The sequence below is a fragment of the Sarcophilus harrisii genome, chromosome 2 (genome assembly GCF_902635505.1).
Source record: "Sarcophilus harrisii chromosome 2, mSarHar1.11, whole genome shotgun sequence".
Lineage (NCBI taxonomy): Eukaryota > Metazoa > Chordata > Mammalia > Dasyuromorphia > Dasyuridae > Sarcophilus > Sarcophilus harrisii.
Window position 1 is genome coordinate 302,121,674 of NC_045427.1, and position 144,179 is coordinate 302,265,852.

Sequence of the window (144,179 nt, forward strand, 5' to 3'; positions counted from 1 at the left end):
GTTTTTTTCCTCCTTTCTGAACATCGCTTTATTCCACTATAAAATTCCAAAAACTTTCGAGGAAAAGTTCTAGTCTAGTGAACGAAGTAATGTGATTTTTATTCAGTTCTTGGATGGTTTGATTACCTTCCTGCCAAGTCCATGTGGGGCAATGATGGTGTGAAACTTTTAGGAGCAGCACCAAATCTACAAGTTATTTCAGTGGTTCAAGAAAGCAAGCCCCCAATCCCTTAAGCTTCTCTATGCAAAACAACCCGTCTGCATTTCGATAGTGCAACAAGTTTTGAATCACTAGGGTCCGATTTCAGTAGGAATAGGAACTCTACAAGAGTTTTGCCTTTATCTCACAGAACTCGATGGCTCCCACCCTAGGAGACCCCTGAGCTAAGAGTCCGCTTAGTAGCGGTTAAAACAGCCTATACTCAAATCACTCCCAGGGGCAGGAAGATTATTGGAGAGGATCGAGCTACCAGTGGGAGTTGAAGTCCGCTGGCTGGGGCTGCTTTTTCCCTCATTTGCAAGTGATAGCAATGGCAAGAGGAGCCCGGGAACTTGAGGGCTATCTGCTGAGGGATAGAGAAGTCAAAGAGAAACCTGCCAGCTCGAACCCAGAAAAGTCACCATTGCACACACGTGCACGAACCCAGATGGTCACACTCGCCCGCAGGGGCAGGTTCCCGTGCCCCTGGGCAGGACGCAGCAGAGTTCTGGTTATTCCGTGCGAGTGTGCGTGCAGGAGTGGGTACGCGCGTGTCCGGGTGTGCACGGGTGTGTGCAGAAGCGTGGAACACGCACACACTCTTCTTCCTCCCCTCCCTCTGTCTCCTCCCTTCCCGCACCGCCCTCCGCGCCCCCCAGAGAAGGCAGAAGGAAGAGGGATTCTCTCCGCCCGCCCTCCTTCGCCAGCACTGGTCCAATCTTTTTCACCCCCTCCCCCCGCAATGAGGGAGGGGAGTGGAAAGCGGTGGAGGAGGAAGGGGGGCAGACTCGAGTAAGCGGAGCGAGAAGCAGTGAGGCGCCGGGGAGAGTGGAGGAGACGATGCCTCGGCTCCTCGGGAAAACTGGACTCCTCCTCCGCTTTGTCCTGCTCACGCAGCTGCTCCCTGCCGGGAGGGCTCTGCCCCTGGGAAAGCTCCGAGGACCCGAATCCGGACCCCCGGGGCCCGGGGACCGCAGCCACCCGGAGCCAGCGGAGGTGAGAGCGCGGCGTGGCCACGGCCACCCCTACGGGGGCGGGGGCCAGGTGGGGTAACTCGAGAGCGTGCTCTGCCCGCCCACTCGCCCGCGGCTCGGACGTGCTAGCCCCTGCTCAGTTCTCGGCCAGGTGCCCCGGGCCGTGCCCGCCGCCCAGGGAGCTGAGTGGGCAACAAGCTGCTCGAGGTTGCAGGGGAGCCTGGGCACAGGGACTGGCAGCAGGTGGCAGGTGGCTAGGGAAGAATGGTGAATGCCCGCCTTTGCCCTCCCAAAACGGGAAGGAGAGCGCGGGGCAGCTGAGATTCGGTCCTCTGGGTTCGTTTTCTAACTCCACTGGGTAAGAAGGGTGCTTATCAAGGTGCTACGTTATCCTGACTACCCAGCGTTCCCATGCACAGTGTGCTCCACCCCGGGAGAGCCCCAAACATGGATTAGGCAAGTGGAGGGTCTTTGGCGAGACAGCTAAGAACTTATGTTTCATTTTAGTACCGAAACCAGGTACTCGTGTCGTGTGAATCTATATCCCCCCGGCATAGAGCTGTCTCTGGGGAGGGGGGGATTTAACCGGAATCAAGACAGATAAATACATAAAAATAACCCCAAATCGGTACATACCCACTGCAATGGAGCATATGCTACTTTTTCTACGTATATGTATCTTCCATAAGTTCTTTTAGGCCTTCCCAGCGCTTTGCTCACAGCAGAACTCTTAATAGATGCTTGTAAAATGAAATGAATTAAAGAGGGCATTTGCTCTCCCGGATAGACTGAATCTTTAGCTTGTAGTCTCCTTCTTAGGGAAGTCTCTGGAAGTTTGCATTTAATAATAAGCTGTTTTGTGATGGAAAAATGAATTGTGTTCCTCAGGTCAAATACAAGTATACTAGACTAGGAACTGAATAACGCTAAACAAACGATTCGCTAGTTCAGAGAGAAAACTACTGCAGGATTCAGGAACCTCAGCGCCTGTCTGACCCACTCGTTTTACAAATGAGAAAACAGGCTCAGGGAAGTTAAGGTCACACAGGTAGAAAGTGTTAGAGGCAGACCCTCCATGAACATAGTTGATGTGCCCTTTCTCCTGTACCACACTAAGGCATCCCATCAAGAAAATTGGTGTGCCAGTAACCACAACATTATGTGATGATCAACTATGATGGACTTGGTTTTATTAAACAATGAGGTGGCTCAAGGCAATTCCCAATAGACTTGGGATGTAAGTTGTCATCTGCATCCAGAGACTGGACTATGGAGATTAAATGTGGATCAAAGGATAATATTTTCACCTTTTTGTCGTTGTCGTTGTTGTTGTTTACTTGGTGTTTTCTTTCTCCTTATTTTTTTTGTCTTTTGATCTGATTTTTCTTGCCCAGCATGACTAATATGGAAATATTCTTTTAAAAGAATTGCACAAGTTTAACCTATATTGGATTGCTTGCTGTCTTGTGGGAGGGAGGTAAAAGAGGGGAAAATATTTTGGTATAATCGAAATTTTCTATTTTGTGATCAGTAATGATCTCTAGCTCTTCTTTGGTCATAAAGACCTTCCCCTTCCACAGGTCTGAGAGGTAAACTATCCTGTGTTCCTCTAATTTATTAATAATTTCATTCTTTATGCCTAGGTCATGAACCCATTTTGACCTTATCTTGGTATACGGTGTTAAGTATGAATCAATGCCTAGTTTCTGCCATATTAGTTTCCAATTTTCCCAGCAATTTTTATAAAGAGGGGAAAATATTTTGGAGGCAACGTTTTGCAGAAGTGAATGCTGAAAACTATCTTTTCATATATTTGGAAAAATAAAATACTATTTTAAAAAAGAAAGAAGGGAGCAGCTAGTTGGTGCAGTGGACAGAGCACCAGCCCTGAAGCCAGGAGGACCTGAGTTCAAATCTGGTCTCAGACCCTTAACACTTCCTGGCTGTCTGACCCTGTGCAAGTCACTTAACCCCAATTGCCTCAGCAAAAAAGAAAAGAAAAAAAAAACACAAATGTATTTAAATAAGAAATAAATAAATAAGAAAAGACTGTAGTGGAAAAAAACAATTGAACAACAAAATTGGATTGGGCTACCTTGAGAAGTTGTGAGTTTCCCACTATCACCATATATCACTAGATACTTTCAGGTAGAGTCAAGATCATCATTTATATAGATGGGATTTATGGTTGTTTCAGATATGAGTTGGACCTTGGATGGAGATCCTTTCCAGTTTGCAATTTCTATGATGTTTTCTTATGTTCTCTAGAACTCACCTCCCTTTGTATCTCTGTCTAACTGTGTCTCTGTCTCTCCAGAATGGAGGGGAGTTCAAATTTGAGAATATCTGGACTCTTGGAAATTCTATCTAGTAGCCTGGCATGATGGGAATTTCCTGAAGAAATTATCCAATCTATACTTAGAGAAAATCCTTTCCTCTCTATTATAAACTAAATTTTGGGAGAGGTAAAGGAAGTTGTGACTCAGAAAAGTCAGAGGAAGCAAGGAGTTGAGCTAACAACTATGGAAGGGAAGATTTTGGGTGGTGGGGGGAGGAGTTTGAAACAAATATCTATTAAGCATGTGCCTGGCTCATGCAGTCCTGTCAAAGAGGATAGAGTGTTGGCCCTAGAGTCAAGAAGACTCATCTTCCTAAATTCAAATCTTCTCTCAGACTTCCTAACTATGTGACCCTGGGCAAGTCACTTCACCCTGTTTGCCTCAGTTTCCTCATCTGCAAAATGATCTGGAAAAGGAAATGGCCAACCACTTCAGTGTCCCTGCCAAGAAAATCCCAAATGGGGGTCACAGAGAGTCAAACACCTGAAAGGGACCCAATAATTTTCCAAGTAGCATGCTAAGCACTTTAGAAATATCTGATTTAATCCTCACAACAACCTTTCCGGGTAGATGCTGTCCAACAACCAAGAGTAGAATCATAAAACTGAATTTTTTGTTTTTGTATGAGTTGGGTCTTCTGTATGGGAGATGGCTCTGGTAGTAAAAGTGAATTCATTAGCATTTGTTTCTACTCACTTAGCATAAATTGATCTTCTATCCCTCCTTCCTCTGGCACCTATCCTAAGTTTTAGGGGCCCTTAGGGTACCAATGAATACCAGTGTCGAATAGGAGATGAGTATCCTATTCATATTTATGGACTGCTTGTTGGTGAGTTAATTAGTAAAAAATCTTATCATTGCCACTGGGCACTGTGAGAGATTTGGAACTGCTCTAGAGGAATTTAGAATTTCCTTCGGGAGATAAAGCACAAATATATTCTTCCTTCTCTCTCACCTTTCATAACCAAACAGATACTAAATCCTTTTAACACCTCACCAACAGCTCCATATCCATAATCCCTCCTCTCAACTCCAATTATTCCTTTCCTACGACAGACCCTCATCATAGACACATAGTAAGTCCTTGATGAATGTTTATTAAATTATTTCAGGTGCCTGATATTCAATTAACAATCTGAATAATTCTGCCTGTCTTTTCTCTCTTCCCTCTCAAGTCTGTTCACACAATGATCAGAACAATCCTTCCTATGCATAGATCTGGTCATCTAGTTGAAAGTAGATGGGTAGTACAGGGCTAGAGCACAGGAAAACCTGAGTTCAAATCTAACTTCAGATATGCTTTAGCTCTGTGACCTTGGGCAAGGCACATAATCTCTGTTAGTCTCAGGGGATAGTAATAGCTCCTAAAGGGGGATCATAATAGCTCTTAGGGTTGTTATGAGAATCAAATGAGGAAATATTTGTAAAGTGCTTAGCATGGTATCTGGCACTATATAAGTGCTATTATTATTTTTATGTCATTTCTCTGCCCAGAAATCTTCATTGATTTCCAGGTGACAACCAAATAAAACTCAAACTTCTCCAGGTGATATTTAAGGCACTCCACTTTGACACTATCCTTCCTTTCCAGCATTATCGCACAGGACAGTTATCCCTTCCACAACATGGAGGTTAAGGGTGTGATGTCCCCTCCACTCCCTCTCACTTATGGAAATCTAGAAAATCCACATAAAAGTTTTTGGCCCTTCCTTCACACCAGAGAAGTCTGGATTAATGTGGTATTAAAAGATAAAATATGATAAGATTTTTAAAAATATGATGATACATAAATATATGATAAAATGATAGTAATACAAAATGTGATAACATAAAAAGATAAAATATCTTGATATTATGCAATACCATATTGCATATTTATTCATTTCTGAGTTTGTAAACTTTTTCTGTGTCTTCTGCTGGCCTTTGTGGGTCATCTGCAGTTTCCACAAAACTCTTCAAACAACCCTTTCTTATGTCAATATGGAAACTGGGGAAAGTCAAGATGTGGAAAAAATAACTAATTGCTTTTGTGTCATTTTCACTCCAGCCAAATTGTACTACTCAGTCTCCCAAACATGCCCCGCCCTCCCATGCTTCCATACCTTTACCACAAAAGGTGGCCTTTTTTGCCATAAAGCCGATTTCTTCACGGACAATTCCCAATCAGTAACAATTAAACCAAATAAGTCAAATAATGAGAACTATCCCTGTGCACAAGGAGGAACCCTCCCAAGGTTCCAATGCTAGTATGGGAATAAATATGACCAGACACATAGAGCACTGTATGTGACACATAGCAAGCTCTTAGAAAATGTGTGTTTATTGGTTGGTAGAATGCACATGGGTAAAGTATCCTTGTGGCCAGGGGATATGCATAGTTTGGGCAGTTTGTACCTCTGACACTACAGGGTCCTAGTGTTCACCGGTGAGGTCATGGGGTACCAAAGCTTGCTTTGGGATGGGAACATCCTCTGTGGTTCCATTCTTGCTGTCATGCAGCTCTCTGCTGGATATCTCTGCTGAGTTGCTCTCACCTTCTGAGCTTTGGCTTCTGTGCAACTTTTTCTGTCCCACCCTTTCCCTCCCCATCTCCTCCCCCCATTCCATTGACATTTGCTGGAATACATCTGCTATTCAGCCTCTCCCCCACGGGTGTGTCTGAAGTGGGAGGAGCAGGCAGATTTTCTTACTGTACAAATCATCTCAGGAGCGCAACTAAAGCAGTCCAGATGAAATTGGTGATGCTGACAACCTTTGTCCGATTTTGTATTAGCGATTAAAATCTTTGTGCTTCTCACACAAAGACAAAAAAGGGCACATTTCCCATCCTCAAGGACTTTGAGGGCTTCTGGATGAGAAACATTACAAATATACAAATGAGCTTGATGGAAGATAGGATATGATGTGTTCAAAGAAGAGCTATCCAGATGCTGTGAAAAATTTTGATCTTAACAGTAGTTCTGTGGAATGAAGTAGGCAGGACACAGGTGCTATCTCTATTTTAAAGATGAGAAAACAGACTTTGAATTGTTCAAACTAAGCTATATAAAGCTAGTCTAATTATTCTGTATTCTGAAAACCAATAGGAAATTTTAAGGAAGTCCTCCACATTAAGGCAGTCTTCAGAGTAGACTGATTATTCAGAAGACCCTGAGTGTACAAGTAATAATAGTTTGGGAGTCCCCTGTTCCCCCCCCACCCCAAGATTTTAGCATTTAATCATGGCCTTCAAATCTGAATCTTCTTGCGTTTTTTCCCCAAGCTTGGCCATGACTCACTTAGAGTCATCTCAGAGCAAGTAAAATTTAAGCTCATAGGAACAGCATTGGAAAGGACCTCAAAGCCATTTGGTCCTGGCCTCTCCTTTTACAGATGAGGAAAGAAGGCCAGGCGGGCAAAGTGATTTCGCCAAAAGAACATGCCTTTGCTTATCCACCTTTCTCTGAACCCAGCTGAAACTTATCTATCCTTCAAAGCAAAGCTCATGTTACACCTCCCTTGTGAGACTTTCCCTGGACAGAGTGGCCCCCAGTGAACTCTTCCCTGAGTTCTTGGAGTACTTACTGGGAAAGTACTGTGTACTCCCTCAGCCTGTTATTCTTTTACATGCCCTTAATTTGTTTTATTTCTCTAACTGTATTGTAAGTTATTGAAGGCAGAGACGGTATCTTTCGCTTTACTCCCCAAGAAGTACTCTGATCCAGTGTGGAGTTCCTGGCTGTTCCACAAAAGAGACATTCCTTCTTTTGATTCCAGGCATTTTCTCTGGCCATCCCTCATGCCTTGGAATGCTCTCCCTTCTTCATTCTGTCTGTGACCTCCCTGACTTCCTTTAAGACTCAACTAAAAATCTACCTTCTATAGAAACCTTCCCTAAACCTTTTAACTCCAGCTCTTTTCCTCTTTTGGTTATTTCTTGCTTATTCTATAGCTTTCTTTCCCTATATTTGTATCCGTGTTGTACCCACCATTCCATTGTAAGCTCCTTGAGGACAGGGTCTGTCTTTTGCCTCTTGGTATCTCTAATACTTAGCACAATATCCGGTACATTATAGGTACTTAATAAATGTTTATTAATTGTTGATATTACTGATTGATGAGGAGGATTGTGAAATATTAGAACCAGCTAACCTGGATCATTGGCCTAGTGTATAGCTATGTTCACTGTAGAAATATATAATAAATATATATAAATTTTTGTCAAGAAATCTTTTCAGTCAAGAATCCTATCAAAGAACTCAGTTTCACTTACATCTCTATTTAAAAGGCATATTTTATTCCAAATGCTATCCGTGGGGATAATTATATGATACATTGGCAACATAAATAAAAATAAGTAACAGGATGAATCTGTCCAGGATGGTAAGCTAGAGGTAGAGAATTGGACTGACTTCTGTGAGCCTGTCTAAAGGAGCCTGAGGTTATTTTGATTCTGTTTCTGGCATTTGAAGAGTTTAGATTGGCTAACCATCTTCTTCCCCATTAGCTTTGCTAGATAAGGTAGCACATACATAGTCTTAATAATAATGGCTATTGTTATTATTATCACTACTAATATTTACAAAGTACTTACTATGTGCCAAATACTGTGGCAAATAAACACTTTTCAAGTATTGTCTCATTTGTTTTTCATAGCAATCCTGTGAAGTGGGTACGATATTATCAGAGTCTAAATAACTTGCTCAGGGTCACATAGCTAGAAAGTGTCTGAGGTCAAAGGTCTTTCTGACTCCAGGTCCTGTGCTCTATCCACTTTCTTACTTACCTTCTAAAAGAGCTCTTGTCTCCAAAGTAGATGGCAGCACTTTTGCTGGACAGACAGAAATATAAGATTCCCCTTTCATCCTTTTATCTAAGTACCTTTGGTCTCTAAGCTTCTAGCTGAAATGACTTCATTCTGAATCTTTCTACTCCTTTCTCCTCTTCAGATGAGTACTTCAGCAGTTGGATATTGGCTTTAGAATTTTCAGAAGATTATTTTATCTTTTAAAATCAAATACAATCATAGATTGATTTTGTTCCATTGTTAAGAGAGATTGTTGTTTAGTCTATGAATGGTCTTTTCTTGACAAAGATACTGAAGTGGTTTGCTATTTCCTTTTTTAATGGATTCAGGCATGATTTAATTTATTATTATTAATTACATTTATTCCTCACATTACTTGTGAAGTAAGTGCAGTTATTATCCCCATTTTTCATCTATCCTTTAATGTAATGGTTTTCTCTGAGGCATTTCTTTCTTTCATTTTTGGCAAGGCAATTGGGGTTAAGTGACTTGCCCAGGGTCACACAGCGAGGAAGTGCTGGATTTGAACTGAGGTCCTCCTGACTCTAGCACCAGTGCTCTATCCACTATGCCATGTAGCTGTCTGTTATCCCCATTTTTTAGTTGAGAAAACCGAGGCAAACAGAATTTAAGTAACTTGTCCAGCATCACACAGCTGGGAAGTATCCGAAACTGAATTCAAATCAGTCTTTTTGACTCCAAGTCTAGTGCTCTATTTGATGAACCACCTAATTGCGGGGATGCAGCATGTAAGGGGGAGAACATTGGATTTAGAATCAGATCTGCGTTTGAATGATACCTTGTTTTTTTATCAGCTGTGTGACCATGGATAAATCTCTTGATATCTCTGGGTCAGAATGGATGCAGAGATAATCTAATTTAACCTCCATAAATTCCCAATGAAGAAATTGAAGTCCAGAGCAGTAAAGTGACATAGTTAAGCCACAGGAGTAATAAGTAGCACAGGTAACATGATATTTATCTGCTTTCTTCAAGAAAGTTTTCTTAATTGAATTAAATTGAATCTGACCTAGTTTCCTCATCTTCAATATGGGGATAAGTATAATATATGCTGTTATACAAAATTATTGTGAGGAACAGAGATGGGGATCATTATATTTATGATTCTTTACAAAGATTTGTTGTAGCAACAATAGATGTACAAAGTATATGTAAGTTGGACAGCTAGGTGGTGCATTGCATAGACTCGCAGGGGTCCTCAAACTTTTTAAATAGGGGGCCAGTTCACTGTCCCTCAGACTGTTGGAGGGCCGGACTATAGTAAAAACAAAAACTTTGTTTTGTGGGCCTTTAAATAAAGAAACTTCATATCTCCATAGGGGGATAAACGTCCTCAGCTGCTGCATCTGGCAGTAGTTTGAGGACCCCTGGCATAGAATGTTGAATCTGGAGTCAGGAAGATCTGAGTTCAAAAATGGCCTCAGAGACTTACTAGCTGTGTGACCCTGGGCAAGTCACCTAACACTGTTTGCTTAAGTTTCCTTATCTGTAAAATGATCTGGAGAAGGAAATGGGAATCCAGTATCTTCCCCAAGAAAATCTCAAATGGGGAGTCAGACACAATTGAATATTCAGCTAGGACTATTATAATATGTTGTTATATATTATATTATAACATATTATAGCTAGGACTTATATAATGCTTTAAGGTTTACAAGGACTTTACAAATATTCTCTCATTTGATCCTCACCACAACCCTAAAAAATAGGTATTATTATTATCCCCATTTCACAGATGAAGAAAGGAGGCAGACAGAGGTAAAGTGACATAAGTGTCTGATTAAGACCTGAATTCAGGCCTTCCCAATTGCATGTTCAGTGCTCTGTCCCCCATGCTGTCTGTCTCAATGTACTACTGTAGGAGAGAACTCCTTTTTGGGGGGTAGGGACCAGGAGACAAGATTAGGATCCCAGATGCCAGTCTTGGTATTGAGAGTGAAATCTGAACTGAGTTTTGCTTTTCCTACCCCCTACCTTAATCAGCTATAATTGCCCAGACCCCTTGGAAGCCTCATCTTAGGGAAGAAGTATTTGAATCCCATTGGATTCAAGAGAGCATCTGCTGGGCCCCTAGAATTTGAGGCCTTTCTTCTTCCCTCACTAGCTTCTGTCATATTTGGGCAACAGCCTAGGGAGAAGTTGGAGTGGGGAGGAAGGGAAGGAACTTAGGCCGGGGAGGAGTCAGAGTTCTTCAAGAATAGGGGGAGGGGAGGATGCCTGGGAGTGTTGGTTTTGCAGTTGGGGTGGTTGGGCCCCCATAGGCCCAGTTCATCGTTCCTAAAGCAGAAGTGAATGGAAGTGGGGCTAATGAGAGGGTTAGGGCTGGAATAAGTTAACAACAACTCTGCTCACTTAATGCATTAAAGATTATGGCTAACGTGCTTACACAATATTAACTGGGAACATGTGGCTTAGGGGTGGGGTGATTCAAGCCAGGCTCCAAGCAGGAGAGGATACATGTGAGGTTCTTCACCACAGATTATCACACACACACATTAAGCCAAATATAGAGCTGTATAACTGTGTGGGCGAGTGAGTTTGGGTGCATTTAGATGAATGAATGTGGGAGTCTTCTATATATTTACGAGATCATTTTCAGGGAGCTTAAGACCTGTAATTTCTCTAATAAAGAGAATTCTCTGTAAGGAAACCCTTCTGCCAGTTGACTCCTTAAGGAGTCACCAGACATCATGATTTTTATCTTGTCTCTGGATTTGAATGACTGAAAGGAGGAGCCAGTGAGGCATCTGGTTGTACTTCTGCCTTGCTTAAATCTAATTCACCAGTAATTTAGGACATTATCTGTGATGTTATTGGTCCTCTTCAGAAAGGAAGGGTGAATAACGACAAAAGCTCTGTATCCACTATACCATGCTACCTTTCCCATATGATGATGTCATCTAAAATTCAGTACAGTTAAAAAAAAAGTTAAGAATGTATTGGCGTTGCCCTCCAAGCCAAGAAGACCTGAAGCCAGATCCAACCCCCAACACTGACAATTAATTGGCTAAGTATCTTGTGCAAATCACTTAATACATCACTGCTCTAGGCACTACAGGTTTCCAAAAGGGTGCCAGGTTACATCAACAGAGGGAATTTCTTCATCTTGGATTTCCCTTTGTATCGGTGAAATCGCAGATCCAGTGCCTGCCCCTCTAAAATATTTAATGAAATGAATTGTGAAAGCATCCATCACCACAAATGAGCCAGTGAATCCATAAATGTGGACCTGTGTAAGAGGATATATGTCCAAATGTGTACAGAGTGAGGTTAAGGGGAGGGTCCCGTTCTGGTCAGAGGGTCTTCCAGCATGTTCTCATCTAAACTGTAGACAAAACTTTCTCAGAGAGGAGATTCTTAGATTTCTTTGAGTTAGGGAGGAACGTGAAGTCACATTGAAGGCTCAGTGAGGAGTGAGTTTGATCATAGGTTATTAATCTCCCTGTTTCTATGGAAGGGCCAGGAAGGGGATTCAAAGCACGGATGTTGCTTTCTAAGGGCATGAGAGCCTGGTACTACATTTTTGTGCCCCTAACTGCTCTCAAAGCCAGTTTCCCCAGTCACTAAAGTGGGAAGAGGGTTACTTCCTTATCCAAGTGTACCTGAGTGTTGGACAGCAATGCCCAAAACGGTCAGAGCCAGTGAAAAGGCCAGAGGGTATTTCCCTGAAGGGCAGGGTCTTCCTCTTCACTTGGGTGTCTTTATGAGTCTGCACCCTTGCAGACTGTGGGCTTAGGCTATTCACACAGGTAAGAAGAGCACGCTAGCAACTTGCAGGCTTCTGCAGGTCCTCCTTTCAGGGAACACTCAAATCAGAAATACTGAAAAAATGCACCTTATGTTGCTGTGGGAGGGAAGCCTTCTGGCCCTGGGCCCAGCTGACTGCAGAAAAGAATTTTCCTTGGGATTGACCATCCCCAAATTCTTCTAACTGGAGTTGAGATTACTCTTGAGAAAGGCTGTTCCAGAGGGAAGTTAGAGAGACCTCTGCTGGGATTCACTGGAAACACATGCTGGGAAGCACTGAAGTCTTAACATTGTGACACTATTTAAAACTTAACATACACCAAATAAAATGGACAGCTTTATGTTCATAATAGAACAGAAAAAAATAAGATTGTACAAGAAGTTCATGTTTCTATTAAATTCAGCCTGATTTTCTTTTTATAGTATAGATTAAGTTCAATATGTAACTTTCAAAGCTGTCCTTGTCTGTGCTTCTTGACTTGCCTTCTTTTTTCTCTGCATTTTAAAAAAAATGCCTCTTTTCTATCTTTACTCATTTTATTCTATATTATTTCTGTATTCTATATTATTCTTTATTCTATATTATTTCATTTAAATCTCAGATTTTTTCTGAAAGTATCCATTTTGTAATTTCTTATAGAGCAATAATATTCTTTAATACTATTTAATTTAACAATATTTCTTAAGGAGCATAATATACATAATAACATGACATAATTTCTTCAGCCATTTTCTAATAGGTAGACAGTTAAGACATCCTGTATATGTTCTACAGTCACCATTTTCCCCACTAGCATTTGGGGAGAGTTTGAGAGTTTGATTTTGGAGCTGATTCACTGAAGTAGTAAGAGAGAGACTCCTTCTCAAATCCTTTCTCTGTTTTTCCCAAAAGTCTTCATAGAGATGCTATTTTTAAGATATTTTCTTGAAACTCTAAGAAAAGGGCAATGTCCTAATCTGGACTGGGGCACACCTCCCCACACACACCATGATCTCAACAAACTTGGGGAGAGAGAGTATGTAGTATAAAGATTCCACAAAAGTCTTGAAGTAGAGAATTTAGAAACTTTTGATGATGATGATAATGATGATGTGTGTGTGTGTGTCTGTGGATATGCATATATGTATATTCAAAAGGATTTCTAAAGGACCTTCTGTGTGTCAGGTACTACTTCCCAATCAGTCAGCAAACATTTATTAAGTGCTTACTGTGTTTCAAGCAATAGCAAAAATAGTAAAAAATAAAAAATTTTATCAAAAATATCACCATCTACAAAAGACAAAACCATTCCTTGCTCTCACTCACACTCTATGTATAATACAAACAAGATAAAGAGAGGATAAATTGAAGATGACAGAGAGAAAGGGCTAGCTTTGAGAGGAATCAGGAAAGATTTCTTATAAAAGGTGGGATTTTAGCTGAAAGTTGAAGGAAACCAGGAAATCTAAGAGGTGAGGTTGAGGAGGGAAATGATTCTGGAACTGGGAATATCCAGGAAAAATGTTACGAGTTGAATTTAGGAGATGGAGTATCTTGTATGATGAACAGCATTGATGAGTGGATTACATAGTATTGCTGAGGGGAATAAGATTGTAAAGGCAGGAGACAGCCATGTTACTAAGGGTTTTGAATGCCACATAGAGGATTTATGTTTGATCCTGAAAGTAATAAAACATCATTATAGCTTATTTATTTGGATTTGGGTGACACAATAAAATCTATACTTTAGGAAAATCAATTTGACAGTCAAGTGGGGAGGATGACCTGAAAAGGGGAAAGACTTAAGGCAGGCAGTCCAACCAGCCAGACTGCTGCAATAGTTCAAATATGAAATGATAAAGGGCTTGAATCAAGATGATAGCATTGTCTTAAGATATATACATATAATCAGTTCTGATGGACGTGGCCATCTTCAACAATGAGATGAACCAAATCAGTTCCAGTAGAGCAGTAATGAACTGAACCAGCTACACTCAGGGAAAGAAATCTGGGAGATGACTATGAATCATTACATAGAATTCTGAATCCCTCTATTTTTGTCCACCTCATTTTTTATTTCCTTCACAGGTTAATTGTACAATATTTCAAAGTCCGATTCTTTTTGTACAGCAAAATAACTGTATGGACATGTATACTTTATTTAATTTATTTATACTTTAACATTGTATTTAATTTATACTTTAACATATTTAACATGTATTGGTCAACCTGCCATCTGGGGCAAGGGGTGGGGGGAAGGAGGGGAAAAGTTAGAACAAAAGGTTTTGCAATTGTCAATGCTGAAAAATTACCCAAGCATATATCTTGTAAATAAAAAGCTATAATAAAAAAGATATATGCATATGCTATATGTGTATATATACACATGCATATTTATATATGTACATATATATACACATACACATATATACATACATATGTGGAATGTTACAAAAGTAAAACTTCAGTAGAACTTGGCAACAAAGTTGATATGAGGGTGGTTAGAGAGTATGAAGAATCAAAGAAGCATTCTATAAGCCTGGGCAACTGGGAGGATGGTGGTTCCTCTGACAGGAATAAGAAAGTTTGGAAGAGGAAGATTGGGGGGAGTAACAAATTTAACTTTGGACATGTTAAGTTTAAACTGTTTATGGGACATACAGTTCAAGATATCCAGTTATTGTTTGAAGATGTGAATCTGGAGATTAGGAAATAGATTTGAGAATCATCAGCATGGACAGAATAACCATGGATGTTATGGGCTAGAACTCTGAAACAAGGATTCTTACAAGGTGTTAAGTCAGGGGAATTGATAAGACAATGGTTATCTAGTTTAGTATGGTAATTAATAGTTCTCTAAGTTCAGTATCAATGATTTAATCTTACAACAAATAATGGTTTCCAAGTGATATAATTGATTGCTTTATACTCAGTATAGAGCATATAAATTGGGAGCCTCAGCCAGATTGAGGGCAGAGAAGACAAAGGACTGGAGGTGGGAGCTCAAGCTCTTGGAGCCAAGGAGAGAGATTCATTCCATCTTCAGTCAGGTTCCTGGTGGCTCTCCGGGGGAACTGAGAGACAGATTCATTCCATCTCACACCACCTTGATGACAGGCCTGTCCTACTTAGCTTCTCCAGTGAAACCAAGACTCTGGAAGGCCTCTAAGAAAGCTAGCCCGGGCCCTAGGCAAGGAAACTAGATTGTGAAGGAGAAAATAAAGACTTTGGACTTTAACACCTGGCTGTTCTTGAGAAATTACTCTACTGAAAAGAAAGCTGCTCCAAGACTTCCAGAAAACCAACCAAGAACATTGCAGTTTGGCATCCGAATGTGGGACTAAGGACCTACATCTGTGACCCAGAAATTAGGGTAAGTACAAAAATAGGCAAGAAGGAAATTTTGTTAAAGGGTAAACGGGTGTTTCAGCTAGAATGGGACAAATGTTTAGAAAGGAGCCTTTTCCACCTCAAGGAAAATGTCTCAAAAGTTTAAACTCATGAAAAAACAAGGTTTGATTATAACTTGGGAGCAGATCATTGAACTTTTAGAAACATTACAATACACAGCTCCTTGGTTCTCAAAGGAGAAAGAATTAGATCCAGATGAGTGGAAATTAGTAGGAGAGTAACTAAGTGCTCTATATATAATATAAATATATATTACAGTGATAATGGCCCCGATTCAATTCCTAAAGAAACATTTCATACATATAACTTAATACAATTGGCTTTAGGAAATTATATAAGTTAGAGAATAAGGAAAAAGAAGAAAGTGCAGAAGGGGAGGTTACTGAAAAAACAGTTGAAAAGGAAGAAGAATTAGACAAGAAAGGATGAAATTAAGGAATGTGGTGCTTCACAGCAGGAGCTATTAGGGCATTCCCCAACTCCTGACCTACCACCTCAATTAACCTTTCATGGGTGGAGGGAGAAGGAAAAGGGGGAGGGGCAGTGACACCATCAGCACCACCCATACAGGAGCTTTGTCCACCCCCTGTGACAAGATTACAAAAGGCACTAGTTAAAGCAAAAAAAAAAGGACAGGACATATCAGATTTGATAAATGCATCAGGTCAAAAAAGGAGAAGATACACTCCTTTTGATCTGGAAAAAAACAAGAATTTGAAAAAAGGTTGCACTCTTTATGGGGCTACATCATCTTATGTTAAGATGTTATTAGAGAAATTGGCTTATGAAATTTTAACCCCTAGTGATTGGAAATCTATAGCAAGGACATATTTAGAACTTGGACAAAACTTGTTGTGACTTTCGGAGTATAGTGAACTATGTAGGATACAAGCCCAATGAAATAGGCAAACTGGAGTTACTATACAAATCACCTTTGATCAACTAGCAGGTAAAGATGCTTTAGCACAGATTAATTACCCTTTGATAGCATATGAGCAAGTTGCTGCTGTTGCTATCAAAGTATGGGGCTCCCTCCCAGGAAAACAAGATAGAGGGGAATCCTTCATGAGCATAGAGCAAGGTCCGAATGAACCCTTTGCTGATTTACGAATGATTGGTGAAAATGCAGCTATAGGAATAATGATCAAACAACTTGCTAGAGAAAATACTAATGAGGTTTGTAGAAGAATTATATGGGGACTCTTGGCAAGAGACTTCTAGAGAGACTCACTGATGTTTTCAGTGTGGAAAAATTGGGCATCTGAAAGCTCAATGTAGGCATAGAGATAGAGTGAGAGAACAGTGTGAGAGAATAAGACCCAAACCCCTATGTTCAAAATGCAACAGAGGTTTCCATTGGACCTCAGAATATAGATTGACCTAGGAAAATGAGGGGCGAGGCCCAACTCCAAGACCTCAAACAAAAAACAGGTGGGGCATGATGGCAGCCTAGATTACATCTAGAAAGTATTTAGAAGTTCAGAACTTTGGTATGATCAATCAGCAGAAAAGCAATCAGATGGGACAAAGAGATTACAATAGGGGAGAACACAGGCTTTTTAATCCGACAGAAGGGCAGTGTGCAGTGCAAGCAGTTCTAATGTAATTGCCAGGTGATGAGGAGAGATCCAGAAAGTGGTGAATAGAAGGGACCAGGTAAGTTAATTGCTTGGGAGAAAGGGTTTGTTTGTATCTCTACAGATGGAGAAGGAATCAGATGGGTGCCAACGAGCCATATTCACCTTGTCCATTGGAGAGAGACAGAAACAGAGAAAAAAACTTGAAACAAAGGAGAAGACCTAAGAAACATCTGGCACTGAAAGAGCATGGCTAATAATGAGACTGTTACAGAACTTCAAAACCTGAAGGAATCATTGGATTCTCTGAGACATGATGATAAGATTGTTGCAGCACTTGAAAACCATCATGAATCATTGTATTCTCTGAGACATGATAAGACTGTTACAGAACTTAAAAACCAGCAGGAATCATTGGATTCCCTAACACAAGATGAGACTCTTGCAGGATTTCAAAACTTGCAGGAATCATTGGATTCTCAGACACATGAAGAAATGGACAGTAGATTGGTTTTGGACTATTTCTAGGACTTATGGACATGTATAATTCCTCATGTTGATTCATGTTGTTTGTTATATAATACCTCCCATGTTGATGGGTTTATGTATACCTGTTTCAAGTGAGATCCTTTAAGAAACCTGCTAATCTGGTTTGATTCCCCATTTTCTTCTGGTTTTCATCTCCCTTCCTGAGACATCAGGGAGGGCATGATCACCTCCTTTTTTGGTATTTTCACCCCTTTTTTGAGGAATCAGGGAAGGCGTGATCACCTCCTTTTTGGGATTCTCACCTCCTTAAGTAGTCAGGGAGGGTGTGACCACCTTATGTTCTAAAACAAAAGAAAGCAGGAGATGTTATGGGCCAGAACACTGAAACAAGGATTCTTACAAGATGCTAAGTCAGTGGAATTGATGAGACAATGGTTGTCTAGTTTAGCATGGTGCTTAATAGCTCTCTAAGTTCAGTATGATTGATTTAATTTTACAACAAATAATGGTTTCCTAGTGATATAATGATTGGCTTATACTCAGTGTAGAGCATATAAGCTGGGAGCCTCAGCCAGAGAAGACAAGTAGACTGCAGGTGGGAGCTCAAGCTCTTGGAGCCAAGGAGAGATTCATTCCATCTTTGGTCAGGCTCCTGGTGTCTCTCCTGGGGGACTGAGAGATAGATTCATTCACTACATCTCACACAACCTTGGTGGCTGTCCTGTCCTGCTTAGTTTCTCCAGTGAAACCAAGACTCTGGAAGGACTCTAAAAAAGCTAACCCAGGCCCCAGGCAAGGAAACTAGATTGTGAAGGAGATAATAAAGGATTTGGACTTTAACACCTGGCTATTCTTGTGGTGATTACTCAGCTGAAAGGAAGAAGATTGCTCAGAAACTTCCAGAAAACCAAAGAAGAACATTACACATGGAAACTGATGAGATAACCCAGATAATATAGGAAAAAAGAAAAAAAAAACAAACAAACAGGTATGAGCTGGACAGTGAGTGGAGAGGAAACAGAGACACCTGTTTTAGACAACTTTCTCAATGAGTTTAACCACAAAATGAAGGAGAGATATAGCCTCATATCTGTCAAAGATGGATGGCTCAAGTGAGCATTTTTGGAAGATAAGAGATAGGGGCATGCCTGTAGGTATTAGGGAAGCAGCCATGATATAGGGAGAGATTGAAAATAGTGAAGGAGTAGGGATGATAGAGAGGACAATTGCCAGAAAAGACCAGGTGGAATCAAATCACTCGTGTATATATAGCTGAGGCGGGGTTTGGCAAGAAATGACCACGTTTTTATATGAGATAAGATGAAGGAAGAAAGGGTAACATAAGACATCTGAAAATTCATTCTCCATCTCTTTTTTCATGACCCTTTTCCAGATCATACCCTCTAAACACAGGTGACTCTCATGGTTCAGTCCTGAATCCTTCTCTCTTCTCCCTTTATATTACTTCATTTGGTGATCTCATCAGCTCACTTGGATTTAATTTCCATCTCTGTGATGATGATTCTCAAATCTGCCTATCCTGTGCCAAATTCTTTGCTGATCTTCAAAGGTCTGTTGAATATCTTATGCTGAATGTCCAGTAAATATCTTAAACTCAATATGCCTAAATCTCAACTCATTATCTTTCCTCCCAAAATCTTCCCCATCTACCATCTCTATTATTGTAGAGGGCAACATCATCCTCCCAGAGCCATAGGGTTGCAACCTAGGAGTCATCCTGAATTCCTCACTATTACATATTCTTCCCCATCCAGTTTCATGCCAAGACCTATTTCCCTTTACATCTTTGGAGGTGATGGAGAACCATTGAAGTCTATTGAGTAAGGTAAAAGGGGGTGGTTATAGTCAGACTTGTGCCTTAGAAAATTCACTTTAATGGCTGAATGAAGGATGGATTGAAGTGGGGAGAGACTTGAGGCAGACAGACTTAGCAGTAAGCTTGTTGTAATAGTCCAGACATAAGGGTTATACAAAATTTCAAGGAGTCATTTTAAGTTTTATCTTTTCTGTTAAATCTCTGATAAACTGTATCATTATCATGTTATTTTGAGTCAGCTAAGTAGCATACCGGATATAGTGTTGATCTGAACTCAGGAAGACCTGAATTTGAATCCAACAGTGACTTACTAGCTGTGTGATTCTCAGCAAGTCACTTGATCTCTCTCATGTACAAAATGGGGATAATATTAGCACCTACTACACATATTATAAGGATCAGTGGAGAACTGCTAACTATTGTTATTTATATAGAGTCCCTGTGAAGTTTCTAGATAGAAATGCCTTGGAACTAGTCTGGTGGATAGATAAATGTCTTGAAATAGCAAAAATAAGGTGGCATGTAGATGGGGAATTGGGGATAAGAACTGGAGAATTAATATCAGAAATTATGAAGAAGACAACACCCAACAACTATGAAGTGTTCAGGTAAAGTGACAGAATGCTAAGGATTTAAAAGGGGGAATTAGAGAAGAAATTAGCTAAGATTCTTTTTCTGATAGTGAGTACTGGTTAGACTAGATAACCCAGGGGTCCCTTCCAACTTTGAGATTTCATGCTTCTGTGGTATGTGAGTGAGAAGAGAAATAGGAGAAGATTACAAAAGAGAAGAGAAGGGAGAACAAGGAAGAGAAGGGATAGTTTTGTGGGAGAAAGAAAAAAGATGGGATAGAGGTATGGGATGGAGAAGAAAGGATGAAGATATAGGGAAAGAGAAAAAAATGGAATGGGGATGTAGACAGAGAATTGGGGAATGGAGAAGAGAAGAGAGATGAATTGGTATGGGAGAGATGGAGAAAGATGGAATAGGATGGGAAGGAAAGAGATGTGATGTGCTGAGTAAAGGGGATGAGATGGAGGCTGTGGGAATAAAATGGTGGGGGCTTAGGAGGAGAGGAATGAGAATGGAGAGAATCAAGATAGGGTTGGGTGAGGGAGGAAAGAGATAGGATAGGGTAAATGTTCGAGAAGAGAGGAAAAAAGAAATATATGGTCCTAACCTAGCTTGTCTCTTCCCATAATTATTCACCTTGTCCAATAAGCTAAATATTTCTTGGATTCAGTTTCTTGTACTTCAGATACACAGTAAACTGAGGAACAGCTCTGGACAGTTCACTCTAGGGGTGCTGGTGGCTATGATGAGGAGCTGTGTTTAGGAAAGTTATGTTTAGGAAGGTCATGATTCCAAGGATCAGACAATGAATAGCACCGAGAGCTACTCAGCCATCCCATCTCCTTGTACCCTTTCTCAAATCCTCTTCCTCCTTAGCAGTTCTAAGAACTCCTAGTGAGAACAGAGAGGAACAAATTGATTGTGATCTTTTAGAAGTAATAATAATGGTGTAGTGGAAGGGACACTGGACAGGGAGCAATATGCCTGGGTTCTAGTTGAGACCGTGTCACTGTGTGACCCTGAGCAAGTCCTCCTGTCTCTCTGACCCTCAGTTTCTTCATCTGTATTAGACTAAATAATCTCTTAAACCCTCTTTCCAGATCTGATAGTCTGTGACTGATTATTAGTTTGTAACTAAAAGGAGAAATAGAAGAGTTTCTATGGTAGTCAAGACAGTGTGCATTTCTACTGCATCAGAAAACTTACTACTGAGATTAGAATAACACCTTGAAGTCAAGAGTAGTATCATTTTTACCTTTTCCATTTAGCACAATGGCTATATATATATATATATATATATAGATGATAGATGGATGAATGGATGGATATATGTGTGTATATATATTCATCTATCTAGCTATATCGACATATATATACATGCATATATATAGCATATACACAATACATGTACATATATGTATATACACACATATGCATGCATGTTTATATATGTATATATGAGTGAATTCTGAAAATCATTTTCCCTTTCACTAATACAGTTGCTTACAATTTCCAAAGCCCTTTCACATTCATTATTTGATTTAGTTCTCACAGAAATCCTTCAAAGTAGATACAACATATCCCCATTTTTACAGGAAGGGAAACTGAGGCTCAAGGCTATTATAGAAATTACCCTAGATCATCTGATGAATTAGTAGTAGAGGCTAGGATTAGAATTTTGACATTCTTATTTCAAAACCAGTGCTTTTATCACCACTTTGGCCAGCCATCACTGACTTGATTAAGACCTCCTCTCTTTAGGAGGAGTTCTTGATCCTCTTCTTGGCTGCATCTTCATTCCTTCAGGTTCCTACCTCACCTAGTCCCATGTTACCCCCAGAAGAGGAAGCGCCATTGTCCTCCCAGACCAGGAACCGAGCTGGGCTACGACAACATAAGCACCGTGGCATATCCCAGTTTGTGACTCCAACCCATCAAGGCCTAAGGGATGTTGAACCCCCTACTACACAGGAAGCTTCTCCCTTCCTATTGGAACTGCAGAGCCTTCCAGGATTGGCTGATGTAGATCTCAGTGCCCAAAACCCCAACATCCAGGTGAGTATCTGGGAAGGTGGATCAGAGAATGGAGTGGAGGTCTAAGAGAATGGGGTAGAGTAGGAGAGAAACTGAACTCGTTTAGGATGCAGTAGGGAAGAAGCATTGGGTTTTCTGGTTTGTAAACTAGGGGCCATGACTCCAAATCTTGAATCCTGACTATCACTTGTGCAACCTTGGATAGGTCCCTCATTTCTCAGGACCTCAAAATCTGTAAAATAAGGGTCTTGAGCCAGTGATCCTTAAGGTACCTTAGATTATATCCTGTGATATAGACCCCACGTGTCATCATTCAAATAGTTACATCAGTGCTTTAGAGGGTAATGGAACTCCAGATGAAGAGAGTGGAATCTTAAAAATTGTTTCCAAATTTCATCCTTATGAGCAGTGTTTCTAGAAATGGAGGCTCAGATCCTCTCCCTTTATGTTTCATACAAATGAGTTTTGTTTAGGAATAAAGAATTTTGTAGTAATTCACATAAATATAATATGTTAAGTTTTGCAAAAGGCTTTTTTCACAACACTCATATCAGATAATAGTACAATTTTTACTATACTCACTTTAGAGTTGAAGAAATTGAGGCTTAGAGAGGTTGATTGACTTCCTAGGGTCACAAGACTAGTTTGGACCCAAGACTAAAACCCAGTTCTCCTGACTCCAAATCCAGTACTCGTGCTACTACTCAGCTCTGCCTCAAACTATAAACACTTGAAAATGTAATTTGTTCCTTAAATTGGGAAAACTTGGAAACTGAACAGTTTGGGGCCATTTATATTTTTATTCCAAAGTGCTTAATAGCTCCTATTTACTGTCACAAGTAAGGAACACTGTAGAGGAGCAGAAAACCTTGTGAATCCTTGGCTCTTCCAGTCCCAGAGTAAAGGCCCAGGCATGTTCCATTTCTTTTTTTTTTTCCTTTAGAAAAGCAGTGTTCAGAATATGGAAATATGTTTAGAAGAGGAAAGGGAGAAAAATTTGGAACATAAGGTTTTGCGAAGGTGAATGTTGATAAAAAATAAAGGCAGTGTCGATTCCAATGCATGCTGCATGGAGAAGAATGCAGACTTTGTTTCCCCATCAGCCCCACACTCAGCATGGCTGGCAGGGAGAAGGCTTTAGGGAGTGTGGCTTGAGCATTTCGCTTTTTTTGGGTAAGCTAAATCTTGACACAGGGAAGAACCTATCAAAGGGAGAGTGACTTAGATAAAGTAGATTCTAATTTTGGTTACTTCCTAACCATGACCTGAAAACCTCAGAAGCTGCAATATCCATGCATTAAGATGAAAGGAATAGGATCTCTAAAGTTCCTTCCAAATTTCAACTCTTTGATCAGTGCTTCTAGAAATGGTAGGAAAAAATCCCACAGCATAACATAATGTAATATAACATAATACATTTATATAATAATATGCCAGATTTTGCTGTACTATAATTGTCATAATATACATATACAACCACATATAATTGTAACTATATTTTGCTATGTATGTTATAAATGTCAAATATCATATTATACTGTATCATATAATATTATCACTGTCCATTACTTTTATAATACCTTCATTAGCACGGTAAACAGAAAGAAAACTAGAAGTGAAGTTAGAAGCCTGGGTTTGAATCCTGGTTTACCACCTACTTCCCCGTCTAATTTGCAAAATAAATGGGTTTGACTAGATGATCTCTGAGGTCCCTAAAGTCCTGGAATTTCCTTTTTTTTTCTTATAATCATGCCTCCTAAGAGAGAAAGAGCCGGTAGTATTAGAATCTGTATTTTGCAGAAGAGGAAATGTTGGCCCAGAGCAGCAATGTATCTCTTTAGGTCACACAGTTTGTTAGTGGCAGGGTTGTAACTAGAACCCCAGCTGTCTCCCAGACTCAGGCTATTTCAGTTAGGTTGTGTTGGCCTTTATCCTGGACTGTGCTCCCAACAGATGAAACATTAAGGCATTCTCCATTTGTCCTGAGAAGATTCATTATTTCCCAATCCCTAAGGGTTAGATAAAAGCAGCGAGGCTGAAAACTCCCCCTACCCCTCACCTTTAAAGGTTAAAGGAAAATCTGCCATTTGTTCCCCTTTCTCTGTTCCTTGTTTCCTCTTGTTGGGACTGAGAAGAGGGAGGTGAGATGGAAACACACCAGACTTAGCTCAGGATGCCTGGGTTCTAATCCTGGCTCAACTACAACCAGCCATATGATCTTAGTTAAGGGTAACTATGAACGTCAATTTCCCTATTTGTAAAATGGGAATAATAATATCAAAGTACATTTGCCTAGCACTTTGAGCTTTACAGAGAGCTGTTTTCAAGGCATGATAATAATAGTCAATAAGAGCTGGCATTTTTTTAGTATTTTACAGATTGGACAGCTAGGTTCTAATTAGTGAAAATAACAATCCTGTGAAGTGGTCAGATGTGGAATTCACACTTTTCAGATTTGCAATTATGTAAAAATATGGTCATTGGTTTCAGTCCAATGAAAATATGCAGTGAAAATTCAAATAATATACTTCAAATAATAAACCACTTCCCAGGATTCATCATTCAAACTAGTTGGGATTCTCAACAATCACTCTGGGAGGTAGGAGTATTATCTTTCATTTTACAAATGAGGAAACTGGGGAAGACAGAGATTCTGTGTCTTTCCCAGGATCATATAGTCAGTAGGTGTCCAAGACTGGGCACATTTATTTTGCAAATGAGGAAACCGAGCCTTTGAGAAGAAAGAGAAGCTAACTGTGCACTGGTAACCCCCTGCCATGGCCTGAATATACCATTCTCCAGGAAGAAAAATAATAATATTACCTTGATTGATAATATCTCATTAATAAGCACTTTCCTCCTTTTATTTTCACCACAAACATTTTGAGAAAGTAAGTTGCTAAAGTAGAAAGAATGCCAGATTTAGAGCCACAGAAAATGAGTTCAAATTCTAACTGCCACTTACTACCTCTATAAGCTTGGGCAATTGACCAATAAACAAATTGATCAGTACATAATCAATTTATTAATTGCCTACATGCTGCTAGGCAGAGAGGCAAGCATGGCTTAGTGAATGAAGAATTGATCTTTGAGTCAGGGAGAATTAGGTTCAACTCTCACCTCTATGTTATTCTCAAACATTTTTGACTTGTCAAAATTGCCTGTTTTCAGTGGTAGAAGGAGTGCCTTCATCCAGAGGATCTTACACCAGTAAAATTATAGATCATTCAATAAATAAGCATTTATTAAACTCTTAATATGTGTTAAATGCTGGGGATACAAAGAGAGAAAAGGTAGCTTCTGTTTTCTAGGAGTTCACAATCTAAAGGACAAAAACATACATACAAACAAATTACATATAGAACAAATAAGAGGGAAGGCACTAGAGTTAAGAAGGGTTGGAAGAAGCTTCCTGGAGACGATGTGATTTTATCTGAGACTGAAAGGAAGCCAGAAAGGCTCATTAAGTGGAATGGAGGAAGGTGAGCGTCCCAGGTATGAGGGATGGCCAGAGTAATGTCCAGTGCCTTGTTCATGGAACAGCTGGGAAGCCAGGGCTTTGGGGAACAGATAGTGGGGAGTAAGGTGCAATAAGACTGGAAAGGTAGGAAGGTGCTAGGGCTTTGAATGCCAAAGAGGATTATTTGATTCTGGAGGACATAGGGAGTCAGTGTAAACACATACACACAAAACAAGGGGGAAAAAAACTTTAAAAAGAAAAAGGTAACAGGAAAAAAAAATCTTCCAAGCATCGTTCTAGGCAATCTTTTCTCGGCTGAAGTCTCCTCATTTTGGAAAATGAAGGGGTTGAACTAGGTGACATTCTAAGCTAAAAATCTATGATCCTGCAGGAATCTTAACTCCTTTGGGGGTCTCTGTGAGGTGCAAATGAAATTCTGTGTCTGAAAGTATTTTGTAAACTGTAAAGTGCTATACCATTGCTGTTGTTGTGGACAGAAGTAGCAGTTTTGCTGCTGAGATCTCCCTGACTGCCCAACCTGGCATCCCCCCACCCAGGTGACCATTGAGGTGGTAGATGACCTGCAGGCTGAGATGGAGATGGACTTGTTGACAGAAACCAGTGATTACTGGTCGTTGGGCTCCCCCAGCTGGCTCCCTGCCAAAGAGCTCTTCTGGCCTCTGTTCTGGGGCTATACAGAGGGTGAGGAGGGAGGATCTGGGCCCCAGCCTGAGGGGAAAGCCCTCAGAGAGGAAGCGGGAAAGGAGGACAGTGAGGAAGACTATGGCACAGAATATGAGGAGGAAGAGGAGGAAGACGAAGAGCCCGTGCTGAGTGGAGTGGGAAGCAGCTGGAATCAGAGGTGGCCAATGCCAAAGACCTGGGATTTCATGGAGAAATATAACTATGGTGAGTGCACGGTACACTGGGGGCTGTGTGCCACATTACAGGAGGGGAAGCATAGTGTCATAGGAAAATGGCAGAGCTGGAGAGAAAGCTCTTTATGGGGTGGGGCATAAAATAATAATAATTCATTTGATGAAATGATTATTGATTTCACATGAATCTGTGATCTGTGTGATCTTAGGCAAGTCACTTAACCTGACTTGGAAATTTCCTTTTTTGTAAAATGAGGGAATTGAATTAGATAAATCTGAAAGAAAAATCTTTCTACCAAGCCAAATCAAAGGACCTCTGTGCCATAGCAGGTAGTATCAAGAATAAGAGATAGGGAACAGAGAGAGGGAACAGAGTTATCAAGGACTTCTGGATGAAATAACTTCCTGGAACCTTCTCTGCATCTTACAATCTTAGAGAGTTATCTAGAGTATTGAAATATTAAATGACTTGACCAGGGTCACACAGCCATATGTGTCAGACAGAGGTGGGGCTGGATGGATCCCAGGTTTTCCTGGCTGTGAGACTGACTCTCTATCCCCAACACCATCAGTATCAAACACTGGATCCAAGGGCTGCACGTGGGCCACAGTGCTTCTGAGTGGGACCCCAAACCAAATTAAAATGTAATTGGGAAATAGCTAACAAAATAAATAAAAATACAATAAAACTTAGATAATATTACATTTTAAAACTGAATCAATATGTGTCTTCAAAGATCCTTAACTGAGGACCCTGTTTGTATTCAGTTTGATCCCACTGCTCTACACCATGAGGGGAGTAGGAGCAACTGGCCTTAGAGGTGGTCTCTCTCTTTAAGAGTTGCAAAGGCCTTAAAAAAAAAAAACTTCAATTGTTGGCTGACCTTCTGATGGTGAGCTTCCTATCTAAAGGGAGTGATTTGTTCAAGGCTATGAAGTCACTGGCAAAGGTAGGACCAGAATCAATCAGTAAACAAGCATTTATTAAATGCTTCATCTTCCAGGCACAATGCTAAGGGCTAGAGATAATAAAGAAAAAAAAAAAAACAATTACTACTTTTAAGAAGTTTACAGTTAATGGAGTCCATATGTGACTAATGAGATCTTATCTCTGGGCAGGTAAGCAGGAAAATTTTCTTATCTTCAAATTCACCTAATTAATTGAACAGGTGAATTTAGAACTATCAGTCAACCAATTTATTTATTAGGCATCCACTATTATATGTGGCAGACAGAACTGATGACTCTAGCTTCAGTCGAGATATGAATGAGGTAGGGGTCTCACAAGAGAGCCTGGGACAAAACATCTGTGGACCCCAGCCAATTGCGTTTGTAGGCAGCTTAGTTATAATGAAAAAATATTATTTTACTCAGAGTTTCAAATCTCTACTGTAGTACATACAGCTTATCACAAAATAAGATACTTACATGCCATGAAGAATACAATTTTCTGGAATTGAGAATATGTGTATTTATTTTTTAAAAATTATCCAAAGTGTCTCTCTTTCTCCATTCTTGCCCTCATGTCCTAAGCAACTGCTTGCTTACTCTTGCCCCCATCTCAACTGTGACTATCATATTCTCCTTTGTCCACTCCCAGATTATGAGGTGGAAGAAGAATGGAGCCCCTGGTCCTCTTGCAGTGTCACCTGCAGCAGCGGTACCCAGAAAAGGACCCGCTCCTGTGGCTATGCTTGCACAGCCACAGAGTCTCGAATGTGTGAATTGCCTCGATGCCCTGGTGAGAGTGTGGGCCCTATAAAGGCTGAAGTTGGTATGGATGAGCCTAGGAATTGAGTGTTCTGTGTTTATTATTATTAGTTTGTGAGGCAATTGGGGTTAAGTGACTTGTACCATATAGCTGTTCTGTGTTTAAATGGCAGTAAGTAATGTATAAGGTTTGGGGGCATGAGAGGATGTATTGGAGAAGGAAAACAATTCCATATTAGGTTAAGGATTCCTAGGCTTAGCCTGAGTCCCATTGGACCTTCCCAGTGATCTGTGGAAATAGCAAAAAATCCTACCTAAACTACTCAGATTATCCACCACTAGGTCTTTGTTACCTTCCAGGTATAGTTTCAGTATTATTCATTCCCTACCTCCAGTCCCAAAGTTTGCCTCTCTAACCCACTGTCTTCAATGTTGAGGAATAAGGTTAAGGACTTGAAAGTATGGTGGACTTGGGGTGGAGAGGTTTACTGCTTTGTACTGATTTTCGTTCTTTTTAAAGGAACAGAAAGCAAGATGGACTTTCCCAGTGAAGATTGGTTGCCTGAAGTGCACAATGACACTCAAATGCTGGGCTCAGGTCAGTATAGAGTTTAGCCTAGAGCTTGGGGAATTGGGATGGTGGTGGGGATGGGGCACGGAATGGAGGATAGGGATAGAATCATTTAATTGTGAAACTTCACATGGATAAGAAATCTCTCTCCTCCCTCAAATAATAATATAGCAGCCCTCTGATAAGGCTTGGGCTGGCCACAAAGACCCTTGGAGTTGTATTTCTTCCCAATCTGGAAAAAGAAGTAATTCACATTTATATAGCATTTTAAAGTTTAAACACTTTACTTGTAGCAACCCTATGGGCTCATTATCATTGCTTTACAGATGAGGAAACTGAGGCACAGAGAAGTTATATGACTTAAGATCACACAGATATCAGATTATTAGAGACAATGTTCTTTACACTACATTGCCTCTTGAAGGCAACTAGATAGTTCAGTAGATAGAGCACTGGAGTGAGACCTGGAGTGAGGAAAACCCAAGTTCAAATCCAGCCTCTACTACTCATTAGCTGTTTGACTCCAGGCAAGTCACTTAACCTCCATTTGCCTTAATTTAGGTGAGAAAGCAATGACAAATCATTCTAATATCTTTTCCAAAAAAAACCCTATACAGGGTCACAAAAAATCAGATATTACTAAACAGTAATATTGGCTCTTGCCTCTTCAGAGGCAGCATGGAATAGTGGGTAAAGCCTTGGACTGGGGGAAGGCAAATAGGGATTCAAATTCTACCTTAGACTTATTATCTCTCTTTATGAACAAATTATTTAAACTCTCTGTGCTTCAGTTTCCTCCTTAAAACAGAGATATAAACTAACTAGTCTTTGAGGTCCCTTCCAGCTCTAAATCTGATTCTTTGAACTGAAATGTCATTTGGTCCAACCCTTTATCAGAAACATGAATCACGTGCCATCTGACAGCCTTCTCTTGTGATCTTCTGTATCAGGAACCACACAGTTGTTTTTCAGGCAGTCCATCCCATCTACAGCAGCCCTAACTAATAGAATATGTGGCTTTCTGAGCCAGACATTTCTCATTCTAGTAAGGTTTTTTTCTTCCCTTGAAGAAAGAACTAAATGTCTTTAGGTTACCCAGCTAACCCAGTAGGGAATCCTAACAGAATCCAGTATGATCAAGTGAAAAGGGCTGAGGGGACTACAAACTGATCCCCTGAGACACTCAATCTCCTCCTTTGTATCCGGGGGCAAAGTCATTCTTGCCTTGAGCTGCCAGATATTATTTTAGGGAACACTTGAGAGGTGGGGGGATGGTACTATCTGCTAATAGATATTATCAGCAAATTTCAGATATAGGACCTTTACTTGTATTGACTTAGTTAAAAAAAAAAAAAAAAGAAAAAGGAAAGCACCCTGAATTACAAGGACAATGAGATAGTTAATACATTGCCACATTTTTTTCTTTCCAAGGTGAAAAGTTCCCCTCCCAGATTGATTCTTTTATGAAGGCTACCTTGGCCATCTTAAGCCTTAATTCTTTCCTGGTTTAACTACTGACTGGGCATTGCCTTAAATAAACTGAGACCTGAAAAAGACCATAATTTAACAGGAACAGAATATCCATCACAGTCATCTTGATCTTTGTCTTGTCACTTGATTGCAATGACTCTGGAGGGGAAAGTGAGGATGTTGACTTTGCACAGCTCTGCCTCATCCAAAGCCACTTTCACTTTGTACTTTCACTTGACAATTTACTTCTAAGTTAGGACATCACGCTCCTGATGTCATTGGTTCTCTTTGAGAATGAAGGATGAACAACAACTTTTAAAAAAAATTTTAATAACCTTTTATTTACAGGTTATGTGTATGGGTAACTTTACAGCATTGACAATTGCCAAACCTCTGAACAACAACTTTTCAAGGAGTTTTCTGAGAGTAGAGAATTTGGGTTCAAAACTTGCCTCTGATGATTGCTACCTGTGGGAGTCACTTATTTCCCCTGAGCCTCAGTTTCCTCATCTGTAAAATAAGCAGGTTGTATCAGATGGTTCTGATCTAGCCCCAGCTCGATGATCCTCTGATTTATGTTATCCTCAACCCAATTCAATGGGGAGGTCAACAGGGCCAGGTCCCATTTGTCAGATTAGGAAACTAAGCCCAGAGATTTTACCTCTATCACAAAAGTAAAAAGTGGCCAAAGTGAGATTGAATCTTAGCTCTTTTAATGACTGGCTGTGTGGGATTTGGCACCTTCTTCTCTTCCAGAATTCTTTTTTTTGGGGGGGGATACTTCCTAAGGTGTATGTATAGTGTGTATGTGTGTCTGTCTATCTGTCTGTCTATCTATCTATCTATCTATATGAAATTCCCTGCTCAGGCATCAAATCTAGTCTCCCTTCCAAATAATTAGAGCTACTGAAAAATGAATGGAAGTTAATATGTTCCCTGATGTTGGAGGTAGCCATGCCTAGACTGCTTGATTAGAGTGATGTCAGTAATGCTCCAGGTAAAATAAACTGGACTAAATAACCTCTGGAGGTTTATGTTATCTCTGCTGTAACCTTCCCTAAAGGGGCTACGTTGCTATGATGATCCTGAAGAGGAAGGATAGTCTTTCCCCAGCTGTAGCTACAGTAGCTTTGTATGGTCTCTTCCTCCTGAGGAGTTTGAGGAGCAGGGTGAGGAGAAAGGAGTGTTTCCCACTAGAGTTTGCCCATTTGATCTCTTAAACCGATTCAACTCCCAGAGTCACCCAGACATCAGGTAGGCAAAAAGGCTTTTAAGGCTTAGAAAGTTTTGCAAAGGTAAGCTCTCATTGTCAAGTTCACAATATTATTGGATGCTTTGAGCAGGAAAAGAAGGGAATGGTTGTTTCTTACTTATTCTTTTTCTTGACCAACATTTATGGAACATTGACTGTACAAAGTAGTCAGTCTGGATTCCCTTCCTTCCCTTGACCAGATGTAGATAGCTGTGAAAAGTGGCTGAACTGCAAGAGTGACTTCCTGGCTAAATACATGAGCAAGATGCTGACCGACCTGCCCAGCTGCCCCTGTGCTTACCCTCTGGAGGCCGTGTACAGTGCTGTGAGCCTTCCAGATGAGCAACAAGGCAGAAGCTTCCGCTGGAGGGATGCGAGCGGCCCCAAGGAGCGCCTGGACGTCTATCAGCCAACTGCCCGCTTCTGCCTGCGCTCCCTCCTCTCTTTGGACAGTACCACGCTGGCTGCCCAGCACTGCTGCTATGATGAGGGCAGCCGGCTGCTGACTCGGGGTAAGGGGGCTGGCGCCCCGGACCTCATCAGCACAGACTTCTCCCCAGAGCTGCACTTCAAGGTGGACACACTGCCTTGGATCCTGTGCAAAGGGGACTGGAGTCGCTACCATGCAGCGCGGCCCCCAAACAACGGGCGAGCCTGTGCTGACAACCCACCCGAGGAGGAATACCTGGCTCAGCTGCAGGAGGCCAAAGAGTATTAACCAAAGAATCAGGGAGGCCCAAATGTGGAGGATGGAATGGAGGCTTGGCTTTGTCTCTGGTGGCTGGGCCAGAGCAATGAGTGGGGTCCTGATGGCTGCTCCCTAGGAATATCTGGAAAAGGGCAGGGTAAGAACACCTCATAATTGGGGTATCTGTACCAAGCTGCTCAATGGGGGAGGGTTTTTCTGGGCGTCTCTGACCCTTGCACATTTTCTCCCAGTTTAGTGGAGTGAGAAGTCCCCTTTCTTGTTTGTAATATGAAAGCTGGAGTGTGTGTGTGTGTGTGTGTGTAAGACAGAGTAAATGAAAGGTTGGTCTTAGATGAGCATATCTTTGGATTCAGGGTGGAGAGAAGAAAAGCATGTCATTCAGAAAGCCCTTAATAGCCCTGTGAATTCAACTCTCCCATCCCCAGTCTCTCTCTCTCGCCCCACTACAAGGAGACTGTTGTCCTCTCAGTCCCCGGTTTCTGTGCCCTATCATCCTGGTTCGGATACAAGCTTTGGTACAGCCATCCGGCTAACCTCCAGTATCTTGGAGAGAGAAAGGTTGGGAACTTAAGATTTGCTGAATGGATCTTAGGACAGGCTCAGGTGAGCTAGAGAAAAGCACCTTCATCTCCAGTGACCCTGAGGAGCTGGGGAATCAGGGAGGGCCAGGAGGACTGGTAACTGGAGGACTCCATCCCTGTCTGCCCTGTGTCTTCTCTCTCTCCTTTTTGAGGTGTCTGAGCAAATAGGCCTGGTGAATAATATTGCCATGGCCAAGCATCTCTGGGACAGTTACTTTGGGTGTGGCCGGCTCTGTGTTAGGGGCACATACCTCATTCACTCTTCCACCTCTCCCCAAGAGTCTGGCTGGGTAGCAGTGCCATTGCCTTCCCATAGACCAAACACTTACAACTGGTGTTTGGGGGTAATGTTGGGTGGGCATCTGAGCAGGCGGAGTGATGCAAGATGCCAGACATCATCCGTCAGTGCTTAGAATATATTCATCAACTGCCCACTTGTATCAATAGTTCCTGCATCAGAGCAGTCCTACAAAGACATTAAGGATTGAAGCAGATGTCCTTGACGTGCTGAGAGGAAGAAATTTGATAAGAATTATGTTGATTAGGTTAGGGCTTAGGAGAATGGAAACCAAACAGGAAAGAAGAAGAGAAAGTTCATGCGGATCCCAACCCTTGCTGCCCATCCTACTGATATATCCCACTCCCCCAATGGAAATGTGAAGGCTGAGTGAGGATGTGATTTGATGTCAGAACAGGGCAGGACCGAAGAAGGGTAGATCTTACAGCTACAAAATCTGGGATGGGGGCTATAGCTGATGTGGAATGGTATAAGAATCTCTACGCATACCTATCCCCCTCCCACACCCAGGAGACTTTCATGTCCAGTTATCTTACTCCAGCTTTTGGTGCCCTTTTTTTCCATCCTGGATTACAATATCTTATTAGGGGTTAACTCGCTTTAGTTCCAGCTGTCATTTGTCACCAAGTTCTTTGGAAGGTTGGAAAGAGGGCAAAGGAGATCAATGAGCTGCAATGGGATCTTTGTGGATCTTCAGCAATAAAGCACTTTATTTGAAACCACTTCCTGATAAAGCAGAGAGCAGTGGGAGGAATACAAGGGTGGTTGAAATGAATTTGAACATCTTAGGGCCTGTCTAGTTAAGGCTCTCAGGAGGGCACTAAAAAGAAGCTCTCCTCATTAAGGATCACCTATTAGGCTTGGGATTCATCTTCCAGAGAGCTGTGACCAGGGTGGGACAAGCCAAAGGCCACTGGCTAGTCGGCTCCTGAAACCCTTTTTGTACTTTAACAGGCAGGCGGGGGGGACACCAGATCATCAAGCATTTAGTAATTTCATCAAAATCTGGCTCAAAAAAGTATTTCTTTTGTTCTATACTCATGCATTTGAATCTTGCAAATGTGCAAATTGATTAACATTGTTGCATTAGAGAGTGCTTACCCAGGACAGCAATGACACTTGCCTGGAATACCCTCGGTCTTCTCAGCTGCTCCTACACCTGCTTCAGCTTAGGCTGGGGTGAGAGGAAGGAATGTTGGCTGTCAGGGCTTCCACTGGCCCTGTAATATGACCTACAAAGTGCCAGTCCAGCTATGTTTGCATTGCCTCTCTGAACTCTTCCAGAAGATCCTATGAGAACTTGCTGTCATCTCGGACTGATAATGGGAACCACTATCCTGTGGCTGTCTTCCTTTTTTTCACTTGAAAGCAGACAATTCATCTGGCTACTAAATTTTGAGCCTGGCCCCTATATCCAAGGCAGATTTATAGAGGACTGCTCTGGAGGCCAAAGGATGTTCTCCTATTTATGTAGGGGGTAGCTGCTCCCACTTCATAGATCCTCTTGTTGTAGAAGGGCCCAGTTGTAATAACTACCATTTATATAGCACTTACTATGTGCCATGCACTGTACTAAGCACTTTACAATGATCTCATTTAATCTTCAAAACAACCCTGGTGCTATTTTTATGCCCCCTTTATAAATGAGGAAACAGGCAAACAGAGACTAAGTGATTTGCCCAGAGTCTTACAGCCAACAGGTGTCTGAAGCCAACTTTGAACACAAGTTTTACTGACTCCAGGACCTGGGTTCTTTCTCTCCACTGTACTACCTGGGCCCCAGGATAAGACCAGTTACAGGCTGCAAGATCTTCCCTGCTCTCTTTTATGGGATAAATCACAGCATTGTAGGAAGAGGCTTTGAAGATCATCCCTCATCATATATTGAGAAAACAAAAGCCCAGAAAGGAAACATGGTCTGCCTTGTCATTGGGTGACTGAATAGTAGCAGAGCCAGGTTGGAACTCTGGGTTCCAGACTCCGGTCCTAGCAGTCTTTCCTCTGTACATTATCTCCTAACTCTTGGTGCTTGTGGAGATTGTACAGCCAGGAGTACATTACAGTCTCTGAAGAACTGGAATTGAGCATCATCCCAAGGACCAGGTAGAGACCTGCCCCGGGCTCTTAAACAGGCTGCCAATGTACTACAACAAGTCCATTTGAAGGTGATGATATCAGAGACATATGTAATAGAAATAGATGTGCTATTTGTGTGATGAGAGGGAGTCATCATGGCCCTTGGTACCAAGATGGCGAGAGAATTTGAGCGACCCAGCATGTGGGGTAGACATTGTTAAGGATTGCAGAGGTAAGCAGACATGGATTAGTTGTGATATATGTCACTGGAGGGCATATCAATGAGATTTCAGAATTGTTTTAGGGTTGGTGGTTGGAGAAGGGAACAGGAGGATAAATTGGGAAGTGATAATAAAGGAAGGTATATTCTTCAATCATCAAGGGTCGTCCCCTGGAGTTTTGTTTGGCCAGATACCTTCTCACCCTAGTCTATATTTGTGCACATTGCACAAGATCGCTGAAAGGTGACTCCCGCATTTGTTTGTTTTTTGTCTCACAAACCTGGCAACATTAGCCACAAAAACATTTTAGATTTTAATTAGTACCTCCTATTATAACCGATTTTCAACATTGTTCTATAAAGTGAAAGACTGTTTATTTCCATTATGCTGAGTTGATTTTTTTTTGTTGACATGTGATTTCATCAGTTCAAAGAATTTTCAGTGTGAAAAAATAAGTAATTAATAAATCTTAGACTTTACTGCAGGCACTGAAAGAATAAGTGATTTGTCCATAAACCAATCTAAATTTAATCTGTGAAATGGGACACATATTAAATTGCTAGCATATCCAGTCGCTGGCCAAAAAAAAAAAAGTGAACCCTAGTGTTGAAAACCATGATGGGGTTGGGAATGGATAGGACTTTAAAGTGATTTTCCAAGGCAACAGATGACACATAAGTGGCTCCAGATAGGAACAGCACTTATGCTTGAAGTGAAATAGGAATGGGGTATCATAAAACTTAGGAAAACAGTGGGTGGGCATTGTCAAGAGACCCTGGTTTAAAGCTAATACCCAGATAATCGGATCCATCTCCTTACTCCACCACCACTACTTCACCATATCTTTAGCAAAAAGGAGTTTCCTTACTCGTTATTAATCTCACCTTTGGCCAAATAGATATCCTTGCCTGCTATCAAAACAAATGCCTAAGATTATTGAGGCTGTCACCCTCAGCAAATCACTTAACCTGACTTCCAGTCTTTGTAAAATGTAAATCTGTAAATATGGGAGAATAATTCGACTAGTTGGCTATTAAGTCTCTTGCAGTTCTAAAAACTTATGGTTGTTGAAAATCACATATTCAACAATCTCTGTCTGATTGGTCACCCAGGTAATTCTCCCCAAAGCTTGTTACAGTACTTTCTTCCTTTGATCTTTTAAGAAAATTTGGTCTTTTAGAAAGCCTGGCTCAGTATATACTGATAGATTCATTCAGTGTTAGACAGGGATGAATACTTTCTTCTAGAAACTGATTTTTAAAAAATTCATTGGATTCTTTACCCAAATTACAAAAAAATTTTTAAAAAGTTTCTTTTTTCCAGATCCTTCTCTTTCACTCCCTCAGCCCCCCAAAAGGATATAGCTACCTTCCTTGATTCTTCTATTTCAATTACATTTTCATATTGAAGTATCTCTTTAGGATTTGCAAGTTGACCAGATTCATTTCAGAATTAGTTCTGGTATAGGATATTGTTTTTACTTTTTGAGGAGATAGAAAAAGAACTGGTCTTTTTTGGTGTTGGGATTGGATATTAATAGTATATATATATATATATATATATATATAAATTTCTACTTTATATCTTTTAGGTGCATAGTTAGCCTTCCAAATCATTTGAGCTTTTCTGGTACATAAGTAGCTTTTTGCTCACTAATGGCATCTAGCTAGAAGATGGTATGGCTAGAATTCAGGACTAAGTACCCAGAACTCTTCTTTAAAGAACTTATTTTTAACTTTTTTTTTTTTTTTTTTTAAATAATAGCTTTTTAGTTTTCAACTTGCAAAACTTTGTGTTCCAAATTTTTCTTTCCTCCTTCTCTACTCCCCTCCCTTAGCCTGCAAATAATCCAATATAGGTTAAATATGTGCAATTCTATTATTTTTAACTTTTCTTCAAGAAGCTGTCAGTAGATACTAATGATGATACTTCAGATTCCTGGAGATAGTTTCACTTAATGGTCCAGTATCCACATTCAAAGCAGTTCTTAGTTTCCAATCATAGTTACCTTTTCTGTATCATTTTATGACTCTCATTCTTTGATCAATTTAGTTGTGTCTGACTTTTGATAACCCCATTTGGATTTGGGTTTTTTTTCCAGACACTGGAGTGGTTTGCCATTTTCTTCTCTAGCTCACTTTACAGAAGAGTAAATTGAAGCAAACAGGGTGAAGTAACTTGCCACAGGTCACATAGTAAATGTCTGAGGTCAGATTTGAACTCAAGATGAGAATTTAGGATTTCAGGCCCGGTACTCTATACTGCATCTAGATGTCTCTAAAGCACATTTTTTTGGTCACAGAGCTTTTTAACATCCATTTCCTCTTTTGATTCTATCTATAATAATCCAGTAATATATGTAATGGAAGGACTGCTGTTCTTTGCCACTGAAGGCTAGACAAGTTGATTTGTCCAGGGTTACAGAACTCCATGGTAGTCCACTCACTGGCACTAGAGGACCTGTATTCAGATTCCAGTTCTACCACAATCCTTGTGATCTTGGACAAGTGGCGTGTGCCATCTGGACACATATTCAGTGCATTTGGACTATACGGTCTTTAAGATTTCTTCCAAGCTTTAAACCTGATTCCACGAGTCCTAGTTCAGTTTGGTTACCACTGTGTCATAGTCCTTTCTGAGGATTTCAAGTCTAAGAAAGTTGTTTGGGGTTTTTTTAAAAGCTGAGACTCTGACTTTGAAGCCTTGACCAGCAGCAACACGGCTTCTATACAGGCAGAAAAACTTTGAGAACCTGGCTATTTTTAAATATGATGTGCCACGTACTATATCTGACAAGAACCAGAAAATTTTAAAAATGAGAAAAATCCCACTTCACTCCTCAGACCACAAATATTAAGTGCTAAATTGGATACAAAGACCAAAAATGCAATTGCTGCTTTCAAAGAGATTAATTTCCAGGAATGCTTAATCAACTAGTGAGGTGAGAATAATCCAAATGACAAACTCAAATCCTTTATGTATTCCCCACTCTTCCATTCCATGGAGTAAGTGGAGAGGGAGAGGGGAGAAATGTTTTACTTGTAACTTAACTGAAAATGGACCTTACCTTGGATTGTCAATCAAATGTTTTGGGACCAGAGAGGGAAAGAACTCAGGATTTGATCACCCCTAGAATTAAGATCAAGACAGAATGGTATATAGAGGGAAGGCCAGTGAACTATGAACCAGGGATGGGTTAGACCCAGTTTTGCCATTAACTTTAGCATATGAATTTAAGTACATCATTTATTGGAATCTGAGCCTTTATAGTATCATGTGATTCTTCTTATGTTCAGTTACTGTGCCCTAGAGCCCTATATTAAGGAGACAAATGGATTTTATTGGGCTTGTGGGAAGCACAAGCTTCTCCAAACTATTTCACTGATGGAACATATACGTATACAGACAGTAGGTATAACTCCTCCCATTTTTCTTTAACTTTAATTCCAAATCCAAAGAGAACCTGCTGCCTATTCCACAGCTCTAAACTCAGATTTAGACATTGCTTCCATATTTTTTTAAGTTATGTTTATTTAGCGTATGTACACATAAAAGAGAATTCACTGTCTGATCCCGCCCAGCAGAAAACATGCACGAACCCATGGTATATGAATGGGGAGGGGGCCTAGGCCCCACAGTAGTGGTTGGGATGGTGCAATCCTGCCAGTCACAGCTGCAGGACAGTAGAGAGCTGGACTGAGCTGCTGGGTGGGCCATGGCCCTGTAGACATTAACATTAGAATAAGCGTGCGCCATAGCCAAAGGTCTGTTTGATGCTCTCAAAATAGTACCGCTGCCAACCCTGTCTTGTCCGTTCCTCCTCTGGTGATGGGATGCCTTTGCCCTCCATGAGAAGCTCCGTCTCTCCATCTTTGTCAATGAAGGTCAAGGTGATGGTAGCAAAATGTCCTGGGGAGGAGTCAAATCAGTTGTTAGGACTTCACATTTACCTCTCAAATCTCACAAAGGAGACTGGAACCCTCAAGTCCCTCTCCCTTAATGGAGCCAGGTGTACTTTCCAGCTTAGAGGTTTAGATTTTTCTAGTGGCAATTAGCTGTAGATTCCATGTGGGAAATGACTGAACATAAAATTTGTCTCAAGCTCAGCACTGAGCGCAATGGTCCTATCTCAAGGATTCCCACAAACCACTTTAGGACTTAGACGACCCCCATCTCATTGCTATGTTGAGGGATACACACAATAAGAGAAGAGACAATTACCATCAGGCCAAGTCTTAAACCTCCACTTCATCACAATCTTGTTTTCAGGGACCTGGAGGGTAAAAACAGTGAATGGTCAGGCCCCACCTTCTGAATCACCTCTCTCTGCCCCTCCCCCAATACTCTGCCTAGCACAGGCTGAAGACAGCTGGATTACCCAAGAAATTCTGAGGCCCAGAGTGGCGCCAAGGCAGTCTGTGTGCTAGGCCCTGTCGGGACAGATCAGGGACAGCTTTAACCCTGTCAACAGCCTCTGGCTGCACATTTCCTATACGTGTATCTTGATAGTGATACAACCTGAAACAATCTGGGTTTAAGTGTAACAAGAGGTTAAGGTCCCAACTCTAGGGTCCTTAGGAAAAGTGTGATTCCAATGGGGCAGTGACCTGAAGGGGTCTGGGCGCGGGCAGCACTCACCAGGTCTAAGAACTCCCCGGTGACATTGCCATCCAGCAACTGGAACTTCCCTCCCTTGTCTGCTTCTAAGACCGCAGACGCATGGGTGAAGGCCTGAACCAACTGCACAGACAAGAGAAGAGGTCAGAAGTGGGGCCTGTGCTTTTCTAGCACCCAGCCATTCATTCCACTGGTGATATTTGATGCTTTATTTACAAATGAGTGCAGCCCCAGGCCCACAATTACACTTAAGTCTTCACTGTCCTTTGGCAGCTTCCACATCATCCTGTGAATAAGATCTAGGAGGCATATTCAAGGCTGCACACAGACTCATCTTTCCCCTCTTCCACTTAATAATTTCCCCCCTCCCCCCCAGTTGCAGGTAGATTTTTTTTTTCAACATTCATTTTTATAATATTTAGAGTTCCCCCCTCCCCAAGAAAGCAAGAAATCTGATATAGGTTATCTATGCATCATTTTATTAATTCTATTTCCACATTAGTCATGTTGTGAAAAAAGAACCAGAACAAAAGGGGAAAAACCACAAGAAAGAAAAAAAAAGTGAAAAATAGCACACTTTGATCTGCATTCAGACTCTATAGTTCTCTGGATGTGAATAGCATTTTCTATCATGAAGCAGACTCATTCATTAATCCCCACTTATGTTCTTTTTTAAATGACTGGTTCTAATTTATCTAATTCAATTTAATATTGCAGGAGATAATTCATTGGGTAGATTAAGGACCAGATTTACATTGTTTTTAGGATTTCTTTCTGAGTCCCTGACATCATTTGAAGAGGAAGAATTATTCAACAATACTTTGGGGAAGGAATTTCTTACCCATTAGCAAGTATGGGAACAGAAGGTAATAAAAAGGGAGAATTGTAAAGGCAAATTCACCAGTACTCTTTGAGGTGCCAACATATGTTGTATCCCCTAGGGCAGGGGGGTCCTTAATTGTTCTGGTGTCATAGATACCTTTGTCAGTCTGGTGAAGTTTATGAACTCCTCAGAAGGTATTTTTAAATGAATAATTGAAGAAAATGCTAAGTTTCAATGAGTTTAATGAAAATAAAAATGTAATTTTTTCCCACCCAGGTCAAGAACCTGTTGCCTTAAGGGCTACAGTTTAGGCAATATAACCAGGCTAATAGAATAACAGGTTATAACAGTAGCTCTTTAGATTCTAAAAATAGGAAAAACTGCTTTCTATACAAATGTCAAGCCACTCGGGAAAGCAAATATAAATTTTACTCTGGGCATAACAGACTTCACTCAATCCACACACTTACCTCCTGGGTGACAAATACCCTAAAGAGCTCCTCTGGCGATGTTAGGAAAGTGTCCTTCAGAACAATCTTGCACGTAGGGATCTTGACACCAACGGTTTTAGACTGACTTGCCAAAGGACTAGGCTTTACCTATGAAATGATGCTGATTGTCAATCTGCTATCTAATGATGATGTAATCAGCAACTCACATTTACCTAATAACCTACTAAGCTTTACAAAGTACTTTCCTCATAACTTGTAGAGTAGGAAGGGAGAAATAATAGTATTCCTACTTTAAAGGAACATGAAGAAGTTAATTCATGCCAAAGTCAAGTCTGAAAAGATCTAACAGACCTCCTATATACCCAAAACTGATGAATCTATATGACAAAGAATCTGTTACACTTGCTTAAAAAAAAATCAGAATCAAGAGAAAAACCAGATAGAGGAAGGTTTGAATTATCAGGCACCTTTTTAGGAAGTAATTTGTATTAATTGTTACTCTCAAGCAAGGTGTTATGTTAAAAAAAAGTCTTTTCTACCTATAATGCTTAGAGTAATATTCTTCACATTTTCTCTCATATTCCCTGTAAGAAAATACTAAGTACATGATAACGTATAAAAAATTTGCACAAAAAGATGCGACATGTGAATTTCTTGATGGGAGGGGACAAGTTAGACCAGGGGTCCTCAAACTTTTTAAACAGGGGGCCAGTTCACTGTCCCTCAGATTGTTGGAGGGCCAGACTATAGTAAAAACAAAAACTTTGTTTTGTGGGCCTTTAAATAAAGAAACTTCATAGCCCTAGGTGAGGGGGATAAACGTCCTCAGCTGCCACAAATGGCCCACGGGCCGTAGTTTGAGGACCCCTGAGTTAAACTATTAGATAACCTGAAGATAAGACTTCACAGAGATATCTAGTAGCCACAATACAAATTAAGGACTGTGTGGAAGAGATATAAAGTGGAAGCCGTAATGAGTAATTTTGTGGAAACATGACTGATGCTGACATTTTTTTGAAATTGGTTCATTCTTGGTAAGTTTCGGATATCCTAGAAACCAATAAAATACAGCTACTTTAGGCTGTCCAAATTTTAGGCTGCTTCTAATTTGTAAACACTTTAGATTTTCAATGGAAAGGAAAAAAGACAACATACCTATATGTTTCTTTTTATTCATTTTAAAAGGCAAGGATTCTCTTCAGAGGGAGTCAAGTAGCTGTGTAGTTCTTGACATCCCTCATTTCCCTGGCTTGCTCTCAAGTGTTACCATATAGAGAAAGTGCCACTTACTTTGGACTCCTCAGCTTTCACTGGTGGCTGGGGGGCTGGATCTACTGTCTCGCCATTCAGAGTAGGTAAGATCATGCCCTGTGTGAATTCTACAGAGACAGAATCCCAGTCATAGAGTTACTTCCTAGCAAATATGGAGCTTGTGGTACTGATAGTATAACAGAAGAAACTAAGCCTATGAGGAGAAAATGCTCAGAAAAATTGTCTTAATAGACACGCGTTTCAAATACAAGTATTTGAAACCCCTGGTAACACTCTTCAGCCAACATATTTTATTTTAAAAAAACTTCATAGGCCACACATAGAAGCAAACAATGACATTAAGCACAATGTGCCTCTGTATGAGGGTGAAAAGGGAAAGATAGATAATTTCAATTTTAATCTTTACTGAGATCTATGGCTTATATAATAGAGTGTGTCAAACCGTACTTGGTTTTTTTATTTGTTTTTTTTTTTTTTAACTGTACTTGTTTTAAGTGAGTTCAATCCCCAAACACAAAACACATTAAGTGTATTCTGCAGCTTGGTTCTCTATTGTAACAACAGTACAAGTAGACTGATATGGAAAGTGTCCAGAAAGTAACCAATTTCGTGACTAAGTTAAATGATGATCTAATACCTAGTCCTCATAAGAACACTTAAAGAGCACCTCATTTATTCAAAAATAGTAAGAGAATGCTATGCCTCTGGATCTCCTATCTCCCCAGCCCTAAAAAAATTAACAGCTCTGAGATAGCTCTTCCCACCTTTGATTTCCAATGGGCAAAGGGGCTCTTAGTTCTTATTAATCCTCAAACAGGACAAGAGAGAGTCACCTGTCCCAAAGCATACCCGTTTTAAGAGTCCTGATATAGGTTTCCACTGCATCTCGGATCTTTGTCACACCTTCTTGCTTCATTAAGGCCAATAGGGTTGTGTCAGGCTCATCTTTGGCAAGGCTCACACTAACCTGAATGGAGAACCAGACAGTAAATAATCTGAGAGGCTTAAGCAACAATCTTCTTACCCTTGGTGCTAGATGTAGAAGTTAAGCAGTTACATGATTACAGACCAGGTTTTTAAAGAAAACATGTATACCGGGATTCGATACCCTTCCTGACATAGAAGGCCCATTTATGATTAAGCCAAAGTTACTTTGTAAGATCTCAATTGAGTTAAAGTTCTTGGAAATAGTCGTGGTAGAATGAAACTGAATGCCTGGCTCAATCCTGTACCAATTTTAATTGTCATTTCTTTTAAAAGAAGGAAGGGAAGAAAAAGAAAAGGTGAGGGAAAAAGGCAGAGAGGTAGGAAGGAAAGAAGTCTTAAGAGATGAAGGATCAGAAAATGCAAACCTCCACTTCATCGACGTCGTTTTCATCTGACAAGTTGGGGATCTCCACGTGTCCCTTGTATTTCACTCCTGACTTAGAAGTACCTGCCAACAAGATTTTGCTTGTCAGATCCTTTTGCTTCTTTTCTTAGTAAGCAGAAGCTCCTGCCACTCATGGTCCCCCATTAACTCTAATCATTATCAATGAGCTCAAGATCTGTGATTTTATGGATTATTTTGTCTAGCCTACACGTTGAACAGATACACTCTTATTTTTCCACTTTTGCTTGAGACATTAGATTTCTTAATTTTATTATTAGACTCTTGATTTCATTAGGAAACCAGTAAAGAAACTCTTCTTAAAAAACAAACTCACATTTGTTCTAGCTCAACTGGCTTAGAGTTGTCCAAGTTACTCAATTTATTTATACAGCCAGTATGTCAAAAGCAAGATTTAAACCGAGCCTTCCTGACATCAGGAACAGTTCTTTATTCACTATGCCATATTGCCTCTCTCTAGAGTTCATTCCCTAAGATAACACAAAAGAGGGTTGAGTGGTAAGCAGATTATGATCACAAATATCCTTCATGAAAAATTGTTAAGTGGATACTGTGGAGAAATATTAATTGAAGACCTTGACTAGAACTAAGATTTTCCCTAATGTCCAGGAAGTTAGAAGTAGCACAAATGAAATGTTCTATGTTATTTTAGAAACAAATGTACTTACCTATTTGAGGAATCTGGAGGATGTTTTTTTTTAAATGCAACTTATTCACTCACTGACAAAGTTAGAGATTTTAGAATATAGGGCCAAAACAACTAATATCCCTTCCACAAAGCTTCAAGGCAGCACATATTTCTCATAAAGATGGTTTCAGATTGTAGCAAATAGCTTTCAAACAGCTATTTAACAAATATTTACCAAGTAATAGTTATGAACAAAGTTCTGTGCCAGGTGCTGGAGTCATTAACATTCAAAATAAAATGTAGACACCCTTATCCTTCCAGAAGGCTGGTATGCACCCACCTGTCCAATTCAGTTTGATGGTCCATTCATAGAAGAAGATGAGTTTGCCTTTTCGATTGTTTATTGATGCCTCTCCATCGAGCTTGCTCACTTCTGTCACCTCACAACTGCCTTCTTCACCTTGCACTTGGATTGCCAAAAACAGGGATTTCAGCTTATCAGTGGACCAGTTTGAAGCATCCCTTTCAGTCCTAAAAAGGAGAAACATAACCATGGAATTCTCTCTACAGCAACTGTTTAGAATTGTTTATTAAAATTTAGAATTTCATACCTATTGTATGAAAAGACAAATGAGCAAACTAAGATTCAGATAATTTATCAAATCATTCAATTATTAAATACCCAGAGATGGGATTCCAACGAACCCAGGACTTTTCCTGACTCCAAGTGAAGTGCTCATTCCAATACCACACTCTTCTCCCTCATCTACAATGTTTCCAGGTATTATTATAATGCTACTTATTAACCATGTACTCTGAAACATTCAAACAATTCCCCTCATGATCAAAGTTAAGAATTTGTAAGACATCTACTAGAATTAGAAGTACAATTTGTGGGTATAGTAGTAATAGTATAGTAATAAAGTAACAGGTCAATTCAAGACCTGAACCAGAGTGATTTCTGTACTCAAACTGAGCTAACAAGTGGTAGCCACTGCATCAAACCTTGTAAAAAGAGAGGCCCAGAAAACTCCCGAATGCACCCTGAATCACCTTGAAATGTAATTAGGGAAAAATTAACAAAATAAATAAAAACACAATACAATAAAGATATTAGCTGATGGTTCTGGAAATCAATATGAACCCAGGGGATGTCTCTTTTGGAGTTTAATAATACCACTAAAAGAAGCAGGGTATGTTTTTTAAAAAGCAACTTGTTTGCTCACTTTCAAAATAATAAAGATCAGAGAATATAAGGCTAATATTCCTTGTATAGAGAGCTTCAAGGCAGCAAGAATTCTTTTCACCTACATGTCAAAGAGCAATTAAAAAAAAATCCATTTGGTCATCTGGAAAACATGGGAATATCAAAACACCAGTTTAAAAATAAAACTAAAAACTCATGCATTCAACAAGTAGAAGTAGCAGTATTAGAAGAAAGAGAAGAACGCTCGGTCATTTATGCAACTCGACAAACCTTTGAGTTCTCACAAAAAGACATACCCACCAATAACTAAAACAAAGCACGACGTGGTGGAAGTACTTGGGGAAGGGCACAAAGAATTCGGAGGAAGGAGCGAGCATTTATCGCTTTTCAGGGTGTGTGCGTGAGTGACAAAGGGAGGGGAGAAGAGGAACATCTAGCTAAGGCTGCCTTAAGGAGATGACATTTGAGCCGGCCCAGGAGGGAGAAGAAACTCCAGCAATAACTAGGAAGCCGAATCACCGAGGCCGCGGGTTACCTAGACGAGAACTCGGACGGCTCTCTCGCCCCGAGCCCGCGGCAATGGCCCGCTTCCCCCCGCAAAGGGCTTTCTGAGCGACAAGAAAGGAGGCTCTCGGAGAGGGGAGGCCCCCCGCTGCCCAGCAAGAGGCTCCGCGGCCACCGGGTGTTTCCTTCTCCAGGACGCTCGGATCTGCGCCCTGCCAGCACGTGGGGGGAGGACAACGTGCGTCCCCGCAGCTCTCCTCCTCTGCAAGCGCTCGGGGCCGGCGTGGGCCCGGCCCCCGGCTTTCCCGGGGCCGAGGAGGGCGCTTTCTCCGGAGGTTCCAGCTTTGCCCGAGGGACGCCTCTCCGCCCTCCTCCTCCCCCCGCCGTGCCCACCGTCCCCGGCTCCGCATGCAGCGGAGCCCCCGTGCAGAGCTCCGCTCCAGGGCCGCCCGAGCCCAGGCCCCGGCTCCGGCCACTTCTTCCCCCCTGCCCTTACCAGTGCCAGTTATTGACGTTAGTGGCGTCTGCCCGCTCCTCCACGATCCAGCGTGGGTCACCCTCGCCCCACTTGGCCATCTGGTCTCGGATTCTACTGCCGCAGGCTCCCTCCCGGCCCCGGCCCCAGCCGCCCGGCAGCGCCTGGAAATTACTAGAAGCGGGCGCAGCGCCTCCCGGCTCGCTTTTCCCTCCACCTTCCCCCCCCCCACCCCAGCCCAACCTTCTCCGCTCCCCCTCCGCAAGCTTCCGGATCCTCCTCCTCCTCCTCCTCCTCTTCCTCCTACTTCTCTTTCGGCCTACTTCCACCATGTACTTCCGCTCCAACTTTCCCCAGGGTACGACGCCCCCAATTCTAAGGGTTCCGGCCTATTCCCCATTTGCTAAACTGCCCCTCTCGCTCACGACTAGTGCACATATGCAATTCTATGTGTGGGAAAAACACTGGATAACCTATCTATATACTCCATGCCGGACACCTATAACTCTTCTCCTGGTTTCCTCACCCACGCAATGAGGGGTGAAAACTGTAAGCTTTCCTCGCGAGGTTCTCTGGGAACTGTAGTTTTTGTTTAACTGCCCCTCCACGTCCGGCGGAAGAAGGCGTTGCAAAATAGGGAAGCGTCCCGAGCCCACTCGCCCTGCCCAATTATGTTTCTGGGTATTGTAGTCCTTAGGACCAAAGTCGAGGGCGAGCCGGAAAAAGGAGGGGGAGAGAGGAAAACGACAACTTCCAGCATGCCGTGCGGCCGGACCCCCTCCCTAGATGGTTCTTGTCTCCCTCTTCCCCTCACCTTTGGGCTGCGTTGTATGACGAGGAAGGCTCGGCGGGCTGAGGTTGAGTGACTGCTGCTGAGTCCTGAGAGGGAGGGGCCGATGCGGAAGAGGTAAGGGGTTCAGGCCGCCCCTTGTCCCCCTCGCCCTTCGGTTCCCCGCTGGCCGCTGCGCAGTTTTCGCTGTGCCTTCTTGACATTCTCTCGTCCCCTCCTTAAATTAACGCCCCCTCCTCCCTTCGGGTCCCTCTGGGATGCCTTCCCCCTTCTCCCTCGTTTGCCAACCGAGGTGTCTGGGGGGGGGGAGGCAGGGGAAAAGAGAAAGGGGACTCCTGAGGGAAGCCGGGGCTGCCGAGGCCCCCAAGCTCTACCTCTTCCTGTCCCCCAGGATTCGCCCCCGCCGCTACCTTTCCCATCTCCCTACTCTTAGCTCCTGCAGGCGGGTGGGACGGGACCTCTTTGCAGTTATCAGTGCTAAGTATAGCTGAATGGGGGGCGGAGCGGATAGAGCCCCAAATCAGAAAGCTCTCCAGCTTCAGACTTCTTAGGCGTGTGACCCTGAGCAAGTCATGTCACTTCTGCCTCAGTTTTTTCATCTGTAGCATGAGGATAATAACAACACCCTCCCCCCCTCCCAGGGTTAGTGTGAGGCTAAAAATGAGGTGTTTGGAGTGCGATTTCCAATATATAAAGGGGTTTAACCCTGACAGCAATCCTGGGAGGTAACTGCTATTATTATCCCTATTTTACAGAGGAGGAAACAACATTCGAAACGCTTAATCTCTTATCTGGTTAATTTGAACTTAGGTTATTGGCACTGTTTCACCTAGCTGCATTTGCTTGTGGTTCTTATATACGTTGGAGGTGATATTCAAAGTCAGGTTTCTTTTGAGCTCCAAAGTTCATTACTATTTCCATTGTGATGATCTGCTTCTATGGAATGAAAAGAGGAAGAGACTGATTTAAGAAGGTTAAACATACCTCCCCGGGACTTAACATCCTTCATGGGTTACATGAATTCTAAGGTTCTTTTCTATACTTACGGTATATAGGATTTTATTTTTTGAATTTTTTTTGGTAGGTTTGTTAAGTCACTTCCTAATAATTTCTATCCACTGTAGAATTGAACCCTCTTTAAAAAATTCGTGGTGTTTCCCCCATATTTCCCAACATATTCTTCCTTTTTTTTCTTTTAATAGAAATTAACAGTTCAACAAAGTTTGACAAAAATGAATGTTAAAAACTATCTTTACATGTATTTGGAAAAATAAAATACAATTGAAAAAAATAAAATAAAATAAAAAACAGCTCAAAATCTAGCACATTGACCAATATCAAACATTATATGGAGTGTTCCACACTCCAAACCCCTTTAAAGAAGCAAGGTTGTGGAATCTCTTTTTCTTCTTTGGGACCAAGCATAGTCTTAATTTTACAGCATTTGGTTTTGGGTGTTTTCTTATCACAAGTCTTTCAATTTATACTGTTGTACCATGTAATTTTTATTCCCTCTTCTGCTTACTTCACCTTTCTTGTTGTGCAGTTCTTTTTTGTTAAGGACCACACCTAAGTACAAAACCCAGAAAACCAGAAAGGTTAAAGGGGACTGCACCATTAAGGGGTGGCTTGGTTCTTCGAAAGCCTCCACAGCTGTGAATCATAACACACTTGAAGGAATTGCAAATCATCCTTTAAGCAGATGTTGCCTAGGAATTGGGAATGAAGTGAATGGAAGGCAGAGGAGAGAGGTTAGAGAATGGAACTGCCTCAGAGTCTCCTTGTATCGTTACCATCCTCTCACATGAAGGGATCTAGTCTGCTGGTCAGAAGTAGATCCCTAGCAGGTGGCTCTGGAAACAGTTTTTCAGTCCAACTCTTCAAGACCTCATTTGGAATTTTCTTGGCAAAAATACTGGAATAGTTTGTCATTTCCTACTCCAGCTCAATTTACAGATGAGGAAACTAAGGCAAACAGGGTTAAATATGTTGCCCAGGATCACACAGCTAATAAGTGTCTGAGACCAGATTTGAATTCAGGAAAATGAATCTTCCTGACTTCAGGCCTAGCATCATATCCACTTGTGCCACCTAGCACAATATCAATTCATTTAAATCTTTACATATTTCTTATTATTCATATTTTCCTTCATGTACTATTTCATTTCATTCTTATACCAGAACTGTCTATTTTAAATAAATAGGCTTTGTTTCTAATTCTTTGCTAGTACAAAACGTACTACTATGAATATTTTGGTATACATGGTATCTTTTTATTATTGCTCTTCTTGAGATATATACTTAGCAGAGGGATCTTTGGGTCAAAGAGTATGGACATTTTAGCCCATTTCTCTATATAATTCCAAATTGCTTTCCAGAATGATCAAACCAGTTCACATCAATAGTGTGTTAATGTGCCTTGTCTTTTTGCACAAGTTTCAGTTTCTTTGCCTGCATCTTGTGAACTCAGAGTTGAAGAGTGTGTTAGAAGACCTGTAATGGACTTTACAAAAAGTGCTTAGGTACTTGGCTAAGATAGTTTTTGTCATACCTGATCTAAATCCTTTAGTCATCATTGAAAATTATTTTCTGTAACTTCCCATGAATTCTTTGTGGTGTTGTGAGACAGAAGCTTTATATTCTTATTTTATTGTTCCAAATTTTTTTACTATTTTTTATTTCATTTCAATTATTTTGCTCTTGTTATTTAATATGCCTTGATTTGTTGTCTTTCCAGTTTGCTAATCCAGTACCCAGTCTTCCTCTTTAATTTAAAATGCATTTCTCTTTTCCATCATTCTCTTTTCACATTGTTTGCTAATCCATTATACTATCTTAATCTTCAATAGATGCATCTCTGGTAATATACTATTATGCAGTTTATAGACTTTCAAAAAAATACTTGTCAATGAAATGACAGAAAATGAAAAGACATATTACAGATCATAAGAGCACAGGCTTTAACTTTCCATCATACTATATCCTGGGATTTTATAGTTACACTTGCTAAGCAAGTGATACAGTTTTGATTTTTACTCAAAGTGGTTATTAAGTTCCTGAAGTCAATATGACACCAACAAATAAATCTACAACATCCCTAGGTTAGTGTAATTAGACCTTACACTAAGGTCTATGGCCTGTGGCCACCAGAAAGCAGATTTAGCTGGACTGCTACTAACTTTCCACAAGCTCCATTTTAAATACTTCTTTAGAGGGACTGAGTAAGAGACAAGTATAGAAATTCCAAGTAAGAGGTGAGTAGATTGGATGTTCTTAGAGCTGCTGTTATTCTTAGCTTGTTAGTCTTTTTATATTTTTATTTATTTTTGCTCTTAAGCTCTTGGCTTAAACTATTATTTTCCAAAAGCCCTTATTTTTAAGCCAGTTGCCACAAATGGTTTAGGATGTATTGTGGACAGAATTTCCTGTTTGTGAATAAACCAGTATTTTTATGTTGGGTAACTTTATGCCTTACCAATATAGCCTGACTTTCCAAATATTTACAATTGAAAGTAAATTAAATGAAGATTAGATATTTTGGAACATCTAGGAAAGTACTATTGTTGTGTAGTATTCATTCAGTTAGCACTGATTGCCCAGTTCATGCATATTATAATAGCCTTTTAGTCCATATACACAGCATTTATTTACTGCCTTTATTTTGTTTGTTTCTTTCAAACAGATTGGTGATTTCATAAGTATTAGGAGCTTATGGTGAGCAACTTCTCTATCCATGCCATTTTCTCTGCAATTTGCATAATTTCCTGGGGACATAGGGAAGTTATAGCTTGCTGAATGTCACATTGGCAAAGCTTGAAGCCAGGTCTTCTTGACTCTAGACAATGTCTACCTCTGCATCCTTGCTAGCTCTCCATCTCAGATTCTTTTAAACTATGTGAATGTTTTTCTCCTCAGATTGAACATCAGCTCCTTGAAGTTATTTCCTCTTTGTATTTCTCTCAAAACCTATAAGAGTATCTTAAGTGTAGTACATCTACTATTTGATGAAATGATTGTGGTGCAGGGTAGAGCACTGGCTCTGCAATCAGAGGACCCATATTCATGTCCAGCTCTGACATTTGTGTAGTTCTGTACAGTTACCTGATCTTGGTTATCAATTTCCTCATCTATAAAAGAAGGTTGGTCTAGATGGCTCTGAGGTCCCTTCCAGTCTAAAACTTTGTGATCTTGGGCAGTTACTTACTTGACTTCTTGGTCTCACTTTCCTGGCCTCCGTGATTCTGTGATGAGTTAAAACATAAGTGGACCAGGTTATTGCATTTATGCTGAAGAACCAGAGAATCATCTACAGGTGGCAGATACAGAGACTTTGCCATCAGGTGTAGGAAAGGGAACAATACTAATACTAATAATTGCTGGGATTTCTGTAGCAATTAAGGTTTGCAAAGTATGTTATTTATGTTCACTCATTTCATCCTCACAATGACCCCTATGAGGTAGGTCCTATTATTGGCCGCATTTTCCAAATGAGGATAGGTAGGGTAAAGTGACTTGCTCAGGTCCTTACAACTTCAGTTAAAGTACAAGACATCTGAAACATTCTCTCCTTAGCACCATATTGCCTTTCTAAGAATTTTTCCTTTCTCTCTGCCTCAGATGAGTCGCACAAAAGTTGATGAGGAAGAGTACTGGCACAGCTCCAAGTTCAAGGCTTTTACATTTGATGATGATGATGATGAACTTTGCCAGGTAGGTTGCCAAGGATATGACAGACACAGGACAGACTTGAAAGTATAACTAACTGCCCCTCTGACTTCTAATCTCTGTGAAAGAAGAGAATCTTTGCCCCAATTGTTATCTGGCCTTAATCACTGAATGGGTGCAGCCTCTGTCTGACCGAGACCTGTTGAAGACCTCAGCTTAAAAAGGCCAAGATCTTTCATTTCAATCCAGGACCATCTCTGGTCATCCTGATGTATATGTGATCAATGGACCCAGATGGCTCTGGAGGGGAAAGAAGGCAGGTGACCTTTCACAGCTCTCCCTCCCTTCAATCCAATTCACTTGTATATCATGGCATCACCTCTCTCATTTCATGGACCTCTTCCAGAATGAAGGACAAACAACAACAACAACCAACTTCTAGCCAGAAATCATTCTCACAGTATTCTAGCTGGCCTCTCTTTTCAAAACAGCTTCCATAGAGTTCTGTCTATGTAACTAATTGTGTCACCTTGGGCAAATTACTTATCTCTAGCTCTCAGTTTTCTCATCTGTTAAGTGGAATTGAACTAAATAATTTCTGAGCTTTCTCTTTGCCCTTATATTGAATTCTATGAAATTCCAGTTAGAAGATGTTAAGGATCATAAAATGTTAAAAATCTAGAGAAGTGTTAGGAAGGAACTGAGGAAGAAAAAAATCAACTTAAAATTTTTTTAATTGATATTTTAAAATTTTATATTTATTATTGTATTCTACTTTCCTCCCCCTCCCAGAGAGCCAGCTCATTAAAAAAAAATTAGAAAGAACTAGTCAAAAAAAAAAAAATCAGCATATGAAAAAAGATGCTGTTGTATAGTATGTTCCATACTTACAGCCTCTCTTTCTGCAAAAAAACATCTTTCTTTCAACATCTCTATTTGGGATTCAAGCTTGATCATTATAATTTTATATCATTAAGCTTCATTTTTTTGTTCTTTAACATATCTTTCATTTTTACATTGCCTAGATTTCTCCTGTATGTCTTCCCTACTTTCCCAGAGAATGATCCTTTATGGCATATAATTTTATTTTTTAAGAAAAAGAGGTAGCAAAAGAGTTGAGAGAAGGTGTTTTACATTTTTGGGGAAAGCCGAGCTTTATAATTTTGAAATATTCTTTTTCACTCATTCTCTGGTGGTTCTATCCAATTGCATTTTTATCGTTGTGTAGGTTCTTTTCTTGTCTCTGCTTCATTTTGTATCAGTTCATCTAACTCCATACTTTTCTGTTATCTTCACATTTGGCATTTCTTACAACCCCTTAATATTCTTTTATATTTCTGTAGCAGTTTGTTTAGCTGCTCACTAATCGACCTACTTCGTTTCTTGTTTTTGCTTTCCCCAAAAAGCGTCCTTATAAGTAGTTTGCTGTATATGGGAGTGTGTGTGTGTGTGAGACAGAGAGAGAGAGAGAGAGAGAGAGAGAGAAAGACAGACAGACCCCGAGACCGACCTCCTTTTAGTATATATTTGAAAATGGAATTTATGAGTTAAAAGGGTTGGACTTTTTAAATATCTTTCTTTGCAAAATATCAGATTGCTTTAATGGTTTAGTGGTTTAATGAATTCATTGTTCTACCAACAATTCATTAAGTGTTATCTTTCCACAATCCCTTCAGTGTTGACTATTAACATCTTTTGTTATTTTTGCCAATTTGTTGGTTATTAGGTGAAGCTTCTGGTTTGTTTTGATTTGCATTTTTCTTATAATTAGTTATTTGAAGTATTGTCACATGCTTGTTAATAGTGTGCTTATCATCTTTTGAGAACTGTTTGTTCTAATCCTTTGGCCACTGGGGAATGGTGTTTGGTCTTACATATTTCTCTTAGTTTTCTATTTGTTTGAATTGTTGTTCAGTCATGTCTGACTGTTCATGACCCCATTTGGGGTTTTCTTGGCAAAGATACAGGAGCAGTTTGCCATTTCCTTCACCTGCTCATTTTGCAGATGAGGAAACTGAAACAAACTGGGTTGAGTGACTTGCTCAGGGTAACCCTGCTAGTAAGTATCTGAGGTCAGATTTTAACTCAGGAAGATGGGTCTTTTAGACTCCAGGCCCGGATTCTATCCACTGTGCCACCTAGGTGTCCTAGATGTTTGGATATTAAACCCTTCTCAGAAATATAAAGTTTTCCATTCAGCAGTATGATTTCAGAGAGGCCTGGAGAAACTTGCAGGAACTGATACTGAGTGAAATGAGCAGAACCAGATCATTGTACACGGCAATAGTAAGATAATACATGATCAATTCTGATGGATGTGGCTCTCTTCAACAATGAGATGATTGACGCCAGTTCCAATGATTTTGTGATGATGAAAGCCATCTACACCCAGAGGGAGGACTGTGGGAACTGTGTGTGGTTCACAACATAGCATTTTCACTTCATTGGTTGTTGTTTGCTTTAATTTTATTTTCTTCCCCATTTTTCTTCCTTTTTGATCAGATATTTCTTGTATAGTAAGATAACTATAAAAATATATATGCATCTGTATTTGATTTACATATATTTTTACCATGTTTAATATATATTAGGTTACTTGCCATCTAAGGGAAGGGGGAGAAAATTGAAGCACAAAGCATTGCAAGGGTCAGTGTTTAAAAATTCTCTTTGAATAAGTTTTGAAAATAAAAAGCTTCAATTAAAAAAAGAAGACACAGGAAAAAAAAAAGAATATGTATAAAGTTTTCTTTGTATGGCAACTATTTCTTTCCATATCCTATTTGTTCTAATTTTGTTCACATAAAACAATTTTCCTTTTTTTTTTTTTTAAAGGATCTCAAGTTCCTTATTTAGATGACTTTATTCTTATTTTTGAGTGAGAATTCAATTTAGTCAGCTCTTGTTAGCATCGTCTTTGTATAAAGCATTATGTGAGGGGTTGGAATAAGAAGGAATCTTTGTTTTCAATGAGCATATATTCTAATGAGGGCATCCAAGATAAATAACTAGATATATACTTCTTATGTAGTCCTCAAAGTAAACATGATAATCCAATCATTGAGGGACAAAGTACTAATAACTTGGAGGATCAGAAAAGACTTAACCCAGAAGTTAGTTTGGAAATATACTAAGTATTATAAGAAACAAAAATGAGACTGTAATGTATTCCAGACACAAGGGATAGCCTGTGCAAAGGTTCTGAAAACAGAGATGGAATGCTGAGTTTGGGGACCATTTAGTAGAATCATTTGTTTAGAATGTTACTAAAATATATGAAATTAGATAAGCAAAAATCGACTGAAGACAGGAAGTTTCATTTTTCCTGGAAATGATCGGGAGCTACCGAAGCATTTTGACTAGGCCAGTGACTTAGTTAAACCTGTGCTTAGAAATATGATTTTGGTAATTGAATGGGTCTGAAGAAGGATAGATCTGAAAGCAGGAAACACAGTTAGGAGACTTCTTGTAATAATCCAGGCCAGTGATGGTGAAAATCTGAATTAGGGTGTTAGCTATCTTATAAAGTAAAAGAGATGGTTGTGTGGTATATTATAGAAGTATAATCAGGACTTTGCATCTGATTAGATAAGGAAAATCAGTAAAGGGTTGAGATTCTGATCCTGGATAAGTGAAAGAATGATGATATGTATTATAATATGATACATATATGTAAGGAAGAGAGATGGGTTGAGACCATCAAGCAATGCAATTTCTTCTGGGTGAGGGGACTAGATTTTCATGAATGCAGTGGAAATAGTGTGAGAAGAAGCAGCAGTCTAGGGTGACGAGTTTTTGCTAACAACAGAACAACAGAACAGGGAGGTTCAGGAGGACAAACCAAAAAGGAGGGACAGAGGATGGAAACTGCATAGCATGAGAAAGTGGAGAGGAGATTAAGATTTTCAATAGGAGTTCAAAAAATTAGCTCCCAATTAAAGAAGGAATATAATTGATAATACTCTCTACATCTTATTAATGCAGAAATTCACTGAATCTCTGAGAGAAATTTAGTCACATACCAATTCACACAAATACAATTATACCTGGGATTGGAATTTGAAGGGCCCTGATAACTTTAAATTTATTCTATGAAACCTAACCTTTAGCTCCTATAATTAATCCCCTTTGTCAAAAAAAAAGAAGGGGGAGGGGGAGTATTGATACTCCTTATGAGTCACAACAAAACACTTGTGAATGTTTTAGGTATATTAAATTAATTTTCTTTTAAGTACTAATCATTTAGCTTTTTAGTTTTATGTCTCAAATTCCTCGGGTATCATCTTGTTAATAAATGTGGATGCTGATGGAGGGGAGGAGGCAGAAGAGGAGGTAGTGACTTGGATTCCCAGATTTCTGTTCACTTGCAGTTAAAGGAGTCCAAACGGGCAGTGAACAGCCTTCGGGACATTGTGGATGATGACGATGATGACTTGGAGAGAGTCAGCTGGAGTGGAGAACCTGTGGGGAGTAAGTAGAAGAAATCCAAGAAGATATTAATATAGATTTATGTCTTTAATAGATGACCCATGTGCTTAAACCATGTCTCTTCCTCCCCTTCCTTCTCTCCTTTAAAATTTTAATCACTTTAAAAGCCTATCCTTGACTGAGGATCTTCTGAAGAGACAAGTGATCATAGAGAATATATTTAGAGTTGGAAGTAATCGCAAAGACCATCTAGTCCATCCCTTTACTTTTACAGATAAAGAAACTTAGACTTATATTAAGTGACTTATCCATGGTCTTATAGCTAGTGTGTTTAAAAAGCAGGATTTGAAACCAAGCCCTCCTGATTGGCAAGTTTCATACACATTGCCTCTTTTAGGGTACATGAAAAACATAAGAAAGAACTTTTCTGTCTTCAGTTTTTTTTTTTTTTTTTTTTTTTTTAATTTGAGATTGATTCTCTCTTTCTTGCCCTGGCTGAAAATGCAGTGGCCACTGACAGGTTAGTATCCATATTATGGAAGGGATGGATCAACATGGAAGTTTTAACTTCTTCACTTTTCCAACTTGTGCTGTTTTGCCTCTCTCTTAAGACTCTTAAGACTACTCTGTTCTGAGGAGCTACCCATAAGTTTCTGACACAGAGTGGATGTCTAATCAGTGTTAGCCAAACTCTAGCTCAGAATTTCCTCAGCAGACTGCTTCTCTAGTCTTTAAAATATAATATATATATATTATTGGTATATTTGTTTTACTTTTATATCACAGTCACTTCTTCATTTATCCCCCATCTCCCATTAAAACCCACTAAACCCTTTCTTATAACAAAAATAGTTAAGTAAAACCAACTGAAAAAGCAACAACCTCTGACAATATATGTGACATCATTTTTTTATTCTTGAGAGGCAAATTTATTCATTTTTTGCTGTGAGCTGCACAGGTGTGCCTCTGAGCTGTGGTGGTGAATGAATTCCTATAGATCTGTGACAAGACTATGTTACCTACCAAATCTTGTTACCCAGATGTTACTGAATACCATTAAAACTATTAACACTTAGCTTCTCCGGTGGTCATCTGGTAGTCTCTCTGATTTTATAAGGCAAGATCACCTATGAAGTTTTTGGATGCCCCCTGGTAAATAGGAGTGTGGGGATTTGTATTCTGCCTACATATTTTATCAGATATGCACTTTAACTGCTTCTTGTCATATAGGCATCTCTTGGTCCATCAAAGAGACAGCTTCCAGTGGTGGTCCTGCCCTTGAGGGACGTGAACAGCTGAAGACTCGAAACAGCTTATCCTCCTATCCTCCACTCCCCAAGCCTGCCTCCACCTACTCTCTGAGTAGCTTCTTCAAAGGTAAAGAGTGAAGAAGTGTGAGAAGTTCCTTTCCCTTGAGCCTTAAAAGATTGAGCGCAACATTCTGTTTTACTCTGGAAAAAAGGAAACTGAAAGACAAAATTATTGGAGTATTCCAAATTTCCAATTCCAATATTCAGTAAGGTTTAATGGGTAAAGGAATTGTGCAGAATTTTGGATGGTTGCATCAAAGGGAGGTGTCTCCAGAGCTTAGTTGAAAGGATTGACATTGGATTGCCAAGGGTGAGGTGACCTTGGTGCAGTGGAAAGAGTTACGAATTTGGAGTCGGAGGACATGAACTTATATTCAAGCATGACCTCTTACCCATATGGGGCCAAGTAACTCTTGACAAATTACTTAAATTCTCTGGGCTCTAGTTTTGGCACCTTTAAAATGTTGGGATTGTACTAGATAGTGTCTGAGGGCATTGCGAGCTCCTGATCTCTGATCTTATTGCTTTGGGAAGGATGTGGCATCGCTGTGATCTCTCATTAGATGGTTTCTAAGGTAGGTCACGTATTCAGCTCTATCATATTAACTTAGATTAATTGTCAGAATGTAAAAAATCTCAGCTTTATAGGTAAGAGAAAATTAGGCTAAAATGGGAAGTCACCTCTTTTTTGATATAGTCAGTAAACATTAAGCACCTACTGTTAGAATCCTTACAAAGTGATAAGTCAGTTGCCTAATTTAGCATGGTACTTAGCGAATTCTCTAGCTCACTAATATATTTAAGTACTTATTGGAGTTCACCCTTTTGGGAGATTCACAAGTCAGAATTCAGTATGAGATTCACAAGTCAGAAATCCACAATCCCACTCTCTCAGAGGAGGAGTCAACCTTTGAGTGCACACCTCTAAAAGAGCATAAAAAGGAGCTGAGTTAGTGAAGTGAGTCAGTTCAGAAGAAGCCCACTCTTGGAGGCGGAACTAGATTCATTCATCCCATCTCACACCACCATGGTGGTAGGTTCTTCTTTGCTTCTCCACTAAAAGATAGGCCTCTAAGAAAGCTACTCGGGCCCAAGGAAAGAGACAAAACTTGGAAGGAGAAAATAAACATTTGGATTTTATCAGCTGGCTGCGTTTGAGGTGATTATTACTCTGAAGCGAAACTAAGGCTGCCTCCAGGAAACCTCCCTAAGAAACCTGCTCACAGAGAACCATCATGTATTATACAAAAGAAGAAGAACACAACAACCTACCATGTTCCAGGCACTATGCTAAAATATAAGAAAAAATACATTAGTTTAGCTCCGTGGTCCCACCTCTGTGGGTGATGCAGTCAGAAATCCAAGTTATGTCAAGACTCTGAGGCTAAATAAATCTGCTTGTGGCCCATGGCTTTAATGTTGCACTCTTTTGTGTCAGTCTGCCATGGCACTCTACCTTATGGTGGTCTCTTCTTCTGACCCCACTTCTCCTCTATATAGCTAACTAGTTCTTTTAAGGTGTTAAATCCCTTTCAGAATTTAGTTTGCCAGCTAAGGGCATGCCCCAGTTTCATGGGGTGTTTGTTTTCTCCACTTTTCTATCATTCATTATTAAAATCCTTTTCTAAATGCTCTCCCATCCCTATTTCATATTTATCATCCCTGGTATCTATTGTATCTCTTCATTTTTCTTTAACTTCTTCTCCGAAATAAACCTATCTTTTGCCAAAGAAAGAGAGAAAGAAAGAAAAAATTAAAAAACTGGTATGTTGCTAGGGCAATATCACACCTTTTTAACTGTTTCTGTGCCGTAGATCAGAGAAGCGGGCTGGTGAGACAAAAGGGAAATCTTTCCTTTAATAAGCTTCAATAGCTTAGTCAGACAACATAGATAAGTACTTGTGGCCAAGACAGAAAGCTGATAACCCAGCTACCAGCAGAGAGAATCACAGGAGTTGAAAACTGGAAAGGATCCTTCAGATAGGCCATCTAGTGCAGCCAGTCACATGCTTAGTTGATATGCTGAAATTAGAACTCCCAGTCCAGCTTGCTACTGCACTATGAATGCTAGGAATTCTGAGATACCAAGCTAAACCCATTGGGCGCAAACTGGGCAGGAGGACATTGGACTGCAATTTCAAATTTAGGGTGAGTTGACAAGAGAAAAGTTACAAATTACTGAGAAAATTGCACTGTGGGCATTTCTTTAATAGAAGAATTAGCTTAAAGTGTCATTCTAAAGCGAATTTTTTAGTATGGTCAGGACTTCTGAGTTCATCATCATAAAGAATACCTGATGTGGGCGCTTCCTCTATAGATGGATTTGGGCAGCTCCATCTGTAACTTAAAGTTTTAAGAGTCATTTGAGATATTGAGGGATGTGAAATAGGACTTGTTTTTTTCTGACTTCAAACTTGATCTCTGTCCATTATGCAGTACAAGTTTAATAAAAAGTTATAGTTTTCATTAAAGCTAAAAAATTCAGAGTTATAAATCTGTGGAGGACAAACAAAAGAAACTCATCTAAATATCAGAGAAAGCATACATTTCATGATTTGGATCATGTGATCAAGGCTTCATTGCTGAATTGTGAATAAACCTCTTTGATAGGGAGGGAGTCTGGGAAATTAGAAAAAGCTTGCTCTTAATATTTTAACCTTAAATAGTTCCAACAGACTTGTGATAGAAAGTGCTATCTGCATCCAGAGAGAGAACCATGGAGACTGAATGTGGATCAAAGCTTTTTTTGGTTGTTGTTTTGTTTGCTGTTTTTTTCCTTGTGTTTTTTTCCTTTTTGTTCTGATTTTTCTTGTGTAGTATGATGATTATGGAAATATAGTTAGAATTGTACATGTTTAATCTATTAGATTGCTGTCTTGGGGAGATGAGTCGGGGTGGGGCTAAGAAGGAGAAAAATTTAGAACAAGATTTTGCAAAAATGAATGTTGAAAACTACCTTTTCGTGTATTTGGGGAAAAAAATATTTAAAAATATTTTAGTCTTAGAAAAATGTTTATTTTGTTAATATTTTCTAAATAAGTGTGTTTTAATAAAGAATTGTTTTAATATACTTTTATTATGATTTCAGAATTCTTAGTGTTATGTTTACAATTGTTTTAGTTAAGACAAAAACATTGCTGTGGGGCTCCCTTTTTTTTACATACATTTGTATGTATGTAAAGCAGTAAAAAAAGCTTAAGCATGATATAAAGCGCAATTTTTATTTGTTACTTAACTGTTCTGTTCCCAATGGATATTTATGATTGTTAGTAGTCCTGAACAACCTTAGCGTGAACCTTGGGTCTTATTCTTCATATGCTCTTTGGCTTTAGGAAGAAGCAGACTTGGGAGTTTCCAGTCCCTTTCAGATGGTAGGCATTGGGTTTTGGGAATTGGAGTTGGGGATTTCCTTGTTTTTTGTGGGGAATAGTCTTTTGTCTAATAATCAGTCTGAAGAGTTAGGGGATAGCATTTCAAATGAACTCCTTTTTGGTACTCTGACTTTAGGAAGAACCCCTGAACTGGTGATGGAAAATGTTTTAGCCTTATAAAGAATAAAGTAATATGCCCTCTTCCTCCCTCCCTGCTCTTCTCCGGTCCCCTTTCTAATTCTAATAATGAGGACATTTTGGAATGATGTATTGCTTTGACTGCCCTAGAGTCACTGCCCTAGGCCTTGAGTCTATCTATATGCCAGAGAATTTTTTTGGAGAAGGAAGTCGTGTTTAAAAGCAGAGGTGACAAGAGGCAGAATTCAAGACGTTTTGATACTGTTGCCTTTTCTTCCCTAGCCCTCTCAGATGTACCTCCCAAAAACTATGCTCCTGAGCTGCGAAGACCTAAGGGTGAATACAAGGTGGGTTACTATTAGAAATTATACTTCAAAGCCCATTGATTTTCATGTGTCCCCATAAGCCCCCATAAAAGGAGCTTAATTGGGCAGAGACTACAATAAAATGGATAAGAAAGAACAGCTGATCCCTGAGCAAAGAATTCCCTCTGAGGCCAAGAATCCAGGGTGTGTTGAAGCAATTATAGTCTTACTTTCCTCAAGTGAGGGCCATGGATGGGTATACAGATATTGCACAGAACCATCATTAGTGAGTGGAAATCTTAAGATGGTGGCTTTAGAATTTCTGGTTTTCTGAACTAGTTAATTCCATTTACAGTGACTTTTTGAAGGGTTGTGGAAAGAATCCCTCTTTCTCCCTGCATTTTTTCCCCTGGTGTTCCCCTATTCCCAGTGCTTTCAGCAACATAGAATAATATTAGCTTTCAGCTTCCTATCAAGGCCGTTTTCGACTTTCCAGCTTCTCCCTTGTCTATTTGCTCCTACTAAATACCTCCCCCTTCATGACAAAGGATCTCGTGAAATCAGCCAAGCCACCTGAGATCAAGCCCTCCTGGTACCTGTGAGGCTGGGGTGAGGAGCTGGCATCTCGATACCCTGGCCTCTGATCCCAGTGGGGTTCACAAGCTGCTAATATTTCAGGATTACAGCAGTGACTGGAGCCTCAGTGACACAGTCAGGCGATTGCAGAAGGGTAAGGTAAGGACATTGTGGAAAGAAGGGCATGGGGCAATTCTTGGGATGTTGGGCACATTGTCTCCAATGTGCCCTTTTAATATCCTCATCTTCAGTTGATGAATTTGGATGGTTTCTGAAAGGACTGAACTCACCATGTCAAAGGTTGCAGCACTATTGATGCCCTTTGGCTTGGTGTGGATTAGGTTGAATGGAAGGAAATGGAATATATGTGAATGGAAGGAAAAAGGATATGTGGGAATGATCTCATACTCTGGTGATCTGCCTTGGGTGATGTTTTGTGGTGGAACTTAACATGAAGGCCAAATTCCAAGACTTGCTCCAACACCAGAATACAAAGCTAATGGGGAAAGGTTTGGGGAAGTCTCAGGTCTAGAGTGTACCCAGAGATCTTGATCTGAGATTTTGTTATCAGTGACACTTTCTGAAATTGGTACCACTCTGGGAAATTACTGAAGAGAGTTTAAGAATATGACTTCCTCGAAGCTAGTTGTACAGCTGGGGAACCATATTCTGATTTTTTCTTACCCTTGCCCTACCAGGTCTGCTCCTTAGAGAGGTTCCGCTCCCTACAGGACAAGCTCCAACTTCTGGAAGAAGCAGTGACTATCCATGATGGGAACGTCATTACTGCTGTGAGCTTTATTAAGCAGGATTGTGGCTTAGGTGTCATGTGGGGAATTGATTCCTGACTTCTTGGTGTCTCTTGGAACTCTGAATGGCCCAGCTTCTGACATGGAATCTTAACTGTGGCATAGAATTGGCATTTTGGCTGTTGTGGAAATCCAAAAAAGGCTATGCTTCCACTCTTATACTTATCCTAAGAAAGGATAAATATGAAAGAATACTCAGGGAAGTGGTTGTGTACATTGGCTCCAGATAGTCATGAGACACCAAGAACTAAGTGATTTCTGAAAGATATTGTGCTCAAGTCTTCAATCATTTTTGTACCCTTGAGCTTGTTCTTTGCCTTAATTAATCTCTAATGTGTTTTTGGCCTCTGTTAAAGTGTTATTCAAAGGAGCCTAGGGAATACCAACTGATATATTTGGGTAGCTCTTGAGGTATAGGACTGTGTAGCCTTATGTAACATACACTTTATATTCTCCCTCTCTCCTCAGGTTTTGATCTTCCTTAAGAGGACCCTCAGCAAAGGTGAGAATAGTTTGGATTGACTTACAATCAAGGGCCTTGCCTCTTGATTAAGATAATGGCCAGGGAAGTGTTCATCCAAGTAATTGTCAGTTTATCTTTATAGTTACCCATTAGTCACAAATTGTACTTCACTTTATACATAGACAGATGGGCTAGAGTTTGGGGGACTAAACAGGTTGAGTCAGTGGGAATTGAAGAGTCCTTTAATCAGTATTCTCTTTAGTCCATGGAGGGTATATGATGAATAAATTGGCTCCCGCTAGAATTTGTGGAGAAAACTGTATAGTTAGAAAGGAAGCTAGTTTCATATTTAGCATGACTAGATTATTCTAAATTTTAAAATATTTTTATTGATTCTGTTTTTTCACTCAATTTCTAAATTTGTCTGTTTTTTCCTCTACCCAGAAAACCTATCCATGTAACAAAGATTAAAAAAAGTGGGGGGGAGGGGAGATATCAATTCAGTTCAATCAATCAGTATGCAACTTAGTGATTAATTTCAGTTTTTCTCTATTTATTCCCTACTAGAGATCCTTTTCCGAGAGCTAGAAGTGCGACAGATTGCCCTGAGACATCTCATTCACTTTCTTAAAGAGATAGGTGATCAGAAAATGCTACTAGACCTTTTCAGGTGAGAGGGCACTTCATTAGTCAGTAGTAACAACTAAGTTGTACATGCAGATAACATGTTAGTAATGAAGGCAAGATCATCTGGTTCACTGAAAAGAGACATGGGATGTAGGTCATATTTCAGCTTCTCTAGTTTACTAGCTGTTGTTGCCTTATTGACAAGACAGTTAACTTATCTGAGCTTTAGTTTCCTCATCTCTAAAAGAGGTATAATTTTTTTTTCTTGCTGAGACAATTGGGGTCACACAGCTAGGAAGTGTTAAGTGCCTGAGACCAGATGTAAAGTCAGGTCCTCCTAAATTAAGGCTGGTGCTCTATCCACTGCTCTATGTAACTGCCCCAAAAGAGTATAATTCTTATGCTACCAATCTCATTGGAATATAAAGAAATCACCTTGAGTATGAAGTGCTGTCTAAATGTGAGTTATAATTTTCATCATTATAGTGATTATTTTAATTATTGCCAGTACTTGACTGCCCTTAGAAGTTTAGGCATTTCAGAATGAGATTGAAGAGTATAATTCTCATTTTTTCACTTCAAACTTATAGAAAGGGCTAGAACCTCTTCCTTTGGATATGGGCTCCTGTTAGTAAGGTTTCATTCCATGACACCAGCTAAGTAATGGGCTGCCTCACCCCAGCTGATGGATGCAGATGAATAAAGTACTTCATCTGGCTATGGACTGACCATGTGTGTCTGGGTGTTGTAAAAATAAGATGTATTTGTCAAGATTTGTTATCCTTTGAGGAGAGGCTAGTGGTAGAGGCTGTAAGATAAGGGCATATACTGGATGAAGATGAATATGCCTTTGGACTGTATTGCTCTTTGAGCATTCATCCTAAGATGAGAGCTTATATTAATTCAAGGAATTACTTTCACCCAGCATTAGATAAAAATGCTAGGACATGGAGCACCTGAAGCACTTAATGATCTGTTCCTTTCTTCTATTTTCCAAGGTATCTGGACAGAACAGAAGAACTTGCAGTAAGTGTGACCATCTCAACCTAATACTACCTTAAGCTGTGCTCATTAAGTACAATTAGTATTCTAAGTAGAACATAGAATATATTCTAATGACATTTTATTTGTTCTGGCGTGCTGTTTTAGTTGGCTGTAAAACTACACTAGTCTTTTTGGTTCTTTGTTTCTAATCTTTACCTCATTTTAAAGACTAAATAAGGCAGCATGGTAAGAAGGCCTTGGACTTTACATCTTCCTCTGATTTTCTAGCTATGTGAACATAAATAAGACCCTTGAAATTGTTGTAGTTTTAGTTTTAGTTCCTCAACTGAAAGACAGAAATAAAGATTGTTTTAAGGTTTAAGTTAAATAATGTTTGAAAAGTGTTTTTCCAAGTCTAAAGTGCTATTGAAATTAAAATATGAGCTCCTTGAGCACAGAGAATGTTTCTTTCCTTTCTTTGTTTCATCAGTACATAGCAAAGTGCTTGGCATATTATAGGTGCGTAATAAATGCCTATTGTTTGAAAAATGTAAATGTTAGTTATTTTTTCATAGGACCAAAGTGATGAGATGAAGTCAGAAGTGAGGTGGAGAGATGGCATGGAGTAGTAGATAGAGAATCAGTCTGGTAGTCTTGAAAACCTTGAGAGTCGTGTACTTCAAGTCTTGCCTTCAAGTCATCCAGATTGTGTGACCCTGCACAAGTCACTTCACTTCTTACATTGCAGTACCATAATTTATTTGCATTAGTTGAAGACATATGCTTGTCAGAGAGCCCTTAGCACCAATGAAATTTCACAAAGAAAAAGAAGCCTAATACAACTAGATTAGCTGGGTAAATGCAACAGCTCCCTCAGTATCCTGAGTTTGTCAAATCTATTGGGAGATTTGGGTACTTTCCCTAATAGAGTGTTTTGAAGGAGTGATACCAATCACCAGAGCTGTCCTCTAGCTACTCTCCCCTTTCCAGGAAATTCAGGCTACTCAGAACTTTTCTTTTTATTTCTGTAGTTGTCCCAGTACCAAGAACACTTAAACATCCAAGATCCTGAGAAGCGGAAGGAATTTCTCAAGAGTTGTATTGGGTAAGCATCTTCCTCTTCCTGAACTTGGGAGCTTAAATGTGAAAGCCTTACACAGAAAGGATCAGGAAAGCAGACAGTGGGGACAGAAACTGGAAGTGGTTTTACAAAGTGGTTAATAGACTTCTGAGGCATCATGGAGACTTAGGGATGAGTGTAACTCTTAGCTACCCAGTGTAGAAATCTATTTCTGTTCTTCACATTCCTGATATGATCATAATTTCATAAACTTAGAGCTAAGAAGTACCTCAGAGGCCATCTAGTCCCAATCTTCATTTAATAAATAAAAGATCTGAGACCAGAAGTTACAAGACTTGCCTAAGATCACAATGTAAAGACCTAGGCTTTGAATCTAGATTCTTGGACTCCAAATCCAATTTTCCCTACTAAGCCCCAATAGAGCCACATTGAGGCTCTAATTAAATACTTTGAGTCATGATTTCAGAACCTAAACACGATCATGATAGCTGGCATTTATATAGCACTTTAGGGTTTGCAAAGTACTTTCATGTATTTTCATTCTCATCTCACAACAACCCTGTGAAGTAGTTATTACAGGTTTTATTATTCCCCTTATACAAATAAGGAAGCTGAGACTTAGAGAGCTAATAAGAGCCAAAAATAGGATTTGAACTCAAGCTTCCTGCCTCAAATATTCTCCACTAAAATGCTTCCTATCATCTTTCTGGATAGATTTTAATATTATAAAATTCTTAATTATATTAAAATGAAAATTTTCTTTTCCATGTCTATACACACACACACATACATACACACACACAATTAGAGTTCTCCCATAATGTGTATATATGTCCAAAAATATAATAGCTGAAAAACTTTTTACAGAAAACAGTTAATTACATATTCAGTTTGTGTCTTGGGCATGTTGATGTTGCAAACACCAACGTGTGGGTAAGGTAGAAAAACATCAAATCTGGAGTAGTTTAAAAAAACAAACAACTCCTGATTGTGAATCTCAAATTCTAGATTTGACACTACTTGAGAGACTTTGGCAAGGCATTGAATCTCCTTGGGCCTCGGGTTTCTCATCTGTGTGGTCATTTAACATCCTCAAGTTGAAATTGCCTCAGCTATACAATCGAGATAGTATTTGTATTAGTCTACATGATGGGTTTTAGGAAAATGCTTTATAAATTTAATTACATCAGTATTTTGATTGATTGGCATACTTCTTTCAGAAATGCAGAGCTTAATAAATATTTCCCCTAATCTTTTGAAAGCTTGTCATGTTTTCTACCCAATTTCCTGGAGGCCTTTCTAGATGAATGGTCTCCAAAGTGTGGGTGGTAACTTGGTACCAAGGAGCCATTAGTCTGATCCTGCAGTGTTTTTGACCAGCTAATTAAGAGGGTGGAAAGAAGAATCACTACCTACCTTCCAAACCTATAAATTTACAACCAACCTCCTTTCTTGCTAGTTGTCTGTCTCGATAGGGCAGTTATAACCTAATCCTGATAAATCAGGACATTCATTACAATAGCTGTATGGCTGATTTTGGAAAAATTCTGTACTATCAAATCCCCTTACTGCTCCCTCCAGAATAACTAATGGCTCTTTTTAAGAAGGAAGATCCTACAGCTGTAACTTGTAAAAAAGAGCCTTTTTATTTTGAGGTGAGACAGTGAGTTGCACAGGAGGAGCAGGCACAAATATGTTGTGATGGCGTTTCAATTTTCTTTATTTAAATTTTTCTCCCAAATTACTCTCTTGTAAACTTCCCTGTTACTGTTGAAGACACCACTGACTTTCAAATTAGCCAAGTTCCAAAATAAAATCATTCTTAATCCCTCATTCTTCTTTAACTCATATATCTAAGCAGTTGCTAAATCTTGTTTTAACCTTACAACATGACTCATATCTCTTTTCTCACCATCCTAGTTAAGATTCTCATAACTTTTGGCCTGGACTGCTAAATGATTTTCCAGCCTTCTGGAAAGGCTAGTCCATATTCTATCATAGGTATCAAGATGATTTTCCCAAAGCACAGGTCTGACCATGTCTCATTTACTTATGGCACCCTGTTGACTTGAGGATTAAATATAATTTTGCATTTTTAATTAAAATTTTTTCAGTTAATAAGCATTTACTTTATCTCTAACCACTCCCCCTAAAAAGAAAAGACTTTTAATATACATGCACAGTCAAATAAGTTCTTGTATGGATTGTATCTGGACATATTTCATTTTGTATATTTTACTCTATCACTTTTCTCTCAGGAAGTAGGTAAGTCTTCTAGAATCATGATTGATTATTTCATTGATCAAAGTTCTTAAGACTTTAAAAATTATTTTACAAAAATTATGTTGTTTTTATTATTGTTATAGTACAAATTGTTACTATTATTATAGTACAAATTGCCATTCTGGTTCTGCTCACTTCCTCCTGCATCAGTTCAAATTTTCTTAGGTTTCTCTGTAACTGGCTTTTTCATTGTTTCAGACAGTACAGTAATAATACATTACATTCATATACCATAGTTTAACCATTCCCCAATTTATGGGTAACCCTTTAGTTCTGAGGTCTTTGTTACCACAAAAAGAACTGCTATAAATATTTTTGCACATACACAGCCTTCTTTCATTTTGGTGTATAGGCATACAGATAGTATGCATACTCTTTGAGAGATGCACAGTTTAGTAACTTTGGGAGCACTCTTCCTCATTGCTTTCAAAAATAGCTGGACCAATTCACAGCTTTATCAATAGTCCAGTAATGAAGCCCTTCCAACATTTCTCAGTTTTCTTTTTGTCATTTTTGCCGTTTTGATGATTATGAGTAGAAACTGCATTTCCCTAACCATTAGGTATTTAGAGCATTTTTTTCCTATGACAACAGATACCTTGAAGTCTTCCCTGTCTGATCATGTGCTTTGACCATTTATCAATTAGAGAATGACTATAAGTTCATTTTTATCTCATCAATTTTTGTGTAAGTTTTATAATTCATATAATTATTAGCATGGTTGTGCATTTAATTTGTAAATAAGTAAATGTGCATGTATTGAAAGTGCATGCTCAAAAAACTTTTCAGTTTATTTTATTAAAAAAAAAACAAAATAAGACAGACAAGGAATATAAAACAAAATAAAGCAAAAGAGACATTATCATGTACCCAACAGAACATCAGGGAGGATTCAAAATATATAACAACAAATTATCAGTTCAAGAAAGCACATATATTAGTAGAAGTTATATTCATGAGTGTCTTTCTTTTTTTACTTTCTTGTAAATCATTCTTTTATTCTCTGCTGCTCATCTTTTTAATTTTATTCTTTTTTTTCCCTTCATCTCCCTCCAAGCAGCTGTAGTTAAGAAAGGATATATTTATATATAGATATATATACACATACATACTCACACACACATCTTTTTTCCCTGCCCTCCCCATATTTTTCCTATCCCTGCTGACCCTTTGTTTTAATTCTGCTCTTTAACTTGCCTTGCTGTTACTTAACCTTCTCCCGCTCATGAATCCCTCCCTTGACTTCTTTCACCCTTTGCTTCCTTAATTCCCCTCCCATTCCTGTTCCCTTATTTCTTTATAGATTTTGGAGAGTGCTATACTCTTCATGATATATATGTAGAGTTGCCTATTTAACCCATTTCTGATGTGAGTAGGTTTTTGGAACTATGAATCCTCCTCCCCCCTCCAGTGCCTCTGTCTATTCTTCCTCTGCATCTCATTTGTATAACATTATTACTACTTTTACCTTCACTCTGTCCCAATCTTCCTTTTGAGCTACTCTATAGTTGATGTCAATCTTAAACATGGTATACATGCTCAAAAGTTTTTAATGCTATAGGTGAGTAATGAATAATGTTCATAAACCATTTTCCTCTAATTTTTTAAAGATTTCATGAATACCTTTGGACCATCTGTGTTAACCATTAGTTGTCTCTTTGCCTACATTTTGACTACATGCTGCCTTCTTTTCTGGCCATACATCTCTCAGACAATACTATTTGAGAAGCTTCCTATGCAAGTCTTTTTTGGCATTGTGTTGCCTCCTTCCTCCTGGATGCCATTTTTCCTTTTAGTCTATTTATGCTTACTATGTAACTGTATTGCTCTTTAGGATAATCTATGGTTTTAGTTCTCCTGAAATATTTCATGATTCAGAATCATACATTATTGGAAGGTTATCACTGTTAAAAAGAACCTTTGTTTCAGGAAATTGTTAAAAAGACACTCTACAGTTTCCCTAATCAAGTCAGCTTCCCTCCTAGTTAAGTCTTGAATTCAGTTCTTTGTACATTCATAATGTCTATCCAAGATAATAGTATTTCTGTACCAGCTACATGAGGTGTTCATTAAATTACTCATTATGTCTGAGATAATAGGTCATTATTATCCATTTGTTTTTTCATTTGTAAATATTTGTGCCAAATGCTTTTGAATGATTGTGGATGGCATTTAGGAAGTTGCACAGTATTCCATGTTTTGATAAAATTAACTTAGTGCTATATACAAACAGTAGCATTTAGAGGAGAGTGGGAAATCCCATTTTCTTTTGATCTGTGAGACATCTTCTATGGTTGACAACTTTGGCAAGCATTAATGTTCCTGTTTTAAAGCCTAGCCTGACAATTGCTAATTATAGTTTGGTTTTGTTCATCCTTTGAGAGAGTGATACTTGTAGTTGAGGAAGGGTACTAATTTTTTGGCCTTTTACCAGTTTGCCATTTTCAGTGGAAGATGCTGCTCATGTTCAAGACCATTATACGCTCCTGGAACGACAGATCATCATTGAGGTTAGAATACCCATTAACCATTTTTGTCTTCCTGTAAGACCTCTTCTTCCCTCATTGTCATTGATGTTCAGCACCAAGGAGAGTTCCAGAACTTTTTCTGTTTCCAAACGTAATTCCTCTTATTCAGCTACATTAGATAGCCAGTCTCTGAGAATTCTGTGTTTTTCCCTCCTTATATTCTTGACCAATTTTTTCCTTTTTCCATTTCCCCTTGAAGAATGTTCCCTTAGCATGTTATCTTTCCATAGTTTTTCTGGATCCAACTTGGGATCATTGGCCTGAATTATTTTGACTATTCTGGCTTATCTTTCTGGACCAAATGTTTTCCCTTTATTTTTCTGTAATAGTACCAGTTGTCTCTTATATAACCTATGGGTTTTATTCTCTTTTTCTCTCTTTTGACCCCATTTGGCTTAGGTAAATGATCGACATTTAGAATCTTCAGGGCAGACAGAAATCTTCCGGAAACATCCACGTAAGGCCTCCATCCTCAACATGCCACTGGTGACAACTCTCTTCTACTCCTGCTTTTACCATTACACAGAACCTGAGGTATGTGAAAGTAAAAGTTAGGAGATAAATGTCCAAATTCTCATCAGTTTTTAAGCTGGGACACGTAGAACATGATATTAATATTAATTTTAAAAGTAGATTTGGATGTTGTCTTATTCTCAGAGGGTTATTGAACAGATAGGAGTACTTGATATATCTTCAGTAATCAGAAGAAGAGTCTGGTGTGGTTTACTTTGGCTGCTAGTTCTTCACACCAATCTCTATTCAAAGAGGATAACTGCAGACACAACTTCCAATTTCATGAAAATGTTTTTAATGATTAGAGTGTCAGTTTTCAAGACTCGTTGAAGAATTGGAGAACACATTGAAATTCTCAGATCAATCTTCTTGTAGTTGAGCTATAGAGATACTCATTCTAAATAGGTTTGCTCTATTTATTATATGTTGAACTCAGGAGATCATGAAATGAAATGTAGGAAGTCCTAGAGATAAGAAGAGAAGATGAGAAATCCAGTATGAAATATTCACTGTAATCTGTAGGGCAGTTAGTAAATACAATAATGTTCCTTCTCATTTTTTTCCTCAGGGAACATTTAGCAGTCCCATCAATCTGAAAAAAACTTTTAAGGTAAGTATAAATGGGTAGCCATATCAGACAAAATATGAAGAAGTAAGAATAAGGAAAATGAATAATGGGAAGATTGAGAAAAGTTTAAACTTATTTAGTGCTAGCAATCAAGGAAGTTTACTTTTCAACTTCCTTACTTGTTCTAAGGTTATCACCATCCTTCTGTTTCCTAAGTCCACAATCTCAGTGTTTTACTCTACATGTCCATTCGCTTGCCATATCTTGCCATTTTTACCTCAAAATTTCTCATATAAGCTCTATCTCATTACTCATATAGTTATCATTTTAATTCAGAGCCTCATTGTCTTTGATCTAGAAGCCTTACAGAAGCCTTCTGATAGTGCTTTTCAGCTCAAGTTTCTCGATCCCCCTTTCAGTTCATTTTCCATGTAGATGCTGCTAAAGGAAAAATGATTTTCCTTAAGCACAGCTCAGATTGTGGCACTCTTTAACTCAGTAAACTTCAGGAGTGCCCCGTTGTCTATAGTCCTTTACAATATGGCTCCAGCCCATTTCTTTAATCATTCCCTTTGCACACTCTACAGTCAAAGCAAACTGCTTTTCTTTTTTCTTATTACTTTGCACTCATCTTCCACCTCAATGGCTATATACTGGCAGTCTTTGCCTTGTTCTTCTTCCTCACTTCTACCTCATAAAATACTTTATTTGAAAACAGTTCACATACTATCTTATACATAATATTTTCCTGATTCCCCCAACTTCTCCAGCTTTCTTCCTCCCTAAACTACATTATTTTTATTCTTTATAGAATATACACCCTTCCCCCTTCTCCCTTCTCAACAAAATGTAAACTTCTTGAGAGTAAGGATTGATTCATTTTTTATCTTTGTATCCCAAATGCCTAATATATAGTTGATGATTAATATTTATTGATTGATTGAAACAAGCTTCTAAAGTTCTAAAGAACCCTCTATTGTGCTACCTTGCTTCTTAGTGGACTACAAGAAAGGATGGTTATTCTCAGTTCTCACCCAGTGAGGATTTTCTGATTTTTCTCAAATGACCTTGTATAAGTAGGAATGTATTGATAAACAGAATACCATCTTATAACTCCAACTTTAGAAAAGTTGTACTTTTGAACTATTTGGTTCTACCCTAACCCCATCTTTGGTCCTTATTATACCCTACAAAAAGCAAAACCCTGATCCTCATGCATGCAGTTGTAACTCTCACTGTAGTAAAGTTGTTTATCCACTTTAACTATGCTCTGAAGCCATTGCTGCTTTCTGCCACTCCCATATCCCCATTTTTGTTTTCCAGATTCCTGACAAGCAATATGTACTGACAGCACTGGCTGCCCGTGCCAAACTCCGAGCATGGCAGGATGTGGATGCCCTCTTCACCACCAAGGTAGGTACCACTCTGGAGCCTATAATTTTCTCTTGCTCAGTTTTATCTCAGAAGAGATGCTGTCACTTTATTGTCCAGTAGCTATAAAGGTTCCTCTTAACTTCAAACATAAAGTTTGAAGTCTGTGATGTGCTCTTTTAGTTTCCTAGGACTGTACTGTAGTACTTTGATACCTGCTCTCTCTGCTTTTTTTTCGTTCCATCTCTCCATGAGAACCTTTATGCTTCTGGCTTCCATTTCCCATAATTTTGCTTCTTGGCCTTCTTTGCAAGAATTCTGTGAAGCTCATCACCATTTTTCTTTCTCTATCTCCATTTTCTCTATCCTCTTTTCTTTGGAGTCTTTTGTCCTTTTATCTGCCTTTTTCTTCCTTTGTACAGAAGGTCTAAGTATTTCTCATTTCTCTGCACTTCTCTTTTCAGAATTGGCTAGGATATACCAAGAAGAGAGCTCCCATTGGCTTCCATCGAGTTGTGGAAATTCTGCACAAGAACAATGCCCCTGTACAGGTAGAGTTTCTGTAGAAAAGATTTGCATACAAAACACCTCAGGAAACAGTCCTTTCTGACTTTGAACTTCTTAGTGCTGATCTTTATACTGAATGAGATCAAATGTGTTGTTAAACACTGTAGCTTAGATGCTCTGTGAAAAAAAGCTTCATTCTGCCCCTTAAAAGTAGATAAATCTATCTACCTTAGAGAATAAGTGTTCTAAAATATTTAGGAGTATTTGGCTGTATTGAGCCCCCAGAAAACATAAATATGTTTACATGACAGAAAAGGAGCATTCACAAGGAGTGTCAAGGACATGACTTTGTCACACCGGGAGCTTAACTTGCTCTGAAAGTTAGATTCCAGAGGAAATGGATGATTGGGCTTTTTTTCCCCTCATACATTGTCTGAAAAATATGTGTCTTATTCTACATTTTTACTTTATCACCTCTATCAAAAAGTGAAAAGCATGATCAACCAAGGTTCTAGAGTTGTAGTTGACCATTTCATTTATTATAGTTCTTTCATAGTTGTTTTCTTTTATGGTACAGTTATTTTATAAATTGTTCTTTCCACTTTATCCTGTATCATATCTTATCATTCTTTCTAAGAGTCTCTGAAACTATCTATTTTATAATTTCTTAAAGTATAATAGTATCCCATTTTATTTATGAATTATAATTTATTTAGCCATTCTCAAATTGATTGGTACCTCTGTAATCTCCAGTTCTTTGCTGTAACAAAAAACTATTGCAGTAAATAGTTTTGGTTCTTTCTCCCTCTTTCTTTGATCTCTTTGGGGAATAAACCTAAGAATGATATTGTGGATCAAAGAATATACACAATTTAATGAATTTGTAGGTAGAACTCCAAATCACTTTTTCAGAACGGCTGGACCATTTCACAGCTCTACATAAATGTAACAATATATTAATATAACTATCCACAGTCCCTCAAACAACTTAGAGGTGTTTTAATATGTATTTTTTATTATTAGTGATTTGGACCATTTTTTCATATAGTTGTTGCTAGCTTGCATTTCTTCTTTTGAGAACTATCTTTTCATGTCCTTTGACATATATTGGAAAATAACATTTTTCTATATTTTGGATAATAGCCCTTTGTCAGATTTTTTTCCCCAGTTAAATGTTTCACTTTTAATTCTAATTGCAATGATTTTATTTGTATAGAAACTTCAATTCATATATATTTACATAAATGTGTATTTGTGTGTATAGTACTTATTCTTACAAATTGCTTTACATACATTTAATCCTAACAACAACCGTATGAGATATAAGTAGCTCAGATGTCAATATTAAAATTTTGGAGGTGAAGAAACTGAATTTTGGAGAAATTAATTGCCAAAGGCTACAAAACTATGAAGCACAGAACCAAGATTTAAATCTAACTAATGACTGCAAATGTACTCTCTATCCAATAATGATCTCTGTCTCTACTCTACTTCTTATTAGATCTCTGTCTTTACTGGCTTAGAAACCCATGGACTTTTAATGCCTCTTCTTCCACAGGTCTTACAAGAATATATCCGACTTGTGGAAGATGTAGACACAAAGCTGAATCTTGCTACCAAATTTAAGTGCCATGATGTGGTCATTGAAGTAAGTCCCAGAGAAAAAGGGCCTTGGGTTAGTCCCTTAACAGGAGTAAAAGGTAGATCATTACATTCACTGTCCATGATTCCCTACTTGTTTCACGTTCTATATATTGGGGAGTGTGCCCTGATGAAAATTGTGCTGGAAGCTGGGATTCCTGGATCCTGTTTTCAGCTGCCTTGATAATTTGCTATATATATCTTCTAATGAGTTTATTTATTGAAGGCAAGGTTTTAGATTAAGCCAGCCAGGTCTTTCTTCCCAAATTTTCTCCACATGGCTCTGTTGAAAGCCCCAACCCCCCAATTTCATTATCATCTAACTCCACTATAACCAACATAAACTTTTTCATGGTATGCTTACTTAGAAAAGTAATAAAGAAACAAAATACGTGATTTCTTGTGTTTTGCTGCTCAGACATATCGGGACCTGAAGGATCGGCAGCAATTAATAGCTTATAGGTGTAAGGTGGATAAAGCATCTGTAGAAGAGGAGAAGATTGACGGCATTCTAAGTAGTACGGTGAGCACAAAGAATTTGTCTTTTTGTCAGCCATAGGACACAAACTGTTCACAAAAGAGCTGCTAGAGGAGTGCTTCAAGGACCTAGTAAGAACAGCAGTTGGCTGAATAGATTGAGTAGTAATCTTTTATATGAGCCTTGATGCCAGCAGTGATTGATTTGAGCAGGATTTCTTTCAAGCTTCGGAAGAAAATTAGGGTTATCCTATGAAGGTAACTATTCCTCTAGGGGTCTTTGGGCTGGTCTTTGATTGGTGTGGCTAGACTAAGAATAAATTGGGATTGGAAGAAGGAATTGAGAGTGTTTACAAAATTGTGGTTTTAAGATGCCAGATCCAAAATGTTCAGACTCTTAGTAAGTAGAACTGGGTTACAGTGGTAGAAACAAGTGGGTAAAACAGACTGTATCTGTTTAGTGATAGTGCCTGACTGGCAGAGTGACTATGAAATTTAATCCCCTATTAAGGTATTTTCTGAGTATGCTTTTTTCCACAAGCAGGATTTTTCAGTATATTTATAAATTTTATTTGGGGGAGTACCAGTTTAACTAGTCCTGAGGATTACAAAGATAAATTTAGAGTTCCCCATGAATAAAAATGTCTTTTCAATTTGGGAGAATTCTTTTTCCCTTTCCTCACTGTGCCTGGATATGTGTTTTATCTTGCTCTCTTTTTAATTTTTCTAGAAGGATACACCTTTGGTGACTTTAAAGGATAATACTAAGAGTAGTCCTTCATTGTCTGTTCTTCTTGCAGCAAATTCGATGGAAGAACTAACTGGAAAGTAATGAACCTAGGAACCTTCTTGTTTATCCTCTTCCTGTCCCCAAGAGAGGAGGGGGGAACTCTAAACTGCATCATTTGGTCTTGTCACTAATAGGCAGAGCCTATACCTGGGACAGATCAGACCTTAAACCAGGACATCTTTAAATTGAGCCTCAGACCAGAGGACATGTATGATGGCTGAGCCTTAAAGCTGTGATTTGCAAGACCCTGCTAACTGGGTACTTTTGTGAACATCAGAAAGGATATATTTTCAAGTTTGTAATTCTAGGGCACATTTTTGCTTAACTGAAAATATGATTACTTCAGAAAAGAAGTATCCTGGAAGACCGAGTGTCAGGTACTATGGGGCTAGAAGCTTTGCTTTCAGCTGGTGATGGAACCAAGTTTCGTCAGACAACAGTTATTCTAAGTCAAGTTAAATGGCAGTTGTATCTACATTATAGGAACAGAAAGAAGACTGAAGATTTGCAGGGAATAGTCTGACAATGGTAACCAATTCACATCCATTTTTATTAGGCCCTCTGAAATTGTTTTTCCATCAAGTGTCTCTACTACACCATCTGACCTTCGGTCTCAAGAGATTATGGTGCTTTCTCTGGCATATTCAGAGTCTCTCTTATGCTGGTGATGAGAGCAGATCTCCATTATTTCTTCTTCTCTAACCCAGGCCTAACATATTTTTAGAGGTCAGATGTAGTCCCCTCCAGATTCCAGCAGCCTTTTTTGGGAGCTACAGATAGGTCTACCTGGGGTAGATCCAAACTCAGTCCTGCCTCTGGTCTACTATGGATTGTGATGGGGGTCACATTTTTTTTTTTCACCCTTGGTTTTCACAAGGGCATTATGCAAAGCTTGATTACTACTCTGCACCAACTTTAGTTTCCTTTCCTGTGTCAGAGCTGACTTGCTCTGTCTTCAACAAAATCTTAATAAAGCTGTTTCTCTGCCTCCTTAGATGCTGCCCATCTCTTTCCTTTCATTCTATTCAAAATTAACCTTACAATCCTTTTTTTCTCAGAGTGGCCCCCAAACAGTTAGTGGTTTTGTATGCCTATTTTTCTTAAAAGATAGCAATGGATAGAGTGCTAGCCCTGAAATCTGTAAGATATATCTTTCCGAGTTCAGATCTGGCCTCAGACACTAACTAGTTGTGTGACCTTGAGCAAGTCATTTAATCCTGTTTGCTTCAGTTTCCTCACTCATAAAATGAGCTGGAACAGGAAATGACAAACTACTATCTTTGCCAAGAAAACCCCAAATGGGGTCATGAAGATGTTAGACACCATTGAAGAACTGAACAATAACCTACCTACTTTCCTCAAAAAACAAGTTTAGTCATTGAGGAGATAACTCTGCTTAATGAAGAGTGTATTGACCTCTAAGTTAGAAGCTTCTATTAGTTAGCTTTGCCACTAACGGTATGCAAAAGGAAGTTGGATGTCTCTGTGAAGGATTCATTCACTGAATAGAAATTGAACTAATTGATATCTTTTAACTTCCTTCTAAATCAGAGATATGAATTTGGGCCTGTTTTATCTGGTAAAATGAAGAGGTTGGACTAGATCATTTGTAAGATCTTTCTTTCAACTAAAAATTCTGATTCTGTGACTACACAAAATATGTGAAGTGGCAGGAGGAAGGGAGATGATACATATGAATGCAGAGCAAAATGCCTCGCACATAGTAAGTATTTAAGCATTTGAGGGAGAGTTTTGGTTCAGGCATGATCTCATTAGTGTAGAGTTCTCTGTGTAAGGAAATTCCCTCCACCAATAGACAACTGTTCTATAGTTTCTAAGTCTTAAGAATGTTGGGGGGAAAACCCCCAGCTTCTGGGATAAAAACTCATTATTTGACAAAAACTGCTGGAAAAGGACTTCCGGCCAAGATGGCGGTGAGGAGGCACACAGCTGTGTAAGCTCCGCGTTTTCTCTCAGAATCCATCTCATTACAAGCCTCTGAATTAATGCCTGACTGAAAAAAAACCCACAAACAGTTACCAAGAGAAGACATCCTTGAGAATCGCCAGCAAAGGTCTGTTTTTGCTCGAGGGCGGGACTGTTTTAGATTGGGCACAGGCTGAGGGCAGCGGCAGCAGGAGCTCGGCAGGCAGCTCACAGCCAAGCAGACCAGAGCGGGTTGGGGTGTGATCTCAGCCGTCTCTGTGGGGAGAGTTTCACTACAGGCTTGGATACTTTGCCCTGGCAGCAAGTCAGTAGGCCAGCAGAGAAGCTAAAAACACCGGGGGTGAAAAATACAACCCCAAACAGCTGGAGTTCCTTGAGACCAGCCACCCCTCCCCCACAGCATCTCAGCACGCTCTCAAAGTCTCAGAGCGCAGGCACAGCACAATCCTGCTAGTACCTCGATGCTGCCCCCTCAGTCTGTAGAGGAAGCTCGGTAATGCCACCCAGCCCCTCCCCCCAAAAAAGCAGATTTCATTTGTGTTTTTTTTTTTCCTTTTTTTTCTTTGCTAGTTTGTCTCTGATTCTTCTCTGACAAAATGAGCAAAAAGTTAAAAAGGACTTTAACAATTGACAGCTTTTATACAGACAGAGAACAGACTCTAAACCGTGAGGAGACTAAAAACAGATTATCTTCAGGTGAATCCCCACAGGAGGAGATCGTCTGTTCCTCAGCACAGATGAATCTCATAGAAGAAATTAAAAAGGCTCTCACAAGAGAGCTACAAGAAAAATGGGAAAAGGAGAGGGAGGCTTGGCAAGAGAGTCTGGAGAAGTCATCCCACTTACTTAAAGACAGAATGGATAAAGAAATAAAATCCTTGAAAAATAGGATTAGTGAACTGGAAACAGAAAATAGCTCACTAAAGAATAAAATGGGCGACATGGAAAAACATTCCATAGAACAAATTGGACAATTAGAAAAAGATATAAAAAGGAGGAAGAAAACACTTTATTGAAAATCAGAATAGAACAAATGGAATTGAATGACTGAGGAGACAAGAAAGAATCAGTCAAGCAAGACCAAAACCCAAACAATGGAGAAAATGTGAAATACCTTCTGGGAAAACAACAGACCTGGAAAACAGGTCTAGGAGAGACAATCTGAGAATCATTGACTCCCAGAAAAATACGATGAAGAAAAGAGCCTGGACACTATTTTCCAGGAAATTATCAAAGAGAACTGCCCAGAAGTCATAGAAACAGAGGGTAAAATAGACATTGAAAGGATTCACCGATCACCCACTGAAAGGGATCCTAAAATAAAAACACTAAGAAATATAGGCCAAATGCCAGAACCCTCAAACAAAGGAAAAATACCCAAGCGCTAGAAAACCCAATTCAAATATAGAGGAGCCACAAAAGGATCACCCAAGATCTAGCAGCATTCACATTAAAAGATCAAGGCCTGAATATGATATTCCAAAGGCTAAGGAACTCGGTATGCAACCAAAAATAACTTACCCAGCCGGAATGAGCATCTTTTTCCAGGGAAGAAGATGGTCATTCAACGAATAAGTGAATTTCACCTATTTTTGTGAAAACCAGAACTTAACAAGAAGTTTGATCTGCAAATATAGAACTCAAGAAAACCTAAAAAGATAAAAAGAAATCTTGGGAACTATATTTATGCTGTAAAGATGTATAAAAAATAGATGTATACCTTGTTCTAGAAATCAGAGATGGAAAGGACATTGTATCAGAAAAAGGGTAAAGTGGGGGTACTATATCTCACAAAGAGGCAAAGGAAACCTATTATATCTGAGAGAAAGAATGGAGGGGGATGAATATAGTGGGTATTTTACTGCCATAAGAATTGACTTTAAGAGAAAAAATGTTAGACATATTCAATATATGGAAACTTCCATCTCATGAAAAGTGAGAAGGGAAAAGTGAAAAGGAAGGAATAAGCTAAGCAGAAGGGAATACAGAAACTGAGAGCCAAAAGGAGTAAGGGGAGGAACCTAAGGTGGGAGGAGGGATACTAAAAGGGAGGGCTGTGAGAAGCAAGTGGTGCTCACAAGTTTAATACTGGAAGGGGGAAGGGGAAAGAAGGAGAAAAGCATAAATAGGGGTTAACAAGATGGAAGTAATACAGAATTGGTAATTTTAACCATAAATGTGAACGGGTAAACTCCCCATAAAGAGGAAGCGATTAGCAGAATGGAGTTAAAGCAGAATCCTACAAATGTTGTACAGGAAACACAACTGAAGCAGGAGATACATGCAGAATAAAGGTAAAAGGATGGAGCAAAATCTACTATGCTTCAGGTGAAGTAAAAAGAGGGGTAACCATCCTGATCTCAGATCACAAAAAAAATTGATCTAATTAAAAGAGATAAGGAAGGGCACTATATCTGCACAAGGTAGCATAAATAATGAAGCAATATCAATATTAAACACATATGCACCAAGTGGTGTAGCATCCAAATTCTTAAAAGAGAAATTAAGAGCTGCAAGAAGAAATAGATAGCAAAACCATAATAGTGGGAGATCTCAACCTTGCACCTCAGAATTAGATAAACCAAACCACAAATAAATAAGAAAGAAGTCAAAGAGATAAATAGAATACCAGAAAAGTTAGATATGATAGACCTCCTGAGAAAAAAATGGAGACAGAAAGGAGTACACTTTCTTTCAGCAGTCAGGAACCTATACAAAAATAGATCCAATATTAGGACATAAAACCTCAAAATGCAGTAAGGCAGAAATAGTAAAGCATCCTTTTCAGATCGATGCAATAAAATTACACTCAACAAAAAGCCAGGGAAAGGACCAAAAAATAATTGAAACTAAATAATCTCAACTAAAGAATGATTGGGTGAAACAGCAAATCATAGACATAACTTCACCCAAGAAAATGACAATAATGAGACATTATATCAAATGTGTGGATGCAGCCAAAGCGTAATAAGGGAAATTTCTATATCTCTAGAGGCTTACTGCATAAAGCAGAGAAAGAGAAGGTCAACAACTTGGCTTACAACTAAAAATGCTAGAAAAGGAACAAATTAAAACCCCAGTCAAACACTAAACTTGAAATTTAAAATAAAAGAGATCATAAATGAAAGTAAAAAACTATTGAATTAATTAATAAACCAAGAGTTGGTTCTATGAAAACCAACAAAATAGACAAACCCTTAGTAAACTGATTAAAAAAGGAAAGGAAAATCAAATTGTTAGTCTTAAAATGAAAAGGAGAACTCCATAATGAAGAGGAATTAGAGAATAATTAGGAATTACTTTGTCAACTTTATGCAATAAATTGACAACTAAATGAAATGGAAGAATACCTTCAAAAATATAGCTTCCCAGATTAACAGAGGAGAAGTAATATCCTAAACAGTCCCATCTTAGAAAAAGAAATAGAACAAGCTATTAACCAACTCCCTAAGAAAAATCCCAGCACCAGATGGATTTACAGTGAATTCTACAAACATTTAAAGAACAATTAACCCAATGCTTATAAACTATTTGAAAAATAGGACTGAAGGAGTCCTACCAAACTCCTTTTACAACACAGACATGGTACTGATACCTAAACCAGGTAGGCTGAAAACAGAGAAAGAAAATTATAGACCAATCTCTCTAATGAATATCGATACTAAAATCTTAAATAAAATATTAGCAAAAAGATTACAGAAAATCATCCACAAGATAATACACTATGATCAAGTAGGATTTATACCAGAATGGGCTGGTCTAATATTAGAAAACATTAGCATAATGGACTATATCAATAAGCAAACTAACAAAAACCATATGATCATCTCAATAGATGCAGAAAAAGCATTTGATAAAATCCAACATCCATTCCTAATAAAAACACTTGAGAGTATAGGAATAAATGGACTTTTTCTTAAAATAGTTAGGAGCATATATTTAAAACCATCAGTAAGCATCATATGCAATGGTGAAAAACTGGAATCTTTCCCAGTGAAGCAAGGTTACCCGCTGTCACCATTACTATTCAATATTGTATTAGAAACACTAGCCTTGTCAATAAGAGTTGAGAAAGAGATTAAAGGAATCAGAATAGGCAGTGAGGAAACCAAACTATCACTCTTTGCAGATGATATGATGGTATACTTAGAGAACCCTAGAGATTCTACAAAAAAGCTATTAGAAATAATCCATAACTTTAGCAAGTTGCAGGTTATAAATAAATCCCATAAATCCTCAGCATTTTTATACATCACCAACAAAATCCAACAGCAAGAGATACAAAGAGAAATTCCATTCAGAATAACTGCTCACAGCATAAAATATTGAATCTATCTACCAAAGGGAAAGTCAGGGAATTTATGAGTAAATTACAAAAACTTTCCACACAAATAAAGTCAGACTTAAACAATTGAAAAATATCAAGTGCTCCTGGATAGTCGAGCAAATATAATAAAGATGACAATACTCCCTAAACTAATCATTTATTTAGTGCTATACCAATCGACTTCAAGAAAATATTTTAATGATCTAGAAAAATAACAACAAAATTATGTGGAATAATAAAAGGTCAAGAATCTCAAAAGAATTAATGGAAAAAAAATCAAATGAAGGTGGCCTAGCTGTACCTGACCTAAAACTATATTATAAAGCAGCAGTCACCAAAACCATTTGGTATTGGCTAAGAAATAGATTAGTTGATCAGTGGAACAGGTTAGGTTCACAAGACAGAATAGTCAACTATAGCAATTTAGTGTTTGACAAACCCAAAGATCCTCACTTTTGGGATAAGAATCATTATTTGACAAAACTGCTGGGATAACTGGAAATTAATATGGAGATTAGGCATGGACCCACACTTAACAATCGTTATACCAAGATAAGATCAAAATGGGTCCATGATTTAGACATAAAGAACGAGATTATAAACAAATTGGAGGAACAAAGGATAGTTTCATCTCTCAGACTTGTGGAAGAGGAAGAAATTTGTGACTAAAGATGAACTAGAGACCATTATTGATCACAAAAAAGAAAATTTTGATTACATCAAAAGCTTCTGTACAAACAAAACTAATGTAAACAAGATTAGAAGGGAAGCAACAAACTGGGAAAACATCTTCACAGTTAAAGGTTCTGATAAAGGCCTCATTTCCAAAATATATAGAGAGCTGACTCTAATTTATAAGAAACCAAGCCATTCTCCAATTGATAAATGGTCAAAGGATATGAACAGACAATTTTCAGATGATGAAATTAAAATCATTACCACTCATATGAAAGTGTTCCAAATCATTATTAATCAGAGAAATGCAAATTAAGACAACTCTGAGATACCACTACACACCTGTCGGATTGGCTAAGATGACAGGAAAAAATAATGATGAGTGTGAGGGGATGGGAAAACTGAGCACTGATACATTGTTGGTGGAGCTGTGAACTAATCCAACCATTCTGAGAGCAATCTAGAATTATGCCCAAAAGTTATCAAACTGTGCATACCCTTGACCCTAGCAGTGTTCTCCTGGCTTATAAATCCCCAAGGAGATACTAAAGAAGGGAAAGGACCTTATGTCTGAAATGTTTGTGGCAGCCCTGTTTGTAGTGGCTAGAAGCTGAAACTGAGTGGCTGCCCATCAATTGGAGAATGGTTGGGTAAATTGTGGTATATGAATGTTATGGAATATTATTGTTCTGTAAGAAATGATCAGCAAGATGAATACAGAGAAGCTTGGAGAGAATTACATGAACTGATGCTAAGTGAAATGAGCAGAACCAAGAGATCATTATATACGTCAACAACGATACTGTATGAAGATGTAATTTGATGAAAGCAGATTTCTTTGACAAAGAGAAGATCTAACTCAGTTTCACTTGATCAATGATGGACTGAAGCAGCTACACCCAAAGGGAAAAAAAAAAAAAAAACACTGGGAAATGAATGTAAACTGTTTGCATTTTTGTTTTTCTTCCCGGGTTATTTTTACCTTCTGAATCCAATTCTCCCTGTGCAACAAGAAAACTGTTTGGATCTGCACATACAATGTATCTAGGATATACTAGGACATATTCAGCATATATAGGACTGCTTGCCATCTAGGGAGGGGTGGAGGGTGGAGGGAAAAATCGGAACAGAAGTGAGTGCAAGGGATAATGTTGTAAAAAAAAAATTACCCAGGCATGGATTCTGTCAATAAAAAGTTACTATAATTAAAAAAAAAAACTGCTGGAAAAATTGGAAACTAGTATGGCAGAAATTAGGCATTGACCCATACCTGACACCCTATATCAAGATGAGATCAAAATCGGTTCATGATTTAGACAAAGGATGATATAAGCAAATTAGAAGAACAAAGTATAGTTTACCTCTCACATCTGTGAAGAAGAGAGGAATTTGTGGCCAAAGAAAAACTGAAAATAATCATTAAACAAAAAATAGATAATTTTGATCATATTAAGTTAAAAAGTTTTTGTACAAAATTAAGACAAGATTAGAAGGGAAGCAATAAATTGGGAAAACATTTTTATATTCAAAGGTTCTGACAAAGTCCTTATTTCTATAATATATAATTAACTCAAATTTATAAGAATTCAAGCCATTCTCCAATTTATAAATGGTCAAAGCATATGAAAAGACAATTTTCAGATGAAAAAATGAAAACCATTTCTAGTCATATGAAAAGATGCTCTAAATCACTATTGAACAGAGAAATGCAAATTAAGACAACTCTGAGGTACAGGTCACTGCACTCCTCTCAGATTGACTAAGACAACAGGACAAGACAACGTTGAATATTGGAGGGGATGTAGAAAAACAAACACTAATACATTGCTGGTGGAGTTGTGAAGTGATCCAACCATTCTGGAGAGCAATTTGGTATTATGCCCAAAGGGCTCTCAAACTGTGCATACCCTTTGATTCAGCAGTGTTTCTACTAGGCTTATATCCCGAAGAGATCTTAAAGGGTCCTACATGTGCAAAAATGTTTGTGGCAGCCCTTTTCGGAGTAACAAGAAACTGGAAGGTGAGTGGATGCCCATCAGCTGGAGAATGGCTGAATAAGTTATGGTATATAAATAATATGGAATATTATTGTTCTGTAAGAAATGACCAGGTTGGTTTAAGAGTCCTGGAGAAACTTACATGAATTGATGCCAAGTGAAATGAGCAGAACAAGGAGATCATTGTACATAATAAGATTATATGATGATGAATTCTGGTGGATGTGGCTCTTCTCAATAGTGCGATGATTCAAACTAGTCCCAATGATTTTGTGATGAAGCCATCTGCACTCAGAGGACTGTGGGAACTGAATGTGGATTACAACATAGCATTTTCACTCTTTTTTTGTTGTTTGCATTTTGTTTTTTTTTCATGTTTTTTTCTTTTTGATTTGATTTTTCTTGTGCAGCAAGATGATTGTATAAATATGTATGCATATATTGGATTTAACACATTTTTTACCATGTTTAACATATTTTGAATTACTTGCTATCTAGGGGAAGAGAGTTGGGGGAAAGGGGAGGAAATTGGAACACAAGGTTTTGCAAGGATTAATGTTGAAAAATTATCCATGCATATCTTTTGAAAATTAAAAAGCTTTAATAAAAAAATGAAAATTATTGGGTTCCCCCAAAGGGGAAAAAATATTGGGAGAGTAATAGGGGTGAAGCCAAGATGGCAGAGTGAACCTGGAAGCTGCTCAAACTCTCCCATTTTCCCTCAAAAATCACATGAAACCAAGCCTCTGAATAGAGTCTGAAGGAATGAAACTACTCTCCAGCTCAAGATAGATTGAAAACCTATTTCTGGGATAGGGAAATTTCTGGGAAAACCTACTGGAATGAAAAGGGTGTGCATCTCAGCTCAGACTATCTAGGAAAACCAGTGAGAGGGTCTTGCTCACAGCAGATCAGCAACTGAGACCCTTGACCCTGCCTCATCAGAACAGACCAGTGGGGCAGCTTCTAGTCTCAGCATAGAAGGCAATTCCTGCCAACTCAGGAGGGAGAGAGAGAAAGAGAGAGTGCAGATAGAGCTTTCCTTTTCTGTGAGCAAGACACCAAACACAAGAGACCCCTGTATTCAAAGTAAAGGCTCAGAGTTGCATGGGAATCTTGGGACAATGCCCCCTGTACTCTAGGACCAGAGCTTGACTATAAAAGGCACAAAAGAAAAAAACAATGAATAAGAAACAGAAAAGAACCTTAACCATAGAAAGCTCCTATGGTGACAGGGAAGACAGACAAGGACAAAATGTCTACAAAAGAAATCTCAAGAGTGTATGAATTGATCCCAAGCCTAGAGAGACTTCTTGGAAGTGCTCATAAGTTTCAAAAGGCAAATAAGAGGGAACAGCTAGGTGGTACAGTGCATAGAGCACCAGTTCTGAAGTCAGGAGGACCCAAGTTCAAATTTGATCTCAAGATGCTTAACACTTCCCAGCTGTGTGACCCTAGGCAAGTCATTTAACTCCAATTGCCTCAGCAAAAGCAAAACAAAGGCAAATTAGAGAAGTAGAAGAAAAAATGAGAAATATTCAAGATAGTCAACAGCTTGTAAAAGGAAGGAAAAAAGTTGAAAACAATTCTTTAAAAAATGCAATTGGTTCTCAGATGAAGAAATTGAAGCCATATTTCTAGCCATATGAAAAGATGCTCCAAGTCATTATTAATCAGAGAAATGCAAATTAAGACAACTCTGAGATATACACCTGTCAGACTGGCTAGAAACAGGGAAAGATAATGCGGAATGTTGAAAGGGATGTGGGAAAACAGGGACACTGGTACATTGTTGGTGGAACTGTGAATACATCCAACCATTCTGGAGAGTAGTTTGGAACTATGCTCAAAAAGTTATCAAACTGTGCATACCTTTTGATTCAGCAGTGTTACTATTAGGCTTATATCCCAAAGAGATCATAAAGAAGGGAAAGGGACCTGTATGTGCACGAATGTTTGTGGCAGTCCTGTTTGTAGTGCCTAGAAACTGGAAACTGAGTGGATGCCCATCAATTGGAGAATGGTTGAGTAAATTGTGATATATGAATATTATGGAATATTATTGTTCTGTAAGAAATGACCAACAAGATGATTTCAGAAAGGCCTGGAGAGACTTACACGAACTGATGCTGAGTGAAACGAGCAGGGCCAGGAGATCATTATATACTTCAACAATGATACTATATGATGACCAATTCTGATGGACTTGGCCATCCTCAGCAATGAGATCAACCAAATCATTTCCAATGGAGCAGTAATGAATTGAACCAGCTACGCCCAGTGAAAGAACCCTGGGAGATGACTAAAAGCCATTACATTGAATTCCCAATCCCTATATTTTTGCCCACCTGCATTTTTGATTTCCTTCACAGGCTAATTGTACAATATTTCAGAGTCTGATTCTTTTTGTACAGCAAAATAACAGTTTGGTCATGTATACTTATTGTGTATCTAATTTATAATTTAATATATTTAACATCTACTGGTCATCCTGCCATCTGGGGGAGGGGGTGGGGGGAAAGAGGGGAAAAATTGGAACAAGAGGTTTGGCAGTTGTCAATGCTGTAAAGTTACCCATACATATAACCTGCAAATAAAAGGCTATTAAAAAAAATGCAATTGGTGAAATGCAAAAAACAAAAAACAAAAAAACACTGAAAGGAATTAATTCCTTAAAAAACAAAATAGGCCAAATGCAAAAAAAAAAAAAAATCCACTGAAGAAAACACCTTGAAAAGTAGAATTAATCAAATGGAAAGAAGAGACACAAAAGCCAACTGAAGAAAATCACACATTAAAAACTAGAACCAGGCAAATGGAAACCAACTCTATGAGACATCAAGAATTAGTTAAACAGACTAAAAAGAATTAAAAGTGGAAGAAAATGTAAAATACCTCATTGGAAAAACAGCAGACCTGGAAAATAAATCCTAGAGAAGCAATTTAAAAATTATTGGTCCACCTGCAGGCTATGATCAAAAAAAGAGCCTGGCTAGCATTCTTCAAGAGATTATCAAGGAAAACTACCATCATATACTAGAACTAAAATGGCAAATAGTCATGGAAAGAATCTATCTATCACAATCGGAAAGAGATCCCACAAGGAAAACATCAAGGAACATTGTTGCAAAACTCCAGTATAATCTCAAGGAAAAAATACTGTAATCCACCAGACAAAAACAATTCAAGTATTGAGGTAAGGATTACCCAGGATCTGATAGCTTCTACAATAAAGGATCCAAGGGTCTGGAATACAATATTCTGAAAGATAAAGGACCTGGGATTACAACCAAGAATTAAATACCCAGCAAGACTGGGCATCATCCTTCAAGGGAGCAGATAGATTTTCAATGAAGTAAGAGACTTTTGATCATTTTTATTGAAAAAAACCAGAACTAAACAGAGAATCTGACCTTCAAACACAGGAATCAAAAGAAGCATAGAAAGGTAAACAGGACAAATATATATATGTATGTGTGTGTGTGTGTGTGTGATTTAAAGATTACACTATATCCCTAAATGTGAAAATGATAATCTATAATTCTTGAGCACTGTATCTGTTATGGGCAGTTTGAGGGAGCAAAAACGGAGGGAGGGTGTGGCTATGAGTGAGCTCTGATGTGATGGTATCAAAGAAAAAGACATTAAGGGGTGGAAAAAGAATTGTACTGGGAGAAGAAAGGGGAGGTAAAACGGGATAAATTAGATCACATGAAGAGGCACAAAAGATATAATAGGGAAAAAGAAGCAAGGGGAATGAACATTATCTGAAGCTTAATCTCATCAGTTCAGGCTCAAAGAGGGAATAAAATATTCACTCATTTGTATACAGAAATTTATCTTATCCTATAAGGAAGTAGGAGGAAAAAAAAGGAATGAAAAGGGAGAAGCTGGATAGAAGGGAGGACAGAAATACTAGGAGAAAAGGGTAAGAGGGTAAGAGAAAAGAGGAGTGGTGATAGAAGGGAGGGCAGGTAGAGGGTGAAACACAAAACACTAAGGAGGGACAGGGTGGAAAAAGAGAAAAAAAATATATATAGGGGAGAAAATAGGATGGAGGGAAATACAGAAGGAAACACAAAAATAGCTGAATGGGAGTGGGATGAACTCTTCCCTAAAATGGAAGCAAATAGCAAAATAGATTAAAAAACAATCCTATAATATGTTGTTTACAAAAAACACATTTAAAATAGATATATACAGAGTAAGGGTAAAAGGCTGGAGCAGAATTTATTATGCTTCTGCTGAAGCAAAAAAAAAATCAGGGGTAGCAATTCTGATTTCAGATAAAGCAAAAGTAAAAATAGATCTAACTAAAGGAAGGAAACTACATTTTGTTCAAAGATACCACAGACATGAAGTAGTATCAATACTAACTGTATGTGCACCATCAAATTCTTAAAGAGGAATTAAGGCAGTTACAGGAAGAAATAGCAAAACTATATCAATGGGGGACCTCAACCTCGCCCTTGCAGAATTAGATAAATCTAGCTACAAAATAAGAAAGAAATTAGGAAGGTTAATAGAATCTTAGAAAACTTAGATATAATAGACTCTGAGAAAATTGAATAGGGATAGAAAGGAATATACCTTTTTCTTGCCAGTATATGGCACTTACACAAAAACTGACCATGTATCAGGGCATAAAAATCTCACAAATGTAGAAATGCAGATATAGTAAATGCTTCCTTGTCAGGCCACAATGCAATAAAAATTATTCAGTTAGTGCATACCCTTTGATCCAGCAGTGTTACTACTAGGCTTATATCCCAAAGAGATTATAAAGAAGGGAAAGGGACCTGTATGTGCAAGAATGTTTGTGGCAACCCTTTTTGTAGTGGCTAGAAACTGGAAACTGAATGGATGTCCATCAGTTGGAGAATGGCTAAATAAATTGTGGTATATGAATATTATGGAATATTACTGTTCTGTAAGAAATGACCAACAGGATGATTTCAGAAAGGCCTGGAGAGACTTACACGAACTGATGCTGAGTGAAATGAGTAGGACCAGGAGATCATTATATACTTCAACAACAATACTATATGATGACCAGTTCTGATGAACCTGGCCATCCTCAGCAACGAGATCAACCAAATCATTTCCAATGGAGCAGTAATGAACTGAACCAGCTACACCCAGAGAAAGAACTCTGGGAAATGACTAAAAACCATTGCATTGAATTCCCAATCCCTATATTTATGCCCACCTGCATTTTCGATTTCCTTCACAAGCTAATTGTACAATATTTCAGAGTCTGATTCTTTTTATACAGCAAAATAATGTTTTGGTCATGTATACTTATTGTGTATCTAATTTATATTTTAATGTATTTAACATCTACTGGTCATCCTGCCATCTAGGGGAGGGGGAGGGTAAGAGGTGAAAAATTGGAACAAGAGGTTGGCAATTGTTAATGCTGTAAAGTTACCCATGCATATAACCTGTAAATAAAAGGCTATTAAATAAAAAAATAAAAAAAATTATTCAGTTAAAGGCCGGGAAAAGATAGACTAAAAACCTGTTGGAAATGAAATAATCTAATTCTGAACAATGAGTGAATCAAACAACAAATAGAAACTACCAGTAATTTCATCCAAAAGTATGACAATAATGAGACAACATACCAAAACATATGGGATGCAGCCAAAGCAGTTCTTGGGGGAAAATTCATATCTCTAAATAGTTATATGAATAAAATAAAGAAGGAGGAGATCTTTGAATTGGAGATGCAACTAAAAAAAACTAGAAAAAGAACAAATCAAAAACTCCCAATTAAATACCAAATTAGAAATTCTGAAACTCAAAGGAGAGATTAATAAAATTGAAACTAAGAAAATTATTGAACTAAGAGTTGGTTTTATGAAAAAACCAACAAAATAGATAAACCTCTGGTTAATTTGATTAGAAAAAGAAAAAGAAAAAAAACAAATTACTAGAATCAAAAATGAAAAGGATGAACTTATCACCAATAAAGAAATTAAAGCAATAATTAGAAAGCAATTTTGCCCAACTATATACTAGCAAATCTGACAATCTAATTGAAATGGATATTTATAAAAATATAAGTTGTCCTGATTAACAGAAGAAAAAATAAATTACTTAAATAATCCCATTTTAGAAAAGGTATTTGAACAATCCATCAATGAATAAGAAAAAATATCCAGGGCCAGATGGATTTACAAGTAAATTCTACCAAACATTTAAAGAACAATTAATTCCAATACTATGTAAACTATTTGGAAAAATAGGTAAAGAAGTCCTGCTGGAAAGGCCTGGAGAGACTTACACGAACTGATGCTAAGTGAAATGAGCAGGACCAGGAGATCATTATATACTTCAACAACAATACTAGATGATGACTAGTCCTGATGGATCAGGCCATCCTCAGCAACAAGATCAACCAAATCATTTCTAATGGAGCAGTAATGAACTGAACTAACTATACCAGAAAAAGAACTCTGGGAGATGACTAAAAACCATTACATTGAATTCCCAGTCCCTATATTTATGCGCACCTGCATCTTTGATTTCCTTCACAAGCTAATTGTACAATAATTCAGAGTCTGATTCTTTTTGTACAGCAAAATAATGTTTTGGTCATGTATACTTATTGTGTATCTAAGTTATATTTTAATATATTTAACATCTACTGGTCATCCTGCCATTTAGGGAGGTGGGGGGTACGAGGTGAAAAATTGGAACAAGAGGTTTGGCAATTGTTAATGCTGTAAAGTTACCCATGTATATATCCTATAAATTAAAGGCTATTAAATAAAAAAAAAAAAAGGAAAAAAAAAAAAAAAAAAAAAAAGAAGTCCTGCTGATGAGGTTTAGATTTGGGGAACCCAAATGAAATTAGGGTTTCTGGTGGTCAGGGAATTAAATGAGATCTAGTGGCAGGTTTGGGGTTCAGGGTAGTTTTGGTTTCCCTGTACCCCCTTGGGATTTGGCGCAAGGGTAGGAAGTATTGGGGACCCCCCTTCTGGTTTTGCAGGAAGTTCCTTGTAAAGGAATTTATAGACCTGAAAACCTAGATTGATAAAAGAGATTTATTATGGGGATTGGAAGTAAGGTTAAAGTCTGGTTAAGGAAATAGGTGAGGGTAAAGAGAAAATGGCACTGGAAAAAGAGTATTCCAGTGGGCAGAGGCTCCTTGGGATGGCAGGCATGGTATAGCTGGCATGTTTGAAACCTCTGCAAAAAGAGAATTTTAGTTTGACTCTTTTTATAAAGAGAGATTTAGCTAAAGAGGGCCCATGGGTGGAGTCCCAAGTTGGTTCAGATCAGATGGGGGCTGGGACAAGCCTGGATCTCCTATTGGAATTCAAAGGGATGCTTTTGACCAGGATTTGTTTTCTTTTGTTTTTTCTTTTTTATTATTATAATAACTTTTTAATGACATAACCCATGCCAGGGTAATGACCAGGATTTGTGAATCAAAGGCCCTGGCTTCCTGGATTGATAATGCTTTAGCCAGGAGGGGTTGGGAATCAAAAAGGAATCACATATCAATCTGAAAGAAATCACAAATTCAGTTTCTTAAAGGGACCACAACCTGCTTCACTGCCAAATTCCTTCTATAACACAAATATGGTACTGATACTTAAACCAGGAAGAGCCAAAACAAAGAAAGAAACTTACAGAGCAATCTCCCTAATGAATATTGATGCAAAATTTTTAAATAAAATATTAACAAAGAGATTACAACAATTTACCAGCAGGATAATACACTATGACCAATTGGGATTTATATCATGAATGCAGGGCTGGTTCAATTCAGGAAATTTGCCATAATTGATCATCTCAATAACAAAACTAAGAGAAAGCTTTTAACAAAATACAGCATCCATTCCTATTAAAAACACTATAGAACATAGGATAAAAATATCCTTAAAATGATAAGCAGCATCTGTCTAAAAACTATCAGCAAGCATTAGCTTAATGGGGAGAAGCTTGATGCATTCCTAATAACATCAGAGGTGAAAAAAGTATGTCTATTATCACCATTGTTATTCAGTATTGTATTGGAAATGTTGCCTTTAGTAATAAGAAAGAAAAAGAAATTAAAGAAATTAGAATAGGCAATGAGTAGATAAAACTATCACTCTTTGGAGATGATATGATGGCATACTTACTGCTAGAGAATCATGCAAAAACCTACTTGCAACAATTAACAGCTTTAGCAAAATTGCAAGATATAAAATAAACCCACACAAATCATTTCTATATATTACTAACAAAGCCCAGCAACAAAAGAGAAATTCCATTTAAAATAGCTGCAGACAAAATAAAATATTTGTCTACTTGCCAAGACAAACCCAGGAACTATATGAAATAAAGTCAGCTCTAAACAATTGGAAAAGTGTCAATTGCTCAAAAGTAGATTGAGCTAATAAAGATGACGATTCTGCCTAAATTGGTCTATTTGTTCAGTGCCATAGCAATTAAACCACCAAAAACTATTTTATAGAGCTAGGAACAAATAAAATTTCATCTGGAAGAACAAAAGGCCAGGAATATCAAGGGAATTAATGAAAAAAAAAATACAAAGACCTACCTGGCAGGAGCAGACCTAAAATTGTATTATAAAGCAACAGACATCAAAACCATTTGGTACTTAAAGGCTAAGAAATAGAGTGGTGGATCAATGAAATGGGTTAAGTATACATGATACAATAATTGATGACTTAAGTAATATAGCATTTGATAAACCCCAAAACTCCAGCTTCTAAGATAAGAATTCACTTTTTCACAAAAATTGCTGAGAAAAATTTTTTTCTTATGTATTTCAGAAACTTGGCATGAACCTTACATCTCACACTCCTTACCAAAATATGTTCAAAATTGGTATGTGATTTGGGTGTAAAGAGTGATACCAGAAACAAATTAGGAAAGCAATTGATAGTTTACTTATCAGATCTTTGGAGAAGGGAAGAATTTATGACAAAGAACTAGAAAACATCAAATGCAAAATGGACAACTTTGATTACACTAAATTAAAAAGCTTTTGTACAAACAAAACCAAACTTAAGATTAAAAGGGAAGCACAAAGCTAGAAAAATTTTTTTACAGCCAGTGTTTCTGATAAAGGCCTCATTTCCAAAATAAAGGAATAAAGAATTGTCAGATTTGTAAGAATACAAGTCATTCCTCTATAGATAAATGGCCAAAGGGTATGAACAGATAATTTTCAGATGATGATATTAAAACTATTTATAGTCATGTGAAAAAATGTTCTAAATCACTATTAGAGAAATGCAAATTTAAACAACTCTGAGGTACCACCTCGCATCTCTCCCACTGAATAAGATGACAATGATAAATGTTGCAGGGTATGTGGGAAAACTGGGACACTAATGCATTGTTGATGGAGTTGTGAAATGATCCAACTATTCTTGAGAGCAATTTGGAACTACGCCCAAAGGACTATAAAAGTGCCATTATTGTATCCCAAGTAAATCATAAAGGGACCCACATGTGCAAAAAATGTTTATAGCATGATGGCAAAGAATTGGAAAATTAGAAGATGTTCACCAATTAGGGATGACTGAACCAAACAAGCAGAACCAGGAATGCATTGTATACAGCAACAGCAGTATTGTGTGATGATCAACTATGAAAGATTTATTCTTCTCAGTGGTCCATTGATCCAAGGCAATCCCAATAAACTTTGGATGGAAAACACCATCTGCATCCAGAAAAGGAACTATGGAGACTAAAATATGCTATTTTCACTTTTTTTCTTTTTCTCCTTTTTTCTTGTGGTTTTTCCCTTTTATTCTGATTTTTCTCTTCCAACATGACTCATAAAAATGTGTTTTTTAAAATGACTGTACATGTATAATAAGGAAAAAATAATAATAATAAATAAAAAGAATGTTGGAGCCAAGTGATTCAGACCAGTTCCAATGGACTTGTGATGGAGAGAGCCATCTGCACCCCGACTATGGGGACTGAGTGTAGATCAAAACATAGTATTTTCACTTTTTTTGGTTGTTTGATTGCTTTTTGTTTTCTTTCTCATTCCCCCCCCCCTTTTTGATCTGATTTTTCTTGTGCAGCACGATAATTGTGGAAATATGTATAAAATTGCATATTTAGCAAATTACTTTCCATCTAATGCAGAGGGTGGGGGGAAAGGAAGGAAAAAAAATTTGGAACACAAGGTTTTGCAAGAATGAATGTTGAAAACTATCTATGCAAAAAAAAAAAAAAAAGAAAAGAAAAAGAAAGAATGTTGGGACCACTAAGAAGCTGAGTGGATCACACTCTTTAAAAAAAAAAAATTTTTTTTCTGAATAATTTTTTATAATAGCTTTTTATTTTTCCAAATGCATTCAAAGTTACTTTTCAACATTCACCTTTGCAAAACTTTGTTTCAAATTTTTCTCCCTCTCTCCTGCCCCTCCCCTAAATAGCAAGCAATTCAGTATAGGTTGAGCATGTGCAATTCTTTGAAATGTATTTCTGTATTCTTCATGCTATGCAAGAAAAATCAGAACAAAAGGGAAAAATAAATCACCAGAAAGAAAAAACCAAGCAAACAAGAACAACAACAAAAGGTGAAAATACTGTGCTTTGATCCATGTTCAGTCTTCATAATCTTTTCTCTGGATGCAAATGGCTCTATTGGAATTTCCTTAAATCCCCTCATTGTTGAAAAGAGCCAAGATGGATCATATTCTTTTATTTATTTATTTATTTATTTATTTATTTTTTTTTTATGATGGATCATATTCTTAAGAATGTTGGGAGTGCTAAGAAATTGAGTGGATCACACGATCTATGTCAGAGGCATGAGACTCAGAATCTTTGACTGAAATCAGCTGTCAATTTAGTGTTTATTGAATTAAAGATATGTACGTGCACTGTTATTTCATTGGTTTTTTATTTTTTTAATCTCCAGAAGACACATAATCTGTGCTTCCACTTAGTGTTTGCCTTTGCTTTGCTACTCCTATCATGTTTGTCTTACCCCACTCACTATTCCCGCAGCCTTAACTCTAGGAACCGAAAAGGCAAGAGCCTAATTTGCTATTGGTAGACTGATTTTAAGCAAGTTAAGTTTGCCAAGCTGTTTCCATTTCAGAGCATTTTTACAAGCTGACCAGAAAACCTAGGTGTTGAATGATAAGGTCAAGTTAATTCCATGTGTAATATGTGGGCTACATTGAACATTTTGAATGGTTGGTTATTTCTGGTCCACCTGTAATACATAAGGGTCAGTGAACAATGAGTTTTACTGATTATTCAGTCTTTAGTATATCCTCCCAAGACTCTTGAACCTACAAGTCCTCTTGAAGCCTATAATTTGCTGAGACTTTTCTTTTTGGCAGATGGTATAGTGGATTCCCTTAAAGAGATGAGAAATTAGAATCCCTTTTGAGTTGTATTCTTAAGTCTGGCCACTGCCTTAAGACTTTTGAGTAATTTCTTTTGTAACTCAAGTTTTCTCCTGTCTGGAACTTTTGACTAATCTTTTGGGAACATATGAAAAAGTGGCTAGGAAATGTATTAGATGACAATATTCATAGGGTTACTTGAATACAGTAGCACTTAAGTAAGCCCATGTTACTATCTGGGGGAAATGTAATGATTTCTCTAGAAAGTGTTTTCCCCTTTAAGACTCAGAGACTAAAGTAATGTGGTAGCTAAGGAGTTACCATGACAACTCTCCTGGATAACTCCTAAAGATCTATTTGGATTTTGTAGTCCAGGACAGGAAAGGTGTTGAGCAGATTATCTCTACAACTCACTCCTTGGCTAGGTGAGATGAAATGGTTTGTATGTGTCCTGATATTCTATTAATTCCTGGATCCAAACCCTACAAGGCCCCTCTGGTATTTATTGGGTTTCTTTTTCAATATCATAGAAATTATGGGCTTTAATGGGAGGAGAGAATTATTTGGAAATATGTCCTGATGGTCAGTTTCCTTCCTAAACACCCAGTGAGTAGAAGAATCTGGTTTAAAGAAAGGTTTGAGATGATCCTGGGAGAGCCAACAGGAAATCTAAGAACTCTGGGTTTATAGGGCATTTTTTCTTCTACTTCTTCAGGAAAGAAAAGATGCCCTGGGTATGTGAATTCAGTGATTAGAAATGTGACAGGACCTCTATTCACTCAGAGAACTGCATTAGGTGACCAAGTCCTGAGGAGCAGAATGGAGTGATTGTAGCCCAAAATTATAAGAGTTGGTGAGGTAGGGATATGAACTTAATTTAAAGATTCCCATTTCCCTTCAAGATTGGGCAGTATAGATAAACTGATTATTTGTTTTGGTAGGACTGGAAGATATGGAGTCTTCCGACTTGATGGACAATCTGCCGTCCCTGCAATTTGAGCAGGGGGTTCGGGAAGAAGAAATCCCATGGCTGTTTCTTCAGAGCCGTTCCCGAGGATTGATGATCCAAGCCTGTGCCCACGCAGCTTTCTTCTGCAGACTACTCTGGGTCTTGAGGTAAGTTAATTCCCACAAAATAGCAGATGGAGAAAAACCTGTGTACTATTGACAGCAAATGAGATCTGAGACCTGCTATTACTAGGGGGAATTTACTTGAATAGGGGCACTTTGCCTTTTTTGCTCCACCGCACAGGCAGCATGAACCATGCTATTCCACATCAAAAGCAACTTATCTGAGATTCCAAACTAGTGGTAGTTTCTATGTAGTTGAGTGGATTTTTTGGAGACAGAAGCTGGCTACCTGTGTGTCTCCTTCATTTGCACCAGAGTGAACACTGTTCTGTCACTTGGGTAAGGATTGAGTTCATTTTCTTGTCTAAAGATGATGTTGGAGCCCTTTCTTTATAAGAAAGTCCTTGGGACTTGGAGACTATGAATTAGTGGTCATCTAATTCAGCCTTTTCCCAAGGAAGGTGATGTTTAGACTGAATTAGATGAATTTCTTTATTTGAGGGGAAAAGATCCATGCTTTTTGGTTTCTCCTTCTCTAAGTGGGTTTCTCTAGGTGATTCAAGTGTCTGTTGTTGACCTTCAAACCCTGCCTAGATTTTGCAATTCAAGGTCATTTTTTCTTGTCCCTCAATCTTGCCTTCTATGAAATTAAACCATTACCTTAGCCTTGATGAAAGAGACCAAAATGAAATGTTTCTTTCTGCCCTAAAGCAATGGTATCAAACTAAAATAGAACTAGGGGCCACTAAACCTTATATAATGATCCCTATGTGTTGCATATTAACTTAGAAAAACACACACACATGTATTTTATTAATATATCAATACATTAAAATAAGAAATTACATTTTAATTTGTTTTTAGCCATACTTAAGATTGTTGTGAGCCACATGTGGCCCACAGGCCAGTGTTTGATACTTCTACCCTAAGACATTTACTTCAAATACTTAGCCTCCAGACGTGAGGGTGCTATGATGATAATTAGTTGATATGGCTGCAAGATCTTATTAATTAGGTTCAGGGGGACTAATAAGAAATCATTTAGTAAACCTGATTGGAGCTCTTTTAGAGTGAAGATTGGATAGACACCTAGTCATTTTTCAGTTAAGAGAAGGACCCTAAATAAATCCTGTATTTGATGTGACTATAGAAACCTGGAAGTTCTATCACTACCGAAGCACAGAACTGGCCTAGAGTTTTTGATAATAAGATCCAGTAGTGCTTCTTTATCTAGAATTTAAACTCTTCAACTTCACCTAGCTTAATGCTAGCATAATCTCAAACTAGAAGTAACTGAAAAAGTAATTGGGGAAAAAAAGTGAATACAAAAATAGTTATTAAAATTCTTAGATATTAAATCTGGGCATTTGAATTCTATAGGAAAGGTCCTAAGTCCTTCACTTAGGGTCTTTAGTTATTTAATTATCACATAGTTCTATCAGGCTAGATTATGTAGTTTGCTAAACCATTTCTTAGTTCAAAAAGACTTCAAAAACTGATTTCATTAGCATAGGTGCTCCCTTATTCCTTCACCAGTGCATACATATTAGCACTATTCCACAAGGATGTGGCTGACAAATATCACCTGGACCTATTATTTAAAGCTTTTCCACTTTTGTGTACAATTTGCCAAAGCCTAGCCATTGGACTAGGCTTTAAGGGAAAGTTTCCCCCTCACAGAAAGAAACAGCAAACTATTAGCAGGTTTGTGTGATGGAAGTGAGTTGTTAAGAAGTTGCCTAGTGACAGCTAATGTAGCCTGACTAGAAAGGAAGTGAAAAATTCAAAACAAGTGCCTAACTGTGGTAGGATACAATCATGGCAATCAAATTGTGTGCCTAAGAAAGTAGAAATGCGAAACTCATTTTAGAAAAATTCCCAAGCAGAATAAAGTTTGGGAAGCTAAAAGGATTTACCTTTGTGAATTTAGAACAAAAAATGCAATCTGGAAAATTCACAGCTTATTTCCTGATCGTGCTAGATAAATGAGGTTGTCACTGTAATCCATTTTCTTCAAAGTCATTTTTACATAAGGACACTAGAATAATGTAATTCTGGAAATGAATTTCCAGGGCAGCTAAAAGTTACTTGTGTGTTTGTTTATTTCCCCAGGAAAATGGAAGAGAGCACCTTAGTTTCTATGCTCCCTTTAGAAGAAGAGGAAGAAGATCCTTATAAAAAACCTTCCAAAAAAGAACTGAGAGTGGGCATTATTGGAGGTGGACGACTGGGAAAGCAACTGGCTTTAGTGTTACTCCACCGGGCTTTTATCCCTCCTCAGAATCTTCATATCTCCACTCGGAGGCCAGAGATCCTGAGTAAGAAGTTTGGAAGGACTAAAGGATCCTACACAGCAAATATCATTTGCCTCCTTGTTCCCAAAATAAGTTAGAAATAACATTCTAATTTGTTTCTCCAAAGCAGGTCCCTTGATCAAAAACTATTCTTGTTCCACTTTTATTATTTATATCTCTTTCCTCTACCTACATAATGTATATTTCTGGGTTCTTAATGAAAGATGAAAATACTTCCAGCAAAGAAGTTTTTAATATATACAATATATACAATTTAATATATACAATATAATACATGTTCTTATCTTCTGTTCTAAATCAGTAGCAAAAATATTTGAACTTGAATATTGGGTTTTTCTATTCAGTAAATCCTATGTCTATTTTTTAATAATCACTTTTTATTTTCAAAATACATGCAAAGATAGTTTTCAACATTCACCTTGCAAAATCTTGTGTTCCCAGTTTTTCTATCTCCCTTTCCCCCACCCTCCTCCTCTAGACAGCAAGTAATCCAATATAGGTTAAACATGTATAATTCTTCTAAATATATTCCACATTTATCATGCTGCACAAAACAAATCAGATCAAAAAGGGAAAAAAAATTTAAAAAGACAAGGAAACAACAAAAAAAGGTGAAACTATGTTGTGATCCACATTCATTCCCCATAGTCCTTCTTCTGAATGCAGATGGCTTTCTCCATCACAAGTCTTGGAATTGGCCTGAATCACCTGAGCCAAGTCCATCACAGTTGGTCATCACATAATCTTGTGGCTGTGTACAAGGTTCTCTTGGTTCTACTTGCTTCACTTAACGTCAGTTCATGTAAGTCTCTTTGGGCCTTTCTGAAATCATCCTGCTGTTGTTTCTTATAGAATAATAATATTCCATAACATTCATATACCATAACTTATTCAGCCATTCTCCAAATACAAAAAGGGCTGCCACAAACATTTTTGCACATGTGGGTCCCTTTCCCTCCTCTAAGATCTCTCCGGGAAAAAAGCCCAGTAGAAATACTGCTGGGTCAAAGGGCATATATGCATAGTTCGATAGGCCTTTAGGCATAGTTCCAAATAGTTGTCCAGAATGGTTGGATCAGTTCACAACTCCATCAACAATGTATCAGTGTCTCAGTTTTCCCACAGCGCCTCCATCAATTATCCTAATCTTATATTTATAAAGCAATATAAAGGTGGTATTGGGCCATTTCAATAAAATAAATATATATTTTATAAGCATGTATTTTTAGTGTAAATGATAGTGTTTATTAGGATAGCCAAATACATAGTTTAAGAAAGCAAATATTAAAAATGTTTGCCATCAACTTCTACCATTTTAGAAAATGTTATCTACACTGGCATATATGTATCTGTTCTTATAAATAGACTTTATATGCATAAATCTTGAGGAGTGATTATTGTTCTGGAATGTCTATTTTGCTTTCCTCCTTTTAGAGACAATATGATATAGGAATTAAAGAGCTGGGTTCAAAAGCTAGGAAGATCTTGATTCAAGTCTTACGTATGAGGGCTATGTGACTCCAGTAAATCACGTAATCTCTCAGTGCCTGAGCTGCTCTCTAAAGGTGCTTTATTTGCAGAGAAGGTACTCAGCTTCACTGGGGAACTCTCAATACCAATGAAACATAAGTCCAGTGCATTCTTTCCATCTTTTGATAAAATTTCCATAAAAAATTCCTATCACTGGTATCAGTTAACAACTTCAGTTTTTCAATATTTACATTATTAAGACATCAGATTTGAGTCTTCCATTTAAAATTTCTGCTTTAATGTAATCCATATTTCCAGTATAATGGTGACCTTACTGCTAAGACATAGTGATTTTTATCACTCAGGATGTCAATGAACACATTTCTTCATTTGTAAAGAGTTTTATCTACATTTAACTTTGTACATATTTTCCTGAAATATTCTATTTTTCTTATCTCCCCTGAACCTCTAATCTTTCATCTTCTACTACCACTTCCTCAATCCTCCCTACTCATTTCCCCCTGGAAAGATTCTTTTAGGAAAAAGAGCCCATAAGAAACTCCTCCTCCAAAATAAAAATGCTGAGAAGTTCTAAATCCTTAAAAGTAAGTAGGATGAGGAGGATAGATTCCATCACGTAGAAAACTGTTACTGTGGAGGCAGATATTCTATTAATGGGGTTAGTACATTACTGTAATGGGTTTTTTGAAGACAAGAGTGTCAGGGGAAATAATGTGAGTTGATTTTGAAATAATTTATAATCTTTTCTCATCACAAAATTTAGATACAAATTCCCCTGCAATCTTTGCCAAGAGGCCTAATCCAAAATGCTTTGGCTCTTTTTCCCACTTTATTCCTTTCAGATGACCTCCAGAAGATGGGGATCCAATGCTTTTATCATAACTGTTTTCTGGTACAGTGGGCCAATCTGATCTTCCTCTGCTGTTTGCCATCCCAGCTGTCTCACATTTGCATGGAAATCAACCCAAGGCTTGACAAATTTTGCATTGTGTATAGTCTGGTCACTGCTGTCCCTCTGCCTAGGTAATTACTTTGGAATCTAGGTCAGTGATTTTTAACTTGGGGTCTATTGAATTTGCTTTTTAGGATAGTTCTGATACCTATATTTCAGTATAACATTTTCTTTGCCCATGTAATTTTGTGCTATGCATTTAAAAACATCGTTATTCTGCAAAGGGGTCCCTGACACAGAAAAGGTTTAGAACCTTTGGGTCAGATGGAGTTTTTAACCTAGCAGAGCTATCTCCCTTCTATCTCCTTATATTATCTGGTCCAGCCTTCTTTGGTATCTGAGTGATGATTCATTTTAAGATGGAAACTGCTTTGTTTTACAGAAAAGGTAAGTCATGCTTTCATAATTCTTCCATTCTTTCCCAGCATTCTGCAAAAAGTGCCCCACTAGACTGACTTCTGAGTGTTGTTTTGCAATGGAGTTTATTGCTAGGACCAAATGGGAGCCCAAATTATGCTACTAGGTCAGATAATTTTCATTTATTTTTAGTCTTGAGATGGGGCAACCAGGTGAGACCTGGAAGGGGCAATAATACATGAGTTCAAATCCAGCCTCACACCTTAACTGTGTAACCCTGGACAAATTATTTCGCCCTTCCAGCTCTGAATTTCTTCTGTAAAATAGAGAATACTAACACCTACTTATGAACAGTTGCAGCAACAATCACAGTCCCAGTCCAGGAGTTCAAATGAGATCTCAGTTCAGACCCTTTGCCAACCTCCGTGTGCTGGTTCTTGCCTCTGACTGGGCACTGTGATTTATTGCCAGGCTGAAGCAGCTGCTGTGTCACACCTCCATTTTACACCCCCAGTATCAGTGTGCCGAAAACTATGTTGATATTTGGGGGTCTAACGAGGACATCTCGTCTGCACTTCAAGATCCTGACATAGTTCATGCCTCTTCTCCTTACAGCCCTGACGGTATGTTCATGCCTCTTCCCTCCACCTGCTCTTCCCTGTTATGTTCCATTATTGGGAAGAGGAAACCGCCCTGTGTTCTCTCATGTCCCCAGGGTTTAATATAAGAGAAGTCCATCAGTTATTTAAAAAGGCATATTTTTCCTCCAGGGAAAAGAAGCTTGACTACACTATCTTACTTTTTAAAGAGTGACTTGCCCCAGACCAAGCAGGAACATTCTCAGACTGGTAATCGGGGAAGAACATAGTTATCTGTGACCGTTGGAGTTTTTTCTTTTCTGCTTGAGAATTTAAAAGAGATGTTCTCTAACTTTCACATTTTTAAAAAGGAAGGCAGTCTTTCTGATTTTGTTCCGTTTTAACAAAGAATCATCAGATTTATGCTGAAGTATATTCTAGGTTTAGAATATATCATAAATGTCAGAGAGTTGGGGCCCTTGACCCAGGGAGGTGATTAATCGTCACATTGTTGAGCACCACCAGTGACTTAAGCTCCCTATTACTTTCCAAATTGGTAACTTAATTTGTCCTCTTCATTGATACATAGGAGGAGTAACTGTCAACATCAAGTGGCTGGAGGCAGTTTTCTATGCAGCTCTCAATACCTGCACATTAAAGAAAATACCCTATCCACAAGTGCTAGAGATACTCACTAACTTGTGTCTCTCGATTCATCCACCAACCTGTGGGGAAGATAAGTCTAATTGCCCAAGGTTCATTGTTACAGATTTTGTCAATCAAGCCTTTGCCAAGACCCTAAATCCAAGCAAGTAAGATGCCAGATGCCTGATATTCCTAATTTGTCTATTTTCTCTCAGATAATTTATACAATTGTTTCCTCTAATATCTTTAAAAAGTGTAATTAGGTCTTTTCTGTTTTCAGTTTCCTTAGTTCTCTGATGCATCCCCCCTTCCTTAATTATAAGATAATAAAGTATGTCATATTTATTTATAAATATAAATATATATTTATAAAGTATGACCTTAAGGCACTTAGAAGTTTCTATGTGAACAGAAAGGGCATTATAAATAAAATGAAATCGCCATATTGAATAATTCCAGCAGCACTTCTAGTATACCTCTAAATTTTAACTAGAAGGTATAAGAAAGTTATTCATTTTCAAATAAAGGAAAACTTTCTTCCAAAGGAAAATTTTTAATAGTTAAATCAAGAAGTATAGAAAAGACAGTAATGACTGCTAGCAAAAATACCACTAATATGTTTTTTTCAGTGTTTTCCCTTGGTTTGATTTGATCACTGTGCAACTCAAAGAAACTCCCTTTAGCCAGCACCTAAGAAAAACTGTGACTCTTCAGGAACACTTAACAGTTCTTTACTGTGCTTCATTTGGCATATCACTTTCCCAAGAAATAGAAGAGGAGGAAGAAAGAGAAGAAGAAGAGAAGGCTCCAGGTCTATATCCTTGAAAGACAACTTTTTCAGCTGCTTGGGGAATCTTCAGACTGATCAGTATGATTCCCTCTCCTCCCCAGATCAGCCCACTTAATGAGGATGGGCCTTCACTTTTACTGCTGGCAGTAGTGGCTGTTTTATTTAGCAGTAACTGTTGGTAGATCTACATAAATATACAAGTTTTTGCTTAATTTGATGATAAATACACCAAGCTAAGAGAGTGGAAACATTACATTACAATACATAGTATTGTGTTTACTACAAACTGAGCACCAAGGAAAAGGAAAAATTATGCTGTCAGCTCTTAAAACTACAGTTAAAAAACATATATTACCTTAATTAAAGGTGAATTTGGCTTTTAGAGATCACCAAAATAACCTAAACATTCTGACTCACTTAAGAACAGTCTTTTGATACTGCCTCTTGTTCAAAAGTCTAAATTTACAGTTCTAATGTAATATAATTACATTCTGCAACTTCTTTCGTATAGGAACATATTCTGAATAAGAAAAATGGATGAATGACAATATTGTGATAAAATAGATGGTGCAAACTAGTTGACCAAGTTTTGATTCCCTTCATATGTTTATTTCAATTACATAAGTTTTTTTGTGAAAAATTGTTTCAATGAGCTATTCTTGTTAAATAGCTTATATTTATTTTAAATGAAGTCATCTTGCAAAATATAAATTATTTTTAAATAAATGCAATAAATCTAAATACATTTACTTTCTAAATGTTTTATAATTCCTTTTTTTCTCCAATAAAATACAACAGTAGTATTATGATGTCAAGGTTGTCACAGAAGATGACGCTATACAGTCTAGAGAACTCAGACTGAAAATTACTCAGTGTAAATGTAATTTTCCATGGTATTAATCTTTTACATTTTGGCTTTTGCATGATTGTGAGCCAGCCAAGCTCAATGGTGTTATATTAGAGCATTTTTAGACTAAATCTTGATTTAGCATGGGAGAAAATTTTTTCCTCCAAATGTGATGTTTGGCTTGAATTACAATTTGAGAAATGAATTCTTTTCTAATAGTTGGAGGAAACAACATGTCACAGACTCTTCTGATTTAGTATAGACCAGAAAAGTTTTAAGATTTTAAAAGTAAAATAAAGAACAGCAAAAGTTTTTGAAGCTATATTGGTGTCCTAAATTCAGCTTTCATAGCAATATTTGATTTAAAATTTCTTTTTGTGAAGAAATTATGCATGAGTGAGCCTTAACCTAATTGCCATTTAAGAAATGCTTGAGTGAAAAAGAAATGCTTGAGTGACACTACATCAAAGTATAGTATATTAGGTGAATTCAAGGCCCAAATCTATAATGACAAATTCGATTCACTTGGTACTTCTATAGTCCATTTTGTTCATACTATCTATTACTTGAATAGTATATTAAAAACCATCATAATTTCCCTGATGCAATAAAATCAATTTTCTATATTATGATCTTCACTATAAAGAATAAAGTATCACACAGCAGATGTAATGAATTCAGTAGTAGAACTAGGAAAAGAACCAGTAGTTTTGACTCTTGAGTCCTTGTTTGGGGGCGAGGGCAGAAATCCACTTCTATATTAGTTTAATTTGATCTTTTAAACTAAGTGAATGCCTTTTTTCTTGTGGTGGTTGGGGATCAACTTTCTTTTCATCAGGAACATAGTTCTCTAACTTTGCATCTTCGACAAACTGAGATAGGGTCAAAGCATCAGCTTTTTTCCCAGTACGAGCTTTTCGTTCCAAAAATAAGCCCATGATGTCTCTGTAGGGAAGGGAAATACTGCGACTGAATAATGGTTCTTCAATTCCAAGTAGTTCCCGTGTATGACGTGAAATCACCTGAAATCCAAGAAAAATGTTTTTTTAATGAGACAACTGTTCTGACTTTAAGTGTAACTAAATCAAAAATACTCCTCTCAGTTTCTTAGACCTCTCTAAACCTAAATCCTCAAGTTATTTCTACATGAAATTATGATGATGCAAAATGTCAAAAACCAAATGGCCTGTTCTTACCATAAATTGACAATTTTATAAGAGAAATTCACAACAAAATGTAAAATGAATCTCAAAGCACCACTTATCAGATTTTTCTATTCCCCAGCATTAGATGGTACCAGATGAGTTCATGTCTCAGGTGAGCAGCTTAACAATTTAACAACTATAATGTCCATGTAATATTTCAGGGCAGGAGCCACAGATATCTCAGTGCAAATTATGCATGGCCCCTATTCAAACAACAGGCCTGCCTGTGAGAGATTCAGTCAATTTACAACTAAAACAATATCAGTTATTAGAACTAAAGAAATTACTGAAGTGGCAAAAATTAAAAAATTACTTTTGAAACAAGTAAACACTTGCTCACATTAGCTTTTTATGCTCTCTATCTGCAAAACTGTCTTTGAAAGAATGTAATCTATCTTTCCAGTCATTCTTTTAAAAATTTAATTGAAATATTTTTCCTGATTCCCAACATGTAAAATTTTTTTTAAATTTTGATTTTCAAATTTTCTCCTTCTTTTCCATCTCTCCCCATTCTTGAGAAAGCAAGCAATTTGTTTTTGATTATACATATATATACAAATATATATATATATTTGTTTTATGAGATATAAAAATTTCCATATCACTCAACTTGCAAAAGAAAATAAAACAATAAAAATAAAAAAATTTAAAAGTATGCTTCAATCTGAATTTGGAGTTCATCAGTAATCTCTCTGGAGATGCGTAGCATTTAAATGCTGCACTCAACATGCCAGTAAATTTGGAGAAAACTGACTTCTGCATTAGAAAGAACAGTTTATGTACCAATCCTAAAAAAGGGCAATGCCAAGGAATGTTCAAAATACTGAACAATTATGCTCATTTCACACATCAGCAAGGGTAAACTTAATTCTGCAAACTAGACTTTAACAATCCTAGAAGAGCAGGCTGGTTTTCAAAGAGGCAGAACTAAAGATCAAATTGCCAACATTCATTAGATTATGGAGTTCCAGAAAAACATCTACTTTTACTTCATTGACTAGACTAAAGCCTTTGTGTGGATCAGCACAAAATGTGGCAAATCCTCAGAGAGATAAGAGTACTAGATCATATTTGTCTCTTGAGAAACCTGTATATAAATATTTTGTATAAATAAGTCCTTTCCCTTTTTCTTTGATATTTTTGTTTAGTAGTCTCTGTTGTGCCCAAACTCTGTGATCCCATGTGAATTTTTTTTTTTTTTGTGTGTGAAGATACTAGAGTACTGCCAGTTTCTTATGCTGCTAATTTTTTACAAATGAGGAAAACTAAGGCAAACAAACTTCAGTGACTTGTCCAGGGCCACATGCCTATGAAGTATCTTAGGTCACATTTGAACTTAGGAAGTCTTTCAGACACCAGAGCTAATACTACTTAGTGCCATTTAGCTGCCTTTTCTTTGATATTAATACCCTTTTTTCTTTATTAATACCCTTTTTCAAATATTAATACCTTTTTTCTTTATTAATGCCCTTTTTCAAAATTTAAAACTAAAGACAAAATAAGAAAAAACAAAATAAAAGACAGAAAAGGAAAATTACAAAACAGGAAAACACTGTCATGTGCCCAGCAGAACATTAGAGAAGATTCAAAATTTCCATTTCAGGAAATGATATATAATAGAAGAAAAGATTATATATATTCACAACTATATGAATGACATATAATGTAGATTTCTCTCTTGATTGAATCTTTGACTTTTGAAATCAATGAGTGTCCCACTTTTATTTTCTAATGAATTCTACTCCTGATCCTTGTTTGTATCTCTTATTTCCTATCCCTGCTAACTTTAATTCTACTCCTTAATTTGCCTTGTTATTATTAAACCTCCCCCCCACCTATGCTCTCTCCCTTATATTCTCCCTCCAACTTTTACCTCTTTTTGCCAATTCCCATTAATCTATAATCTTATCCCACTCCCTTATAAAAACACCCTTCTGTGCCCCATCTTATCCCTATGCTACTTTTCCCTCTTTACTTACCATGTCCCACTGCTATAAATCTATATACTCTTCTATACCCCATCTTATCCTATTCCCTCCCCTCTTTATTTTTTTCATAGATTTTGGAGGATACTATACTGTTCATGGTGTGTGTGTGTGTATATATATGTATACACACACACACACACATACATATTGTTCCCTATTTAACTCATTCCTAATGTGAACAGATTTTCAAAACTACCAGCTCTCCTCCCCCACTCATATCTCTGTGTTGGTTCTTCCTCTGTAGCCCATTCATATAATTATTATTTTTACTTCTTCCTAGACAGTTTTGCTTTTTAGAGTCAGATCATATTTAGCTCTGTCCTAATATCTTTCTTTTGAGTTACCCCCAATTACTGCTGTCACTTTTAAACATATGGTATACATTTCCATGTAAAAATGTATATATTTGTCCTTGCTGAATCTCTTGAAATTAATCTTTGATATTGGCTCTTAAATATTAAATTTTCCATTGAGTTCTGGTTTGGTCGAGTGCAAGTTCGTTGAATGTTCATTTTTTTGGCTCGATATTATGGTAAGTTTTGTTGGATATGATATTGTGGGCTACAGCCCTAGTTATTTTGATTGTCAATATATATTATTCCAGGACCTTCAGTTTTTATTGCATGGAATATGGTTTCAAGACTGCAAAAATTCACATTAAGAGAATTGTAATTAACTTCTCTATCAAAATGTAGATGGCCCTGCAGCAGTCAAGCTATCTCTCTCCTCACATTTTACATTTACAAGGTTTTTTAGGGAAAGTGGAGGGAGGGAAAGTAGAATAAATGGCAATGATTAGTATATCAAATACTAAGTGAAGTGTATGGTAACTAAAGTAACCAAGGGATAGTGGCTACCAAGACACAAAGACTTTTATCAGAGTGTCACAGATTTGGTGCTGGAAGGAGTCTTGGAAGTTGTCTGTCTAGACTGATCATTTTACATTATGGGGAAACTGAGGCCCATGGAAGTTAATTGACTTATTCAAGATCACAAAAGCTAGTAAAGCAGAACTTGAAATCTCCCAGTTGACTTCTCCAGGTTAATCATTTTACATTTTAGCATTTGTAGAAAAAGGAAGAAAAGCCAAATAAATGTGGCTCCTACCAATGCCTCAAATTCCCTCTCCTTTGGAAGTGATCTCAAAACTCCCAACCCATTTTGACTCTTGAATCTCCTTTCCTTTCTCAATGGCTGTGAGTTTGGGTTCTCTTATTTATTCATTTTGTATGTATGTATTAGTCTCGTGTTTAAGGTGATCAATTTATCAAAATGGCCAGATGCCTACTTTATGTCCTATAGAATCAAATGTAGTATATTCTTATACAGAAATTGGAGGTATTGAAGAACTAATTCCAAGTTGCCTGTAAAAGGGCCACATAACCTATATGAACTTCAGTGTAATTATCTATGTTCTATAACATAGAGCTGGCAAATCGAAGTATCGGGCTGTTTGTGTCCCAACAATTTTTTAGAATAAGAATTGCTTCTTACCAAAGTTCTATCTCAATAAAACTAGGAAATAAGATCTAGTGGTTTCTGATATCTTCTTCCTCTAGCTGAGTGAAAAAAGATGGCTTCTTACCCAATTCACTTTTGTCTTTTAAGAAGTCTCCTAAACCCTCTTGCTTACTTAGCATTTGCCTTTTCATACCAATAACGAATTAATATGTCAATCTTCTGCTTAAAACCTTCCAATGATTCTTTAAAAATTTGTATTTTAATAGTAGATATTTTTTAAATTACACATAAAGATGGTTTTCAATTTTCACTTTTGTAAGATTTTGAATTCCAATTCCTCCCTCTCCTTTACCCCTCACCCCCATTCTGCTAGAGATTATATGTCTAGTCTACATTCATTTTTAACATATTTCCATATAAGGAAATAACTATAAGTCGTGTTAGAAAAGAAAAATCAGAACAAAAGGGAAAAACCACAAGAAGAAAAAAAAAAAAAAAAGGAAAAACAGTATGCTTCGATCCACATTCAGTCTTCATAGCTTTCTTCCAATGCTTCCTAATATCTCATAAAGAAAGTCTGAACTCCTTAACCTGACATTCGAGATTACTCACAATTTGGTACCATCCTACCTTTTCAACATCATCTTATCCCCTTGTACACATCCAGAAAAAGTGGATCATTTTCCTTCTCAAATACATTTTGTACTTTTCTTTTACTCAAGGCTTTTGCTTATGAAATCTTCTATCCTGGGAATGTATTCCCTTCCTATATCCATTTTTTGAAATCCTATTCACATCCTTTACGGCTCAGCTCAATGGCCCTCTTTTCTATTAAGTCAATTTCCTGATTCTCTACTCCCAGTCCCAAGACCTTGTTCAACATCTGGGATTCTCTATTATTCATTTTTGTCTGCTGTTATGTATTATAGTTATATGTGTCTAGACTTATATGACCCTATTAGATCATACTCTCCATGAGAGCATGACAGTTGTTTCTTATTCACCATCTTTGTGTCTCTTCTACTATCTAGCCAAGGTTTACAAACAGAAAATCTGAAGAGCCTTGCACTATTATACTGTTAGGAGAACTGCAAACCAGTGCAACTATTCTGAAAAATAATTCAGAATTATGCTTTTAAAAAAAGACTAAAATATTCACATATTTTGACACAGAGACCTCTCTATGGCTTATATCACAATTAAAGATAGAAATATAGATTTCATGTATCTCCAAACATTCAAGAATTTTTTTTTGTGGTAGCAAAGAACTGAAACAAAATGATTACCGTTTTGTGGAGAATGGCTAAATAAATTTTGGTACTATGAATGTAATGGAACATCTATACTATAAATGACAGGGAATATGAATAATCCAGAGAAGCAAGAAAAACTAATTTGAAAGAATATAAAGTGAAGTCAGCAAAATCAGGAAAATTATTTACACGATATTATCTACAACACAATATATACTATTACCTACAGCAAAGTAAATTATCTTGACCAAGTTTTTCACTAAAGAGATTTCCTTCCCTGATGAAGTGCCACCAGGAGATGTGGAACAATGCATAGACAATCAGATTTAGTTGATGTTTTATTTTTTGAACTTTTTTCTTCTTTTTTTGATGTTCTATTAGAAGGAATAACCAGTTGAACAGGGGCCAGAGGGATATATTTGGAAATGAAGTGATGTAAAAACAAAAAATCTACTACTATGGAAATCAATATAAAGCGTTCCCTAGCCTGCTTTACAAAATGAGCATATTAGTAATACTTTCTCATGAGCAGCACTGAACTTTTCAAAATCAGATTGATTAAGAAATTTGAGGAGGATTCTGGGAAGAGGTAGAGTAGGTTGACAAATTTCAAGCTCTCTGGATTTCCCCCACAAATAGAATAAATTTGTACCTTAGGGCAAACGTAAACTAATGAAAAATCAAGAATTGGGACAGACCAGGGGTTTTCTGGGTACTGAGAAGATCTGAAGAAACCCAGGGCTGGGGATTAACCTATGTGAAATGTCAACACCTCCAGGCTATCTCCATAGAAACACCAAGTGGGGAGCCCTTTAGGCCAGCTGGGTATGAGAAGAAACCAACACCCATTGAGTGCAGAGGCAGTGGGGCAAGGATGCTTCTGGTTCTAGGCACTTGCTAGAGGGTGGAGCTCTTAGTGGGTTCCTGGTCAGAGGGGAGAGCTGAAATAATGCAAGAGGCACCATCCTCCCACCCCAGGATTAGAAGTACTTACACTAATATCTCTTTATTAAAAAAAAAAAAAAACCATGAACTGGCAAAGAAGAACCCCACAATAGAAATATTCTATGGGATCAGGAAAGACTGGGATATATCTTCAGAGAAGGACAATGAATTTTAAAAAGCTTCTACTCCAAAGAATAAATGAAATAGCTCCTTTCCCCAGAGAGAATTTATAGAAGAATTCGAAAAAGAATTTAAAAATCAAATAAAAGACATTGAGGAAAAACAAAAACAAAAACAAATCCATCAAAGAAAAACAAATTATGAAAAAAAGTTAACCAACTAGAAAAGGAGATAGAGTCTTAAAAACAAAAATAACTTTGAAAATTAGAATTGGGCAAGGGGAAGCCATGAAACTATAAGAGACTAAGAAATAACAAAACATTTTATAAAGAAAGAAAAAATAGAACAGAATGTGAACATCTTATAAGAAAAACAACAGATCTGGAGAACAGATCAAGAATAGAAAATATAAGAAAAACTGGAGTACCTGAAAGTTGTGACCAAAAAAAGAACCTTGACACAATAATGCAAGAAATACTCCAAGAAAATTATCCTGGAGTGATAGAACATGAGGGTAAAGTAGAAATAAAAAAAATCCACTGATCACCTCCTCAAAGAGATCCTTTGTGAAAACACATAGGAATATTATTGCCAAACTTCAAAACCCCCAAATGAGAGAAAATTTTGCAAGAAACAAGTTAAACAAAGAATTCAAATATGCTGGAGCTACAATTAGAACTGAATAGAACTTATCAGCAGTCACAATAAAAACGAGTCCTGGAATCATATCTACCAACAATCAAAAGAACTAGGCCTATGTCAAAAATACTATATCCAGCAAAATTATCTGTAATATTGAATGAGAAAAAATGGACATTCAATGAACCTGCAGATTTTCAGCACTTTCTATCAACCAATCCCAAACTTAATAGACAATTTAACATATAAGAACCAATATCAAACATCAAATTCAAAGAACTCAACATGGACAAATTGTTTATGTTTTTTTTTACATGAGAAATGAATACCATAAGTTTAATACTGACATTAAAAATAAGGCACTCAAAAAAGAACGATCAGGTGGACGTGGCCCTCTTCATCAATAAGATGAACCAAATCAATTCCAATAGAGCAGTAATGAACTGAACCAGCTACACTTAGTGAAAGAATTCTGGGAGATGACTATGAACCATTACATAGAATCCCTACATTTTTGTCTGCCTGCATTTTTTATTTCCTTCACAGGCTAATAGTACACTATTTCAAAGTCTGATTCTTTTTGTACAGCAAAATAACTGTTAGGACATGTGTGCTTATATTGTATTTAATTTATACTTTAACATATTTAACATGTATTGGTCACCTTGCCATCGGGGGAGGAAATGGGGGGAAGGAGGGGAAAAAGTGGAACAAAAGGTTTGGTAATTGTCAATGCTGTAAAATTACCCATGCATATAACTTGTAAATAAAAAGCTATAAAATAAATAAATTAATTAAAAAAAAAGAAAGATCAGGGCAGAGTTAAGGTAAAAATAATATATATATATTTTTTTTTACAAATATACTATTATATACAAATAGATTGTGCAAAGATATTGGGGGGAGGGCTCACAGTTCTGAAAACCTACTCACATTGGGAATGGGTTAAATAGGCAAAATTATATTTATACCATGGAGGGTATAATACCCTCCAAAATTGATGAAGAAATAAGGAATGTGGGGAGAAGGAGAAGCAAAGGATATGGGAAGAAGACAAGGGAGGGATCCCTGGGTGGGAGGAGGTTAAGTAATAGTGTCAGCAGGGATAAGAAAGATATGTGTATGTGTGTATGTGTGGGGATGTGTATATATGTATGTGTATATATATATATATATATATACACAGGTATATATAAATATATACTTTCTTAATTATAGCCTGCTTGGGACGGGGAGGATGAAAAAGGGGAAAAATAATAAAATAAAAAAGGTGAGCAGCAGAGAACAAAGAACAATTTACAAGGAAGTAAAGAAAAGATAGACACTCATGAATATAATTTCTTCTACATATTATACATACACACATACACAAACACACTTTCTTGATCTGATAATTTGTTGATATATATTTTAAATCCTCCTTGATGCTCTGCTATGCATATGACAATGTTTTCTTTTGTTTCTTTGTTTTATATTCCTTGTTTTTCTTGTTCTGTTTTTTAAAATAAATTTTAAAAAAAATGAAGAAGTTTGTTTAAATTTTGGGGAAGAATCATAACAATTTATTTAAACTGATTCTTTTTTTAATTTAATAGCCTTTTATTTACAGGTTATATGTATGGGTAACTTTACAGCATTAAAAATTGCCAAACCTCTTGTTCCAATTTTTCACCACTTACCCCCTACCCCCCTCCTCCAGATGGCAGGATGACCAGTAGATGTTAAATATATTAAAATATAAATTAGATACACAATAAGTATACATGACCAAACCGTTATTTTGCTGTACAAAAAGAATCAGACTCTGAAATATTGTACAATTAGCTTATGAAGGAAATAAAAATGCAGGTGGGCATAAATATAGGGATTGGGAATTCAATGTAATGGTTTTTATAAACTGATTCTTTATAAGTTCAGTTATTAGCTTAATTAGAAACTATAGATAATGATGATCATACTATTGTTTTTATACTCAAAAAACAATGTCTTTTCCTTTCCAGTGATTGAAATATTCCTGTAATTATGGCCAAAAAAATTAATACACAACCAGAATTCTTTTGGAAGAGACCTTGGTCCATAATCGTCTAACCTCCCTCATTTTAGAAATTTAAAAAAGAAACTTAAAAACCTTAGGCTGAGAGAGATTAAGTGATTTTTTCTCAAGGTCATCCCACTAGCATCATATTTAGGATCTACTTGTGAAAACTACACTGTTTTATGATCAAATGACATTTGTTGAGCAGCTCCACTGCCAACAGAAGTAGGTGTTTGTTTGTACTTATAGTAGTTTTCTCCTTCCAGATGTCAGTAAGCAGAATTTGGCTATCACTAGTTGCCATTCCCTAACCATCTTAGCAATATCATTTGGACCAGAGTCTTAGGCCAGAGTAACTCTAAGTGTTACCTGAGGTAAGCTGTTGATACTACACTGTGCTAATTTGCTAGCTATATAATATTTTAAGATTTACATTATTTTTACATGAATTGTCTCATTTTATCTGTACAACAATCCTGTGAAGTTGATATTATCCTTATTTTACATGTTGGCAAACAGACTGAGATTGAGTGACTTGCCCAAGATCATACAGCTAATGAGACTGGATTTGAATCCAGTTTTTTTCTGGATTCAGAAAATCCAGACTCCAAGATCAGCTCTATGCACAGTTCTACCTACTTACTCCATATTGTATATACCTCTTTTCTAGTTCTTTCCCCCTCTTTTTTCCCTTTCTCTTCTTCTTGTTTTACAATCTAGGTCTGTTGCTTCTACAAACATTATTTGGCCCTGCTTGGAACGAGTTAAAGAAACATGCAGCTGTGTTCTGATTTTCTTCCTTAAAACAATTTAAAAAATATTTGTTAAATACAAATTATAAACAAAGCACTGAGCAAGGTGCTGAGAGGGTTACAAAGAAGGATAAAACATAGACCCTGTCTCGTTAGATTGCTTATACTCTTGTAGAGAAAAGACAAATATACATAAACAAAATACCGCATACTCTTAAATGAGCACTATATATGTTCAAAGGAAAAGATTATATGAATTGGGGTTGCTAAGAAAGGCTTTATTGGATGAGACAAGTTTGGATGGAGAAAATTCAGATAGGTAGAAAGGAGCAGAGAGGTCAGTCTAGAGGAGGAGAATGGTATAAACAAAAGCAGAGTACAAATATAAAACGCATTTTTGAGAGAGAGTAATATATCTATGCACAGCCTGCATGTAGGGGAGCAGTAAGATGACTGTTTTTCTGAGTTGTAATATATAGAATTTTTGTTTAGGCTAAAGATTTAACTAGATGACCTTTGTGATTTCTTCCAACTCTGTAACTCTATTATTTAGGAAAATTAAGTTAGGGCCTGTTTGTGGAGAGTCTCCAAGGTACACATACAAGGTCTGCATATAAAAGGTATATATGACTTCTTACAAACAAAATATGCATTAAAATAATATGTCTGATAATAGTCAATGACTATAGTAATTATGTAGAGAGTTGGGAGCTGTGGAAAGCACTAAGATAGGACAGGAGCAACAAGTATTTTTAGTAGTTTTTAAGTAGATTGAAAGAAAAATAAGGGAAAACAGGAAAACCACTTAAGATATTAAATAATCCTAGAATGAAATGATAAGGGGATGAATTTGGGTGATGAAATTCAAAATAGAAAAGCATAGAGAATATAATAAATGAGAAGTAGAGTAAAGGTTCAAAAACCTCAAAGATGAGAGGTTTTTAGCTTGGAAGATATTCAGGAGCATGAAGGTATCCAATTTAGAGAAATAAGATAAAGTCGGGAAGAAGGGATCAATTTTGAAGAAAGATGATAGTCAACTAATTTCAGACGTATTATAAAGGAATTGCTCACCTTCATGTCCTCAAAATCTGTTATCCCCATCTGAGGAAGGTTTGAACAATTAACATAGATGAGTTTTCGGCCATTGATGAAATTTGTTGTAAAACATTCCTGTCAGTACAACAAGAATGTCACTTGAAAGATGTACTGCAAGCAGCAAAAGAAAGAAATAGAAATCATGATTGTTTCCAATCCTATGCTTAGAAAAATAAACTTTATTTTCCACTGTAATTACACTTTTTTTTTTTCAATTAGGCTTACCACACTAGTTAGCTACCTGATAAAAGGTCAAACTTCCCTTTAAAAATGCAGGTTTAGGGGCAGCAGTTAGGTGGCACAGTGGATAGAACACCAGCCTTGAAGTCAGGAGGACTTGAGTTCAAATCTTACTTCAGACACTTAACACTGTCTTAGCTGTGTGATCTTGGGCAAGTCACTTAAGCCCAACTGCCTCAGCAAAAAAAAAAAAAAAAAAAAAAAAAAAAATGCAAGTTGATTCTTCTTTCATGCTACAATCATTATTTTTTTATTCCACAATCAGTTTTTAAACTGAAGGAGAAATATAGGACCTCAAATTAACATTTTGATAAACTGAAGGAAAAGAAAATTAACTCAGCTTAAGATAACAATGAGAAAAAGGAATTGAGGATTATTTTTTTAATCTGAAAGCTTATAATCAGTTGTTGTTCCAAGGTATATATGATTTTTTACAAAGTATGTATTAAAATGTTTGACATTAGTCATTGACTATAGTAATCTAGTGTTTGATAAACCCAAAAACTCAAGTTTCTGGAATAAGAACTCACTATTTGACAAAAATTGCTGAGAAAATTTGAAAATACTATGGTAGAAGCTAAGCATTGACTAATACTAGCACCCTATACCAAAATAAGGTCGAAATGGGTTCATGATTTAGACATAAAGTGTGATACTATAAATAAATTAGGAACACAAGGGAAAGTCCACCTCTCAGCTATATGAAGAAGGAGGGAATTTATGGGCAAAAAAGAACTAGAGAACATTATAAAATGCAAAATGGATAATTTTGATTATATTAAATTTAAAAGGTTTGCACAAACAAAACCAATGCAGTCAAGATTAGAAGGGAAGCAAAAAAACTTGGAAAAAATGTTTACATTCAAGAGTTATGATAAAGGCCTCACTTCTAAAATATATAGAAAACTGACTTAAATAAATAAGAATACAAGCCATTCTGTTATTTTTAAATGGTCAAAGGTTAAATGAAATTACAACCATTTTCAATCATATGAAAAAATACTCTAAATCACTACTGATTAGAGCAATTTGGAACTATGCCCAAAGGGCTTTCAAACTATACATACCCTTTCATCCAGCAGTAGCTCTACCAAGTCTGTATCCCAAAGAGATCATAAAAAAGGAAAAAGGACCCACATGTGTAAAAATGCTTGTGGCAGCCCTTTTTGAAGTGGCAAAGAACTAGAAACTGAGTGGATGCCCATCAATTGGGGAATGGCTGATTAAGTTATGATATATTTATGATATGGAATATTATTGCTCTGTAAGAAACTATCCAGCAGAATGATTTCAGAAAGGCCCAGACTTATATGAATTGATACTAAGTGAAGTGAGTAGAACCAAGAGAACACAGTACACAGCAACAAGTTCATGTAATGATCAATATAATAGACTTGGATCTTTTCAACAATGAGGTGATTGAGGCCATGGGGACTGACAGTATTTTTCACCTTTTTTGTTTGCTTGCTTGCTTATTTTTTTCTCTCTCATTTTTTTCCTTTTTTGATCTTTTTTTTTCTCTTGTGCAGCATGATAAATGTGGAAATATGTTTAGAAAAACTGCACATATTTAACTTACGTTGGATTGCTTGCTGTTTAGGGGAGGGGGAAGGTGGAGAGAGAAAAATTTGGAACACAAGGTTTTGCAAGGGTAAATATTGAAAACTATCTGTACATGACCAATTCTGATGGACTTGGCCATCCTCAGCAATGTGATCAACCAAATCATTTCCAATGGAGCAGTAATGAACTGAACCAGCTACACCCAGTGAAAGAACTCTGGGAGATGACTAAGAACCATTACATTGAATTCCCAATCCCTATATTTTTGCCCACCTGCATTTTTGATTTCCTTCACAAGCTAATTGTACAATATTTCAGAGTCTGATTTTTTTTGTACAGCAAAATAACGGTTTGGTCATGATTACTTATTGTGTATCTAATTTATATTTTAATATATTTAACATCTACTGGTCATCCTGCCATCTGGGGGAGGGGGTGGGGGAAAGAGGGGAAAAATTGGAACAAGAGGTTTGGCAATTGTCAATGCTGTAAAGTTACCCATACATATAACCTGTAAATAAAAGGCTATTTAAAAAAAAGAAAAAAAAAAAAAAGAAAACTATCTGCACATATTTTGAAAAAATAAAAAAGTCTGAATATCTCAAAACCTACTCTTTTTCCTCATCCCTAATATAATTTTTACTTCCTCCCTCCTTCCAGTACCTGAGTCCTTAATTCTGATGCTCTTCCCCATTCTGTGGTAGATTCTTATTTGCTCTAATTTCTCCTAAACAACCTGGTACAATTATTGTGCTAAGAACTGCACAATGACAAATACTAAACTAGTGGGTACACATTTCTATTTGTATTCCCAGCACTTAGTACAGTGCTTTGTACATTAGTTGTTGTTAAATTTGTTTTTCAGTCTTGTCAGGCTCTCCATGACCCCATTTCAGCTTTTCTTGGCAGAATATTGGAGGGATTCACCATTCCCTTCTTTACCTCATTTAATAGACAAGGAACTGAGATAAATGGGGTGAAGTGACTTGCCTAGGATTACCCAGCTAGTAAGTGTCTTAGGCCAGATTTGAACTCATGAAGCTTCATATCTTTCTAGTTGTAAATGCTTCATTTACTGTACCCTGTTATTTCCCTTACATAATCGAGAACTTAATTGCTTCAATTCATTCATTCACTATCCTCTAAGAAACTTAACATTTTTTCCTTGCCTCCCCCACTCCCTCTATGGAAAATAACTTGTATCAACCTCACTGTGGCCTATATCCTTGGTATTACCACAGAGTTTATTTGGCCAAGACCCATTTCTCTCTCTTTTTAATGTTACAGCAGTATAATTTGATTTGTTTATTTCCCTCTGTTATAATTTTTATTGATCTCTAACTATTCTAAAAAGAATTTATGTTATCTTGCACAGCAAAATTAGAATTTCCCTAAGGAATCTAATATTTTTTGAAAGATCATTTTAATTTGAATTTAAAATATATATTTTCTATACCTTGAGGATTTTCTTCACATGTTAAATTCCAATTGCTTTAAAAATAAAGGTCAAGCCCTGTTTAATGTATATGTTGTCATATGATATGTCTGATATAATATATGTATGGCAAGTGAATCAAGAAAAAGCCTTTTCATATATAAATTTAAGAATTTTGTATCAAAATATTAAAAATATACATTAAAACTTTTTAAAAAATCTTAAATTAGTATCTCTGTGGAAAGAATAAACAAAAATGATTCATTTTTAGTGATGACTTGTAAAATCACTAGCATTTGAAAATTTTTAGAAATTTGGCTATAGTTATAGCAGGCCCAAAATACTAATTACAAATTGTGATGGTTATCTGGAAGTATATAACTTCAGGCTGATACTACAATATAATTACTGGGAATTAAAAAGAAGATAATTTGACTCTGGTCGTATCCTATTATGAAAAAAAAATCCTTCTAATAAGAGGATTCCTTCCATCACCCTCTCATACTTTACAGTTTGTCAGAATTAGCATTTTACTTTTTTCTAATAAAATAATTTTCTATTACTGATTCTTTAAATTAGAATGTTATGACATATCTGACTTCTCACATATATTTATGTAAATTATAATCAGAGTTTTCTAAATGTTTGGTCATAGAGCTGCCATTATAACATGAAAAAGGCATTGATAGATGTCAAAAATGATTACTACTATAGGACTAGAGATAGAATCCTTAAATTGGGTTAATTAAAATTGCTGGGGAGGGAAGAACTCCCAAGAATGAGAATATCTGTGTAAATTGTTTGACCTCATTCCAGAAACTTGAGCTGAACCTTGAAGGATCTTGAGAAGGGAGTGAATTCCAAACTTGTGCAAATATCAAGTGGGAAGATAAGTTGTTATGTAGTGTGCAGAAAATACGCCAGTTGGCAGAAACTGCATAGAACAAGTTCTGAAATAGCTAACCTTCATGAGGCCTATCTTTTTTTCTTCATTCAATAATATTTTATTTTTCCAATTACATTTAAAAATAATTTTCAACATTCATTTTTGTAAGATTTTGAGTTCCATTTTTTTTCCTCCCTGCCTCCCTTAACTTTCCCTTCTCCAAGACAGCAAATGATCTGATATAAGTTACATGTGTACAATCATTTTAAACAAATTTCCATATTAGTCATGTTGTAAAAGAAAGACTAGAATAAAAGGGAAAAACCAAAAGAAAGAAAAAGTTAATCAAAAAAAGGTGAAAATAGTAAGGTTTGCCACATTCAGTCTCCATAATCCTCTCTCTTGTTGTCATTTTCCATTCCAAGACTATTAGAATTGTCATAGATCAATGTATTGCTGAGAAAAGCAAAGTCTATCATAGTTGATCATCACACAATCTTGTACTAATGTGCATAATGTTTCCCTGGTTCTACTTCACTTATCAATTCATGTTCTTTTATGCTTTTTCAAAATCAGCCTGATCATCATTTCTTACAGAACAATAAAATTCCATTACGTTCATATACCATGGCTTATTCATCCATTCCCCAACTTGGAATTCTAATTCCATTTCTAATTCCTTGCCATCACAAAAAGAGCTGCTACAAACATTTTTGCACATGGGTTCATGCCCCTATTTTATGATCTCTTTGGGATGCAGACTCAGTAGTAGCACTGCTGGATTCAAGGACATGTAGGTTTTATTCCCTTTTGGGGATAGTTCCAAATTGCTCTCTAGAATGTCTGGATCAGTTATGAGGCCTATCTTGATCTCCACAGTTGCTAGCTAGTTTCATTCTCACACCTCCAATTACCTTCTAACACTTTGTTATAGACAGTAGAAGCTGTTTCATTTTTGTATATGTGAATACATGCATATACATATACATATGTGTGTATACATATACATTTATTCCTACCAGTGATTTCATCACCATAGGGGATTTTCAAAGAAGACTTAACCTTCATTTAGCTTAAGTCTTAGTACCCTAAAAAAAATCTTTAAAAAAATTTAAATGATTTTCCTTGGCATACAGCTAGTTAGGTTACAACCCTTCTATCCATCAAAATCAAGCTGTGTCTCCTGTTACAGCCTTCAAAAATCTAGTGTCACTTTCATATGACAGTGAGATGCTAGAGGATAACTTTAATGATAATTTAGTTAAGTAACTAAAAAATGGTCTGAATTTATAGAGCGTAAAGTGCTTTACACATGTATTTCTTTCTTTTTTTTTTTTATTATAGTAACTTTTTACTGACAGAACCCATGCCAGGGTAATTTTTTTTTTTTTTACAACATTATCCCTTGCACTCACTTCTGTTCCGATTTTTCCCTCCCACCCTTCACCTCTCCTCCCCTAGATGGCAAGCAGTCCTATATATGTTGAATATGTCCTAGTGTATCCTAGATACAATGTATACACATGTATTTCTTAGACAACTTATTCTCAATTTAGAAATGGCTAAATAATTTTTTCTACATCATACATCCAGTTAGTGACAGGGCCAAAATTAAAACCCAAATTTCTTCATCACAAATTCGTGCTCTATGCAATTCAAAAAATATTTATTCATTTCTTTATTTCTACTGAAGAACTGGGTCAAACGCAGGGGGATAAGTGGGAGAAAAAGAGATGTTGTGGAAGAGAGTTTGTGATTTTCAGTCAGACTTGAGTGGAGTCCTGAATTCATCTACTAGTCAATAGAGGGCTAGGAAGTAAAGTTCAGCGTTCTTTCATTTATAAAACGGAGATTACTAGTATCCAGGAAAACCAAGTGTTTTACATACCATAAATCTATATATAAATGTCAACTAATCATTATTACCTTGTACTGGGGAAACCCTAGTTGGCTAATCCACTCTGCAACATCTTCTGGGGTCCATTTGAAGTAAAAAGGTTCTGTCTCAATAGTGCTATCAATTGTCTCTATTGATTCTTTTTGGATCTTGGGTTCTGGACTGGGTTGAATCACAGCTACCTCTTTTTTCTTGATTTCCTTACTACCTCTTTTCAATTTCTTTGCATCAAGACTTTCTTTCTTAATCTCAGATAAGGACTGAGTTTTAAAGGACCTGGTTCTGGTCCTAATAAACTTCTGAATGCTTAAGAGTCGTTTAGATGTTTCTACTGCACTGTCTGAGGAGGACAACTGTAGCTCCTCATCTGTGGCGGATTCCGGAAGCTTGGCGTCTGCCTCACCCTCGCTGCTTTCAATGGAATACCGGTATATTTTGGACTCTACTTTCATTTCCCTACAAAATGAAGGTTTTATGACATGCCCAGCCTTAGTTGCCTCTGGAATCTCTGGCTCTAATTTCTTCTCAGCTTCCACGTCCTGAGAAGTCTCTGCCCCAGTCTCCGTCTTTGGTTCCGCCATTGAGAACGGCTTTTTCTCAGCACCCTGCGAAGTCCTCAGAGTTTGGTTTGTTGAGAGATCCCTGGCCTTAACTCTCTGGGACTGGGCTACGGTACTCCGAGAAATCTCTGCCTCAGTCTCTTTGGGAATCTCTAGCTCTGCCTTGGAAGGGACTTTTCCTTAGCGCCCTACGAAGCCCCCAAGCTTAGTTCCCTGGCTAGCTCTGCCTTTATAAGGGACGTTTCCTTCCAGGTCCGGCTTTTAAAGAACTAAGGAGCTTCCGCCCGAGTTACCTCCGGGACCCTTGACCCTGTTGTTGTAGAAAGCGCTTCCTTAGTCCGAGAGAAGCCCCCAAACCTGGTGTCTTGAAGGATACCCCGCTCCCTGTGGGACTCGGTTTTACGGCCCTAAAAAGTATCCTCTAGAGGCGGCTGTGGGGCTGGTTTTCCCTCAGAGCCGGGAGTCTCTGAGCTGTCATCACGCCCAGGCTGGGAGACATAACCCTGAGGCAAAGCCGCCATTGTCGCGCGGGGAGGAGGACGCTCCTGGCTTCCGTGGCAACCAACACTTCCGGGAGCGTCTCTATGGAGACCGCGGCTTCCGGAAGTGCCCCGGCCTAACCGTCCCCCAGCCTCCCCTCGCTCTTTCTAGCCATGGCCTAAAACGAGTATTACCAAAAGAGGCTCTGATTAATGTTCGGGTCCCGTCTCCTCCTTTACTAGTTTTTCTCGACTATCTCCTACTAGTCAGAGCCGGGGCGGACAGGCCCTGGATGAGGCGGAACCCTCTGGGGGGAAGGCAGCGCCGGCGGAGGCTCCTTCCGGTCCGGCTCTCTCGGCCCTCGGCTTTTTCCGCCTCGTCGCGGGCCGCGGGCTTCGGCTGTTTCCGGAGTAAGTTCGTTCTCTCGCTGGCTTGCTGGTTCGCAGCCGCCGCGCGACGAGCTAAGCCGTAGCTGAGCTGGGCTGGGCTGGGCTGCAGATGTCGGACTCGCTCCTCACTTCGGGCTCTGGGTTCTTGAACCCTGACGGCGACGGGATAGAGGCTGGAGCCGGAGTTGGGGACTGTTCGGCCCCAGCCGCAGGTACGTACCCTAGAAACCTGGGAACCCTATAATTAAGGGATGGAGGAGGTCCTCCCGCCGCCGGCCTTCGCACCCTCTTTCCCTCTATGGCTTTCTCTCACTGTCTTAATCTTTGTTTGCAGCTCCTGCTCCAACACGTTGTATCTCTATTGCCTACCAGTATACACTAGGTGCTTAATAAATGCTTCTCGCCTAACCCACGCGCGCAACCATTGGTCTGACAGATTTTGCACCCAGGAGAGAGGGAACCTTCCTCCATCCTTTGACAGAGACGGACGTGGTGGACACGGACCTCTCAGCCCCACCCCTTCAGGACAGACGCGCCCTTCTCTCTCCATTGCACCCCTCCCTCTCATCCCTTTGCTCCTCGGAGGTTGCCGCTCTGGGTCAACTTTTTTTTTTTCTTTCGCTGATGAGAATGTTCATGCTCTCCAGTCGTGCCTCAGCCCAGATGATGATGTCCCTTGATTGTCCCGACCTCTTTACCCGGGACCCCATTTTCTCAGCCTGTGACACTAGCCCTTGCCACCTTTCCTCACACACTTTATTCCCTCAACCCCCATTCCTAAATGCGCCTTTATCTGTCATTGACTCAGCTCTTGTCATAGGACCCTAGATTTGGAACTGGAAGGGACCTTAGATGAAGGGATTCTTAACTTCAAGCCCACCAGCATTTCAGTCAGCCAAAGAGCATTTATTAAGCGCCTATATGTACCAGCCACTGTGCTAAATGTTGGGAATCAATACCAAGAAAGGTAAAAGACATTCCCTGTTTTCATTGTAAGGCAGATTGTGAACTTGGTTGGGGAAAAAGTGAGATCTCTTTTCACAGATTATGGTTTCTTTTATAATCCTATACATTTATTATCATTTTCCATCTTAAACATTATTCCTCACCACATTGAAAAAGGAGTCTGATACACACAAAAAGATTAAAACTCATCACATTAACTAGGTCATCAGTTCCAACCTTTTCATTTTATAGAGATGAAACTGAAACTTAAAAGACTAATTTGAATGGCTTGCCCAGGTCACACAACTTTAAATAAATGAATGAGATGAAAGAAAATAGGTCTTCCTGAGACCACTTTTAATACTCGGTGAATACATCTCTACATTGAGTACTCTGTACACTACATCTACATCTAGTGCTCTATACAGTGCATCTGATGCCTTTCCTTTCTTCCTCCAGCCAGGCTAGCATTCAACCATCCTCCTTTCTCTACCCACCTACCCCAAACACTTCAACTCTTGTTCTTGGGGCCTTGGGTCTCTCCATTCCCAGCTTGTTACTAACTTCTCTTGATCTTGCCCTACCTCATTGACTCTTGATTTGGCAGTGGGTTCCTTCAATAAGAAATAAATTCCAAATACCACCCTCTTTTCCCTCATCACCCTTCTCATTCCTCTAAAAGAGAAGAGGTAGGATCATTGGTGTTATTTTTGAGGAAGTAAAATGAAGTCTAATTTGTCATGATAATTATCAGTCTATTTTGGAAATCTAGGTATAAATATTATCTATAATATTGTAATTAGTATTATAGAAGACCACCAGTTTGATCACCTGGAGGACCCATGATATAATTTATGTCTGTTACATAGTTTCTCTTTGGTTAGAGCTAGGTATCAAGATTCCTCTCTTTCCTACTTGTTTTCCTTATTCTCTCCTACATATCTCCCAACCCCTTGCCCTCCAAAGGATGAAGGAAGGGAACCTTATAACTGTTTCCCATGGTTTTTCTGTGGAAGCTTAAAATGTCATAGTGTTTGTCCCTGAATATTTTTCCTTGGCTTCCAGCTGGATCCTCCTTTCACTGATTTTTCCCAGGCTATTAGCTACAGGGAATATTCAAGGGAGCATGTCAAGGTCCCCTTTGAAACACATTCCCATTTCGTCCTACCTTTCTCAACAAACTATGTGACTGCATTGTAATAATGGAATTTAAAGTTGGTAAGTAATTTATTAAGTGCCTACTCTTTCTCCTAAGCACTGGGGATACAAAGAAAAGCTAAAAAACAGTCTTTGCCCTTCAAGAAGTCATAATGTTATGGAAGACACAACAAACTATATACCAGAAAAATAAATAATTAACAGAGGAAAGGCAAATTAAGAGAGATTAGGAAAAGCTTCCTGTATAAAGTAAAACTTTAGCTGGGATCTGATGGAATTCAGGGAAGCCCGGAGGTGGCCATAAGGAAGGAGAGTGTTCTGAGCATGGGGAATAGCTAGGGAAAGTGTCTGGAGCCAAAAGTTGGAATATCTTGTTCACAGAAAAGCAAAGGTGTCAGTGTCATTGGAAGAGGGTCTAAAATGTAAGAAAGACTAGGAGAGGGCTAAGTTCTAAAGGATTTGGAATGTATTTGATTTGTAGGTAATATGAACCACTGGAGATTTTAAAGTATGGGAATGATATGGTTGGTCCTGTGCTTTAAGAAAATCACTTTGGGGGCTGAATAGATGATGTGCTGGAGTAGAGAGAGACTTATGGCAAACAGATCCACAGTAGTTGGCTGTTTCAGTAATACAGGCATGAGATGATGAATATCTGTACCAGAGTGTTGGCAGTTATCACAGAAAGAGAAGGGGGTGTATTTGAGGAATGTTACAAAGGTAAAATCAACAGGTTTTGGCAACAGGTTGGATATGGAGGGTGAAAGGTGGTAAGGAATAGAGGATGACAAACAGGTTGTGAGTCCAGGAGACTAGAAAAATGGTGGTGCCATTGAAAATGATTTTAAAAAATTGGAAGTGGATAGGTTTTAGGAGAAAATATAATGAGTTGATAAAATGTTGAGTTTAAGATGTCCACTAGACAATCTAGTTTGAGATGTCAGAAAGGAAGTTGGAAGCGTGACAGGAGGTCAACAGAGACATTAGAGCTGGATAAATAGATTTGAGAATTATCAGCATAGAAATGATTATTAAATCCATGGGAACTGCTAAGCTCATCATGTTAAATAGCAGAAGGAGAAGCAAAGAGGATCCAGGACAGAACTTGTGTGACATTCACAGTTGGCAGATATGATGTAGATGAAGATACAGCAAAGGAGATGAAAAGACTGGTTAAATAAATAGGAAGAGAACCAGAAGAAAGCGGTGTCCCAGAAACCTAGAGAGAAGAGTGTCAGAGAGAAGGAGGCTGACAATATCAAAGTCCTTCAGAAAGGTCTAGAAGAATGAGGATTAAGAAAAGGCAATTGGATTTAGCAATTAAGGGATCTTTGGGAACCAGAGAGTTTCTGTTGAATAGAATGAAGTCAGAAGCCTGATTATTAGGATTAAGAAGACAAGAAAAAAGGAGGAAGTGGAGGCATTTTTATCGTAGATAGCCTTTTTCAAGGAGTTTAGCCAAAAAGGACAGAAAATATAGGATGATAGTGTAGGAATGGAAGGGATCAAGTATGCGGTTTTATTTTTCAGTATGGGGGACATGGACATATTTGTGGGCAGTAGAAGAGTCAGTAGACAGGGAAAGATTGAAAATAAATGAAAGTGGGGATGCGGAGTTATGAGGGGTGGAGGGTGGAGCCAGGTGAAGGAGAGTAATCTATGGAAGAGACAGGATGGAATGGGATTCCTTGTTTAAGCAGAGGGATTTGCCTTGGCAAGGAGTAGGGCTGTTTCTTCTTACAAGACAGGGAGGAAAGAGGAGATAAAAGATATCAGGCATCTTTGTGATATAAGATGAGGAGGAAAGAAGAGCTCCCAGTGAATAGACTCAACTTTTTCTGTAAACAAGAGGTTTCCAACTAAAAGGGTGGAAGAAAGGGAAAGCCATGGGAGCTTGAGGAATGATGAAAAGATTTTGAAGAACACTATGGAAAGTGGGACAGTGAGTTGACAAAAGTAGATGTAGAATGATGGATTGCCTATCAGCAATGAAGGAAAGCCCAGTAGAGGTGTTGTGTAATATAAATTTGTAATAGAGCCAATCAGAATGGTTGCATGATTTTCTCCACCTTCATTCAGCAACATATGTTTAGGAAAAAAGGCGATGAATAACAGGAATGAGCTAAAGCTGAAGCTTAGCAGGATACAATTAACAATGTAATAAGGGTGCAAGAGACTCAAGAGAAATGTGTAATATAGAGTTAATTGTTTCACCAAGATGGGTATAAGCTTGATAGCCGGGAAGAAAATTGAAGGGTCAAAGAATTGTGAGTCACAGTGGGGGATGGAGTAGGGTTTTATAAGGCAAAGGACAGGAAAAGGTGAAAAGCCAATAGATTATGTACAATTAAGAGAATTTCCGATTGAGCATAAGGATGGAACCTTTGTGGGTAATGGCAGAATCCAAGAATATGACCTTTCTGTATGACTAAAATGCAGTAAAAGAATAGATCATGGAAAGTGAGAATCTGAATATTTAGAATGTTCGAGTGTCAATATGGATATTCAAATCCCTTAGTATGAAGGCAGGAGTTGGGACAGAGATAAATTGTGAGCCACATACTGAACTCAGTGAAGAAGAGAGTACCCTGAAAGTCTATAGACCTCAGCTTCTGAAACTGTGTTTTATGACCCCCATATGGAATTTTGTAACTGAATGTGGGGGTTATAAAAATATGATTATCAAAAAATTTTGATTTTGTATACTTATTTTATATATGTGTATACCTGGGGTCATGTAAATATTTCTTAGGTGAAAAGAGATCACAAGTGGGAAAAATTTAAAAAGCCCCATTATGGATAACAACTACCAGGATTTTGATTGGGTGGAAAATATGAATGATAAACACCTCTGAGGGGGAAAGATTAGTAATGATGGTAGAAGGAGAATCTGAAAGTGACAATAGGGAGCATAGAATGTCCAATCACCCTCCTTTGGCCTGTGAGCTAAGAACAATGGAATGAAAGTACATCATACTGGAAAAAGTAACCAGAGGCTATGTATTCATGGGTCAGATTTTAATGATTGTCAGTAAATGGAAGAAGTGTGAGAAGAAAAGATGATGAAAGCAAATTTGTGCCTATGAGGCAAGCATTCCAGAGGTCACAGTGGAAGAGTGGGTAACATATAGAGGGATGGCATGAACATGAATAGCATGTTATTGATAGGCATTGTTGGTTTGGGTTGATGGAGGCAATAACTGGCATTTCTTTAGTGTTTACATGTATTTTTACATTTTTAAAAATACCACATGTATTATTTCATCTTCACATCAACCTTATGGGTAAAGGGCACTTACAAATAGTATTTATTATTATTGTTTTACATTTGAGGAGACAAAGGCTGAAAAAGGTTAATTAAGTGACTTGTCCATGGTCATATGGTATCAGAGCCAAGAACAGCTTTTTACAACCCATCTCTCAACTGCATCTTTGGAAGGAGTGAGTGAATTAGTGAGTGAGTATATGTGTGTGTGTGTACATACAATATAAATATATATAAATAAGATTATATATCCATTGGAGTATGATGGAATAATTCATGTTAATTATTATTCCACAAGTACTTACATGTTCATTATTATGCTAATGAATGCATTAGTTAATGCTAAGAATTTGGAAACACAATGCATAATCCCTTCCACCAACAAACTTATAATTTATTTGGAGAGACAGTGTGGGACTATTTAGCTGGATCTTGCAAGATGGGTAGGATTTAGATAAAAGGAAACAAAGAATTAAATGAAACATTTTTAAATCTTCTCTTTGTCAAAGAAATCCACTTCCATCAGAATACATCCTCATATAGTATTGTTGAAGTATATAATGATCTCCTGGTTCTGCTCATTTCACTCAGCATCAGTTCGTGTAAGTCTCTCCAAGCCTCTCTATATTCATCCTCCTGGTCATTTCTTACAGAACAGTAATATTCCTTAACATTCATATATCACAATTTAGTCATTCTCCAATTGATGGGCATCCATTCAATTTCCAGTTTCTAGCCACTACAAAGAGGACTGCCACAAACATTCTTGCACATTCAGGTCCCTTTTCTTTCTTTAAGATCTCTTTGGTATATAAGCCCAGTACTAACATTGCTGGATCAAAGGATATACACAGTTTGACAACTTTTTGAGCATAGTTCCAAACTGCTCTCCAGAATGGTTGGATCCGTTCACAACTCCACCAACAATGTATCAGTGTCCCAGTTTCCCCACATCCCCTCCAACATTCATCATTATCTTTTCTTGTTATCTTAGCCAATCTGAGAGGTATGTAGTGGTATCTAAGAGTTATCTTAATTTTCATTTCTCTGATCAATAATTATTTGGGACACTTTTTCATATGGGTAGGAATAGTTTCAATTTCATCATCTGAAAATTATCTGTTCACATTCTTTGACCATTTATCAATTGGAGAATGGCTTGATTTCTTAAAATTTGAGTCAGTTCTCTATATATTTTGGAAATGTGGAAATGAGACCTTTATCTGATTTATTTTCTATGTGGCATTGAAAGCCATTTAACATCTCTGGACCTCACTTTCCTCATCTGGAAAATGAGGTGTAAAACAAGATGGTTTAAGCACTTCTGTCTCCTAGTTTTTAAAGCTCTTTCATCGTTAGCACTAATGTAAAAATTGTTATCTAATAAAGATCAGCGTGACAAAAGTATTCAAGATGAACTAAAGCAAAGAAGGATGGAGTCAAGTTGGCTAAGAAAGCTTTCATAAAAATCAAAAAAGATTTGATGAGAGTCTGGTAGTGATGGTGAAAATAAAAGTGATTGCTTATGTTAGACTCTGTTAATATAATAAAAATGACAAAACTGCCTAATCAATTTATTTTTTCAATTTAATTCCAAACTATGAAAGAATTACTTTGAGATCTAGGGAAAATATAGCAAAATGTATCTGGGTTAGCAGATAACCTTTTTTTTGGATAGTATTTTATTTATCCAAATGTATGCAATGGTAGTTTTTAACATTCACCTTTGCAAAATCTTGTTTCAATTTTTTTTTCCTCTCACCCTGCTCTCCTTCTCTCCCAAGACAGCAAACAATTAGATATAAGGTAAATATGTGTAATTCTTCTAAACATAAGCAGATACATTTTTGATAACACAGTAACAATCTTCTCAAGTAAGATAATGAAAAAAAATTTACAAAAGAATCAGGATCTGGTAGTACTAGATTTTAGAGTAAATCACAAAGCACAGTAATCATTGAAGCTCTTTGATAATGGCCAAAGCATAGCAAAGTTGATGAGCAGAGCAGATTAGGCACATAACATAGAGAAGGAAATGAACATAGTAACAGTATTAAATAAACTGAAAACCTGCAACATTTGTGGGTAATGACAACAGAAATTTTTGGGATAACTGGAAAGTGGTCTGGCAGAAGTTAGGTTTAGATCAACATTCCCACCATTTATCACTATAAATTCAAATGGATACATAACCTAGATGTGAAAAGTCACCTCATTAAAAGAGGAACAAGGAAGAAATTACCTTTTGTAACTTTACAAAAAAAGAGTTCATGAAAGCTGAAAGAGTTCATGGCCAAACAAGGAATTAAGTTTTATAGAAGGTAAAATGGATAGTTTTAATTATATTACATTGAAAAGTTTTGCACAAAAAATTAATGAATATAGTAAGTAAGTAGTTAACTGGAAAACATTTGTAACAAATTTCTTTTATAAATGTTGGTATTCAAGATAATATAAAGCTTTATTAATTCCATTCCCCAAATTGACAAATGGTCAAAAGATATGAATTGGTAGTTTAAAAGGAAGAAATGCAAGCTGTCAACAGCTACATAAAAATATGCTGTCAAATTATTCATAATTAGATACTAATTAAAACAGCTCTGAGATTCCATTTTACACCCAATAGATTGTCAAAGATGACAAAAAAAAGTAAAATGACAAATGTTAGAGAGGCTTGGGAAAGATGTGTTGAATCATTTTCAGTTGTGCTTTCATGGCTCCATTTGGGGTTTTCTGGGCAAATATAGGGAGTGCTTTGCCATTTCTTTCTACAGTTCATTTTATAGGTGAGGAAATTGAGACAAACAGGGTTCAGGGTTGTGATTTTCCCAGAGTAATACAAATTATAATTGTCTGAGGCTAGATTTGAACTCATGTCTTCTTGACTCCGTGCCAGTGCTCTTTACTGCTAGTGTAGCTGTGAATTTGGCCATTCTTAAAATCAATTTGGAACTAAGCCTAGCCACCAATCCAAAGTACTAAAGATGAAATATGCTACCCACCTATCTCCTGACTAAGGAATAATGAACTTGAAGTGCAAAATGAAATGTTCATTTTGTGGAAATGACACATTTGTGGATTTATGTTTCTTAACTATGCTTATTTATTATAAAGATTGTAATTTTCCATTTTTCATTTGCCGAGGTGGGAGGGGGGGATGTGAGGGAGAAAAGGGAACTAGCATTGTATTGCCAAAGCAAAATAAAAGCAGGTTATCAGAGCATTGTTAAATATACATAGAAGTTAACAGAAGGAAGGTTAGAAAGAAACAAATGAGGTAAATTTTGAAAGTAACATGCTTTACTTTTGTATTTTAAAAAACCAAACTGCATGTAATTATGGTTTCACATACATTTTTTTTCTTTTTCTTTTTTGGTCAAATTTGGGATAATTTTTTTTAATGGAAAGGAGGAGGGATAGGATTTAACTTAGAATTTGAGGACATAAAGAGAATAATGAATCAAAGATGACTCCAAGATTTTGAGCCTGGATTATTGAGAAAGTGATATTATGATAGATTTGGAAATTAAGAGGGTAATTGACCTTTCCCTCCTATTTGGCTGCCATACTTTGGTTTTTCATCCATCAATGAGCATTTAATATGTGTTAAGCAATGAGATACAAAGACACAGTTAAATAGTCCCTTTTCTCAAAGATCTTACACTTTAACATGGGAGAGAAGCTGTACATTTTAAGGTACATACACAAAAAACATAATGCTAACTGAATACCAAGGAGTTTGGGGGTGAAATAAGTGCACTAACACCAGCTGAGATCAGTTTTACCTAGAGCTTGTTTTGGTTATTGCATAGTACCTTGTAAATGCACTTAAATTCTTATTGGTTGATTGACATTTTTATTTGCTAAGGCAGCAGTGTAATCACTGTGTCAGTGATGTCAGTCCTTCAGTCTCAAAGAAGACCAGTGACATCACTGATTGGTGTCTTGACTTGAGTGTAAGTTAGATTTAAGAAAGGTACAGCTGCACAAACGGTCTTAGCTCTTATCCTGAGCCATACTAGGTGATGGTATAGTATCTGTCTCAGTGAAAAAAACATTGGAAGGAAGACCTAGAAGACCTGGGTATTTTAATTCTTCCTCTGTCTATAACTAGCATTGTAATTTTAGACCTGTCATTTCATTTCTCTGGGCCTCTAATTTCCCTATCTGTAAAATAATTATAAGACCTGATGGTTTCTAATGCCCTTTTCAAACCTAAAACTTCCGTGATTCTATAATATTAGTATTAATGATCCAAGATCAGGAATCTGAAATTTAGATCTCTTGGTGTCATGCTTGGAAGTTTTGAAAGGTTGTTTTGCATGGTCTTATGACAATAATAAAATAGATATTGATAATTTAAAAAAAACCTTCCATCTGTAAATATAACTGATGTTATTGATTCCATTAAACCTAAAAAAGATGGGATAGTTATTTTCTAATCCAAGAGTGAGGATGCTGCTTCTCAAGCATTATAGATTTATACTTTTCTGGAAACTCTTATGAAAAATCTTGACCTTTCTAATAGACAAATCATTTGCTTTTTTGACTTTTTTTTTTTTTTTTGGTGGGTGGGTTGGGTTGGAATGAAGGAAGCATTGCACACTAAATAAGAATCTACAGCAAATAAGGAAATCCTGATATTAGCCTAATAAATTGTCTGGAAAAAGAACTCTCATTTTGAAAGTTGTATTAGATACAAAATGGGTTCTTTTAAAATTGAACTTCTTTTCTCATTTGACTGTGCTTACTTTTGTTTTATGAATCATAAATTGTGGAGTTAATTTTGGATTTACTTTTTCTTCATCCCCTATCTTGTTTGACTTCTCAAGCACTTAGTTGTCACTTTTAAGGGTACGTTCACTATTCTTCTATATCATGTTTTGCTGAATTTCAAAGACTTGTGAGTTGGAATGAGCTTCAGAGATCATTTGGCCAAGTAATACCTGCAAATTTTTATTTTTGCTTTTATCAGATACTTTGTACTTTTATCAGCACATCTTGATTTTTCTTTTTTTCTACTCACTAAAATAAGACATTAAAAAATGAGTCATATAATTGTCTCCTTCTGTAAAGCAGTATTGCATTTTTCTATCTTATACTTCTAAATATAGAATTATATCTCTTCTTATCTACTTTCATCACTTATTACCCCTCTGAACTTAATTAGTTATATTATTTATAGTGTCTACTCATATCTTTTAATTTAAAAATAATCCAGAGAATTCTTTTTAATTTAAAAATATTTGTAGCCATTTTTATGAATTTTTCAAAAGTATTTTATTGCTAATTTAAAAAACATTTATGTACACATTAGGATGCCAAGATACTGTGAAGACTATAATGCCAATATCCTGGTTTAGACTAGTTCCTTTTAAGTATTCTATCTTTTTATTCAGTAGAAAAATTACCTTTCCTTAAGTTTTTCTTTTCTAGATGTATTTTTATGTTGGTAAAGATCGGTATTTAAACATCTTTGAAAATATCATTGGAGTAGTTGATTTTATATTATGTTTTATATCCATTACTATTTCCCTTTTTTAAAAAAAATATTTTCCTGTGTAAAGAAAAAAATAACCTACATACATTTAAGTTATTTTCAGAGCAAGATGATGACCAAGGGAGAGACAGGGCTCAGGAAGCTGATATATTTGTTAATAGATGATAGAAGATAAACTTTTAATTTGCTTCTGTCATCTTGTGTAATGAAATTGGTTTTCAAACATCAAAGCTCACAATGACAAGAGGAAATTGAAGAGGAAATTTCAGTATAAAGACATTAGGACATAGATACTTTAAATAAATTCGAGTCACCAGGGCCAGATGAATTAGTGAGTATTGAAAAAGTTGGAAGTGTTTGAAGAATTGCTGATTTCTTTGAGAAATCATGGATGAAAAACAATATAGATGCAAGAACACGAGGATTGTACAGATGTTTTGATTTTTTAAAAGTGATTTAAAAAGGGGCAATTAGATCGAGCAGTGGGAAAGAGCTCTGGCCCTGAAATCAGGAGTATCTGAGTTCAAATCTGGTCTCAGACACTTAACACTTGCTATATGTGACCATGGGCAAGTCACTTAACTCCAATGGCTTTGTAAAAACAAAGAAGAAAAATCAAACACAAAAAAATTAATTAAAATATGAATATCAGAAACTATAGATAAAGCTTGAATTTTCCTTGAAAATTAACATTTCTTTCCTATGTATTCCAAGCATTTAGTAGTATTCAGCAATGGATTTAGTCTTGTGTCATAGAATTACAGATTCAAAGATGGTTTTCTGAACCATCAGTCTATTTTGGCCATATTCTTTTTTTTCTTTGGCTGGTCTTATATTATACATATTTGGAATTTTCTTGCTTTCCAAAAATAGTTTACTCTTGATTTATAGCATACCTGAGTTAGATAGACAAGAAAACCTTTGTTAAATAGGTTCTTGTCACACAAATAGGTTATGATTACAGAATGATTGGATTTGAATAACTTGAAAAATTTATGTGTTTATCGTACAGATAAATAAGATAAAGACCTTGCTCTGAAAATGTTGAAAGGTAGAGAACTTAACTCTGCCCCCAGCCCCCCCTCCCCAAGCAAATCTGCTGGATAATTAGCAGTGTACTTCCTGTCTTCTCTTGAACATTAAATTATTTTCTTTTGTTTCTTTGCCTCCTCAGAAAATGAGGATCCAGACCACAGAACAAGTGATATTGCTTCCCCAATGATGACTGCTTCTGATCAGGAAACTTTATCCTCACCTGGCAGGTAGGAAGAGCAGCTCTTTGAAATAAACAGACTCCAGAACTTATAGAAATTTTTTTTGTTGTTGCTTTAGGACTCAAAGTGAGGAGGAGAATAACAGCCCTCAGGAAAAGACAAGTAAAAATAAGGAATAGGTGCTTTTTTGTCCTACTTAATCTGTCCTGAATTTTGTTTTATAAATTGTGATACCTATTTTTAAGCTACTGCTTTTCTCATTAAACTTTATTACAGAAATCAGACTCACTGAGACATTTTAAACATAATTTCTTGGTCAGATGAAAGGCAACCTATTGTAATGAAGAGAGTACTAGACTAAGAATCAATAATACTTGGGTTCAAATTCTATCTTAGATACATATTAGCTTTGTGCCTGTAGGAAAGTCATCTGAATGAGTCTCCGTCAACTTGTCTATAATATGGGGCAATAATAATCCCCTATATCATAGGGTTGCTATGAAAAGCAAATGAGATTAAGTTTATGATCAAGTATTTGTTAAAACGCTTACTGTGTGCCTGACACTGATACTTACAAAGTTAAAACAAAATATACTTTACCCTCAAGGAACTTACATTCTACCATGGGAAATTACATATAGCATTTAAATGAATACAAAATATATACAAAGTAAACATTAAGGTAATTGGGATGGGAAAGGGGAGTGGAGTATAGTAACTGCTTGGGGGAAAGTGTTGATCAAGAAAGGCCCTATGAGAGAAATGGCAAATAGAGCTTTAAAGGGAGTTAAGAATTTTAAGAGAAGTATCTTCCAGGCCTGGGAACTACTAGCCTGTGCAAAGACATAGAGATAGAAGATGGATATATGGATATTTGGAATAGCAAATAGATCATTTGGCCAGAAAGTAAAGTGTATGAATAGGAGTCATTTAGAGACATAGATTGGAGCCAGACCATAAAAAGCTATGAAAAATGCAAATATCAACTATTGTTACTTTCAGACATATATAAAGAACTCAAAGTATATTTATTTTAAAATGTTTGGGGGTTTTCTGGTTTTTTAATAGGCAGTCCATATGCCAAAAAAAAAAAAAAAAAAAAAAAAAGCATCTTTCTTAGAGGATCTTTAAGTTTTGTGAAAATATTATTACTTTTATCCTTAAGATTGATATTTTTCAATTTTTCTTCTCTGTTCTTCTTCCTCATTGTTACTGACTCGAAGATTTCCTGCATCATAGATAGATGGCAGAGAGGACAAATGTAGAGAGGGGCTGAGCACATGTGAGAACTATCAGTATCCTTTGCCTTTTCAATAATAGTTCATGTACTACAGTCTATATAGCTAGGCTTCCTCATTCACAATACTGTGGTATTGTAATTTCTCTGCCCATCAGCTAAAGATAGGTAGGAGAAACTCAGAAAGACTGTTATTTAACTATGGACTGTTCTCTGATTGTTATTGTTGTTCAGTCATTTGAGTCATGTCCTGCTCTTCATGAGCATTTGGAGTTTGATAATATCTGCAAAGTAGATTGATACTTGCAAGTGCTATGTAAATGTGAATTACTGTTATAACTTCTCATCTTCAAATCCTGTTATGTGAGATAGTTTATCATCCTTATTTCATTGTGTCAGAACTGAGACTTTAGAGGTGGAATGATTTGCCTGGGGTGACACAGCACATATATAGAGAAGTCACAATTTAAAGGCCCTTTTTCTGAACTCATATCCAATGTTCCTTTCACACAGCCAAAGCATCCAAGTGGGTTGAGGGGATTTTTTTTCCCCTCTTATATTTATGTGTAATTTCTTTATAGTCTTTAAGAAAAAAGACCTTTTTTAGAATTCAGAATGCTAATTATGATCAGCAAAGTGACAACATAGTGGATAGAGTATTGGACCTTTAGGAAGATTCAAAGGAATGAAGCCCCTTACTGCTGTGGGACCTTGGGCAAGTCACTTAACTTCTGTGCCTCAGTTTCCTCATTTGTAAAATAGAGATAATACTAGTACTTATCTCCCAGATGAAGATAATATTTGTAATTGCTTTGCAAAATCTTAAAAGCATATAAATGCTATCTGTATAAATACTGATTGTGAAAGACTTTGTCCTATTTTTAAGGTTTTTAGGTTATTGAATATAACAAACACTTTAGAAGAAGAAACAGCCTCCCTAAACTCTTGGGAATTTTATTAAATAATAACTCATATTTCTTTATTGTCTTATGTGTATCAAGAACTTTCTCAACAATTCAGTAAGTCACATAGTAAAAGTATTATCTCTATTTTATAGTGTTCTTTCTACTACCTTAGAGAATGAGAACAACTATCAGTTTTCTTAATTTTATCTCCCTCCTCCTTATTCTACTCCATGTTCATACTCAGGATTTAGATCTGGGAGATCATTTAATACAGTCTCCTCATTCTACATATTTTCAGCATATGTTGATTTGAAGGAGCTGCTATCACAGACCTTTTTTCTTTTAATACTAAATATACTTAGGAGAGAAAAAAGAACAGTCTTAGGTAAGAAGACATTTGTTTGTTTTTTAAAATCCAGTACATAGTAAGGCCTAAAGTTTAGTAATTATTTTACATCTTTTTCAAAAATGATAAATTTTTTTTAATACCACTGCCATTTCTCATGAGAAAAACTGAATGCTTTGCTTCTCTAGCCACCAAACATACTTTTTAAGTCTTACCTTTTCCAGGTCTGTGGAGAGTAAAGGACTTGAAATGGGTATTTTCTCTTAACTATGATTTATCATATTCACTGAGCAATCTGCAATTTATTTTCCACCCTCAACCTCAAGTTCTTCAGAGAATAAAAGGTTGTCATGAATAGTAATGAAATGCAGCTGTTTCATGTGATAGGTAATAGATTTTTTTTGTTAAGAAAACTGCATATCTATGGAAAGGCAGCTAAGATAGGGTGCTAGGCCTGGAGTTAGGAAGAATCATCTTCTTGAGCTTAAATTAAAAGAGTTCAGTCTGTATTCATGCACAACCAATTGTTCCTCTGGATGTGGATAGCATTTTTTTTATTTATCATAAGTCCTTCAGAGTAGTTGTGTGGATCTTTGTATTTCTAAGAATAGCTAATGATCCCATAACGTTGCTATTACTTTGTACACAGTACATTTTGTTTTGCTTGAATTAATGGAGGATTATTTCCCATAGAATAATATTTCTTCATAATCATATATCCCAATTTATTCAGCCATTCCTTAATTAATGGGTATCTCCTTATTTCCAATTCTTTGCCCTGAGAAGAAAGCGGTTATATTTTTATACATATGGGATCCTTTCCTTTTTAAAAAAAAATCTCTTTTGGGATTCATACCTAGTAGTGGTATTGTTAGGCTAAAGCATATGCATGATTTTATTGTTCTTTGGGCATTTATCATCTGGGCATTGATCATTTATCAATTGGGGAGTTGCTCTTATTATTTATTTTTTTTTAAATTTGATTCAGTTCCCTAAACATTTGAGAAACGAGGCTTTAATCAGAGAAACTTGCTTCAAAATTTTTTCCAATTACAATTTCTAACTGCGTTTCTCCCAATTATTCTATTCTCTCTCCTTACACCCTGACTGTCCTCAAAAGTGTTTTGCTACTGACCACACCGTCTCCCAATATGCCCTCTCTTCTGTTACCCTCCTCTTTTCCCATATCTTTTTCCCCTCTTATTTTCTTGCAGGGTAAGATAGAATTCTATACCCATATTAAATGTGTAAGTTATTTTCTGTTTGAGTCAATTCTGATGAGAGTAAAGGTTCCTTGCCCCTACCCTCCCCCACTCTTTCTCTGTCTTCTCTTCCATTGTAGAAACTTTTTCTTGCCTCTTTTATAGCAAATAGTTTATGCCATTCCTTCCCCATTCTAGTACATTTCAATCTCACCCCTTAATTTTATTTTCTCAGATGTTATCTTTTTGTAGTCAACTCATACCTGATGGGCACAGTCACTTAACCCTGTTTGCCTCAGTTTCTCATGTGTAAAATGAGCTGGAGAAGCGAAATGACAAACCTCTCCAGTGTCTTTGCCAAAGAAAACCCCAGATTGGGGGGGGGGGGTGTCACAGAGAGTCAGACACAACTCGACAACAACAACAAGAATTTGAAAAGGAAGGTGCTGAAGGCAGAGAAAAGACACCATTTTAGAAACAGTATGCAGTGAGTGCAGGCAAATGACCTGAAATACTAAATTTTCTTCATTAATTATGAATTGAAGTTGCTTAATTGGGAGAAGAGGTTTAGAGGGTGGGGAGATGTTTGGATAGTTTTCTTCATGTACTGGAAGGGCTGTCCAGGAACAACAGGTAAACATTGCAGAAAGACAGATTCAGGTTTGATATAAGAAAAACCTTCTACTCTAATAATTAGATCTATCCAGATGTAGTATGAGCTTTCTTAGGAGGTTATCCCTCACTAGAGCATCTTAAAAGAAAAACTAGGTGACTTTGTGTTGGGGATGTGAATAAAGGGTTTCTTATTCAGGTATGGATTTGGTCAGATGATCCTTTAAGGTCTTTCTTAACCCTAGGTTTCTGTGATGGGTAGATCATAATTATTGTCCTTTTTTCTCAAACAAAAATTAACATGCCCAGAGGATAGTCATTGTCATGTATTGCTTTAAAGGAGGAGCAATACAGTAACCCCATAGATCATGTCTGCTGATTTTTTTAATGCTGTAAATGCTAAGGAGTGCTGATAATCAGTTAAAGAAATATTAGCAAGAGCATATTGTCATAGATTTTGAATATGTAGTCAGGCTACTAGGGTACAAATACCAACTCTTCCTCTTGCAACTTGGGTGATCTTGAACTGAGTTCCTTCAATTCCTGGGTTTCAGTTTCCTAGTCTGTGAAATGAGAGAATTGAACTAAATGAGCTATAATTCCATGATGACCATGTATGCCCTTGTTTCTCATAAGTAGTTCTTTACAAACCAACTCATTCACTCTACGATAAATTTAAATTCTTCTCCAGTATCTTGTAGTGACATAGCGATGATCTTAGAAAGTTCTTATAGGTTATGCCATTGGCATATGCAAATGTTGGCAAATTCTACCAATTGGAAAAGGTTTCAAAAGGAAAGGCTAGTGATAATGATGTGAAGAGGTTAAGTGATGATGATGTATGTCAGAGACTAGCCTACTTAAATTTGGAGAAATTATTCACCAGCTTGATTTCAAGGTGATGAATTTTTCAGCCACAGCAACTCTCAGACAGAATAGCAAGTAGTCAAAGAGTTTGGACTACATTAGGGGAGGGAATATCCAGAGCAATAAAGCATTAGGTGCTGGAAATATTTAAACATAAAACTGAAATGATTTAGACATTGCAAATCAGTTTCTCTTTTCTAAGTATTTGAAGGAAGTAATCAATAAACTAAGGGACTTACCCCATTTTATAATTTCAATAATCTGCTTTCCAAAAATGATGAGAGATATCTTATGTTTTTTGCAGTCTTTTGATTTTTTTCTTTTCTTTTCTTTTCTTTTTTTTTCCTGAGGCAATTTGGGATTAAGTGACTTGCCCAAGGTCACACAGCCAGGACGCGTTAAGTGTCTGACAGCAGATTTGAACTCAGGTCCTCCTGACTTCAGGGATGGTGCTCTATCCACTGCACCACCTAACTGCCCCTTGTTTTTTTTTGTTTGTTTGTTTGTTTTTTAAATAAAAAAGAAATGAAAGATTTTGCCCCTGAAGTACAAGTAGATTTCTTTGTTTTTCAGTTTAGATGACCTTTGTTTTAGTAATGGCTATTCTGATTTGAGTTAAATATCTTCTCTTTGTATCTTCTCTCTTGTTGATCACTCATAGAGGAATTGACATGAATCATGGAAGACAGGTACTTTGTTCTCTTCAGCCTTTCAGTACTGGTTTTCAAAGCTTTCAGGTCAGCCAAATTTCAGTAATTGGTCAGCTAATGTATTGCAAATGTAAGGACACTAGGCAGCAAAACTGATTCCTGAGAGGGGATCCTTTAGATGCCAATTTCTTCAAAAAGTTGCTCCAGAGTGAATGTCTTTCCAGAGAGCCCTTGAATTCATGTTTTGTCTTCTTCTGAGAGGCTACAGATTGTATCTCCTGTGATTGAGGATGTATCAGAAAATCCTGGAAAAGGTGATGGTGCTTTGGAGGAGCAGGCATTGGTGGGTCAGGAAACACTGTCAGGAGACCAGCTTCTGAAAGAGGTAAGGAGCATATACTCTCATATCTTAAAGGGGAGAATTTCTGATCCTATTAAGGTTTTTTCCTGGTTTGATAATTTATAAATTAAAAGTAGAAACAGAAATTATAGACTTGGAAGGCTAACTTTTCATATTTGTATTTCTGGATCATTGCACAAAATTCCAGCTCTCTTTTCTATCTAGCACATTAAATGCTTCAATAATGAATGAATTCAATAAAATCGTGATACTAGGTTTCTTAAAACTGTCTTGATATCAAATTAATAATCAGATAGAATTGTAGAATCATAGCCCCTTTGAGTGAAAAAAAAAAAGAACTTTAGAAGTCATCTATTTCTATCTCTTCATTTTATGGATAAGGAAATTAAGGTACAGAGATGAAACGTGACTTTACAATTCTATAAATGGCAAATAATGGAGCCAATACCCCAAACAAATGCTTAAAGTTTCTGGTTAAGATTTCAGAGGAATGATATTCGTAGCAGAGATCTTCATTCCATTAGCTATAGAGAAAGTGTTAATGAGACAAATGAAAAAATATTCCTTTGGGGGAAGAGAATTAAACACCACCTCAAGAGGTCTGGCTTACACATACACATGGGATAGTTGGAATGATTCATCACTGGAAACATACTCCTGTGAGAAAGCTATAGAAAAGGATTATAAACTAGATTTGTTTCCACATATTCAGAATTGCACTACTTCTAAGTAAAAGTATTGGAGTCCAATTTCTTTGTGATATATTCTGTCCTTTTGCCAGTAGGGATAGCATTTCTATTAAACTAGCTGTTACTGAGAGAAGGAATCAGGAAATAACAACACAGTTCTCT

General features: G+C 37.6%; 6 protein-coding genes across 12 annotated transcripts in view; 4 read left to right on the forward strand and 2 right to left on the reverse strand.

Moving 5' to 3' along the window:
• The first annotated feature begins 851 nt into the window (after positions 1-851).
• Positions 852-33,608, forward strand: ISM2 (isthmin 2). Its single transcript, XM_012547900.2, has 6 exons — positions 852-1,195; positions 21,740-21,988; positions 25,985-26,336; positions 27,906-28,046; positions 28,536-28,613; positions 31,509-33,608. The coding sequence occupies exons 1-6, from the start codon at positions 1,040-1,042 to the stop codon at positions 32,024-32,026; spliced, it is 1,494 nt and encodes a 497-aa protein (XP_012403354.1). The 5' UTR covers positions 852-1,039; the 3' UTR covers positions 32,027-33,608.
• Positions 33,609-38,704: 5,096 nt separating this feature from the next.
• On the reverse strand, positions 38,705-47,569 carry AHSA1 (activator of HSP90 ATPase activity 1). 2 transcript variants are annotated; one of them, XM_031952443.1, is made up of 9 exons: positions 47,376-47,569; positions 44,716-44,906; positions 43,710-43,792; positions 43,207-43,324; positions 42,376-42,464; positions 41,104-41,232; positions 39,832-39,933; positions 39,415-39,466; positions 38,705-39,102 (listed from the first exon to the last, which is right to left on the reverse strand). In XM_031952443.1, exons 1-9 carry the CDS (start codon positions 47,552-47,554, stop codon positions 38,930-38,932), a joined length of 1,116 nt encoding a protein of 371 aa, XP_031808303.1. In that variant the 5' UTR covers positions 47,555-47,569; the 3' UTR covers positions 38,705-38,929. The 2 variants fall into 2 exon arrangements, with proteins under 2 accessions (XP_031808303.1, XP_003756255.2); XM_003756207.4 differs by lacking the exon at positions 47,376-47,569 and adding an exon at positions 46,583-47,192.
• VIPAS39 (VPS33B interacting protein, apical-basolateral polarity regulator, spe-39 homolog) lies at positions 47,237-77,777 on the forward strand. Of its 3 annotated transcripts, XM_031952440.1 has the most exons (21): positions 47,379-47,468; positions 51,034-51,065; positions 51,969-52,061; positions 56,384-56,483; positions 57,672-57,818; positions 61,084-61,122; positions 61,543-61,607; positions 62,244-62,300; positions 62,840-62,932; positions 63,419-63,452; positions 63,981-64,083; positions 65,039-65,066; positions 66,056-66,129; positions 70,823-70,898; positions 71,316-71,450; positions 71,998-72,039; positions 73,321-73,410; positions 73,833-73,919; positions 75,434-75,523; positions 75,935-76,039; positions 76,794-77,777. In XM_031952440.1, the coding sequence occupies exons 2-21, from the start codon at positions 51,063-51,065 to the stop codon at positions 76,812-76,814; spliced, it is 1,482 nt and encodes a 493-aa protein (XP_031808300.1). In that variant the 5' UTR covers positions 47,379-47,468; positions 51,034-51,062; the 3' UTR covers positions 76,815-77,777. The 3 variants fall into 3 exon arrangements, with proteins under 3 accessions (XP_003756254.1, XP_031808300.1, XP_031808302.1); XM_003756206.4 differs by lacking the exon at positions 51,034-51,065 and having other exon boundaries at positions 47,237-47,468; XM_031952442.1 differs by lacking the exon at positions 61,084-61,122.
• A 19,645-nt stretch (positions 77,778-97,422) lies between these two features.
• On the forward strand, positions 97,423-105,755 carry NOXRED1 (NADP dependent oxidoreductase domain containing 1). 2 transcript variants are annotated; one of them, XM_031952445.1, is made up of 8 exons: positions 97,423-97,499; positions 97,790-97,932; positions 98,016-98,190; positions 100,258-100,463; positions 102,794-102,974; positions 103,732-103,883; positions 104,428-104,650; positions 105,113-105,755. In XM_031952445.1, the coding sequence occupies exons 3-8, from the start codon at positions 98,027-98,029 to the stop codon at positions 105,306-105,308; spliced, it is 1,122 nt and encodes a 373-aa protein (XP_031808305.1). In that variant the 5' UTR covers positions 97,423-97,499; positions 97,790-97,932; positions 98,016-98,026; the 3' UTR covers positions 105,309-105,755. The 2 variants fall into 2 exon arrangements, with proteins under 2 accessions (XP_031808305.1, XP_003756277.2); XM_003756229.3 differs by lacking the exon at positions 97,790-97,932.
• A 100-nt stretch (positions 105,756-105,855) lies between these two features.
• On the reverse strand, positions 105,856-124,703 carry SAMD15 (sterile alpha motif domain containing 15). 2 transcript variants are annotated; one of them, XM_003756208.4, is made up of 3 exons: positions 123,667-124,700; positions 117,593-117,691; positions 105,856-107,142 (listed from the first exon to the last, which is right to left on the reverse strand). In XM_003756208.4, exons 1-3 carry the CDS (start codon positions 124,216-124,218, stop codon positions 106,876-106,878), a joined length of 918 nt encoding a protein of 305 aa, XP_003756256.1. In that variant the 5' UTR covers positions 124,219-124,700; the 3' UTR covers positions 105,856-106,875. The 2 variants fall into 2 exon arrangements, with proteins under 2 accessions (XP_003756256.1, XP_012403319.1); XM_012547865.3 differs by lacking the exon at positions 117,593-117,691 and having other exon boundaries at positions 123,667-124,703.
• Positions 124,704-124,852: 149 nt separating this feature from the next.
• Positions 124,853-144,179, forward strand: part of TMED8 (transmembrane p24 trafficking protein family member 8) — a 35,103-nt gene continuing 15,776 nt past the window's right edge. Inside the window, exons 1-3 of one of the 2 annotated variants that reach the window (XM_031952446.1) lie at positions 124,853-125,278; positions 137,109-137,196; positions 143,229-143,352. In XM_031952446.1, coding sequence (XP_031808306.1) covers positions 125,176-125,278; positions 137,109-137,196; positions 143,229-143,352 — 315 coding nt within the window. In that variant the 5' untranslated portion in view covers positions 124,853-125,175. The remainder of the gene's footprint in view (positions 125,279-137,108; positions 137,197-143,228; positions 143,353-144,179) is intronic. The other variant, XM_023501895.2, reaches the window with a different exon arrangement.

Excerpts from the sequence above, each read along its gene's own strand:
- AHSA1 (XM_003756207.4), bottom strand. The coding sequence starts at position 46,893 with ATGGTGGAAGTAGGCCGAAAGAGAAGTAGGAGGAAGAGGAGGAGGAGG. Across the intron at positions 39,934-41,103 it reads GGGTATTTGTCACCCAGGAG|TTGGTTCAGGCCTTCACCCA; the intron begins GTAAGTGTGTGG and ends TTGTCTGTGCAG. Across the intron at positions 39,103-39,414 it reads GTTTAAGACTTGGCCTGATG|GACATTTTGCTACCATCACC; the intron begins GTAATTGTCTCT and ends ACTCCTCCCCAG.
- ISM2 (XM_012547900.2), top strand. The coding sequence starts at position 1,040 with ATGCCTCGGCTCCTCGGGAAAACTGGACTCCTCCTCCGCTTTGTCCTG. Across the intron at positions 21,989-25,984 it reads CCCAAAACCCCAACATCCAG|GTGACCATTGAGGTGGTAGA; the intron begins GTGAGTATCTGG and ends CCCCCCACCCAG. Across the intron at positions 28,614-31,508 it reads CACTCAAATGCTGGGCTCAG|ATGTAGATAGCTGTGAAAAG; the intron begins GTCAGTATAGAG and ends TCCCTTGACCAG.
- SAMD15 (XM_003756208.4), bottom strand. The coding sequence starts at position 124,218 with ATGGCGGAACCAAAGACGGAGACTGGGGCAGAGACTTCTCAGGACGTG. Across the intron at positions 117,692-123,666 it reads TAGGGTTTCCCCAGTACAAG|GAATGTTTTACAACAAATTT; the intron begins GTAATAATGATT and ends TTGTACTGACAG. Across the intron at positions 107,143-117,592 it reads CAGATTTTGAGGACATGAAG|GTGATTTCACGTCATACACG; the intron begins GTGAGCAATTCC and ends CTTGGATTTCAG.
- VIPAS39 (XM_031952440.1), top strand. Across the intron at positions 61,123-61,542 it reads TTTCCAGTCCCTTTCAGATG|CCCTCTCAGATGTACCTCCC; the intron begins GTAGGCATTGGG and ends TTTCTTCCCTAG. Across the intron at positions 62,301-62,839 it reads GGCGATTGCAGAAGGGTAAG|GTCTGCTCCTTAGAGAGGTT; the intron begins GTAAGGACATTG and ends TTGCCCTACCAG.
- NOXRED1 (XM_031952445.1), top strand. The coding sequence starts at position 98,027 with ATGGAGTCTTCCGACTTGATGGACAATCTGCCGTCCCTGCAATTTGAG. Across the intron at positions 103,884-104,427 it reads TTCTCCTTACAGCCCTGACG|GAGGAGTAACTGTCAACATC; the intron begins GTATGTTCATGC and ends ATTGATACATAG. Across the intron at positions 104,651-105,112 it reads AAGACCCTAAATCCAAGCAA|TGTTTTCCCTTGGTTTGATT; the intron begins GTAAGATGCCAG and ends TGTTTTTTTCAG.